Genomic DNA, 135,536 nt, shown 5'->3' with positions numbered 1-135,536 from the left:
GTGTCCCCTGATGTCCCTGACATCGCTGATGTCCCCAGTGTCCCTGACATCCTCATGTCCCTGACATCCCCAATGTCCCTGATGTCCCCGTGTCCCTGATGTCCCCCATCACCCCAATGCCCCCAGTCCTTGATGTCCCTGATGTCCCTGACATCCCGATGTCCCTGTGTCCCCGCAGATGTGCCACCTGCTGCAGCACCTGTGCGAGCAGGAGCTGCAGCACCAGGTGGAGGTCCCTGTGTCCCCAGTGTCCCCATGTCCCTGACGTCCCCGATGTCCCCGTGTCCCCGCAGATGTGCCACCTGCTGCAGCACCTGTGCGAGCGGGAGCTGCAGCACCGCGTCGAGGCCATCGTGGCGTTCTCGGAGCGCCACGTGCAGCGGCTGCAGCGGGACCAGCGGCGGCGCTACGGGCGCCTGATGCGCGCTCTGACCATGTCGGCAGCCGAGACCGCCCGGCGCACCCGCGAGTTCCGCTCGCCCCCGCAGGAGCAGGTGGGGACAGCGCGGGGACAGCGCGGGGACAGCGCGGGGACAGCGCGGGGACGGAGCGGGACGGAGCGGGGACGGAGTGGGAACAGAGCGGGGACAGGGCGGGGACAGCGCGGGGACAGAGCGGGGACAGAGCGGGGACGGAGCGGGGACAGAGCGAGGACGGAGTGGGAACAGAGCGGGGATGGAGTGGGGACAGAGCAGGGACAGAGTGGGGACAGCGCGGGGACACCATGGGGACAGGGCAGGGACAGAGCGGGGACAGAGTGGGGACAGGCGGGGACAGGGCGGGGACGGAGTGGGGACAGAATGGAGATGGCGTGGGGACAGCACAGGGGACAGAGCCAGGGCAGAGTGGGGACAGAACAGGGACAAAGTGGGGATGGAGTGGGGACAGAGTGGGGACAGAATGGGGGTGACGTGGGGACAGAGCAGGGACAGCATGGGGACACTGCAGGGACATGGCAGGGACACTGCAGGGACACCCTGGGGACACAGCCTTGGCTGGGATGTGAGTGGGGCCGTGTCGTGGGGACATGGGGACACCTGAGGGAACTGTGGGAATGGGGGAGTTTGGGGGCCGCGTGTGGGGACACGGGGACAGGTGGGACACACAGAGAGGGATGTACAGGGGTGGTGCCGTGACCTGGTGTCCCCACATTGTCCCCCTGTGTCCCCGTGTCCCCAGATCAACATGCTGATGCAGTACAAGGGAGGGGCTGAGGATGAGGAGTGTCCCGTGCCTGGGGACATCCGGGACGAGCTGCTGGACTTCCACAATGACCTGCTGGCCCACTGCGGTGAGGGGGGGACAGGGACAAACCCTGGGCTTGGGGACAAACCCTCTGGGCTTGGGGACAAACCCCTGGGCTTGGGGACATCCTCCTGGGCTTGGGGACAAACCCTCTGGGCTTGGGGACAAACCCCTGGGTGTGGGGACAAACCCCTGGGTGTGGGGACATCCTCCTGGGCTTGGGGACAAACCCCTGGGCATGGGGACATCCTCCTGGGTGTGGGGACAACCCCCTGGGTGTGGGGACATCCTCCTGGGCTTGGGGACAAACCCCTGGGCTTGGGGACAAACCCCTGGGTGTGGGGACATCCTCCTGGGCTTGGGGACAAACCCCTGGGCTTGGGGACATCCTCCTGGGTGTGGGAACAACCCCCCTGGGCTTGGGGACACCCCCCTGGGCTTGGGGACAAACCCCTGGGTGTGGGGACATCCTCCTGGGCTTGGGGACATCCTCCTGGGCTTGGGGACAACCCCCTGGGCTTGGGGACATCCCCCTGGGCTTGGGGACAAACCCCTGGGCTTGGGGACAAACCCCTGGGTGTGGGGACATCCTCCTGGGCTTGGGGACATCCTCCTGGGCTTGGGGACAAACCCCTGGGTGTGGGGACAAACCCCTGGGTGTGGGGACATCCTCCTGGGCATGGGGACACCCCCCTGGGCTTGGGGACAAACCCCTGTGTGTGGGGACACCCCCCTGGGCTTGGGGACATCCTCCTGGGCTTGGGGACAAACCCCTGGGCTTGGGGACATCCTCCTGGGTGTGGGGACAACCCCTGGGCTTGGGGACACCCCCTGGGCTTGGGGACATCCTCCTGGGTGTGGGGACAACCCCCTGGGCTTGGGGACAACCCCCTGGGCTTGGGGACAACCCCTGGGCTTGGGGACAAACCCCTGGGCTTGGGGACAAACCCCTGGGCTTGGGGACAACCCCCTGGGTGTGGGGACAACCCCCTGGGCATGGGGACAAACCCCTGGGCTTGGGGACAAACCCCTGGGTGTGGGGACAACCCCCTGGGCTTGGGGACATCCTCCTGGGTGTGGGGACAACCCCCTGGGCTTGGGGACAACCCCCTGGGCTTGGGGACATCCTCCTGGGTCTGGGGACAACCCCCTGGGCTTGGGGACAACCCCCTGGGCTTGGGGACATCCTCCTGGGCTTGGGGACAACCCCTGGGCTTGGGGACATCCCCCTGGGCTTGGGGACAAACCCCTGGGCTTGGGGACAAACCCCTGGGTGTGGGGACATCCTCCTGGGTGTGGGGACAACCCCTGGGCTTGGGGACATCCTCCTGGGTGTGGGGACAACCCCCCTGGGCTTGGGGACAACCCCCTGGGCTTGGGGACAAACCCCTGGGTGTGGGGACAAACCCCTGGGCTTGGGGACATCCTCCTGGGCTTGGGGACAAACCCCTGGGCTTGGGGACAACCCCCTGGGCTTGGGGACAAACCCCTGGGCTTGGGACAACCCCGGGTGGGGGACATCCTCCTGGCCGCTGGGACACGGACAACCCCCCGCCGAGGCAAACCCCTGGGCTTGGGGACAAACCCCTGGGTGTGGGGACATCCTCCTGGGCTTGGGGACATCCTCCTGGGCTTGGGGACAACCCCCTGGGCTTGGGGACAACCCCTGGGCTTGGGGACAACCCCCTGGGCTTGGGGACATCCTCCTGGGCTTGGGGACAAACCCCTGGGTGTGGGGACAAACCCCTGTGTGTGGGGACACCCCCTGGGCTTGGGGACATCCTCCTGGGCTTGGGGACACCCCTGGGCATGGGGACACCCCCAGGGGAACTGGGATCTCCCCAGTGGAACTGGGACCCCCATTTTGGGACCCCTGAGGCCCCCCCTTGGGGACATGGGGACACGGGGACACCCCTGTGACCCTCTGCCCGTGTCCCCCAGGCATCGAGCTGACGGAGGAGGAAGAGGAGGAGGAGGAGGAGATGTCGCTGCGGCAGCGGCTGCTGGGGCTGGTGCAGAAGGTGGTGGGGGTCCGGGGCCCCCCCAAGGAGGAGGAGACCCCCGAGGAGCCCCCGGTGCCCAGTGAGGAGGGGACAGGGGGGTGGGGACAGGGACACTCAGCTGGGTCCGGGACGTGGCCGAGGTGGCATCAGGGGGACACGTGAGGTGTCCCCAAGGAGTTGGTCAAGGTGTCCTCAAGGAGGTCAAGGTGGCATCAGGGGGACACACAAGGTGCCCCCAAGGAGTTGGCCAAGGTGTCCCCAAGGAGTTGGCCAAGGTGTCCCCAAGGTGCCAACCAAGATGTCACCAAGACACAGCCAAATTGTCCCCAAGGTGGTGGCCAAACTGTCTGTGAGAAATTGGCCAAATTGTCCCCAAGGTGGTGGCCAGGATGTCCCCAAGGTGGCAGCGCTGCAGGAACTGATCTGGCAGACCGTGGGCACAGGGGTCACTGTGTCCCCAATGTCCCCAATGTCCCCATTGTCCCCAATGTCCCCAATGTCCCCGCTGTCCCCAGGCACGCTGCAGGAGCTGATCTCGCAGACCATGGTGCACTGGGCGCAGGGGTCACTGTGTCCCCAGTGTCCCCAGTGTCCCCAATGTCCCCAATGTCCCCATTGTCCCCAGTGTCCCCAATGTCCCCAATGTCCCTGCTGTCCCCAGGCACGCTGCAGGAGCTGATCTCGCAGACCATGGTGCACTGGGCGCAGGGGTCACTGTGTCCCCAGTGTCCCCAGTGTCCCCAATGTCCCCAATGTCCCCAGTGTCCCCAATGTACCCAATGTCCCCGCTGTCCCCAGGCACGCTGCAGGAGCTGATCTCGCAGACCATGGTGCACTGGGCGCAGGAGTCGTTCATCCAGAGCCCGGCGCTGGTGCGGGCCATGTTCAGCCTGCTGCACCGGCAGGACGACGCGCTGGGCGAGCTGGGCCGGGCCCTGCCCAAGGCCTACGCCATCAGTGCCACCTCCGTGCCCGACACCACGGCCCTGCTCGAGTGCCTGGGCCAGATCCGCTCGCTGCTCATCGTGCAGATGGGCCCCGAGGAGGAGAACCTCATGATCCAGAGCATCGGGTGCGTGGGAGCCCCTGGGTCACCCTGGCTCCTCCTGTGTCCTCTCTGGGTCACCCTGGGTCACCCTGTGTCCTCTCTGTGTCACCCTAGATCCTCTCTGTGTCACCCTGTGTCCTCTCTGGGTCACCCTGGGTCCTCTCTGTGTCACCCTGTGTCCTCTCTGGGTCACCCTGGGTCCTCCTTGTGTCCTCTCTGGGTCACCCTGGATCCTCTCTGGGTCACCCTGTGTCCTCTCTGTGTCACCCTGTGTCCTCCTGTGTCACCCTGTGTCCTCTCTGGGTCACCCTGGGTCCTCCTTGTGTCCTCTCTGGGTCACCCTGGATCCTCTCTGGGTCACCCTGGGTCCTCCTGTGTCCTCTCTGGGTCACCCTGTGTCCTCTCTGGGTCACCCTGGATCCTCTCTGTGTCACCCTGTGTCCTCTCTGGGTCACCTTGGATCCTCTCTGGGTCACCCTGTGTCCCCTCGTGTCCTCCTCGTCTCCTTCTCTGTCCTCCTTGTGTCCACCCTGTGTCCCTCTGTGTCCCCATCCAGGCACCCTGAGAATCCCCCAAACCCCCTAATCTGCCCCTAAACACCCCATAACCCCCTCCCAGCCCCCCAGATCTGTGACCCCCCCTGTGCCCCCCCAGGAACATCATGAACAACAAGGTGTTCTACCAGCACCCCAAATCCCACTCTGGACACCCCATATCCCACCTGGACACCCCAGAACCCCCCCAGAACCCCCCTAATCTGCCCCTTAAACGCCCCATAACCCCCTCCCAGCCCCCCAGATCTGTGACCCCCCTTTGCCCCCCAGGAACATCATGAACAACAAGGTGTTCTACCAGCACCCCAACCTGATGCGGGCCCTGGGCATGCACGAGACCGTGATGCAGGTGATGGTCAGCGTGCTGGGCGGTGGCGAGTCCAAGGTGAGCCCCCACCCCTCTGGGTGCCCCCCTGGGGACCCCCCCGGAGCTGCCCTGACCCCCCGGTGCCCCCCAGGAGATCCGGTTCCCCAAGATGGTGACCAACTGCTGCCGCTTCCTCTGCTACTTCTGCCGCATCAGCCGCCAGAACCAGCGCTCCATGTTCGACCACCTGGGCTACCTGCTGGAGAACAGCGGCATCGGGCTTGGTGAGACACCCCAGAGCCCTCCTGGGACCCCCCGGTGTCCCCAGTGCCACCCCCGTGTCCCCAGTGCCACCCCCTGTCCCCTCTCTGTCACCCCCTGTCCTGTCTTTGTCACCCCCTGTCCTGTCTTTGTCACCCCCACCTGGGCCACCTGCTGGAGAACAGCAGCATCGCCCTGGGTGAGACACCCCAAAAACCCCCTGAGATCCCCAAAACCCTCCTGGGATCCTCCTGTGTCCCCAGTGCCACCCCTGTCCCACCCAGCCCCCCCCTGTCCCTTCGTGTCACCTCCACCTGGACTCTCACCGCCCCCTGGTGCTCCTCCTTGTCACCTCTGTCCCCTCCAGTCCCCTTGAGGGTCCTTTAGGACACCTTGAGGGGGTGTCTCTGCCCCCCACTCTGTCCCCGGTGTCCCCAAGCACACCTTGAGGGGGGGTCTCTGTCCCCAGTGTCCCCTGACCTCTGTCCCCGTTGTCCCCAAGGCATGCAGGGCTCCACCCCCCTGGACGTGGCGGCCGCCTCCGTCATCGACAACAACGAGCTGGCGCTGGCCCTCAAGGAGCAGGACCTGGAGAAGGTGGGGACAGCCCCGTGTCACCTCCATGTCACCTCTGTGTCCCCCTGTGTCCCCTGGTGTCCCCCGGTGTCCCCTGATGTCCCCGGTGTCCCCTGGGGCAGGTGGTGACGTACCTGGCGAGCTGTGGGCTGCAGAGCTGCCCCATGCTGCTGTACCCCAAAACCCTGTGTCCCCCGTGTCACCTCCATGTCACCTCTGTGTCCCCGTGTCCCCTGGTGTCCCCCGGTGTCCCCTGGGGCAGGTGGTGACGTACCTGGCGAGCTGTGGGCTGCAGAGCTGCCCCATGCTGCTGTACCCCAAAACCCTCTGTGTTCCTCTGTGTCCCCTGTGTCCCCCTGTGTCCCCGGTGTCCCCCTGTGTCCCTCTGTGTCCCCTGGTGTCCCCTGATGTCCCCGGTGTCCCCTGGGGCAGGTGGTGACGTACCTGGCGAGCTGTGGGCTGCAGAGCTGCCCCATGCTGCTGGCGCAGCTACCCGAGCTGGAACCCCTGGGCGTGGGGAAGTACCTGGGACTTCCTGCTGTCTTAACGGTGAGACACCCCAGGTGGCCCTGAGGTGTCCCCAGGTGTCCCTTAGGTGTCCCCAGGTCCCCTCAAGGGGGTCCCTGTGACTTTTGGGGTCCTGTCCCCAGGGGAGTGCATGGAGGAGAACGCCAGCGTGGTGGTGCAGCTGCTGATCTGGGACTCTCTGTGCTGGGGGTTTTTGGGATTCCCTGTTTCAGGGGTTTTGGGACTCCCTGTTTTAGGGGTTTTTTGGGTGTGTGTTTTGGGAGCTCTGGGGTCTCTCTGTGACCTTTGGGGTCCCGTTGCCCAGGGGAGAGCGTGGAGGAGAACGCCAACGTGGTGGTGCGGCTGCTGATCCGGCGTCCTGAGTGCTTCGGGCCGGCGCTGCGGGGCGAGGGGGGCTCGGGGCTGCTGGCCGCCAATCTGGGACGCATGGGATTGGCATCGGGAACGGGACTGGGAGGGGAGCGGGATTGGGTGAGCGGATTGGGATTGGGAATGGGATTGGGATTGGGAATGGGATTGGGATTGGGAATGGGATGGGGACCCCGACGGGACGGGCCCAGTGGCCTCAGGGAGAGGAGGCCGTGAGCACCGGGAGCGGGATTGGGGTTGGCTGGGGTTGGGGTTGGGATTGGGATTGGGAATGGGATGGGAATGGGATTGGGAATGGGAATGGGATTGGGATTGGGATTGGGATTGGGAATGGGATGGGAATGGGATTGGGAATGGGATGGGAATGGGATTGGGATTGGGATTGGGATTGGGATTGGGATTGGGATTGGGATTGGGAATGGGAGGAGGGGATTGGGAATGGGATGGGGACCCCGGGATGGGCCCAGCGGCCGCAGGGAGAGGAGGCTGTGAGCACTGGGAGCGGGATTGGGGTTGGGGTTGGGGTTGGGGTTGGGATTGGGAATGGGATTGGGATGGGAATGGGATTGGGATTGGGATTGGGATTGGGATTGGGATTGGGATTGGGATTGGGATTGGGATGGGGACCCCGCACGGGATGGGCCCAGCGGCTACAGGGAGAGGAGGCTGTGAGCACCGGGAACGGGATTGGGGTTGGCTGGGGTTGGGATTGGGATTGGGATTGGGATTGGGATTGGGTAAGACTGGGATTGGTAATGGGTAAGACTGGGAATGGAAATAGGATTGGGCATGGGAATGGGATTTGGAATGGGAATGGGATTTGGAATGGAATCGGGGTGAGGATGAGGATGAGATGTCCATGATGAGACGTGCGCGTGAGGATGAAGACAGGACAGAGAGGGCATCAAGCCGCGAACAGGAGGAGGATGGAGATGGGCTGGAATAGGGTGGGCTGAAGATGACAACGCTGGGATGGCCTGGGGGACCCCCAGGTGACCCCTGAGCCCTCAGACCCCCCGTTCCCCCCCAGGTTCGGGCCCGAGGAGCCCCCCGAGGAGAACCGGGTGCACCTGGGCCACGCCATCATGTCCTTCTACGCCGCCCTCATCGACCTGCTGGGCCGCTGCGCCCCTGAGATGCACGTACGGACCTGGGGGCTTTGGGGGGGCTCAGGGGGGTCCTGGGGGGGTCAGGACTCGGGGTGTGACCCCCCCCGTGTGACCCCCACAGCTGATCCAGGCGGGGAAGGGGGAGGCCCTGCGGATCCGGGCCATCCTGCGCTCGCTCGTCCCGCTCGAGGACCTGGTGGGGATCATCAGCCTCCCCCTGCAGATCCCGGCGCTGGGAAAAGGTGGGGAGGGGTCCCCAAACCTGGGGAGGGGGGACACCCCAAAATGTGGGGACCTGGTGGGGATCATCAGCCTTGGGGGCTGTTTGGGGAGTTTTGGGGTGCCCTGAGTTTTGGGGTCCCACAGATGGGAACGTGGTGGAGCCCCCCATGACCGCCAGCTGGGCTGGGGGGCTCTGGGGACGCCAGGATTTGGGGGGATTGACAGCTGCTTTAGGGTTTGGGTCTGTTTGGGGAGTTTTGGGGTGCCCTGAGTTTTGGGGTCCTGCAGATGGGAACGTGGTGGAGCCCCGTATGGCCGCCAGCTTCGTCCCCGAGCACAAGGCGCCCATGGTGCTGTTCCTGGACCGCGTTTACGGGGTGCAGAACCAGGAGTTCCTGCTCCACGTGCTGGAAGTGGGGTTCCTGCCCGACATGCGCGCGGCCGCCTCACTGGACACGGTGAGGGGCACCCCAAAACCCCCCGGGGCTCCCCAAAACTCCCTGGAGGGTCCCTTGGACCTGCAGCAGGGGCCTTGGGTCAGCCCTGTTCCCTCCTGTGGGGTGGGTGTGGGGTCCCCCAGTATTCCCTATGGGATGGATATGGGAATGTCCCAAATGTTCCCTATGGGATGGGTGTGGGGTCCCCCAGTATTCCCTATGGGATGGATATGGGAATGTCCCAAATGTTCCCTATGGGGTGGGTGTGGGATCCCCCAAATGTTCCCTATGGGATGGATATGGGAATGTCCCAAATGTTCCCTATGGGGTGGGTGTGGGGTCCCTCAAATGTTCCCTATGGGATGGGTGTGGGATCCCCCAAATGTTGCCTATGGGATGGGTGTGGGGTCCCTCAAATGTTCCCTATGGGATGGATATGGCAATGTCCCAAATGTTCCCTATGGGGTGGGTGTGGGATCCCCCAAATGTTCCCTATGGGATGGGTGTGGGGTCCCTCAAATCTTCTCTGTTTGACCCCTCAAATGTTCCCTATGGGATGGATTTGGGATCACCCCAATCTTCCCTGTTTGATCCCCCAAGTCTCCTCCATGGGATGGATTTGAGGTCACCCCAATCTTCCCTCTTTGATCCCCTAAATCTCCCCCATGGGATGGATTTGGGATCAAAGAGGGAAGATTGGAGTGACCCTGAATCTTCTCTCTTGGGCAGATCCCCAAACTCCCTCCATGGGATGGATTTGGGGTCACCCCACTGTTCCCTGTTTGACCCCCCAGATCTCCCCCATGGGATGGATTTGGGGTCACCCCACTGTTCCCTGTTTGACCCCCCAGATCTCCCCCACGGGATGGATTTGGGGTCACCCCACTGTTCCCTGTTTGACCCCCCAGATCTCCCCCATGGGATGGATTTGGGGTCACCCCACTGTTCCCTGTTTGACCCCCCAGATCTCCCCCACGGGACACATCCCCAAGCTCCCCCCATGGGACACCTGTGTCCCCTGTCCCCACGTTCCCTCAGGGTGTGTCCCCACCCCGTGACCGCCCCGGTGTCCCCCCCAGGCGACGTTCAGCACGACGGAGATGGCGCTGGCGCTGAACCGGTACCTGTGCCTGGCGGTGATGCCGCTCATCACCAAGTGCGCGCCGCTCTTCGCGGGCACCGAGCACCGCGCCATCATGGTGGACTCCATGCTGCACACCATCTACCGCCTGTCGCGCGGCCGCGCCCTCACCAAGGCCCAGCGCGACGCCATCGAGGAGTGCCTCATGGCCCTCTGCAGGTGGGACCCCGAACCCGGCCCCGAAATGGCGCCGTGGCCCCCATGGGTTGGCATCTGGACCCAAAACTAGCCCAACTCTTGTGGGGAACCCAACTGACATGGTCAACCCAACCGCCATGGTCAACCCAACCGCCATGGTCAACTCAACACCCTAGTCAACCCAACCACCATGGTCAACCCAACCGCCATGGTCAACCCAACCGCCATGGTCAACTCAACAACCTGGTCAACCCAACTGCCATGGTCAACCCAACTGCCATGGTCAACTTAACACCTATGGTCAACCCAACCGCCATGGTCAACCCAACCGCCATGGTCAACTCAACACCCTGGTCAACCCAACGCCCATGGTCAACCCGGCTGCCATGGTCAACCCAGCTGCCATGGTCAGCCTAACTCCCATGGTCAGTTCAACCCCCATGGTCAACCCAACCACCATGGTAAACTAAATCACCATTGTCGACTCAACCCTCTTGGTCAACTCAACCCTCTTGGTCAACTCAACCACCATGGTCAACCCAACTGCCACGGTCAAGCCAATCCCACAGCCAACCAATCCCCGTGTCCCTCCCCTAGGCCCAGCGTGACCCCACCGAGTGTCTCATGGTGACCCCCAGACCCCCCTGACCCCCCCATTCCCCCCCAGGTACATCCGCCCCTCGATGCTGCAGCACCTCCTGCGCCGCCTCGTCTTCGACGTCCCCATCCTCAACGAGTTCGCCAAGATGCCCCTCAAGGTGAGCCCCGGGGGTGTCCCCGTGTTTGTCCCCACGCCCTGACCCCCCCAGAGCGGCCACCGGAGTGACGGCCCCGTGTCCCCCCAGCTGCTGACCAACCACTACGAGCGCTGCTGGAGGTACTACTGCCTGCCCAGCGGCTGGCCCAACATGGGCGTCAGCTCCGAGGAGGAGCTGCACCTCACCAGGAAGCTCTTCTGGGGCATCTTCGACTCCCTGGCGCACAAGGTGGGCTCGCGCTGAGGGACACACCTGAGGGACACACCTGGGTGTGGCGGTGGTGGGAACGTGGGAGGGGGACGTGGAGAGGTTGGGGTGGGGGTGATGAGGATGTGGATGGGACAGTGGGGACAGGGGGACATGGAGATGGGGACGTGGGTGTGATGGGGACGTGGGAATGGAGATGGTGGGGACATGGGGGTGGTGGCACTGGGGACACAGGGATGGTGGCACTGGCGGGGACATGGGGATGGTGGCACTGGGGACATGAGGATGGTCATAGTGGGGACATGGGGGTGGTGGCACTGGGGACACAGGGATGGTGGCACTGGGGGGGACGTGGGGATGGTGGCACTGGGGACATGAGGATGGTCATAGTGGGGACATGGGGGTGGTGACACTGGGGGACGTGGGGATGGTGGCACTGGTGGGGGGCGTGGGGATGGTGGCACTGGGGACATGAGGATGGTCATAGTGGGGACATGGGGGTGGTGGCACTGGGGACACAGGGATGGTGGCACTGGGGGGGACATGGGGATGGTCATAGTGGGGACATGGGGATGATGACACTGGAGGAGGGCTCCCACTGACGTCCTGTGGTGAGCCCCGCCTGTCACTGTGCTCATGGAGAGACCCCAGCGGATGTCACACTGGAGCACCGCTCGGTGCCTGGCCCACCCCCTGTGTCACGGGCCCATGTGCTCATGCAGAGTCAACCAACTGGCCATGGACCCAGCCCATCCAGATTCTCATGGAGAGCCCCCAACCCCATCTGTGCTCATGGAGAGCCCCCAGCCCCATCTGTGCTCATGGAGAGACCCCAGCCCCATCCAGATTCTCATGGAGAGCCCCCAGCCCCATCTGTGCTCATGGAGAGCCCCCACCCTGTCTGTGCTCATCCAGAGCCCCCAACCCCATCTGTGCTCATGAGAGCCCCCACCCCATCTGTGCTCATGGAGCCCCCAGCCCATCCTCTGCGACCCCACTGCTCATGGAGCCCCCACCCCATCTGTGCTCATGGAGAGCCCCCACCCCATCTGCTCATGGACTGACCCCATCTGTGCTCATGGAGAGCCCCCAGCCCCATCTGTGCTCATGGAGAGCCCCCAGCCCCATCTGTGCTCATGGAGAGACCCCCAACCCCGTCTGTGCTCATGGAGAGCCCCCAACCCCATCTGTGCTCATGGAGAGACCCCAGCCCCATCCAGATTCTCATGGAGAGCCCCCAGCCCCATCTGTGCTCATGGAGAGCCCCCATTCTTCTATCCAGAGCCCCCCGACCCCATCTGTGCTCATGGAGAGCCCCCATCCCCATCTGTGCTCATGGAGAGCCCCCAACCCCATCTGTGCTCATGGAGAGCCCCCGACCCCATCTGTGCTCATGGAGAGCCCCCAGCCCCATCTGTGCTCATGGAGAGCCCCCACCCCATCTGTGCTCATGGAGAGCCCCCAACCCCATCTGTGCTCATGGAGAGCCCCCAGCCCCATCTGTGCTCATGGAGAGACCCCAGCCCCATCCACCCCATCGTCTATGGAGAGCCCCCACCCCCAATCTTCATCCAGAGCCCCAGCCCCATCATCTCGTGGGAGCAGCCCCATCTGTCCTCATCCATCCTTATCCTCATGGAGACGCCCACCCTCTCCCAGACCCCCCAACCCCATCCAGGCCCATGGGCTCATCTTCTCATACCCCAACCCCCACCCTGGTATCCCCTACCCCGGTCCCCCACCTTCCCCTGGGCTCCCCCAACCCCATAGTCCCCCGACCTCCCGGTGTCCCCCTGACCCCGGTGTCCCCCCGTGTCCCCCCCAGTGTCATCATCCCCGAGAAGCTCGACGGTTTCATCAACAAATACGCCGAGTACACGCACGAGAAGTGGGCCTTCGACAAGGTGGGGACCCCCCGGGACCCCCCAGACCTGTGGGGACACCCCCAGGACCCCCCGGGACCCCTCAGACCCCTGGGACACCCCCGGGGTCCCCTCTGAGCCCCCCCAAATCTGCACAACCCCGGAGCTGCTGCAGCGACCCCAACTTGGACCCAGCACCCGGACCCTCAACCCTTGGTGACCCCCAAATCTCCTCTGTCCCCCCAAATCTCCTCTGTCCCCCCCAAGTCTCCTCTGTCCCCCCAAATCTCCTCTGTGCCCCCCCAAGTCTCCTCTGTCCCCCCCAAATCTCCTCTGTCCCCCCCAAATCTCCTCTGTCCCCCCCCAAGTCTCCTCTGTCCCCCCAAATCTCCTCTGTCCCCCCCAAATCTCCTCTGTGCCCCCCCAAGTCTCCTCTGTCCCCCCAAATCTCCTCTGTGCCCCTCCCCCCTCCCCCCCCCCCCCCCAAATCTCCTCTGTCCCCCCCAAATCTCCTCTGTCCCCCCCAAGTCTCCTCTGTGCCCCCAAATCTCCTCTGTGCCCCCCAGCCCGATGTCCCCAAGCCCCCCTGACTTGTGTCCCCCCCTCCCCAGATCCAGAACAATTGGACTTTTGGGGAGACCGTGGATGAAGAAGCCAAAACCCACCCGATGCTGAGACCCTACAAAACCTTTTCTGAGAAGGTACCACGGGACCCCCCGGGACCCCCAGACCCCGAGGGACCCCCCAAACCCCGAGGGACCCCCAACCCGGGGGACCCCCAAACCCCGGGGACCCCCAAACCCCGAGGACCCCCCCCCCGGGGGACCCCAAACCCGAGGGACCCCCAAACCCGAGGGACCCCCAAACCCGAGGGACACCCCCAAACCCCGAGGGACCCCCCAAACCCCGGGGGACACCCCAAACCCCGAGGGACCCCCAAACCCCGAGGGGACCCCCAAACCCGGGGGGAACCCCCAAACCCGGGGGGACACCCCCAAACCCGGGGGGACCCCCAAACCCCGAGGGACCCCCCAAACCCCCCAGGACCAGGAGGTCTCCTGGTGGCCACCAAGGCCACGCTGGGAGCCCCCAGCCCCTTCCCTCCTCGTCCTCATGGACCCCCCCAAAGCCGCGGATTTTGGGGTGCCCCCTGACCCCCCCCGACCCCCCAGGACAAGGAGATTTACCGGTGGCCCATCAAGGAGTCGCTCAAGGCCATGCTGGCCTGGGAGTGGACGGTGGAGAAGGCGCGAGAGGGCGAGGACGAGCGCACGGAGAAGAAGAAAACACGAAAAATCTCCCAAAACGCTCAGGTGGGACCCCAAAAACACCTCGGGAGGGGGTGTGGGGCACCCCAAAATCGTCTGGGGGGAGGTGAGGGGGGGTCAGGGGTGTGGAGAACCCCAAAATCATCTGGGGGGGGGTCAGGGGTGTGGAGAGCTCCAAAATCATCTTGGGTGGGGGGTCAGGGGTGTGGAGAACCCCAAAATCACCTCGGGGGAGATGTGGGGGGGGTCAGTGGGCTGGGGAAGGGACACCCCAAAATTTTGGGGTCCCCCTGACCCCTCCCATGTCACCCCCCAGGCTACCTACGACCCCTCCCATGGCTACAGCCCCCAGCCCGTGGACCTGAGTGGGGTCACTCTGTCCAGGGAGCTGCAGGTGAGGGTCCCAGTGTCACCCAGTGTCCCCCAGTGTCCCCCAGTGTCCCCAGTGTCACCCAGGGTCACCCAGTGTCACCCAGTGTCCCCCAGTGTCCCCCAGTGTCACCCAGGGTCACCCAGTGTCCCCCAGTGTCACCCCAGTGTCCCCCAGTGTCACCCCAGTGTCACCCAGGGTCACCCATGTCCCCAGTGTCACCCAGTGTCACCCCAGTGTCCCCCAGTGTCACCCCAGTGTCACCCAGTGTCCCCCAGTGTCACCCCAGTGTCACCCCAGTGTCCCCCAGTGTCCCCCAGTGTCACCCAGTGTCACCCAATGTCACCCCAGTGTCACCCAGTGTCCACCCAGTGTCACCCCAGTGTCACCCCAGTGTCACCCAGTGTCACCCCAGTGTCACCCCAGTGTCATCCCAATGTCCCTCCTGTACCGTCACCCGTGTCACCCAGTGACCCCCAGGATGTACCCTCCATGTCCCCCCCCAGTGTCACCCATGCCCTGTGTCACCCAATTCCCCAGGTCCCAGGTACAAACACACCAAACCAACCCAACAGACCCCAACATGCAACCCCAAACCCACCTCCCCCACACCCTCCCCAAACCCCCTGCCCCCCCCACAACCACCACCCCAAATCTCTCCCCCAAACCCCCTAGAACCACCCCAAATCCCCCAAACCCCCCCAGAACCACCCCAATCCCCCCAACTCCGCCAAAACCACCCCAAATCCTCTCAACCCTCCCCAAATCCCCCTAAAACCACCTCAAATCCCCCAAACCCCCCCTAAAATCACCCTAAATTCCCCTAAACATCCCAAAATCCCCTAAAGCCCCCTAAAACCCCCCCAAATCCCCTAAAACCACCCCAATCCCCCTAAAACCACCTCAAATCCCCCTAAAACCACCCCGCATCCCCCAACCCCCTAAAGCCACCCCAAATCCCCCACCCCAAATCTCCCCCAAACCCCTAAACCCCCTAAAAACCACCCCAAATCCCCCCAAACCCCCAGAACCACCCCCCCCAACTCCGCCAAAACACCCCAACCCTCACCCTCCCCCAAATGGCCCTAAAACACCCAATTCGCCGAAACTCCCAAAACACCCCGATCCCCAAAAAAGCTCGAGCCCGCCAATCCCCTAAAACACCCAAATCCCCCAAAACCACCCCCTGCACCCCCGAGCCCCTGGGACACCCCCCCCCTAAAACCCCCCAATCCCCCAAACCCCCCAGCCCCAAATCGCCCCAAACCCGGCCAGGTGTGATTTGGGAGGTCCACGATAACATTTGGGGGCGCCAGAGAATTTGGGGGGGCCAAGGGGTGAGACCTCCCCAAAGGGGGGGTCGACCCGGGGGAGACCCCCAGCCCCAAATTTGGGGGTTCCGGGGTGTGGATTTGGGGGTTCCAGGGTGGGTTTGGGGGATCCAGGGTGTAATTTGGGGGTTCCAAGGAGGGGATTTGGGGGTTCCAAGGGCTGGGTTTGGGGGTTCCAAGGAGGGGATTTGGGGGTTCCAAGGAGGGGATTTGGGGGTTCCAAGGGCTGGGTCTGGGGGCTCCAAGGCTGATTTGGGGCACAGGGGGGGTTCCAAGGAGGGGATTTGGGGGTTCCAAGGGCTGGGTCTGGGGGGTTCCAAGGGGCTGGATTTGGGGGGTTCCAAGGAGGGGATTTGGGGGGTTCCAGGGGCTGGGTCTGGGGGTTCCAAGGGCTGGGTCTGGGGTCTCCAAGGCTGGGTATGGGGGTTCCAAGGGGGCACTGGGGGGTTCCAGGGGCTGGGTTTGGGGGTTCCAGGGGCTGGGTTTGGGGTCTCCAATGGGCTGGGTCTGGGGGTTCCAAGGAGGGGATTTGGGGGTTCCAAGGGCTGGGTCTGGGGGGTTCCAAGGAGGGGATTTGGGGGTTCCAAGGGCTGGGTCTGGGGGTTCCAAGGGCTGGGTCTGGGGTCTCCAAGGCTGCTCTGGGGCGCAGGGGGGGGGTCCCACCCGCTGCTGGTGCCCTACGACACGCTGACGGCCAAGGAGAAGGCGCGGGACCGCGAGAAGGCCCAGGAGCTGCTCAAATTCCTGCAGCTGCACGGATACGCCGTGACCCGGTCAGGGGACACCCCAAAACCCCCCGGGCACCCCAAAACCCCCGGGCACCCCAAAACACCCCCAGGACACCCCAAAACCCCCCGGGGCACCCCAAAACCCCCCTGGGCACCCCAAAACCCCCGGGGCACCCCAAAACCCCCCTGGGCACCCCAAAACCCCCGGGGCACCCCCAAAATCCCCCCGGGACCCCCAAAACCCCCCAGGACACCCCAAAACCCCCCGGGACCCCCCAAAACCCCCCTGGGCACCCCAAAATCCCCCTGGGCACCCCAAACCCCACACCCCCCGAACACCCCCGACCCAAAACCCCCCTGGACACCCCAAAACCCCCCTGGGCACCCCAAAAACCCCCGGGCACCCCAAAATACCCTCCAGGACACCCCAAAACCCACTGGGGCACCCCAAAATACCCTCCAGGAACAGCTGGAATCCCAACTGGAGCCTGGAGTGCGGGGGGAGAGCAGGGACTGGGGAGGGAATTGGGGGTCCTGGGAGGGTCTGAAAACACCAAAATCCCCAAATTCAGAGGGCGTCGGGGAGTGGGAGGGTGCCGGGGGTCCAGGAGGGATCCAGGTATTGGAGGGGCTCCAAAATCCCACCAAATGTCCCTAAAATCCTTTCAAAATCCCCCCAAAATCCCCAAAGAAACCCCAAATTCAGGGGGATCTGGAATTAGGGGGGTGCCAGGGGTCCAAGAAGGATCCGGGTATTGGGGGGGGACTCCAAAATCCCCCCAAAATCCCCAGAGAAACCCCAAATTCAGGGGGATCAGGGAGTGGGGGGATGCCAGGGGTCCAGGAAGGATCCTTGGAACCCCCCCCGTGCCCCAAAATCCCCCAAAACCCCCCTAAAACCTGGGGGTGACCCCAAATCTGCAGCACCCGGGGCTGGTGGGAGCGCAGGGGGGATCTGGGGGATTTGAGGAGACTTTGGGGGGCTCGGGGGGGGGGATTTGGGGAGGGGGTGCTGAGTTTTGGGGTCCCCCCCGTGGCAGGGGGCTCAAGGACATGGAGCTGGACACGTCGTCCATCGAGAAACGCTTCGCCTTCGGCTTCCTGCAGCAGCTGCTGCGCTGGATGGACATCGCCCAGGAGTTCATTGCACACCTGGGTGAGACCCCAAACCCTGGGGACACCCCAAAATCCCGGGGGGCCCCCCAAAATCCCGGGGGGCACCCCAAATTCCGGGGGCACCTTCAGAACCCCCCAAACCGCTGTGAGCCCCCCAAATCCCCTGTGAGCCCCCAAACCCCCTGTGAGCCCCCCAAACCCCTGGGAGCCCCCCAAATCCCCTGGGAGCCCCCCCAGCCCTTGGCTGGACATCGCCCAGGAGTTCATTGCACACCTGGGTGAGACCCCAAAATCCCGGGGGGCACCCCAAATCCCGGGGGCACCTTCAGAACCCCCCAAACCCCCTGTGAGCCCCCAGCCCTTGGCTGGACATCGCCCAGGAGTTCATTGCACACCTGGGTGAGACCCCAAACCCTGGGTGAGACCCCAAAATCCCGGGGGGCACCCCAAATCCCGGGGGCACCTTCAGACACCCCCAAATCCCTGTGAGCTCCCCAAATCCCCTGGGAGCCCCCCAAACCCCCTGGGAGTCCCCCAAATCCCCTGTGAGCCCCCAAACCCCCTGTGAGCCCCCAAATCCTCTGGGAGCCCCCCAAACCCCCTGTGAGCCCCCCAAATCCCCTGGAAGCCCCCAAATCCCTGGGAGCCCCCCCAGCCCTTGGCTGGACACCGCCCAGGGGCTCATTTTGATGACACCCCAAATCCTGGGGTCCCCCCAATCCCATGGGACCCCCCAGGACCCCCCCTGACCCCCGTTTTCCCCCAGAGGCCGTGGTCAGCAGCGGGAGGGTGGAGAAATCCCCCCACGAGCAGGAGATCAAGTTCTTCGCCAAGGTCGGGGGGACCCCAAAAACGGGGAGGGGACACCCCAAAAACGGGGAGGGGACGCCCCAGAAATGGGGATGGGAGACCCCAAAAATTGGCATGGGACACCCCAAAAACGGGGACAGGAGACCCCAGAACTGGGGAGGGGACACCCCAAAAATGGGGAGGGGAGACCCAAAATTCAGGGATGGGGTGCCCCAGAAATGGGGGGAACACCCCAAAAACAGGGAAGGGACACCCCAAAAACGGGGAAGGGACACCCCAAAAATGGGCATGGGGCACCCCAAAAACGGGGGGAACACCCCAAAACCCCTAAAAATGGGGAAGGACGGGGGGTACAGGGTGGTTTTGGGGTCTCTGTGGGGTATTTGGGGTTCTTAGAGGTTTTGGAAGGTGCTTATGGGTTCTTTGGGGCTTTTGTGGGTTATTTGAGGTCTCTGTGGGTTATTTGGGGTCTCTGTGGGGTATTTGGGGTCTCTGTGGGGTATTTGGTGTTTCTGTGGGGGATTTGGTGTTTTTTTTGGGTATTTGGGGTCTCTGTGGGGTATTTGGGGTCTCTATGGGATATTTGGGGTCTCTATGGGGTATTTGGGGTCTCTGTGGGGTATTTGGGGTCTCTATGGGTTATTTGGGGTCTCTGTGGGGTATTTGGGGTCTCTGTGGGGTATTTCAGGTCTCTAAGGGGTATTTGGGGTCTCTATGGGATATTTGGGGTCTCTGTGGGGTATTTGGTGTTTCTGTGGGGGATTTGGTGGTTTTTTGGGTATTTGGGGTCTCTGTGGGGTATTTGGGGTCTCTGTGGGGTATTTGAGGTCTCTGTGGGTTATTTGGGGTCTCTGTGGGGTATTTGGGGTCTCTGTGGGTTATTTGGGGTCTCTGTGGGGTATTTGGGGTCTCTGTGGGGTATTTCAGGTCTCCAAGGGGTATTTGGGGTCTCTGTGGGGTACCCGGGCCCTCCTGTGCAGTTTTGGGGTTCCCTGTGGGTTTTGGGGTCCCGCTGACCCCCGGTGCCCCCGCAGATCCTGCTGCCCCTCATCAACCAGTACTTCCACAACCACTGCCTCTACTTCCTGTCCACGCCGGCCCAGGTGCTGGGCAGCGGCGGCCACGCCTCCAACAAGGAGAAGGAGATGATCACCAGGTGGGACCCCAAAATCCCACCCCAAAATCCCACCCCAAAACCCCCTAAAATCCCTCCCCAAAAATCCCCACAAAACCCCTGCAAAATCCCTACAAAATCCTCACAAAACCCCACCCCAAAATCACCACAAAATCCCTCCCCAAAATCCCCACAAAACCCCTGCAAAATCCCCACAAAATCCTCACAAAACCCCTGCAAAATCCCACCCCAAAATTCCCACAAAACCCCGCAAAATCCCACTGCAAAATCCTCACAAAATCCCCACAAAATCCCACCCGAAACCCCCTAAAATCCCACCCCAAAATCCCCACAAAATCCTCACAAAATCCTCACAAAACCCCTGCAAAATCCCAACCCCAAAATCCCCCCGAGTTCCAAATCCCACCCCCTCAATCCCGCCAAGCCCCAAACCCGACCTCCAGCACCCCCAAATCCCTGGTGTGGGATCCCTGCCCGGGGATTTGGGGTTTTGGGGACCCCCCTGACCCCTTTGTGTCCCCTGGGACCGTTTTGGGGACCCCCTGCCCCTTGTTCCCTTCGGGGGATTTGGGGTTTTGGGGACCCCCCTGACCCCTTTGTGTCCCCCCTTGGGGGATTTGGGGTTTTGGGGACCCCCCTGACCCCTTTGTGTCCCCCCAGCCTGTTCTGCAAACTGGGGGGACCCCCGACCCCTTTGTGTCCCCTGGTACGGGGGACACTGGGGGGACACTGGGGGACACTGGGGACCCCTTGAGGGGGACCCTCGGGGCCTGTTCGGCAAACTGGCGGACACTGGGGGCACTGGGGGGCCGCTGTGGGGGACACTGGGGACATTGGGGGACACTGGGGGGACACTGGGGGGACACTGGGGACACTGGGGGACACTGGGGGACTGGGGACACATTGGGGGCTGGGGAGACACTGGGGGCACTGGGGACACATTGGGGGGCACTGGGGACAGTGGGGGGGACACTGGGGACAGTTGCGGGGACACGAGGGTGACACTGGAGGGGCACCAGGGACACTGGGGGGACACTGGGGGGGACACTGAGGGGGCTGGGGACACACTGGGGGGACTGGGGACACTAGAGGGGACACTGGGGGGACACTGGGGTCACTGGGACTCTCTGGGGACACGCTGGGGCCAGCAGTGGCACTGTCCCCCCAGCTGATGTCCCTGTCCCTGTCCCTGTCCCCCCAGGCACAGACGCCCCGGCCGTGGTGAACTGTCTGCTCATCCTGGCACGGTCCCTGGACGCCAGGTGGGGACAGCGGGGACACCGTGGCCGTGTGTCCATCCGTGTGTGTGTCACTGTGTCCCCAGTGTCCCCAATGTCCCCAGTGTCCCCAACGTCCCCGATGTCCCCAGTGTCCTCAGGACGGTGATGAAGTTGGGCCCCGAGATCGCCAAGGCCGGGCTGTGTCCCTGTGTCGCTGTGTCTGTGCCCATGTCCCTGATACCCCTGATAACCCCGATGTCCTGCATGTCCCCGATGTCCCCAACGTCCCCGATGTCCCCAGTGTCCCCAGTGTCCCCAGGACCGTGATGAAGTCGGGCCCCAAGATCGCCAAGGCCAGGCTGTGTCCCTGTGTCCATGTCCCTGATAGCCCCTATAACCCCGATGTCCCCAATGTCCCCAATGTCCTGCATGTCCCCAACGTCCCCGATGTCCCCAATGTCCCCAGTGTCCCCAATGTTCCCGATGTCCCCAGGACTGTGATGAAGTCGGGCCCCGAGATCGTCAAGGCCGGGCTGTCCCTGTTCTTCCATGTCCCTGATAGCCCCTATAACCCCAATGTCCCCAATGTCCCCAATGTCACGTGATGTCCCCAATGTCCCCAGGACGGTGATGAAGACCCCGACGCAAGGCCCCTCCCTTGTGCCCATGTTATCCCCTGATAACCTCGATATCCTGCATTCCCATTCCCCCTTCAACCCTGATTCCCAGTCCCCAATTCCCCAGGGGTGATGAATCGGCCCGAATCGTCACGGGCTTCCCTGTGTCTGTGCCCATGTCCTGATAGCCCCTATAACCCCAGTCCCGGTGTCCCCAGGACCGTGATGACGGCCGCCGGGCCCGCTCGTTCTTCGAGTCGGCGGCCGAGGACATGGAGAAGTTGGGGGAGCAGCTGCGGCTGGGCCGGGGGACCCCGACGCGCGCCCCCACCAAGGGCGTGGCCCAGAATGTCACCTACACCTCGGTGGCGCTGCTGCCCGTGCTCACCGCCCTCTTCGAGCACCTGGCACAGCACCAGTTCGGGGACGACGTATTGGGAGTAACAGAGGGCGGTGGGGACAGGGGGACAGCAGGGGACAGGGGACAGGGGACAGCAGGGAGAGGGACAGGGGACAACAAGGACAGGGGGACGGCAGGGACAGCAGGGACAGGGGGACAGCGGGGACAGGGGACAGGGGACAACAAGGACAGGGGGACGGCAGGGACAGCAGGGACCGGGGGACAGCAGGGGACAGGGACAGCAGTGGGGGACAGGAGGATGGGGGGACAGCGGGGACAGGGGGACAGTGGGATGGAGGTGGGGACAAGGGGACAGCAGGGGGGGACAGGGGGACAATGGGGACAGCAGGGGGACAGCACAGGGGACAGTGGGATACGTTGGGATCTGGGGACGTGGTGGGGACAAGGGGCTTAGGGACACAAGGGCGTGTTGGGGACATGTTGGGGTGTGGGTGGGGAGGACATGGTGGGGACACGGTGGGGACAGGGGGACGTTAAAGGAAGGTGGAGACAGGGGACGCATTTGGGAGGGTCAGGGGCATGGGGACACAGCGGGGGGGACATGGGGACAGCTGGTGACACCGCTGTCCTGGTCCGCATAGACGACGTGCAGGTGACCCCAAAAACCCCAGCAGGGAGCCTACAAGCCTCGGCTGGGGACCCCCGTGGACAGCGGGGACCCCAAAAACCCCAGCAGGGACCCCAAAACCTCGGTGGGGACCCCAAAAACCCCAGAAACAGCCGAGGACTGGAAGGGGTGGACACACATAAAACCATTTTGGGAGACCCCCCCCCAAAATGTGTGACGGGTTTGGGGTGGGGTCTGGGGGTTCCCTGGGTTAGGGGTGCTCATGGGGTGACCCCTTGGTGTCCCCTCAATGTCCCCAGTGTCCCCTCGTGTCCCCACAGGCAGAGGCCGGCCCTGGGCGAGTGCCTGCCCCCGCCATGCCATGGCTCATGGGCGCGCTGACCACTGAACCCCAGCTCGTGTACAGACGGGTGCGCCCGTGGGTGTCACCTCCCCGTCACCTCCGTGTCACCTGTGTGTCACCTGTGTGTCACCTGTGTCACCCCAGTGGCGCCCCCGTGTCCTCCCCCAGCTGCCTGCATCTCCCCACATCCCTCTGTGAGTGTACCCGTGGGTGTCCCCATGTCACCTCTGGGTGTCCCCAAACCTGTCGCCGTGTCCCCAGTGCTGGGTCTCCGTACTAGACGAAGAGCGCTGTGTCCCCATGGGATGTCACCGTCCCCATGTCACCGCCTGTCCCCAACCTGTCCCGTGTCACCTGCTGGGTGTCACCTGTGTCACCCCAGCTGTTCCCCTCGGGATGTCCCCAACCCTGTCCCCATGTCCCCAACCCTGTCCCCGTGTCCCCAGTGCTGGGTCTCCCCTCGCGGGTCGAGGAGCTGTGTCCCCTCGGGATGTCCCCAACCCTGTCCCCATGTCCCCAACCCAGTGCCGGGTCCCCCGTGCTGGGTTGGAGGAGCTGTGTCCCCATGGGATGTCCCCAAGCCTGTCCCCATGTCCCCAAGCCTGTCCCCAAGCCTGTCCCCGTGTCCCCAGTGCTGGGTCTCCCCTCGCGGGTCGAGGAGCTGTGCCCGGACCTGCCGGACCTGGAGCGCCTCATGGGTGACATCGGCGGCCTGGCGGACTCGGGCGCGCGCTACACGGAGATGCCGCACGTCATCGAGGTGACGCTGCCCATGCTGTGCCACTACCTGCCCCGCTGGTGGGAGCGCGGCCCCGACGCCGCCCCCCAGGGCCCCTGGGCCACCGAGGTCACCGGCCAGCACCTCAACGCCCTGCTGGGACACATCCTGCGCATCGTGGTCAACAACCTGGGCATCGACGAGGCCTCCTGGATGAAGAGGCTGGCGGGTGAGGGTGCCCGGGGGGCTGCTGGCCACGGGGGGCTCCTGCAGGTGATGGTGGTGGGTTTTGGTGGGTTTCAGTGGTCCCAGGATGGTGCTGCTGGCCCTGGCTGGCTCCTGCAGGTCATTCTGGTGGCTTTTGGTGGGTTTCAGTGGTCCCAGGATGGTGCTGGTGGCCCTGGCTGGCTCCTGCAGGTCATTCTGGTGGCCCCAGGGATGTTCTGGTGGCCCCAGGCCTCCGCCATTGTGGGTTTCAGTGTCCCAATTCTTTTCTCATCATTCTGGTGGCCCCAGGGATGTTCTGGTGGCCCCAGGCCTCCCAGTGGCCACGTTTGCTCCCGGTGTTGGCCCAGCCCATGGTGAGCAAGGCGCGGCCGGAGCTGGCCCGGGGTGGTCCCAGGGCTATCCCAGGGGTGTTTTGATGGTCCCAAGGTACTCCCAGGCGTATTTTGGTGGTCCCAGGGCTGTCCCAGGGATGTTCTGGTGGCCCTGGGGTGGTCCCAGGGGTGTTCTGGTGGCCCTGGGATGTTCTGGTGGCCCTGGGAGTGTTTTGGTGGCCTTGGGGTGGTCCCAGGGGTATTTTGGTGGCCCTGGGGCTCATGGTGACCACCCCTGCCCGCAGTTTTCGCCCAGCCCATCGTGAGCAAGGCGCGGCCGGAGCTGCTGCGCTCGCACTTCATCCCCACGCTGGGGCGGCTGCGGAAGCGCGCGGGGAAGGTGGTGGCCGAGGAGGAGCAGCTGCGGCTCGAGGGCAAGGCCGAGGCCGAGGACGCCGAGCTGCTGATCCGCGACGAGTTCTCGGTGCTCTGCCGAGACCTCTACGCGCTCTACCCGCTGCTCATCCGCTACGTGGACAACAGCCGGTGAGGACGGGCTGGGGACACTGCCAGGGGACAGTGCCATGGGGCTGGGGACACTGCCAGGGGGCTGGGGACAGTGCCAGGGGGCTGGGGACACTGCCAGGGGGTTGGGGACAGGGTCACAGGGGGCTGGGGACAGTGCCAGGGGGATGGGGACATGGCCAGGGGGTTGGGGACAGGGTCACAGAGGGCTGCTCTACCCACTGCTCATCCGCTACGTGGACAACAGCCGGTGAGGACGGGCTGGGGACACTGCCAGGGGACAGTGCCATGGGGCTGGGGACATGGCCAGGGGGCTGGGGACAGTGCCAGGGGGATGGGGACACTGCCATGGGACTGGGGACAGTGCCAGGGGGCTGGGGACAGTGCCAGGGGGATGGGGACACTGCCAGGGGGTTGGGGACAAGGTCACAGGGGGCTGGGGACAGTGCCAGGGGATGGGGCATGCCAGGGGGGGACACTGGGACAAGGTCACAGGGGGCTGGGGACAGTGCCATGGGGCTGGGGACATGGCCAGGGGGCTGGGGACACTGCCAGGGGGTTGGGGACAGTAGGGGGGACAGTGCATGGGGCTGATGCGGGGGACACTGCCAGGGGGTTGGGGACACTGCCATGGGGGTGGGGACACTGCCAGGGGACAGTGCCATGGGGCTGGGGACAGTGCCAGGGGGTTGGGGACAGTGCCAGGGGGCTGGGGACAGGGTCACAGAGGGCTGGGGACACTGCCAGGGGGTCTGGGGACACGCCCAGGGTGAGCCAGCCATGGCGGCCATGGGGACACGGCCGTGGTGGCCTTGGGACACAGCTGCGGTGACCCAGCCGTGGTGGCCGTGGGGACGTGGCCATGGTGGCCTTGGGAACCCAACCACAGTGGCCATAGGGACTCATTAATGGTGGCCATGGGAGTGGTGACCCACTGATGGTGTCCCCCGGTGGTGACCCCTCGGTGACCTCCCCGTGACCCCCGGTGACCTCCCTGTGACCCCTGGCGTCCCCTCAGGGCCAAGTGGCTGACGGAGCCCAACGAGGACGCGGAGGAGCTGTTCCGCATGGTGGGCGAGGTCTTCATCTACTGGTCCAAGTCTCACGTGAGTGGGGGTCCGGGGGGGTCCAGGTGGCCTCTGGGGGTCCCTGACCCTCTCTCTGTGTCCCCCCACCCCAGAACTTCAAGCGTGAGGAGCAGAACTTCGTGGTGCAGAACGAGATCAACAACATGTCCTTCCTGACGGCCGACAGCAAGAGCAAGATGGCCAAGGTGGGCTGGGGGGGACCCCAAACTGCCCCTGAACCCCCAGGACCCCAAACTGCCCCTGACCCCCCCAGGACCCCCTGCCCCCCCGGGCTCCATCCCACCCAGAGCCCTGGAACCATCCCAGACTCACCTGGGACCCCTAACTCACCCCAAATCCTGCCGTGGAGCCCTAATTCACCCCAAAAACCGTCTTGGACCCCAAATCCCACCTCAAACCCCTAATTCACCCCAAAATCCCCACCTCAAAGCCCTAATTCACCCCAAAATCTCACCTGGAATCCATAATTTGCCCCAAATCCTGCCTTGGACCCCTATTTCACCCCAAAATCCCACCTCAAACCCCTAATTCACCCCAAATCCCACCCGGGACCCCAAACCCACCCAATCCCCTGGTGACCCCCAAAGTCCCCACCCTGCTGCCCCCCAGCCCCGTTCCCACCCCAAATCCCCATCCCCATATCCCCAACGCTGTCCCCATGTCCTTAATGGTGTCCCAGTGTCCCTAACTCTGTCCCCATGTCCCCAATGATGTCCCCATGTCCCCAGCACTGTCCCCATGTCCCTAACGGTGTCCCAGTGTCCCCAATGCTGTCCCCATGTCCCCAACGCTGTCCCCATGTCCTCAGCACTGTCCCCATGTCCCCAGCACTGTCCCCATGTCCCTAACGGTGTCCCTCTGTCCCTGACTCTGTCCCCATGTCCCCATGTCCCTAACTCTGTCCCCATGTCCCCAACACTGTCCCCATGTCCCCAATGCTGTCCCCATGTCCCCAACGCTGTCCCCATGTCCCCAACACTGTCCCCATGTCCCTAACGGTGTCCCTCTGTCCCTGACTCTCTCTCTTCTCTCCCCTCGGCTGCGGGTGCTGCTCCCAGTCTGGAGATGGACAGGTTAGCGGGGAGGGGCTGGGGGGGACAGGGGTCCCACAGGGGTCCCCCAGGACCCTCGCTGGGGTCACCATGGTTGGGACCCCCAAAACTCCCCCAGGACCCCTCGCTGGGGTCACCACAGCTGGGATCCCCCAAAACTCCTGCAGGGGCCCTGTCCTGTGGGGTCACCACAGCTGGGACCCCCAAAACTCCTGCAGGGCCCTGTCCTTTGGGATGGCCCTGTCTGGGACCCCCAAAACTCCTGTCCTGTGGGGTCACCACAGCTGGGACCCCCCAGGACCCCTCTGTGGGGTGACACTGGCTGGGACCCCCCTGTCCTGTGGTTATGGGGTCACTGCTGACCCCGTGTCCCCATCTCTGTCCCCATGCTGTCCCCGTGCCAGGGTGGTGGCTCGGAGCAGGAGCTGGCACTGGTTATGGGGTCCCTGTCCCCACACTGTCCCCACGCTGTCCCCGCCAGGCGGTGGCTCGGCGGAGCGGCAGCTGGTTATGGGGTCCCTGTCCCCACACTGTCCCCACGGTGTCCCCACGCTGTCCCCATGCCAGGGCGGTGGCTCGGAGCAGGAGCTGGCACTGGTTATGGGGTCCCTGTCCCCACACTGTCCCCACGCTGTCCCCATGCTGTCCCCATGCCAGGGCGGTGGCTCAGAGCAGGAGCTGCACTGGTTATGGGGTCCCTGTCCCCACGCTGTCCCCATGCCAGGGCGGTGGCTGGGACAGACTGACACTGGTTATGGGTCCTTCCACACTGTCCACGCTGTGCCCACGCTGTCCCCATGGCAAAACCCACCCCTGGCCACACTCAAGAAGATGCTGCCCATCGGCCTCAACATGTGCTCACCTGCTGACCAGGAGCTGATCGCGCTGGCCAAGGGCCGCTACGCCCTGGTGGGTGCCCGGGCACACCTGGGCACACCTGGGACCCCCCAGAAACCCCCCTGGAACCCCCAAATGTCCCCTGGCTTAGGGACAAAGCCAGACAAAGCCCTGGGTTGGGGACATGGCGCTGGCCGAGGATGGACACTGTGCCCTGGTGGGTGCCCGGGGACACCTGGGCACACCTGGGGACACCTGGGACCCACAAATGTCCCCTGGGTTTAGGGACAGAGCCCTGGGGTTCGGGACATGGTGCTGGCCAAGGGTGGCCACTGTGCCCTGGTGGGTTCCCGGGGACACCTCGGGGACAAGCCCAGGGTTTGGGGACACCCCACGGGTTTGGGGACACCTCCAAGGGTTTGGGGACACCCCCAAGGGTTTGGGGACCCTTGCTGAGGTGTCCCCTTTGTCCCCCCCTGCAGAAGGACACGGACGAGGAGGTTCGGGAGTTCCTGCACAACAACCTGCACCTGCAGGACAAGGTGAGCTGGCACGGCCCCCGTGTCCCCCATGTCACTGTGTCCTTGGGTGTCATTGTGTCCCCACCCTGTGTCACTGTGTCTTCAGTGTCACCTGTGTCCTCTGTGTCATTGTGTCCCCAGTGCTGATGTCCCCAATGTCCCCAGGTGGAGAACACGGGCTCGGCTCGCTGGCAGATGGCCCTGGTCCTGTCCCCAGTCAATGTCCCCAGTGTCCCCAATGCTGTCCCCAATGCTGTCCCCAATCAATGTCCCCAGGTGGAGAACATGGGCTCGGCTCGCTGGCAGATGGCCCTGGTGCTGATGTCCCCAATCAATGTCCCCAATGTCCCCAATGTCCCCAGGTGGAGAACATGGGCTCGGCTCGCTGGCAGATGGCCCTGGTGCTGATGTCCCCAGTCAATGTCCCCAATGTCCCCAATGTCCCCAGGTGGAGAACACGGGCTCGGCTCGCTGGCAGATGGCCCCAATGCTGTCCCCAATCAATGTCCCCAATGTCCCCAGGTGGAGAACACGGGCTCGGCTCACTGGCAGATGGCCCTGCTGCTGATGTCCCCAGTCAATGTCCCCAATGTCCCCAATGTCCCCAATGTCCCCAGGTGGAGAACACGGGCTCGGCTCGCTGGCAGATGGCCCTGGTGCTGATGTCCCCAATCAATGTCCCCAATGTCCCCAATGTCCCCAGGTGGAGAACACGGGCTCGGCTCGCTGGCAGATGGCCCTGGTGCGCCAGGCCGGGCGGGACGAGGACCCCGACAGCCCCGAGCAGGTCGTGCGCAGGGTGCAGGAGGTGTCGGCCGTGCTCTACCACCTGGAGCAGGTGCGGGGGGCTCAGGGGGGGCTCGGGGGGGTTTGGGGGTGCCCAGGTGTGTTCAGGGGTGCCCAGGTGACCCCGGGTGACCCCCCTGCAGACGGAGCACCCCTACAAGTCCAAGAAGGCCGTGTGGCACAAGCTCCTGTCCAAGCAGCGCCGCGCCGCGGTGTCGCCTGCTTCCGCATCACGCCCCTGTACAACCTGCCCAGGTGGGCCCTGGGGCGCTGGGGTGACACCTGAGACCCCCTGGGTGACACCTGGCACCTGCTGGGTGACACTTGGCACCCTCCAGTGCCCGCCTGGCCCCCTTGGGTGACACCTGGCCCACCTGGGTGACACCTGGGACTCTCTGGGTGACACCTGGAAACCTCCATGTGCCACCTGGCACTCCCTGCATGACACGTGGCACCCTCCAGGTGACACCTGGCACCTGCTGGGTGACACCTGGGACTCTGTGGGTGACACCTGGCACCCCCTGGATGACACCTGGAAACCTCCATGTGCCACCTGGCACTCCCTGCATGACACGTGGCACCCTCCAGGTGACACCTGGGACCCTGAGTGGCATCCGGGACCCCCTTGGTGACACCTGGGTGCCAACTGGGAGCCCTGAGTGACACCTGGGACCCCCTGGGTGACACCTGGCACCCTCCAGGTGACACCTGGGATCCCCTGGGTGACACCTGGCACCCTCCAGGTGGGGATGGGTGGGCCAGGTGGGCACAGGTGGTGCCAGGTGGGCACAGGTGGTGGTGCCAGGCGGGCACAGGTGGTGCCAGGCAGGCACAGGCAGGCACAGGTGGGCACAGGCAGGCACAGGTGGGCACAGGCAGGCACAGGTGGGCACAGGTGGGCACAGGTGGGCACACAGGTGACAGCCGTGTCCCCAGGCACCGCGCCTGTAACATGTTCCTCGAGTCCTACCGGGCACAGGTGGGCACAGGTGGTGCCAGGCAGGCACAGGTGGGCACAGGTGGGCACAGGCAGGCACAGGTGGGCACAGGTGGGCACAGGCGGGCACAGGTGGGCACACAGGTGACAGCCGTGTCCCCAGGCACCGCGCCTGTAACATGTTCCTCGAGTCCTACCGGCTCTCGTGGCTGGCCCGGGAGCAGCCGCCCTTCGAGGACCGAATGATCGACGACCTCTCGGTGAGACCGGCCTGGGGACATCCCGGGGGCTTGGGGACATCCCGGGGGTTTGGGGACATCCCGGGGGGCTTGGGGACATCCCGGGGGCTTGGGGACATCCTGGGGGTTTGGGGACATCCCGGGGGTCTGGGGACACCCGGGGGTTTGGGGACACCCCGGGGGTCTGGGGACACCCCGGGGGCTTGGGGACATCCCGGGGGTTTGGGGACACCTGTTAGGGTTTGGGGACATCCCGGGGGTTTGGGGACATCCCAGGGGATTGGGGACATCCTGGGGGCTTGGGGACATCCCGGGGGGTTTGGGGACATCCCCGGGGGGTGTTTGGGGACACTTTTGGGGTTTGGGGACACTTTGTGGTTTGGGGACACTTTTGGGGACACGTTTGTGGTTTGGGGACACTTTTGGGGTTTGGGGACACGTTTGTGGTTTGGGGACACTTTTGGGGACACTTTTGGGGGCACTTTTGGGGGCACTTTGGGGGCACGCCGAGCGCGGCCGACGCGCGGTTCGGGGTTTGCGGGGACAGAAGTCGGGGCGGGAGGAGGAGGAGGAGGAGGAAGAGGCCGAGGCGCGGCCGGACCCGCTGCACCAGCTGATCCTGCACTTCAGCCGCACGGCGCTGACCGAGCAGAGGTGACCCCAAAACCCAGGGGCACCCCAAAACCCTCGGGGGACCCCAAAACCCTCGGGGGACACCACGTCCCATTGGAACTGGGATCCAGAAACCCCAAATCCCTGAGAGGACCCCAAATTCTGAGGGGGGGACCCCAAATTCTGAGGGGGGGACCCCAAATGCCAGGGGGACCCCAAATCCTGCAGGGATCCCAAACCCCCGAGGGTGGACCCTAAATCACACTGGAACTGGGACCCAGAAACCCTAAATCCCAGGCGCACCCCAAATCCTGCAGGGATCCCAAAACTCAATGGGGACCCTAAATCACACTGGGGACCCCAAATCCCTGAGGGGGACCCCAAATCCTGACGGGATCCCAAATCCCACTGGGGACCCCAAATCCCTGTGGGGACACCAAAACCCGGGGGAACCCCAAATCCTGCAAGGGACCCCAATCACCTGAGGGCACCCCAAATCCCGTGGGGACCCCAAATTCTGTGGGGAAACCAAATCCCTGAGAGGACCCAAAAACCTGGGAGGACCCCAAATCCTGCAGGGACCCCAAATCCCACCCTGGGCACCCCAAATCCCACCGTGGGCACCCCAAATCCCAGTTTGACCCCTCATGATGGGGGGAGCTCAAACCCCCCCTTGGGGTCCCTTTTTGGGGTGTCCGGGGTGTCCCCCCCGTCCCCAACCCGTGTCCCCCCCTCACCCCGCAGCCACCTGGAGCAGGATCACCTGTACATGGCCTACGCCGGCATCATGGCCAAGGTGGGCACCCCAAAAACGAGAGGACCCCAAAACGGGGGGACCCCAAAAATGGGGCAGCCCAAAATCAAGGCTCCCCAAAAATGGGGCACCCCAAAACCGGGGGGACCCCAAAACCGGGGGGACCCCAAAACCGGGGGCACTCCAAAAACGGGGGGACCCCAAAACCGGGGACCCTAAAACCGGGGGACCCTAAAACCGGGGGGACCCCAAGGGCTGAGGGGTTGGGGGTCCCCAAGGTCAATTTTGGGAGTGGAGGGGCCGGGATTGGGGTGGGGACCCCAGGGATTTGGGGGAATCAGAGATGGGGGGGGGTCCCCAAAACTGGGGGGTCCCCAGGGGCCTGAGGGAGTTTGGGGTCCCCAAAATTTGGGGGGTTCCCAGGGGGATTTGGAGGTCCCCAAGGGATTTTGGGGGGTTCCCAGGTGGTTTGGGGGAGTCACGAGGATTTTGGGAGGGGTTTGGGGGTTCCCAGGGATTTTGGGGCCCCCCAGGTTGGTTTTGAGGGGGGGTCCCTAATTTGGGGATCCCCCCCCATTCCCCCAGAGCTGCCACATCGAGGAGGGGGAGGAGGAAGAGAAGGAGGAAGAGGAGAAGGAGGAGGAAGAAGCCGAGGATTCGTTTGAGGTGGGGAGGGGACCCCAAAACCCCCTGACCCCCCCTGACCCCCGTGACCCCTGTGTGACCCCTGTGTGACCCCCAGGAGAAGGAGATGGAGAAGCAGAAGCTGCTGTCGCAGCAGGCCCGGCTGCACACGCGGGGCGCGGCCGAGATGGTGCTGCAGATGATCAGCGCCTGCAAGGGTGAGTGACCCCGAGTGACCCCTGAGTGACCCCACGGTGACCCCACGGTGACCCCGGTGTGACCCGCGCTGTCCCCAGGTGAGCGGGGGGCCATGGTCTCCTCCACCCTCAAGTTGGGCATCTCCATCCTCAACGGGGGCAACGCCGACGTGCAGCAGGTGCGAGCCCACCTGTCCCACCTGTGTCCCCTCCTGTCCCTGATGCCCCCACCTGTGTCCCCTCCTGTCCCCAGTGTCCCCTCCCGTGTCCCCTCCTGTCCCCAATGTCCCCTCCCGTGTCCCCTCCCGTCCCCACCTGTCCTCACCTGTCCCACCTGTGTCCCCTCCTGTCCCACCTGTGTCCCCACCTGTCCCCAATGTCCCCTCCTGTGTCCCCTCCTGTCCCAGGTGTGCCACCCCACCTGTCCCTCCTGTGTCCCCTGTGTGTCCCTCACCTGTCCCCAGTGTCCCCACCAGTCCCCAGTGTCCCCAGTGTCCCTCACCTGTCCCCAGTGTCCCTCACCTGTCCCCACCAGTCCCCAGTGTCCCCAGTGTCCCTCACCTGTCCCCAGTGTCGCTCACCTGTCCCATGGTGTCCCCCCATATCCCCAGTGTCCCTCACCTGTGTCCCTCACCTGTCCCCAGTGTCCCTCACCTGTCCCCACCTGTCCCCAGTGTCGCTCACCTGTCCCCAGTGTCCCCACCTGTCCCCAGTGTCGCTCACCTGTGCCCTGCTGTCCCCCCTGTCCCCACCTGTCCCCAGTGTCCCCAGTGTCCCTCACCTGTCCCCCCTGTCCCCACCTGTCCCCAGTGTCGCTCACCTGTGCCCTGCTGTCCCCCCTGTCCCCACCTGTCCCCAGTGTCCCCAGTGTCCCTCACCTGTCCCCAGTGTCCCCACCTGTCCCCAGTGTCGCTCACCTGTGCCCTGCTGTCCCTCACCTGTCCCCACAGAAGATGCTGGAGTACCTCAAGTCCAAGCGCGAGGTCGGCTTCTTCCAGAGCGTGCAGGCGCTGATGCAAACCTGCAGGTGGGGGGGACCCCGAGGGACACCGGGGTCACCCTGTGGGAACTGGGGACCCCGAGGGACATTGGGGACCCCCCGAGGGACACCGGGGACCCCCGAGGGACACTGGGGACCCCGAGAGACACCGGGGTCACCCTGTGGGAACTGGGGACCCCCGAGCGACACGGGGACCCCGGGACATTGGGGGAGGGACATTGGGGACCCCCGAGGGACACCGGGGACCCCCGAGGGACATTGGGGACCACTGTGGGAACTGGGGACCCCCCATGAGAGTTGGGGTCACCGCAGAGAAACTGGGGTCACTCTGGGGGAATTGGGGTCACTCCAGTGGGAACTGGGGTCTCCCTGAGGAAATTGGGGTCACCCCATGTGAACTGGGGATCCCCTGTGGGAATTTGAGACGCCCAGTTAGAATTGGGGTCACCCCGGGGGAACTGGGGACCCCCAGTGGGAATTGGGGTCACTCTGTGGGAACTGGGGTCACCCCGAAGGAATTGGGGTCACTCTGGGGGAATTGGGGTCACCCCGAAGGAACTGGGGTCACTCTGGGGAAATTGGGGTCACCCCGAAGGAATTGGGGTCACTCTGTGGGAACTGGGGTCACCCCGAAGGAACTGGAGTCACTCTGGGGAAATTGGGGTCACCCCGAAGGAACTGGGGTCACTCTGGGGGAACTGGGGTTCCTGTGCCACCATTGGGGACCCCCCCATGGGAATTGGGGTCCCTCCCTGGGAACTGGGGTCGCTCTGGGGGAATCGGGGTCCCCCAGATCAGCCGGGCCCCCCCCGGGCAGGGCTGTGCCGTTTCTGGGGTCCCCCTGACCCCGTTTTTGGGGTCCCCCCTGCCCATTGCAGTGTCCTGGACCTGAACGCCTTCGAGCGGCAGAACAAGGCCGAGGGGCTGGGCATGGTCACCGAGGAGGGCACCAGTGAGTGGGGGGCCGGGACCCCCACAGGGACCCCCGAGGGGCGGGGCGGGCTGGGACTGAGGGGGGGTCCCCCCATTCTGCACCCCAAAACCCCCGCGCTGCTCCGCCCCCCAGCACCTGCTGAGATGTGGCTCCCTGACCCCAAAACACCCCAAAATCTAATGCCCCCCCAGCCCCAATTCCACCCCTAAATCCCCCCAAATCCTCCCCTAATTCCCCCAAAATCTAATGCCCCCCAATTCCTATCCTAAAGCCCCCCAAAATCTAATGCCCTCCCCACCCCTAATGCCCCCCAATTCTTCCCCTAAAACACCCCAAAATCTAATGCCCCCCCACCCCTAATGCCCCTCTTTGTTTGTCATCCCCCCAAAACCTAAATCCCCCCAAACCCTAATACCCCCCACCCCAATTATCCCTGTGGATCCCCAGTTCCCCCCCCTGGATCCCCTAAATCCCTCCTGGACCCCTAAATCCCCTCCTGGACCCCTAAATCCCACAAACCCGAATTCCCCCGCCCCAAATCCCACCCGGATCCCAAATTCCCCTCACTCTCCTAACTCCCCCCACCCCAAATCTTTCCCTGGATCCCCAAATTCCCCCCCTGGATCCCCAAATTTCCCCCTGCATCCCCTAAATCCCCCAAACCCTAACTCCCCCCACCCCAAATCTCCCCCTGGATCCCCTCAATCCCCTCTGGCTCCCTAAATCCCCCAAACCCTAACTCCCCCCACCCCAAATCTTTCCCCGGACCCCCAATTTCCCCCCTGGACCCCCCAGATTCCCCCCGGTGCCCCCCAAAACCCCAATCCCCGCCCTGCTCACTGTCTCTTCTCTCCCCCCGGCTCCGCTGGCAGTCATCAGCCGGGAGAACGGTAAATATGGGGTGGGATAGGGGGGCTATAGGGCCAGAGGGGGCTATGGGGTGGGTTATGGGGCCAGGGGGGTCTATGGGGTCCCTCAGCCGGGAGAACGGTAAATATGGGGTGGGATAGGGGGGCTATAGGGCCAGAGGGGGCTATGGGGTGGGTTATGGGGCCAGGGGGGTCTATGGGGTCCATCAGCCGGGAGAACGGTAAATATGGGGTGGGATAGGGGGGCTATAGGGCCAGAGGGGGGCTATGGGGGGCTGTGGGGTGGGTTATGGGGCCAGGGGGGTCTATGGGGTCCATCAGCCGGGAGAACGGTAAATATGGGGTGGGATAGGGGGGCTATAGGGCCAGAGGGGGCTATGGGGTGGGTTATGGGGCCAGGGGGGTCTATGGGGTCCCTCAGCCGGGAGAACGGTAAATATGGGGTGGGATAGGGGGGCTATAGGGCCGGGGGGGGCTATAGGACCAGGGGGGCTATGGGGTGGGTTATGGGGCCAGGGGGGCTATGGGGTGGGTTATGGGGCTGGGGGAGCTGTGGGATCTAGGGGATTGTAAGGGGGCTGTGGGGGATTTGGGGCTGGGGGCCGTAGGGGATTATCAAGGATTAGGGGATTTAGGGGGCTGAGGGCTATAGGGGATTATTGGTGCTATGGGGGCTGTAGGGCTGGGGGTCTCTAGGTGGTCTCAGGGCTATGGGGGATTTGGGGCTGGGATCTGTAGGGGTTTATTGAGGGATTTGGGGCTGGGGGCTATAGGGGATTATTAAGGGATTTGGGGCTGGGGGCTATAGGGGTTTATTGAGGGATTTGGGGTTGGGGGCTATAGGGGATTATTAAGGGATTTGGGGCTGGGGGCTATAGGGGATTCTCTGGGCTATAGGGGATTATTGGGGCTATGGGGGATTTGGGGCTGGGGGCTATAGGGGATTATTAAGGGATTTGGGGCTGGGGGCTATAGGGGATTCTCTGGGCTATAGGGGATTATCAGGGCTATGGGGGATTTGGGGCTGGGGGCTATAGGGGATTATTGAGGGATTTGGGGCTGGGGGCTATAGGGGTTTATTGAGGGATTTGGGGCTGGGGGCTATAGGGGATTATTGAGGGATTTGGGGCTGGGGGCTATAGGGGTTTATTGAGGGATTTGGGGCTGGGGGCTATAGGGGATTCTCTGGGCTATAGGGGATTATCGGGGCTATGGGGGATTTGGGGCTGGGGGGTCTCTAGGTGGTCTCAGGGCCATCGTGGGGACAGGGTTGGGGTCCCTAAAGGCTCCATGGGGCTGGGGGGGGCAGGAGGAGGGTGGCCTGTCCCCGTGTCCCTGCTTGTCCCCTGCGTGTCCCCTCCCTGCTAACCCCTGCCATCCCAATGTCACCCTGCTTGTCCCCGTGCCACGCCAGCATGTCCCTGTGCCACCCTGCTTGTCCCCGTGCCACTCTCTGGTGTCCTCGTGCCACGCCAGGGTGTCCCTGTGCCACCTCAGATTGTCCCTGTCACGCCAGAGTGTCCCTGTGCCACCTTGGATTGTCCCCGTGCCACGCCAGGGTGTCCCTGTGCCACCTCAGATTGTCCCTGTCACGCCAGAGTGTCCCTGTGCCACCTTGGATTGTCCCTGTGCCACTCTCTGGTGTCCTCGTGCCACTCCAGGGTGTCCCCGTGCCACCTCGGATTGTCCCCGTGCCACTCTCTGGTGTCCTCGTGCCACTCCAGGGTGTCCCCGTGCCACTCTCTGGTGTCCCCGTGCCACTGGGGCATGTCCTCGTGCCACTGGGGTGTGTCCCCGTGCCACCCGTGCCCCCCAGTGACCCCGCTGTCCCCGTGTCCCCCCCGTGTCCCCCCAGGGGAGAAGGTGATGTCGGACGATGAATTCACCCAGGACCTGTTCCGGCTGCTGCAGCTGCTCTGCGAGGGCCACAACAACGGTGGGGACACCTGGGGACACACCTGGGGACACGAGGGGACCCAGGTGACACCGAGGTGACCCCGGGGTGTCCCTGTCCCCCCAGACTTCCAGAACTACCTGAGGACGCAGACGGGGAACACGACCACCATCAACATCATCATCTGCACCGTGGATTACCTGCTGCGCCTGCAGGTGACACACACACACACCTGGCGCCGTGTGCCCAGTGTCCCCAGAGCCACCGGGGACTGTCCCCAGCCCTGTGTCCCCAATGTCCCCAGGAGTCCATCGACGATTGTCCCCAGCCCTGTGTCCCCTCACTGTCCCCAATGTCCCCAATGTCCCCAGGAGTCCATCAGTGACTTCTACTGGTACTACTCGGGCAAGGACGTCATCGACGAGCAGGGCAAGAGGAACTTCTCCAAGGCCATGGCCGTGGCCAAGCAGGTGTTCAACAGCCTCACCGAGTACATCCAGGTGAGACCCCTGGGACCCCCAAACCCACCTGAGACCCCCAAACCCACCTGAGACCCCTCCCCCAAACCCACCTGAGACCCCCAAACCCACCTGAGACCCCCCCAAACCCACCTGAGACCCCCCAAACCCACCTGAGACCCCCAAACCCATCTGGAACCCCCAAACCCACCTGGAACCCCCAAACCTGCCCAGTGCTCCAGAGTCTCTCGGGGGTCCCTCCCAGTGTCCCCCTGTCCCCCCAGGGCCCCTGCACTGGGAACCAGCAGAGCCTGGCCCACAGCCGCCTCTGGGACGCCGTCGTCGGCTTCCTGCACGTCTTCGCACACATGATGAAGAAACTGGCCCAGGTGGGCACTGGGAGCACTGGGGTGAACTGGGAGGGCACTGGGGGGCACTGGGGTGTACCGGGAGTTACTGGGAGGTAACTGGGAGCTCTGGTGCGCAGGACTCGTCCCAGCTGGGGCTGCTGAAGGAGCTGCTGGACCTGCAGAAGGACATGGTGGTGATGCTGCTGTCCCTGCTCGAAGGTACCTGGGGAGAGACGCCTGGGGAGCCTCGTGTCACCTGGGGTGTCCCCAGGTTCCTCAGGGTGTCCCCTGACCATCCAGGATGTCCCTTGACCACCCAGATGTCCCTTGGCCACCCAAGGTGTCCCCTGACCACCCAGAATGTCCCCTGACCACCCAGAATGTCCCCTGACCACCCAAATGTCCCTTGACCACCCAGATGTCCCCTGACCACCCAAATGTCCCTTGACCACCCAGATGTCCCTTGACCACCCAAAGTGTCCCCTGACCACCCAAAGTGTCCCCTGACCACCCAGATGTCCCCTGACCACCCAAATGTCCCTTGACCACCCAGATGTCCCTTGGCCACCCAAGGTGTCCCTTGACCACCCAGATGTCCCCTGACCAGCCAGATGTCCCCTGACCACCCAAAGTGTCCCCTGACCACCCAGATGTCCCTTGACCACCCAAATGTCCCTTGACCACCCAGATGTCCCTTGGCCACCCAAGGTGTCCCTTGGCCATCCAAGGTGTCCCCACACCCTCCAGCCCATCCCCACCTCTCCGGGTGCCACCCTCAGAGCTGTGACACCTCCGTGTCCCCTCAGGGAACGTGGTGAACGGCACCATCGCCCGGCAGATGGTGGACATGCTGGTGGAGTCCTCCAGCAACGTCACCATGATCCTCAAGTTCTTCGACATGTTCCTGAAGCTGCGCGACATCGTCTCGTCCGACGCCTTCCGCCACTTCGTCACCGACCCGCGCGGGCTCATCTCCAAGAAGGACTTCCAGAAGGCCATGGACAGCCAGAAGCAGTACGAGCCCGACGAGATCCAGTTCCTGCTCTCGTGCTCCGAGGCCGACGAGAACGAGATGATCGACGTGGAGAGCTTCGCCCAGCGCTTCCAGGAGCCGGCGCGCGACATCGGCTTCAACGTGGCCGTGCTGCTGACCAACCTGTCGGAGCACGTGCCGCACGACCAGCGCCTCAAGACCTTCCTGGAGCAGGCCGAGAGCATCCTGGATTACTTCCGCCCCTTCCTGGGGCGCATCGAGATCATGGGGGCGGCGCGGCGCATCGAGCGCATCTACTTCGAGATCAGCGGCGCCAACAAGGCGCAGTGGGAGATGCCGCAGGTCAAGGAGTCCAAGCGCCAGTTCATCTTCGACGTGGTCAACGAGGGCGGCGAGGCCGAGAAGATGGAGCTCTTCGTCAACTTCTGCGAGGACACCATCTTCGAGATGCAGATCGCCTCGCGCATCTCCGAGGAGGAGGCGCCGCGCGACGAGGAGGAGGAGGAGGACGAGGACAGGGAGGAAGAGGAGCCGGCCGAGGCTCCGGCGGCGGCGCTGCCGGGTCTGGGGGCGCTCCGGCGGCTCCTGGGCTCGCCCCAGACGTGGCGCCGCAAGATCCGCAGGCTGCGCAAGAAGTCGGGGCGGGAGCTGGCGTGGGAGGCGGGGGCGGGCGTGGGGCGCGCGGCCGCCGGGGGGGTGCTGGGGGCGCTGGGGGTGCTGGGGGCCGTGGGGCGCCTGGCCTGGAGCTCCCTCTTCGGAGGGGGGCTGGTGGAGGGGGCGCAGCGCCTGGGCGTCATCGAGGTGCTGGGCTCCATGCCCGACCCCACGCAGGACGCCGTGGGCGGGGGTGAGGCCGGGCCGGGCGATGAGGGGGCACCCCCGGAGCCCGAGCAGCCCCCCGAGGCGCAGCTGGAGGCGCCGCCGGCCCAGGAGGACGATGAGGAGGAGGAGGAGCGGCGGCGGGAGGTGAAGGCGGCGCCGGCGGGGCCGCGCAAGGAGCCCCACTTCAGGCTGGCGGCTCCCGACGCCCCCGGGGGGCTCGGGGATATCGGGGAGCCCCCCGGGGCCGAGCCCCCCACCCCGGAGGGGACCCCCATCCTGCGCAGGAAGATCGGGGTAAGGGGGAAAGGGGATCTTGGGGGGTTCCTGTGTTGGTTTGGGGGTCCCTGGGGGGATTTTGGGGGTCCCTGAGAGAATTTGGGGGTTCCTGTGGCATTCTGGGGTCCCTGAGGGGATTTTGGGGGTTCCTTTGGTGCTTTGGGAGTCCCTGGGAGGGATTTTGGGGCTCCCTGAGGGGATTTTGGGGGTCCCTGAGAGACTTTGGGGGTCCCTGAGGGGATTTTGGGGGTCCCTGAGAGACTTTGGGGGTCCCTGAGGGGATTTTGGGGGTTTGAAGTGGGGGAGGGCCCTTGGGGTCACTCCAAAGGGTGGGACGTGGGGATATTTTGGGGGTCCCTGGGGGGAATTTTGGGGTTTTGAGTGGGGGGTCCCTTAGTGGGGTGGGACAGCGGAGGGTCCCCCAACCCCCCAATCCCAAGCCCCTCCATGGCCCTGCCCGGCCTCGGGGGGACTTCGGGGGGTCCCGGGGGGTGTCCCCCACCCCCGACCCCCGTCCCCCCAGGAGATGGCGGAGCAGGTGGGGGAGGGGCAGAAGGAAGAGGAGCCCCCCCCGGCCGAGACCGAGAAAGCCGAGTAAGGATTGGGGGAAGGGGAATTTGGGGAGGGGTCCCTGAGCCCACCCACGCACAGCCGGGGAAAGGGGAATTTGGGGAGGGGTCCCTGAGCCCCCCCACCCACCCACAGCCGGGGGGGAAAAGGGGAATTTGGGGAGGGGTCTCCACCCACAGCTGGGGGGGGAAAGGGGAATTTGGGGAGGGGTCCCTGAGCCCACCCACGCACAGCCGGGGGAAAAGGGGAATTTGGGGAGGGGTCTCTGAGCCCCCCCACCCACAGCTGGGGAGGGGAAAGGGGAATTTGGGGAGGGGTCTCACCCACAGCCAGGGGGGGAAAGGAAAGGGGAATTTGGGGAGGGGTCCCTGAGCCCCCCCACCCACAGCCGGGGAAGGAAACGGGATTTGGGGAGGGGTCTCACCCACAGCCGGGGGGTAAGGGGGAATTTGGGGAGGGGTCTCACCCACAGCCGGGGGGTTAAGGGGGGAATTTGGGGAGGGTCTCCACCCACAGCCGGGGGGAAGGGGAATTTGGGGAGGGGTCTCACGCAGGGCCGGGGGGGTAAGGGGAATTTGGGGAGGGGTCTCACGCAGGCCGCTGTCCCCCAGCACAGAGAACGGCGAGAAGGGCGGGGAGGGGCCCGAGGAGGGGCCGGAGCCCCGCGCCCCCCCCCCAAAACGGCGCCAGTCGGTGCCCGGGGGGCGGCGGGAGCCCCCGGGCGAGGGGGGGCTTCGACTTCTGGGGGGAGCTGGAGGTGCAGAGGGTGAAGTTCCTGGTAAGGGGGCGGGGGGTCCCGGGGGGTTTGGGGGGTCTCTGGGTGGGCGTTTGGGGGTCTTGGGGGGTTTGGGGGTCCCGGGGGTTTGGGGGGTGCAGAGGGTGTGGGTAGGGGGGTCGGGGGGTCTCTGGGGGTCTTGGGGGTTGGGGGTCTCGGGGGGGGGTTTGGGGGGTGCAGAGGGTGAAGGGGGGGTCGGGGGTCTCTGGGGGGGGGTTGGGGGTCTCGGGGGGTTTGGGGGTCTCGGGGGGGTTTGGGGGGTGCAGAGGGTTAAGGGGGGGTTTGGGGGTCTCTGGGTCGGGGTTTGGGGGGTGCAGAGGGTTAAGGGGGGTCTCTGGGGGGGTCGGGGGTCTCGGGGGGTGCCAGGAGGGGATTTGGGGAGGGGGTTGATCGTTTCCCCCCCTCCCAGAATTACCTGTCGAGGAATTTCTACAACCTGCGGTTCCTGGCGCTGTTCCTGGCCTTCGCCATCAACTTCATCCTCCTCTTCTACAAGGTGGGGGCATTTGGGGAGGGGGGATTTGGGGGGTCCTGGGGCTGGGGGGGTCCCTGTTCCTGTTCCTATCCCCCCGGGGGTCCCTCCCCTGTCCCTGTCCCCATTGGGGGGGTCCCTCACCTGTCCCATCCCCGCAGGTGTCCGAGCACCCCCCCGGCACCCCGGAGGAGCCCGAGGGTTCGGGGGTGGCCCCCGAGGAGGACGGGGGGGTCCCGGGGGGCGCGGAGCCCCCCCCCGAGGAGCCCGAGGTTTATTATTTCCTGGAGGAGAGCACGGGCTACATGGGCCCGGCGCTGCGGGGGCTGGCGCTGGCGCACACGCTGGTGGCCTTCCTGTGCATCATCGGCTACAACTGCCTCAAGGTGACCCCCGGGACCCCCCGTGTGTCCCCGAACCCCTGGGGGGTCCCCAAATCCCTGGGGGGGTCCCCAAATCCCTGTGTGTGTCCCCTAAATCCCTGTGTGTGTCCCCAAACCCTGCGGGGGCTGGCGCTGGCGCACACGCTGGTGGCCTTCCTGTGCATCATCGGCTACAACTGCCTCAAGGTGACCTCCCCCGTGTCCCCAAACCCCTCTGTGTCCCCAAATCTGTGTCCCCAAACTCCTGGGGGGGTCCCCAGATCTCTGTGTGTGTCCCCAAATCTGTGTCCAAAATTCCTGCGTGTTCCCAAACCCCTGTGTGTGTGTGTGTGTCCTCACACTGCTGTGTGTGTCCCTAAATCACTGGGTCCAAAATCCCTGTTTGTCCCCAAACCCCTGGGTGTCCCCAAATCTCTCTGTGTCCCCAAAGCCCTGGGTGTCCCCACATCTCTGTGTGTGTCCCCAAACCTCCCTGTGTCCCCAAATCCCTGTGTGTGTCCCCAAATCTGTGTCCCCTCAAACCCCTGGGCATCCCCAAACCTCTGTGTGTGTCCCCAACCCCTGTGTGTGTCCCCAAATCCCTGTGTCCCCACATGACCCCCATGTCCCCCCATGACCCTGGTGACACTCCTGATCCCCATGGTGTCCCCAGATCCCCCTGGTGATCTTCAAGCGGGAGAAGGAGGTGGCGCGGCGCCTCGAGTTCTCGGGGCTCTACATCACCCCCCCCCCCCCCCCCCAAGACAGCACGTGCCAACCCCACGACGACGTCAAGGGACAGTGGGACCGCCTGGTGCTCAACGCCCAGTACGGCACTGGGAGCACTGGGGGGCACTGGGAGGGACTGGGAGGGTATTGGGGGACACTGGGAGGGCACTGGGAGGGCACTGGGGGGCACTGGGAGGGCATTGGGGGGCACTGGGGGGGACTGGGATGGCACTGGGGGGCACTGGGAGTTACTGGAGGGCACTGGGGGGGGGGGCACTGGGGGGCACTGGGGGGACTGGGAGGCATTGGGACGGGGGCACTGGGGGGCACTGGGAGGGCTGGGGGGGCACTGGGAGGGTGGGGGGACTGGGGGCACTGGAACACTGGGGGGGCATTGGAGGGCACTGGGAGGGCATTGGGAGGGCGGGCGGGGGCACTGGAGGGCACTGGGATGGCACTGGGGGGCACTGGGAGGGCACTGGAGGGCACTGGGGGGCACTGGGAGGGACTGGGAGGGCACTGGGGGGCACTGGGGGGGACTGGGAGGGACTGGGAGGCATTGGGAGGGCACTGGGGGGCACTGGGGGGCACTGGGGGGACTGGGAGGCATTGGGGGGCACTGGGGGTGTTCCAGGGACTCCGCAGGGGCTGGAAGGGAGGTCTGGGGGTTTTTGGGGGTGCTGGGGATCCAGTGGGACCAATTGGGGTCCCCTGGGGTCCCCCTGCCCCCACCGACCCTCCCTTTTCTCCCCTGCCCCCCCCCAGATCCTTCCCCAGCAATTACTGGGACAAGTTCATCAAGAGGAAGGTGAGGAGGGGTCCTGGGCACCCCCTACCCACATCCCAGAGGTGTCCCCCAACACTTGGAGGGGTTTTACCTCGATTTTGGGGTCTCCCGGTGAATTTTGGGGTCCCACAGTGAATTTGGGACCCCTCCTGTGAATTTTGGGGTCTCCCAGTGAATTTTGGGGTCACCCCAGTGAATTTTGGGGTCCCCCAGGTGATGGAGAAGTACGGGGACATTTCAGAGGTGTCTCTCAACACTTTGAGGGTTTTTACCTCGATTTTGGGGTCTCCCAGTGAATTTTGGGGTCCCCCAGGTGATGGAGAAGTACGGGGACATCTACGGGCGGGAGAGGATCGCGGAGCTGCTGGGGATGGACCTGGCCAGCCTGGAAATGGGGGCGCAGGGCGAGCGCAGGGCCCCCCCCAACAGCTCCCTGCTCACCTGGTGCGCCTGGGGGGCACCCGGGGGGCACCTGGGGGGTCCCGCGGGGGAAATTTGGGGCAGTTTTGGGGTCCTATGGGGTCCTGGGGGGTTGGGGGCAGTTTGGGGTCCTACAGGGGTCTCAGGGGAGGATTTAGGGGTCCTGGGTGGGTTCTAGAGGGGGATTTGGGGTCCCATAGGGGTCTAAGGGGAGGTTAATGGGTCCTAGGAGGGCCTGGGGGAGTTTTGGGGTGCTATGGGGGGTCTAAGGGGAGGGTTAGGGGTCCTGGGTGGGTTCTAGAGGGGGATTTGGGGGAGTCTGGGTGTCCTACAGATGTCCCAGGGCAGCGTTTAGGGGTCCTGGGTGGTCTTAGGGGGGTAGACCCCCCCTCATGGGTCTGGGGGCTCCACTGGCTGGTCCATGGGGGGGCACCTGGGGGAGCTTTGGGGTCCTGTAGGGTCTAAGGGGAGGGTGTAGGGGTCCTGGGTGGTCCTAGGGACGGCTCTGGGTCTGGGGGCTCCCCTGTGGGGGTCCCCACCTGCTGACCCCCCCCTCCCCGTGCCCCCCCCAGGATCACCTCCATCGACATCCGCTACCAGATCTGGAAGTTCGGGGTGATTTTCACCGATAACGTGAGTGCGGCGAGCTGGGGGGTCTGGGGGCTGCGCTGGGCTTTGGGGTGACCCCGGCTCTGCGTCCCCCCGTCCGCAGTCCTTCCTGTACCTCACCTGGTACATGGCCATGTCCCTGCTGGGCCACTACAACAACTTCTTCTTCGCCTCGCACCTGCTGGACATCGCCATGGGCGTCAAGACGCTGCGCACCATTCTGTCCTCGGTCACCCACAACGGCAAGCAGGTCAGGGGGACCCCGAAAGCCCCCTTCCCGAAATCCCCTCCCCAGAATCCCCTGCCCCAAAATCCTCCTCACGAAATCCCCCTCCCCAAAATCCCCCTCCCCAAAATCCCCTCCCGAAATCCCCCCCCAAATCCCTCCCCGAAATCCCCTCCCCAAAATCCCCCCCAAAAATCCCTCCCCAACATCCCTCCCCGAAATCCCCCGAACCCCCCTCCGAAATCCCCTCCCCCAAAATCCCCCCCCCAAAAATCCCCTCCCCAGAATCCCCGCCCCCAACATCCCCCTCCTGAAAAATCCCCTCCCCAAAATCCCCTCCCCAAATCCCTCCCCAACATCCCTCCTGAAAAATCCCCCCCAAAAACCCCTCCCCAAAATCCCCCCCTCCCCAAAAATCCCCTCCCCAAAATCCCCCCCAACATCCCCTCCCCAAAATCCCCCTCCCCAAAAATCCCCCCTCCCCAAAATCCCCCTCCCCAAAATCCCCTCCCCAAAATCCCCTCCCAAAAATCCCCCGTCCCCAACATCCCCTCCCCAAAAATCCCCCTCCCCAAAATCCCTCCCCGAAATCCCCTGCCCCAAAATCCCCCTCCCCAAAATCCCCCCCCCAAAATCCCCCTGCCCCAAAATCCCCCTCCCCCAAAATCCCCCCCCCAAATCCCCGCCCCCAACATCCCCCTCCTGAAAAATCCCTCCCCAAAATCCCCTCCCGAAAATCCCTCCCCAACATCCCCTCCCCAAATCCCTCCCCGAAATCCCCTGCCCCAAAATCCCCCTCCCAAAATCCTCCTCCCCAAAAATCCCCCTCCCCCAAAATCCCCCCCCCCAAAAATCCCCCCCAAAATCCCTCCCCCCAACACCCTCCCCAAATGCGGCCCCCAAAATCCCCCTCCCCAAAATCCCCCTCCTGAAAAATCCCCCCCCAAAACCCTCTGGGGACCACCAAAACCAAATGGGGACCCCCAAACCAAACTAGGGACCACCAAAACCCTCTGGGGACCCCCAAAACCCAACTGGGGACCACCAAAACCAACTGGGGACCCCCAAAACCAACTGGGGACCCCCGTTCTGTGCCAGCTGGTGATGACGGTGGGGCTCCTGGCCGTGGTGGTTTACCTGTACACCGTGGTCGCCTTCAACTTCTTCCGCAAGTTCTACAACAAGAGCGAGGATGAGGATGAGCCCGACATGAAGTGCGACGACATGATGACGGTGAGGAAGGCTCCTGGGGGGGATCTGGGGGTCCTGAGGGGGATCTGGGGGTCCTGGAAGGGCCTGGGGGGGATCTGGGGGGGATCTGGGGGTGCCGGAAGGTGAGGGGAGGGTTCTGGGGGATCCCCAGGTGGATTTTTGGGGGTCCCTGACCCCTCTGTGCCCCCTCCTCCCCAGTGCTACCTGTTCCACATGTACATGGGGGTCCGGGCTGGGGGGGATCTGGGGGTGCTCAGGTGGATTTTGGGGGTCCCCAGGTGGATTTTGGGGGTCTCTGACCCCCCTTTGTCCCCCCCCAGTGTTACCTGTTCCACATGTACGTGGGGGTCCGGGCCGGGGGCCGCATCGGGGACGAGATCGAGGACCCTGCGGGGGATGACTACGAGCTCTACCGGGTGGTGTTCGACATCACCTTCTTCTTCTTCGTCATCGTCATCCTCCTCGCCATCATCCAGGGTGGGCACACCTGGCAGGGGGTGGGATTGGGGGGGTTTCGGGGGGTCATTGTCATCCTCCTCGCCATCATCCAGGGGGCACCTCGTGGGGAGGGGGCTTTGGGGGCCATCATCATCCTCCTGGCCTTCATCCAGGGTGGGCATGCCATGGATGAGGGGCTTGGGGTCAGTCTGGGGGTCCTGGAAGGGCCTGGGGGGATCTGGGGAGGATCTGGGGGTCCTGGGAGGGCCTGGGGAGGATCTGGGGGTCCCGGGGAGGATCTGGGGGGTCCCACCCCTCCGACCCCCCCATTTTGTGCCCCCCAGGTCTGATCATCGACGCCTTCGGGGAGCTGCGGGACCAGCAGGAGCAGGTGAAGGAGGACATGGAGGTGAGTCTGGGGGGGCAGAGGAGGATGAAGACCCCCCCCAATGGAATTAGGGGGTGCAGAGACCCCTCTGTGACCCCCCCCCGGGCCCCCTCCCCAGACGAAATGTTTTATTTGTGGCATCGGGAGCGATTATTTCGACACGACCCCGCACGGCTTCGAGACGCACACGCTGGAGGAGCACAACCTGGCCAACTACATGTGAGATTGGGGGGGTCCCGGGGGGTCCTGCAGGGGTCTGGGGGTCCCTGCTGAGCTCTGACACCCCCGGATCCCACCCCCACCCCAGGTTCTTCCTGATGTATTTGATCAACAAGGACGAGACGGAGCACACGGGGCAGGTGGGGACAGCGAGGGGTGATGGGGAGGGGGCTTGGGGGGTCTGGGGGGTCCCAGGGAGGTCTGGGGGGGCTTGGGGGGTCTGGGGGGTCCCAGGGAGGTCTGGGGGGTCTTGGGGGGTCACTGAGGGGTCTGGGGGGTCCCAGGGAGGTCTGGGGGGGCTTGGGGGGAGAATGGGGCTCACAGGGAGGAGGGGTCCCATGAGGGGGCTCTATAGGAGGGGTCTCTGTTGGACTGGGGGGTCTCTAGGGGATTTTGGGGGGCTCTCTAAGGGATTTGGGGGAGTACCTCTGGGATTTGGGGGTCTCCAGGGGATTTGGGGGAGTACCTCTGGGATTTGGGGGCATCTAGGGGATTTGGGAGAGTACCTCTGGGATTTGGGGGGGGCTCCAGGGGATTTGGGGGGGATCTCTGTTGGATTGGGGTGGTCTCTAGGGGACTGAGGGGGTCTCTAGGGGATTTGGGGGGGGGTCTCAGGAATTCCCAGGGTGGGTGAGGGTGCCGGGGGGTCCCCATGTCCCGACGCCCCCTCCCCAAATTCCTCCACCAGGAATCTTACGTGTGGAAGATGTACCAGGAGCGCTGCTGGGATTTCTTCCCGGCTGGGGATTGCTTCAGAAAGCAATACGAGGATCAGCTGGGATGAGGACCCCAAAATCCCCCCCCCAAAATCCCCCTCCCCAAAATCCCCCTCCCCAAATCCCCTTCAAGTGCCTTTGACGCCCCCTCCCCAATAAACGCTGCTGAGTGTCACTGGCTCATCACTGACCCCCCCAAAATGCCCCACAAAGACCCCAGACCCTTTTCAAGTGCCTTTCCACCTCCCCAAATAAACGCTGCCAAGTGTCGCTGCCCTCCCGGCTCGTTACTGACACCCTGGGACCCCCAAAACCAACTGGGGACCCCCAAAACCCCGGCGAGCTGAGGGGAAAAGGGAAGGAAAAGTGAGGGGAAAAGGGGGGGAAATGTGAAGGGAAAAAGGGCGGGAATCGTGAGGGGAAAAAGGGCGGGAATCGTGAGGGGAGAAGAGACAGAAATGTGAGGGGAAAAGGGCGGGAATCGTGAGGGGGAAAAGGGGGGGAAATGTGAGGGGAAAAAGGGCGGGAAAACGTGAGGGGAGAAGGGCGGGAATCGTGAGGGGGGGAAGGGCGGGAATCGTGAGGGGAAAATGTGAGGGGAAAAGGGGGGGAAATGTGAGGGGGAAAATGGTGGGAATCATGAGGGGAAAAGAGAGGGAAAGGTGGAGGGAAATGTGAGGGGAAAAGGGGGGGGATCATGAGAGGAAAAAAGAGAAATGTGAGGGGAAATATGAGGGGGAAAAGGCGGGGAAACGTGAGGGGAAAAGAGGGAAAGGTGAGGGGAGAAGGGGAGGAGTGTGAGGGAAGAAAAGGGTGGGAAACTTGAGGGGGAAAGGGTGGGAATCATGAGGGGAAAAGAGAAATGTGAAGGGAAAAGTGGGGGAATGTAAGGGGAAGAGAGAGAGAAATGTGAGGGGGAAAGAGAGGGAAATGTGAGGGGGAAATGGGGAGAAATGTGAAGGGAAAAGGGAGGGAATCGTGAGGGGAAAAGGGCGGGAATGTGAAGGGAAAAGAGAGGGAAAGGTGAGGAGAAAAGGGCGGGAATCGTGAGGGGAAAATGTGAGGGGGAAAGGGGGGAAATGTGAGGGCAGAAAAGGGTGGGAAACGTGAGGGGAAATGACAGAGAAATGTGAGGCGAGAAGGGGAGGAAAATGTGAGGGGAAAGGGGGGGAAATGTGAAGGGAAATGAGTGAGAAATGTGAGGGGAAAAGGGTGGGAAACGTGAGGGGAAAAGAGCAGCAAACCTGAGGGGAAAAGAGTGAAAAACGTGACTATAACCTAAAACTATATTTAACACACTACTTAAGAAAATTAATACAGCATTACTTTCTAACACAGCACATATAATATTCATTTTAATACTTGCAAAATAATAATAAATAATTAATAAATATTAATTAATGATAAATTATTAAATAATAAATTACCGTTAATATTTATTTATTTTATTTAAATTTAATTAATTGTAATTAAAATAATATTAATTTTATTTAATTAATATTTAGTTAAATTAATAAATAATTAATAAAATACGCATTTTTCACACCCTGTATAATCCCAGTATGATCAGGTACGATCCAGTATGGTTCCAGTACAATCCCAGTACAATCCAGTACGGTTCCAGTACAATCCCAGTAGGATCCAGTACAGTACCAGTACAATCCCAGCACGATCCAGTACGGTTCCAGTACAATCCCAGCACGATCCAGTACGGTTCCAGTACAATCCCAGTAGGATCCAGTACGGTTCCAGTACAATCCCAGCAGGATCCAGTACAGTACCAGTACAATCCCAGTAGGATCCAGTACAGTTCCAGCACAACCCCAGTACTGTCTCACTGTCCTTCCTTACAAACCCAGTATGATCCCAGTAAGATCAGCTACAATCCCAGTTTGTCCCAGTCCCTCCCAGGACTGTCACTCCATTCCCGCCCCAGTTCGCCCAGTCCGGGACGCGGCCCGTACTGGGAGGGGCGTGGCTAAAGTGGGGGGCGTGACCGGGATACGTTCACGTGTCTCGCTCTGTGGGCGTGGTCATGGAGCGTGGTGAAGCGGAAGTGGCTGTGACGTCCCTTCCGGAAGAGCCGCGAACATGGCGCTGTTCGAGCAGATGCGGGCGAACGTGGGGAAACTGCTGCGGGGCATCGACCGGTACTGGGAGCACCGGGAGGGACTGGGAGAGCACCGGGAGGGGGTTGGCGGGGGCTGGGAGGGGACTGGGGGACCCTGAGGGGATCCCAGGTGTGCAAAGGGCGGTCCCAGCTGTGTAAAGGGGGTCCCAGGTGTGTCAAGGTGTGTCACATCCTCGCCTCAGCTGCACAGGTACAACCCCGAGAACCTGGCCATGCTGGAGCTGTGCAATGGGGGGGGTGTGTCCAGGTGTGTCCAGGTGTGTCCAGGTGTGTCACATCCTCCCATCACCTGCACAGGTACAACCCCGAGAACCTGGCCACTCTGGAGCGCTACGTGGAGACGCAGGCCAAGGAGAACGCCTACGACCTGGAGGCCAACCTGGCCGTGCTGAAGCTGTGAGAGCTCCTGGGGAAGGATTCTGGGGAGCTCCGGGGGAGTTTGGGGGTCCTGGAACTCACCTGGGCTCACCTGTGCAGGTACCAGTTCAACCCGGCCTTCTTCCAGACCGGGGTGACGGCGCAGATCCTGCTCAAGGCGCTCACCAACCTGCCCCACACCGACTTCACCCTCTGCAAGTGCATGATCGACCAGGCCCACGTATCCTGGACACCCCAAAATGGGGGGCACCCCAAATCTGGGACACCCCAAATCCAGGGAATCCCCAAATCCAGGGGAATCCCCTTAAAAACCCCAAAATCCAGAGGGAAACCCCCAAATCCAGAGGGACTTCACCCTGTGCAAGTGCATGATCAACCAGGCCCATGTATCCTGGACACCCCAAAATGGGGGGCACCCCAAATCCAGGGAATCCCCCCAAATCCGGGGAACCCCCCCCCCAATTCCATGGGGAACCCCAAATCCCACAAGGACCCCCCAAACCTCCCCAGGGACCCCCCTTTTCCCTGAGAAATCAAATCTGGCGTTTCTCCCTTCAAAATCCCCCCAAACCTGGATTTTGGGGAGCTGGGGGAGGGAGATTTTCGGGGTTCAGCCCCAAAACTCCCCATTTTTATCCCAAACTTTCCCTTGACCTCGCCAACACTCAGCAAGAGGAGCGGCCCATCCGGCAGATCCTGTACCTGGGGGAGCTGCTGGAGACCTGCCACTTCCAGTCCTTCTGGGTGAGCCCCCCAAAAACTGGGCTCCCCAAAACCCTGGGGGGTCCTGGAGACAAAGGGGGAGCCCTAAATGTGGGGGTGACCCCCGGAATTCCGACAGCAAGCGCTGGATGAGAACATGGAGCTGCTGGAGGGGATCACCGGCTCCGAGGACTCCGTCAGGAAATGTGAGGGGGTTTTGGGGGGTCCTGGAAGGTTTTGGGGGGTCTGGAGGGAATCTTGAGGGGGTTTGGGGAGGTTCTGGGGGTCCTGGAGGGGTTTGGAGGGAATCTTGGGGAGGTTTTGGGCATCTTGGGTTATTTTTAGAGGCTCCTGGAGGAACCTGGGAGTGCTTTAGTGGGGATTTGAGGGTCCCTGCGGGGGTTTTGGGGGTCCTGGGGAGGTTTTGGGGGTCCTGGAGGGGTTTGGAGGGAATCTTGAGGGGCTTTGGCAGGTTTTGGGGGTCCTGGGTTATTTTTAGAGGCTCCTGGAGGAACCTGGGGGTGGTTCAGGGGGGATTTGGGGTACAGAGGGGTCCTGGGAGGAGAACTGGAGCATCCTGGAGAGGATTTGCAGGATCCTGGGGAGGTCTCAGGGGGTTGGCTGGGGGGTTCTGGGCAGTTTTGGGGGGCTCAGTGCCACCGTGGGGGTCCCCACAGTCATTTGCCACGTGGTGGGGATCACGTACCAGCACATCGACCGCTGGCTGCTCGCCGAGATGCTGGGGGACCTCTCAGGTGAGGGGGCTGGGGGTCCTGCCTGGGGTTTTGGGGGGTCCCTGCTGGAAGGTGGGTGCTGGGGGGAGCTTGGGAGGGTCCTCAGGGGGTTTGGGGAGCCTTGGATGGGGTTTTGGGGGTCCTGTGATGACGTTTGGGGGGTCCTGGGGAGGTGCAAGAGAGTCTGGAAGGGTTTGGGGGATCCTGGGGGGCTTTGGGGGTTCCTAGGGGGTGTCCAAGCCCCCCCAGACCCCGCGGTCCCCCCCAGAGTCACAGCTGAGGGTGTGGATGAGCAAATACGGGTGGACGGAGCCGGAGCCGGGGCGGATCCTTATCTCCAACCAGGAGGAGAACATCAAACCCAAGAACATCGTGGAGAAGATCGACTTCGACAGTGGGTTGGGGGTCCTGGAGGGGTGGTTTGGGGCATCCTGGTGGGAATTTGGGGAAGTTTTCGGGGGTCCTTAGGGGGTTTTGGGGGGTGTTGGGAGGATACAGGGAGATCCCATGGAGATTTTGGGGTCCTGGAGGAGGTTTGGGGGATCTGCAGAGGGGTTGGGGCAATACAGGAGGATCCTGGGGGAGTCCAGAGGAGTTTTGGATGTGTTTTGGGGGTCTGGGGAGGGATACAGGAGAGGCCCGGGGGTGTCTGAGGGAGACTGGAAGCACAGGGGTGTCCCGGGCCCCCCCCATCTCACCTGTTTTCCTCCCAGGTGTGTCCAGCATCATGGCGTCCTCTCTCTGAGCCCCGCAGAAGCGAGCCCTCAACACCGACCCCCCAATTCCAACCCCCCAACCCCGATCCTGCCCAGTTTAACCAGTAAAGAGGCTTCAAAGCGGGACTGGGCTCGTTCTTGGGGGGCGTCAAAATGGAGGAGGGGGCTCTGAGGGGAAGGGGGCGTGGCTTCGGGGGGGCGTGGCTTGGGACGCGCCTGGGGGTGGAGCGGTGGGCGGGGTCTCCTCTCCGTGAGTGTGATGGGCGTGGCCCCAGTGGCGCCTGAGGGCGGTGGGCGTGGCTCCGCCCAGCCCGTGCGCGCGCGGCGCGGTGGGCGCGGCCTGGGCGGCGGCGCGTGCGCAGTCGGGGCGCGGGTGGGGGGGGACAGATTCGGGTCCGTGTCGCTGGCGCGTCCTCCGCCTGTCGCGACATCAGGGCGGCGATAATGGTGGATTACCACAGCGCGGGGCAACCCCACCCGTACGGCGGGAACGGGCCCGGACCCAATGGCGACTACATGGCCCAAGAGGACGATTGGGATCGGGATCTACTCCTGGACCCCGCCTGGGAGAAACAGCAGCGCAAGGTGGGGGGGGCTGGGGGGGACTCACTGAGGGGGGATCGTGAGGGGCTGAGGGGTCCCTGAGGAGGTTTCAGAGCCTGAGGGGTCTGGAGGGCTTGAGGGGTCTCTGAGTGGTCCGAGAGCGCGGGGCAGGGGGAGCTGAGGGATCTTGTGGTGTCTGAGGGGATCCATGAGGGATCTTGGGGTTCCTGAGGGGATCCATGAGGGATCTTGGGGTGTCTGAGGGAATCCATGAGGGATCTTGGGGTGTCTGGGGGAATCCATGAGGGATCCTGTGGTGTCTGAGGGGATCCATGAGGGATCCTGTGATGTCTGAGGGGATCCATGAGGGATCTTGGGGTGTCTCAGGGGATCCGTGAGGGATCCTGGGGTGTCTGAGGGGATCCGTGAGGGATCCTGGGGTCCCTGAGGGGATTCGAGTCTGAGGGGTTCCTTGGAGGGGTCCCTGAGGGGGTTCATGAGGGGTCAGAGCCCGGGACAGGGAGGTTTGGGGGGCCTGGAGGGGTCTGGGGGGATCCGAAGGGGCAGAGGAGCCTCCCTGAGGCTCCCAGCCCGGGGCAGGGACACCTGAGGGGTGTCAGCACCTTTCGGGGGCACCTCTGAGGGGTCCCTGAGGAGTCTGGGCGGGCTCAGGGTGTCCCCGGAAGGTCCGAGCTGGGTCTGGGGGTGAATCAGGACTTCTGGGGGGTCCCTGAGCGGGGTCAGAGGGGGAGAGAGCCCCGTAACTGGGGGGGGGACACTTTGGGGACCCCCAGAGCTGTGTGTGAGGGGAGGTACCACACCTGAGAGGTGAGGGCTGAACTTTGGGGACCCCCAGAGCTGTGTGTGAGGGGGCTTTATGATACCTGAGGAGTGAGGGGCGAACTTTTGGGACCCCCAGAGCTGTGTTTGGGGGGGATCATGGCACCTGAGGAGTGAGGGGTGAACTTTTGGGACCTCCAGAGCTGTGTTTGGGGGATATCATGGCACCTGAGGAGTGAGGGGTGAACTTTGGGAACCTCCAGGGCGATTTTTGGGAGGGGGATACCACACCTGAGAGGTGACGGGTGAACTTTGCGGCGCTGTGTTTGGAAGGGGGGGTACCACACCTGAGGATTGAGGGCTGAATTTTGCAAACCCCGAGGGATTTTCGCAGGTTCCAGGGGGGGGTCCGGAGGGTCCCCCCCGCCCCAATTCCGGCTGGAGAAGCTTCCGGAGAGCGGCGGGACGGGATAAAGGGCACTGGGGAAAGGGGGATCCGCCGGGATCCGCTGGGATCCGCCGGCATCCGCCGCCTTCCCGGGGCATCGGGAGCACCGGCGGGTCCCTTCCATCGCCCCCTCCCCAAAAATCCCCCGGGACCCTCGGGCGTGGGAACCGCCGGGAGCTGGGAGGGGCCGGCCCGGAATTCCGAGCGGGCGCCGGAGGGTTCCGGGTTAATCATTGGAGACGGGCGGAACTCCGGGCTCAGGGACAGTTCCTGCGTTTGGGGAGAATTCCCGTAGTTTGGGGAGAATTCCTGCAGTTTGGGGAGAATTCCTGCGTTTTGGGGAGAATTCCTGCGTTTGGGGAGAATTCCTGCAGTTTGGGGTTCCATCCCCAGGTTTGGGGTGAATTCCCTGTAGTTTGGGGTGAATTCCTGCAGTTTTGGGTTCCATTCCCTCAGTTTGGGGTGAATTCCTGCAGTTTTGGGTTCCATTCCCTCAGTTTGGGGTGAATTCTCGTGTTTGAGGTGAATTCCCGCAGTTTGGGGTGAATTCCCACAGTTTGGGGCTCCATTCCCTCAGTTTGGGGTGAATTCTCGTGTTTGAGGTGAATTCCTTCAGTTTGGGGCTCCATTCCCTCAGTTTGGGGCTCCATTCCCTCAGTTTGGGGCTCCATTCCCTCAGTTTGGGGTGCATTCCCTCAGTTTGGGGTGAATTCTCGTGTTTGAGGTGAATTCCCTCAGTTTGGGGTGAATTCCCTCAGTTTTGGGTTCCATTCCCGAGCTCTGCCTTGAGTTCCGTGAGTTTCGTGCTCGCTCCCTGTGCCTCGGTTGAATTCCCTGAGTTTTGCTGTGAATTCGAGTCCATTTACCAATTCTGCGTCGAGTTCCGCGTGTTTTGTGTTTAATTCCCTGAATTTTTGTGTATCTATTTGGGGTACTGAATTTTGGGGTGAATTCAGTTTTGGGGCTAGCTCCGTTTTGGGATAACTTCCCTAAATACGGGGCTGAGCTCCCTGAATTTTGGGGTGAATCCCCTCAGTTTTGGGGCTGAGCTCCCTGAATTTTGGGGTGAATCCCCTCAGTTTTGGGGCTGAGCTCTCTGAATTTTGGGGTGAATCCCCTCAGTTTTGGGACATTTATGGGGACCCCCTGTCCTGGGGACACTCGGGACGGCACCGCTGGGCTCCGTTGCCGTGGTTACCTGCGATTTCCAGGTTTTTCTAAGAAAAAACCGGGCTAAGTTCGATTATTTTTGGCACAGGAAGCGCGGCATGAGCTTCCTCCTCCTCTTCCTCCTCCTCTTCCTCCTGCACTTCCTGCCATTCCCGGCACTTCCCACTCCTCTCCCACGTTTCCCACCGGTTCCTGTTGCTTCTCCTCTGCCCAAAATGTGAATTTTTCCCGTGGATTTGTCAGGATTTGGGGCCGCAATGCCGGAGGATGGACGAGCTCTGCGCCAGGGGTTGATTAGGTGTTAATGAGCGGGATTTTGGGATTGCCCCGGACTCCTCCTCCTTTTTTTGGGAATTTGGGAGTTTGGGAATCCGCTTCCCCACCCGAGGCTTTCCCAGCGCGTTCCTGCATTTGGCTGCTGGAATTCCGAGTGTCCCAAAGCCCTGGGCAAGGGATTCGCCTCTGGAATTCTCTGGAATGCCAACAATGCGGCCGGAGCAGCGGGAGAGCAGCGGGAACGGAGCGCGGGCCCTCTCAGCGTCCGTCTGTCCTTCCGTCCTTCCTTCCTTTCCTTCCTCCCTCCCTCCCCAAACCCACCAGAAAAACCCAGGAATTTCCCAGGAATTTTTGCCCTCAACAGGTGGTTTTCATTCCATAAAAACTCGGGATTTTTTGCCCCAATCAGGTGGTTTTTCCTCCTATAAAACCCCTGAAATTTTTGCCCCAAACAAGTGGTTTTCCTCCAGGAATTTTTGCCCCAAACAGGTGTTTTTCCTCCAGGAAATTTTTGCCCTAACCAGGTATGTTTTCTTCCATAAACCCCCAGGAGGTTTTGCCCTATTCAGGTGTTTTTCTTTCCATAAAATCCCAGGAATTTCAGGTGTTTTTTCCTCCCAGTTCCAGACTGGGATGCACTGGGAGCAGAACTCCTGCCATTTCTTTGGGATCCATCCCAGGTGCCGTTTGGGGATCCAAAGGGATCCCAACCCTTCACTGGGATCACTCCTCCCTCTGCTCCTCATTTTGGGGATATTTCTCTTTTTTTTCCCCATTTTTGGGCCATTTCCAGCTCGTTCCACCTCCTTTCCCCGCAGGAATCTCAGCCCATCCTGGCTGCAGCAGCGATTTTTGGGCAAGAAATCCCAGAATAAGGCACGGGCAGCTTTTTCTGGCCTGGGAAATCTCCCCAAAATCCAATTTTGGGATGAATTTCGGGGGAGGCGCCCCCGGGGCTGCCGCACCCCCAGCGAGGCGTGGCCGCTCATCCCGCCTGGAATGCGGGCACGCCCTGACCCACCTGCGCACCAAAAACACCCCAAAAAAACCCCAAAAACCCAAAAACCCAAAACCCCAAACCCGACGGGGGGGCAGCGTGCGGGACCTGAGCATCCTGCCCGGAATTCGCCGCGTTATTCCCAAAAAATCCCGGCCCGGAGCCGAATAAGGGCAAAGAATGAGGAGAATTCCGCGCTCCGGCCTCCCCCGGGAGCGGCAGATGCAGAGAAAGCAACAAAAACATCCAGAAACACAACAGCCAAAACATCCAGAAAATCAACAGCAAACATCCAAAAAACTACAGCAAAAACATCCAGAAAATAACAGCAAAAACATCTGGAAAACTACAGCAAAAACATCCGGAAAACTACAGCAAAAACATCCAGAAAATAACAGCAAAAACATCCAAAAAATCAACAGAAAACATCCAGAAAATCAACAGCAAAAACACCCAAAAAATCAACAGCAAATATCCCAAAATCAACACCAAAAATACCCAAAAAATCAACAGCAAAAATACCCAAAAAATCAACAGCAAAAATACCCAAAAAATCAACAGAAAACATCCAGAAAAACAACGGCAAAAACACCCAAAAAATCAACAGAAAACATCCAAAAAACCAACAGAAAAAACATCCAGAAAATGAACAGAAAACATCCAAAAAATCAACAGAAAACATCCAAAAACAACAGCAAAAACATCCAGAAAAACCACCCAAAAAAATCAAAAAATACAACAGCAAATATCCGAAAAAACAACAGCAAACATACAAAAAAACCACCAGAAAATATCCAAAAAATCAACAGCAAAAACATCCAAAAAACCACCAAAAAAATTCCAAAAAAACCAAACAGAAAACATCAAAAAAAAACCCACAAAAAACATTCCAGGGGGAGGGGAGAACCCGGGATGTGCTGGGGGTGACAGGGATGGGACAAAACACCCCCCAAATCCCTCGTAGTCCTCACTTCTGCTCATTTTTCCTGATTTTTCATCATTTTCCCCAATTTTTAGCCATCTCCCCCCTCAAATTTTGCTCATTTCCCCCAAATTTTGCTCGATTTTCCTGATTTTTAGTCATTCCCCACCATTATTTTGTTCGTTCCCACCGTTTCGAGTTGTTTGTCTCCATTTCTTTGGTCCCATTTCCTGATTTTTTTGGAGTAACTTCCTGATTTTTTTTTGGCTTTGCTCCAGCTGTTTTGCCATTTTCCCAAATTTTCTGATCATTTTCCCCATTTTTGAGGAACTTTTCCAGTTTCTGGGCATTTTTCACACTTTCTGGCTCATTTTCCCTTGGTTTTGGGCCACTTTTCCTGGTGTTGTCATCACATTCCCAGTTTTCTGCTCATTTTCTCAGTTTTCCCTCAATTTCCCTGAATTTTTGCTCATTTTCCCCACGTTTAAATTACTTTCCTCACTTTTTTCCTCATTTTCCTGATTTCTGAGTGACTTTTCCTCATTCTTCCATCACTTTCTCTGTATTTTTCCCCTTTTTCCCACATTTCTGACCCCTCATTTTGGTTTTTGGGTCATTTCCTCTCGTTTTTCCTCCTTTTCCTCCTTTTTTCCCTCTCCTCGGACCAGCGGGCCGCCGCGTTAATTATGTTAATTATGCAAATGATGTTCATTAACCCCCGCTAACGAGCCCAGGGGAACGCCTGGATGAGTTTTTTATTCCCTCTGGAATTTTCTTTCAGCCCTGCCACATCGGAACGGGAATTTGGGGATGTGGGAGCGAATTCCTTCCTGCCCTAACGAGGCCCCTGGAACGACCTCGGTTTTGGGGATTTTTGGGGGATTTTGGGGGCTCCAACCCCGGGAAAAGACCCCAAATCCCACCCGGGGGTTGCTCGTTCCCACCTGGAATTCTCGGGGTCCCCACAGGGGGAAAAACCCCAAAAAGGACCCAAAAATGAGGAATTCTGGGGGGCTCCCAAAGGAAAATCCCAATCTGGGGCTTTTTTGGGGTAAATCTCTGTCCCTGAGGAGCTCCTGGGAGAAATTCCCCAGGAAACAACCCCAGGGCAGCGTTCCCTGCGTGCCCAGAATTGGGAATTTTCCCTTAAAAAGTTGGGAATGTCCCTTGGGATCCTTCACAGACACATCCCAGCTTCTTCCCGAGGCGTTTTCCATCCCAAACTTGGGGGTTTGGGGAAAAAATGAGGGAAAAGAGGGAGGAATGTGCATTCTCCAGCCTTAAAATTCCTGATTCTTAGGGAAAAGTGGAGGAAAAGAGGGAGGAATGTGCATTTTCCTTCTGAAATTCCTGATTTTTAGGGGAAAAATGAAGGAAAATAGGGAGGAAAGTGCATTGTCCTTCTGAAATTCCTAATTTTTGGGGAAAAAATGAAAGAAAATAGGGAGGAAAGTGCATTTTCCTCCTGAAATTCCCAATTTTTAGTGAAAAATGAAGGAAAAGAGAAGGAAAATGCATTTTCCTTCTGAAATTCCTAATTTTTGGGGAAAAAATGAAGGAAAATAGGGAGGAAAGTGCATTTCCCTCCTGAAATTCCCAATTTTTAGGTGAAAAATGGAGGAAAATAAGGAGGAAAGTGCATTTCCCTCCTGAAATTCCCAATTTTTAGTGAAAAATGAAGGAAAAGAGAAGGAAAATGCATTTTCCTTCTGAAATTCCTAATTTTTAGGGGAAAAATGGAGGAAAATAGGGAGGAAAGTGCATTTTCCTCCTGAAATTCCCAATTTTTAGGTGAAAAATGGAGGAAAATAGGGAGGAAAGTGCATTTCCCTCCTGAAATTCCCGGTTTTTCCACGGAAAGGAGGAAGAGGAGGCAGCTTTTCCTCGCTGCCGCCGTTTCCCAGCGCTTTTCATGGACAAGCAGAGGAAAAAAGGGATGAAAAGAGCAGTAAAAGCCTCAAAAGGCCCCAAATCCCAACAATCCCTGGGGCGAGCTCATCCTGCGGCAGCGGAATCCCCAGTCCCGGGTGGATTTTCCTCTCCCCCAGCACTTGTCATGGAGAATTTGGGCTGGGTCCCCTTTTGCAGCCCCGAATTCCCGGGATTTGGGGCAGGGAGGGCGCCCGGCCCTGACAATGCCTGGAAAACGCTTCCCCAGCGCTTCCGCGCGGAGGAAATGCCAGAGGCCCGCGCGGAATCGCCTTTTTTAGGCATTTTTGGGATGGTTATTTCTGGCCGGAATGCACCGGGGGGGTCGCTCCGGCCCGGGTTTATCCCAGGTTTCCTTTTATCCCGGATTTTCTTTTATCCTGGATTTTATCCTGGATTTTATCCCGGATTTTATCCCGGATTTTATCCTGGATTTTATCCCAGATTTTATTTTATCCTGGATTTTATCCCAGATTTTATCCCGGGTTTTATTCCTGGATTTTATCCCAGATTTTATTTTTATATTTTATCCTATTTTATTTTATTCAATTATTTGATTATCATTTATCCCAATTATTATTATATATTTATATTTATTCATTATGATTTATCGTATGATTTATCCGGATTTATTTAAGGATTTATCATTTTATCCCGGATTTATTATTTTATATTTTATCCATTTTATTTATCTTTTATCTATTATTTTATATTTTATCATTTTATCCAATTTTATTTTATCCCGGATTTTATCCTGGATTTTATTTTATCCAGATTTTATCCTGGATTTTATTCCAGATTTTATTTTATCGCGGATTTTATTTTATCCCGATTTTATCCCGGATTTTATTTTATCCCAGATTTTATCCTGGATTCCCCCCGGCCCTGCCGCCCCCTCCCCAGACCCCGCTGCTTCCCACCCATCCCGTCCTTTAAAAATCCCAAATTCCCAAGTTTTGGGGGGAAACCCCTCGGTTTTGGGGCTGTGGGAACAGCCTGGCTCGGGGGGGTTCCCTCAGCACAGAAATTCCCAGGATTTGGCGCCGATTTTCCCGGATTTTGGAAGGAAAACGAGAGCTCGGGGAGGAATTTTGGGATTTCCAGGAACGCCGTGACCCCTGGGGAGAGATCCCAGAGTGGGATTTTATGGGATTTTTATGGGATCTTGCTGGGATCCTGCTGCGTGTCCATGAAGGAGATCCCAGAATGGGATTTTTCGCGGGGTTTTTCTGGGATCTCTCAGGGCTGTGCCTGTCACTGAAGGAGATCCCAGAATGGGATTTTTCCGGGGTTTTTCTGGGATCTCTCAGGGCTGTGCCTGCCCATGAAGGAGATCCCAGAATGGGATTTTTGCGGGGTTTTCCAGGATTTTTCTGGGATCTTTCTAGGATCTCTTGGGGCTATGTCTGCCTGTGAAGGAGATCCCAGAATGGGATTTTTCTGGGATTTTTCTGGGATCTCTTGGGGCTGTGTCACTGAAGGAGATCCCAGAATGGGATTTTTGCGGGATTTTTCTGGGATCTCTCGGGGCTGTGTCTGTCACTGAAGGAGATCCCGGAATGGGATTTTTGTGGGGTTTTTCTGGGGTTTTTCCGGGATCTCTCAGGGCTGTGCCTGCCCATGAAGGAGATCCCAGAATGGGATTTTTGTGGGGTTTTCCAGGATTTTTCTGGGATCTTTCTAGGATCTCTTGGGGCTATGTCTGCCTGTGAAAGAGATCCCAGAATGGGATTTTTGTGGGGTTTTTCTGGATCTCTCAGGGCTGTGCTGTCACTGAAGGAGATCCCAGAATGGGATTTTTGTGGGTTTTTCGGGATCTCTCAGGGCTGTGCCTGCCCATGAAGGAGATCCCAGAATGGGATTTTCTGGGGTTTTTCCGGGATTTTTTATCTCTGTGTTACTGAAGAACCGGGTTTTCTGGGATTGTTTGCCCATAAGATCCCATGTTTGGATTTTTCTGGGATCTCTCGGGGCTGTGTCTGTCTGTGAAGGAGATCCCAGAATGGGATTTTTGCGGGGTTTTTCCGGGATTTTTCTGGGATCTCTCGGGGCTGTGTCTGTCACTGAAGGAGATCCCAGAATGGGATTTTTGCGGGGTTTTTCCGGGATCTCTCCCGTGCCCAGGTGACTCAGGGCCCGTGCGTGTTGGTGCCCGCGGGGCCGCGCCCGGCCACGCCCGCCTCAGGCATGTGCGGGCCTGGCACCGGCCAAAGTCCCGGCGCCGTCCGGAGCCGCCCCGGAGCCCAGGGCGATCCCAGAGCCCCCCAGACCGGGATCTTCCCGGGAATCCTGCTGGGCCTGGCGTGTTCCCACATCCGGGGGGATCAGCCCGGGTTTCCCCCGGGTTTGGGGTTGGATCCTGGGGTTGGCGCGGGTTCCTGATCCCAAAATGTGGCCCCACGAGCAGATTGTGGGGTGGAGCCATCCCAGTTCCACAGTAACTGGAGCTGGGGGTTGTGGGATTGGGCGTTGCCCGGGGATGGAAGGTTCGGGGTCATTGCCAGTGGGGTCAATAACCCAGGGTCATTACTGATAGGATGAATAACCTGGTTCATTCCTGATGGGATCAATAACCTGGGGTCATTCCTGATGGGATCAGTGGGGTCAATAACCTGGGGTCATTCCTGCTGGGATCAATAACCCGGGGTCATTCCTGATGGGATCAGTGGGGTCATTCCTGCTGGGATCAATAACCTGGGGTCATTCCTGATGGGATCAGTGGGGTCATTCCTGCTGGGATCAATAACCTGGGGTCATTCCTGATGGGATCAGTGGGGTCATTCCTGATGGGATCAATAACCTGGAGTCATTGCTGATGGGATCAATAACCCAGGGTCATTACTGATGGGATCAATAACCTGGTTCATTCCTGATGGGATCAGTGGGGTCATTCCTGATCCGATCAATAACCCAGGTTCATTCCTGATGGGATCAATAACCCAGGGTCATTCCCGATGGGATCAATAACCCAGGGTCATTGCTGCTGGGATCAGTGGGGTCATTCCCAGTAGGGTCAGTGGGATCAGTGGGGTCATTCCTGCTGGGATGAGGAATCCCCAGGCCCCCAATTCCCCATTTCCCCCCAAGCCCCGGGGTCCCCCCAGAGCTGACCCCAGGGTCCCCCCAAGCCCCGGGGTCCCCCCAGAGCTGACCCCAGCCCTGTCCCTGCAGACGTTCACGGCCTGGTGCAACTCCCACCTGCGCAAGGCCGGCACGCAGATCGAGAACATCGACGAGGATTTCCGGGACGGGCTCAAGCTGATGCTGCTGCTCGAGGTCATCTCAGGTCAGGCCTCAGCACAAAATCCTTAAAGTGGGCCAAAAAAAACCCAAACTGAGCTCAAAATCATCAAACTGGGCCCAAAATCCTTAAAGTGGGCCAAAAAAACCCCAAACTGAGCTCAAAAGCCCCCAAACTGGGCCCAAAATCCTCAAAGTGGGCCCAAAATCCCCAAACTCAGCCCAAAAACCTCCAGGCTGGGCACAAAGTGCTGGAACTTCCCCAAACACCTTTAAACTTGACCCAAAACCTTTAACCCTGACCCAAACCCTTTAACCCTGACCCAAACCCTTCAGTCCTGACCCAAACCCTCAGTCCTGACCCAAACAGTCCAGGCAACCCAAACTGTCCTGACCCCGCTCCAAAACCCAGGGAGCGCTGGGCCCAAAATCCTCAAGATGAGGGTGCACAAGATCAACAACGTCAACAAGGCCCTGACTTCAGCCGCCAGGCTGCGTTCCATCGGGCGCCAGGGTGAGCGGGACTTCGGCGGGATCCAACACCCCAGTCTTGACCAAAATCGGGATTTTGAGGGGTTTGAATCTTCACTGAAACCCATGAACCTTGACTTAAACCCTTTAGGCCTGACCTAAACCCTTTAACCTTTACCCAAACCCTTCAACCCTGAGCCAAACCCTTAACTCCCCCCACCACAAAAAAACCACCACCACCACCACCAATGACGAAACCTCACCACACAGACCTCAAGAAGGGTCACCCACCGGCCCCCACCCCAGCACATACTACGACCACCATCCCGTGAAGCCATCCCTGCCCCAAACCCCCGAGCTGGACGACCATCGGGCAACCTTTGGCCCACACACCATTCCTGGAACCTCCCTCCCACCATGTGGATCCAGAACCATTCCCTGTGGGATCCAGAACCATTCCCTGTGGGATCCAGAACCATTCCCTGTGGGATCCAGGACCATTCCCTGTGGGATCCAGAACCATTCCCGGGATCCAACATTCCTGTGGGATCGCCATTCCCTGTGGGATCCAGAACCATTCCATCCACCATCGGGCCCATCCAACCTTGGGCAGCCATTCCTGTGGGATCCAGGACCATTCCCTGTGGGATCCAGAACCATTCCCTGTGGACCAGCCTCCAGACCATTCCTGTGGGACCCACCCACAAACACCAGACCATCCTGTGGGACCAAACCATTCCCTGTGGGATCCAGGACCATTCCCTGTGGGATCTCCAAGACCATTCCCTGTGGAATCCAGAACCATTCCCACGGGATCCAGGACCATTCCTGTGGGATCAAGGACCATTCCTGTGGGATCCAGAACCATTCCCTGTGGGATCCAGGACCATTCCCTGTGGGATCCAGAACCATTCCCTGTGGGATCCAGAACCATTCCCACAGGATCCAGGACCATTCCCTGTGGGATCCAGGACCATTCCCTGTGGGATCCAGGACCATCCCTGTGGGATCCAGAACCATTCCCTGTGGGATCCAGGACCATTCCTGTGGGATCCAGGACCATTCCCTGTGGGATCCAAAACCATTCCCTGTGGGATCCAGAACCATTCCCTGTGGGATCCAGGACCATTCCCTGTGGGATCCAGGACCATTCCCACGGGATCCCCGGGGGCCGGGCGGGCCGGGCTGGCAGCGGCTCCAGCCGGGCCGGTTTGTTGGGATCCGAGCTGGAGAAAGCTCCGCGTGCCCGGAGCCGAGCGAGTCCCGACTGGCCCCGAGCCGGGAGACGCCCGGCGCCCGCCCCCAGCCCAGCAATTCCCAAAAAACAGCGGCTGGGGCTGCGGAGGCAACCTTGGGAATGTGGGATTGGGATGAGGAGCCCGGAATTCCGCCCCACTTCCCTCCCCTCTGGGATTCCTCTCTCCCTCTGTGGTTTCCGAGGTCTTTTCCACCCCAAACAATTCCGTAACCCCAGGATTCTGTGGCTCTGTAATGAATTCTGGGATCTGTAATTCCCGTTCTGCAATCCCACAAAGCCTGCATCCCCTAATCCTAGGGTTCCATGATTTTTGGGTCCTGTAATTCCAGAGTTTTGTGTCCTAAGACTCCATAAATCCAGGATCCCACCGTTCCCAGATCCTGTGATCCCATTACTGCAGGATTCCCTAATGTGGGATCTGTTCATCTGGGGACTCCACAATTTTTTGACTCCTCCATTGTGGAGCCCCCCAGTTCCAGGGTCCAACAACCCCATAATTCCCCCTGGGAATTCCCCCCTGGAATCCATTCCCTGGGGCAGAATTTCCCCCTGGAATCCATTCCCTGGGGCAGAATTTCCCCCTGGAATCCTTTCCCTGGGGCAGAATTCCCCCGGAATTCTTTCCTGGGGAATTCCCCCTGGAATCCTTTCCCTGGGGCAGAATTTCCCCCTGGAATCCTTTCCCTGGGGCAGAATTCCCCCCTGGAATCCTTTCCCTGGGGCAGAATTCCCCCTGGAATCCATTCCCTGGGGCAGAATTCCCCCTGGAATCCATTCCCTGGGGCAGAATTCCCACCTGGAATCCATTCCCTGGGGCAGAATTCCCACCTGGAATCCATTCCCTGTGTTTTCCCCGCAGAGATTGTGGACGGGAACGCCAAGATGACGCTGGGCATGATCTGGACGATCATCCTGCGCTTCGCCATCCAGGACATCTCCGTGGAAGGTAATGGGACACGGGATCCGCTCCTGGGGTTGGGGGATCCACACGGGATCTGCTCCTGAGATTGTCGTATCCACCCTGGGATCTGCCCCTGGGACTGTGGGATCTACCCCCAGGATTTGTTCCTGGGATTGTGGGATCTGCTCCTGGGACTGTGGGATCTACCTGGGATCTGCTCCTGGGACTGTGGGATTCCCTCCCGGGATCCACCCCCGGGATCCACCCCCGGGATCCCCCAATCTCTGCTCCTGCTCCCGCAGAGACCTCGGCCAAGGAGGGGCTCCTGCTCTGGTGCCAGCGGAAAACGGCTCCGTACAAGAACGTCAACGTCCAGAACTTCCACATCAGGTCCTTCCTCTTCCTCCTTCCTCCTTCCTTCTTCCTCTTCCTCCTTCTTCCCCTTTCTCTTCCTCCTTCCCCGGGCGGCTCTTCCTCTTCCTCAAATTCTCAACTTCCTCTTCGGCTCTTGGCCTCTTCCTCCCCCTCTTCCTCTGCGCTTCCCCAGGCCAGGCTTTCGCTCAGTCCGGTGATCGAATCCTCATTTTCCCCACGGATTCCTGGGATCTGATCCCCATTTTCCCTGTGGATTCCCAGGATCTGATCCCAAATTTTCCCCATGGATTCCTGTGATCCAATCCCCATTTTCCCCTTGGTTTCCCAGGATCTGATTCCCATTTTCCCCGTGGATTCCCGGGATTTGATCCCTATTTTCCCTGTGGATTCCCGTGACCCGATCCCCACTTTCCCCACATATTCCCATGATCTGATCCCGGTTTTCCCTGCGGATTCCCATGATCTGATCCCCATTTTCTCTGTGAATTCCCGGGATCTCGCTCCCATTTTCCCCGTGGATTCCCGGGATCTGATCCCCATTTTCCCCATGGTTTCCCAGGATCTCACTCCCATTTTCCCCGTGGATTCCCGTGACCCGATCCCCACTTTCCCCGCATATTCCCATGATCTGATCCCGGTTTTCCCCGCGGATTCCCGGGATCTGATCCCCATTTTCCCCCAGCTGGAAGGACGGGCTGGCCTTCAACGCCCTCATCCACCGGCACCGCCCGGAGCTGATCGAGTACGACAAACTGCGCAAGGTAAACCCCAAACCCTCCCCTGGGAAACCCGGGGATTGGGGAATTCCCACCCACGGAGCCTCTCCTGCCCCCAGGATGATCCTGTCACCAACCTCAACAACGCCTTCGAGGTGGCTGAGAAGTACCTGGACATTCCCAAGATGCTGGACGCCGAGGGTAAGCGTGGAATTCCGGATCCGGGGGATCCCGGGGTCTCCTCCAGCCCTGGAGGGGCATTTCCTCGCAGGATCCCTGGTTTAACCTGGGTTTCTCCTGTTTAGCACCAATTCCCAGCTGTGCAGGTGGATTTATCCAGGATTTGGGATGCTCAGGGTTCCAAAATGGTTTGATTTTGTCATCCTGTACTTCCGGGGATGCAGAACTCTCAGGACTCCACAGCTGTACAATCCCACAATTCCAGCATCCCATAAATCTGGCATTCCCTTCTTCTAGGATCCCGTAATTCTCAGATTTCGTTATTCCAGGACCCCACAATTCCAGCATCCTGTAGATCTGGCATTCCCTTTTTCTAGGATCCCACAATTGCAGGATTTCATTATTCCAGGACCCCACAATTCTAGAATCCCACAAATCTGACATTTTCTTCTTCTAGGATCCCATAATTCTCCGGTTTCATTATTCTAGGATCCCACAACTCTTTGATCCCACAGCTCCAGGACCCCACGACTCTTTGATCCTTCAATTCCAGGACCCCACAATTCCAGCATCCCACAATTCCAGCATCCCACAAATCTGACATTTTCTTTTTCTAGGATCCCGTAATTCTCGGATTTCATTTTCCAGGACCCAACAATTCCAGGACTCCACAACTCTTGGATCCCACACTTCCAGGATCCCACAATGCCAGCATCCCACAAACCTGGCATTCTCTTTTTCTAGGATCCCGTAATTCTCGGATTTCATTTTCCAGGACCCCACAATTCCAGGAGCCCCCATTGGAGCCACCCAACCCAACCCCAAATTTTCCCCATCCAGCCCCAATCCCATCCAGGTGGATCCCCCAGGATTTGGGGCCCTCAGAGCAGAATTCCAGCTGGGAGAGGCTCCCAGTTTACTCCCAGTTCGCTCCCAGTTCACTCCCAGTTCGACTCCCAGTTCACTCCCAGTCATTCCCAGTTTGCTCCCAGTTTGCTCCCAGTTTAACCCCCGCGGTTCCCCGCAGACATCGTGAACACGGCGCGGCCGGACGAGAAGGCCATCATGACCTACGTGTCCAGCTTCTACCACGCCTTCTCCGGGGCCCAGAAGGTACCGGGAGCTTCCGGAATCTTCCTCCCGGCTCCGCCCCTTCTGGAACTTTCCCCTCTGGAATTCCCTCTCCGCGCTCACGCTCGCTTCTCTTGCAGCCGCGGCCGCTGTCGCTCGGGGGGGCTCCGGGACCGCCCCCGGCTGGCTCATGAGGGGTTAAACCTGCCTGGGGGTCCTGAAACTCTGGGAAATTCCTGGGAAATTCGTGGGAATCCGTGGAAAATCCATGGGAAATCCATGGGAATATATGGGAAATCCGTGGGAAATTAATGGGAATCCAGGGAAATACGTGGGATTCCATAAAAATCCACGGAAGTCAATCCATGGAAATCCACAGGAGTCCATAAAGAATTAATGGGAAGTCAATCCATGGAAATCCACAGGAGTCCATGGGAAATCCGTGGAGAATTAATGGGAATCCATGGGAAATTAATGGGAATCCTTGGAAATCCGTGGGATTCCATAAAAATCCATGGAAAGTCGATGGGAAATCCACCGGATTCCATGGGAAACCCACGGAAACCCGTGGGAAATTTGTAGGAATCCCTGGTAAATCCATGGGAAATCGTGGGAAATCCATGGGAATCCATGGGAAGTTAGTGGAAATCCACAGGATTCCATGGAAACCCGCAGAAATCCGTGGGGAATTTGTAGGAATCCGTGGGAAATTCATAGAAATCCACGGGATCCCGTGGAAATCCATGAGAAATCCACGTGAGATCCGGGCAGGGGGATTGAGGGACGTGGCCAAGGCAGGACCAACCCCCCATGAGCCACCCCAGGGAGGGGATCCCGGCCCCGGGGAGCGCTTCCCGCCCGCGCTGGGAGCGTTTTGGGGATCTGGGAACGCTGCTGGAGCTGTGGCTGTCTCTGCTCTCCCCGGGCAGATATCGTGGGCACGCTGAGGCCCGACGAGAAGGCCATCATGACCTACGTGTCCTGCTTCTACCACGCCTTCTCCGGGGCCCAGAAGGTGAGCCCGGCCCCGGAGAGCCCTGCTGCCCTGCCCTGGGGTCTGGGATCTGCTCAGGGTCTGGGATCTGCCTGGGATCTGGGATCTGCCTGGGATCTGCCCTGGCTGCTGCTCTGCTTGGCCTGGGCACGGGGGAAGTGGGGCCTGGCTCCGCTGAGGTCACGCTGCCTTTTCCTCGGGGTTCTTCCTGTGTTCCCTTCCTCATTCCCTGTCTTTATTCCCTTCCTTTTGCCCTTTTTTCCTTTCCTTTTGCCCCTTATTCCTTCCATTTTGCCCTTTGTTCCCTTCCTTTTGCCTTTTCTTTATCCTTTTCCCCTTTATTCCCTTCCTTTTCCCCTTTCTGTTATCCCTTTCCTTTTCCCCCTTCCTTTGTTCCTTTTCTCATTCCTTTCCTTTATTCCCTTCTTTTTTTCTTTTATTTATCCCTTTCCTTTTCCCCGTTCTCCCCTTGTTTTTCCCTTTCCTTTATCCCTTTCCTTTTCCTTTTTATTCCCTTCTTTTTCCTCTTTATCCCCTTCCTTTCCCCTTCCCTTTATCCCTTTCCTTTTGCCCTTTATTCCCTTCCTTTTGCATTTTATTCCTTTCCTTTTTCCTTTACTTTATCCCTTTTCTCCTTTCTTTTATTCCCTTTCTCATTCCCTTTATTCCTTTCCTTTTCCCTTTCCTTTTCCCTTTTGTTTATTCCTTTCCTTTTCCCCTTTTATTTCCTTCCTTTATCCCTTTTTTCCCCTTCTTTTATCCCCTTCCTTTTCCCTTTCCTTTATCCCCTTCCTTTTCCCTTTTTTCCCTTCCTTTTCCCTTTTATTCCCTTATTTATCCTCTTTATCCCTTTCCATTTCTCCTTTCTGCCTTTTCTTTTCCCCTTCATTCCCTTATTTTTCCCCTTTATCCCTTTCCATTTCTCCTTTCTGCCTTTCCTTTTCCCCTTCATTCCCTTATTTTTCCCCTTTATCCCTTTCCATTTCTCCTTTCTGCCTTTCCTTCTCCCCTTTATTCCTTTCCTTTCCCTCCCTCTCCCCCACATCCTTTATTTGATTTATTGATTTCCCTCATTGATTTCCTTTCTTTCCTTCCCCCCCGGCCGCTGGATTTTCCTCCTCCCGGCCCTTCCCAGTTCCTCTTCGTCCTCCTCCTCCTCCTCCTGGATTCCTCCTCTGCCTCCCGCCCAGGTACCTCCAGCCCGGCCTCCTCCTCCTCCTCCTGCTGGGGCAGATCGGGGTCGGGATTGGGATCAGACCCACTGAGGGCTGGGGTTCCTTTTTATTTCCCCTTCCTTCTATTTTCTTTTTCTTTCCCTTTTTTTCCCCTTTTCTCCCAATTTTCCCCTCTTTTCTCCCATTTGCCCCCTTTTTTTCCCTATTTTTTCCTCTTTTTTCCCTATTTTTCCCCTCCTTTCTTTCCCCTTTCTTTCCTTCAAACTTTTTTTGTTTTCCCTGTTTTCTCCCAATTTTCCCATTCCTTTCCCTCTCTTTTTTCCTCCTATTTATACTTTTTCCTCCTTCTTTTCCCCTTTATTTTTCCTTCACTTTCCCTTTTTCCTCCTTTTTTCTCGCACTTTCCTCCTCCTTTCTGTTCTTTCTTCCTTTTTTCTTCCTCTTCCCTCTGCCTCTTTCCCTGGGGCCGGGGGTGTCCCTGACCCCATTTCCCGTTCCCATATTCCCAATCTCAAATTCCCAATCCCAAATACCCAATCCCATATTCCCATTTTCCCATATTCCCATTTTCCCAAATTCCCATATTCCCATATTCCCATATTCCCAATCCCATATTCTCATATTCCCAGTCCCAAATTCCCAATCCCATATTCCCAAATTCCCATTCTCATATTCCCAGTCCCAAATTCCCAATCCCATATTCCCAAATTCCCATATTCCCATATCTCCATATCCCCAAATTCCCGAATTCCCAAATTCCCGAATTCCCGAATTCCCGCAGGCGGAGACGGCCGCCAATCGGATCTGCAAAGTTCTGGCCGTGAACCAGGAGAACGAGCAGCTCATGGAGGACTACGAGCGCCTGGCCTCGGATGTAAGGGGGGAAACACCCCAAAAACACCCCAAAAACACCCCAAAAACACCCCCAAAACACCCCAAAAACACCCCCCAAAAACACCCCAAAAACACCCCCAAAAACACCCCCAAAACACCCCAAAAACACCCCCAAAAACACCCCCAAAAACACCCCAAAAACACCCCAAATCCCCTATGGATCACTGTGAGTGCCTGGCCTTGGATGTAAGGGGGAAACACCCCAAAAACACCCCCAAAAACACCCCAAAAACACCCCAAAAACACCCCAAAAACACCACAAAACCACCCCCAAAAACACCCCAAATCCTCCCCAAAAACACCCCAAAATCACCCCAAAAACACCCCAAATCCCCCCATGGATCACTGTGAGCGCCTGGCTTGGGATGTAAGGGGGAAAAACCCCAAAAACACCCCAAAAACACCCCAAATCCCCCTCCCACATCCGCAGTCCCTGTTCCCCCAGCTGCTGGCATGGATCCAGCCCCATCCCACACCCCAAAACCAATCCCAAACCCCATCCCACACCCCAAACCCCATCCCAAACCCCAAAACCAATCCCAAACCCCATCCCACACCCCAAACCCCATCCCACACCCCAAACCCCATCCCACACCCCATCCCACACCCCAAACCCCATCCCAAACCCCAAACCCCATCCCAAACCCCACCCCACACCCCAAATCCATGTCCCCCCAGCTGCTGGCGTGGATCCAGCGCACCATCCCCTGGCTGGAGGCCTGGGACCCCCAGAAGACCATCCCAAACCCCATCCCACACCTGATCCCACACCCCAAACCCCATCCCACACCCCATCCCACACCCCAAACCCCATCCCACACCCCAAACCCCATCCCAAACCCCAAAACCAATCCCAAACCCCATCCCACACCCCAAACCCCATCCCAAACCCCATCCCACACCCCAAACCCCATCCCACACCCCAAACCCCATCCCAAACCCCAAAACCAATCCCAAACCCCATCCCACACCCCAAACCCCATCCCACACCCCATCCCACACCCCACACCCCAAACCCCACCCCAAACCCCACCCCACACCCCAAAACCATGTCCCCAGCTGCTGGCGTGGATCGCACACAGCGCATCCCCTGGCTGGAGCCGGGACCCCCAGAAACCATCCCAAACCCCATCCCACACCTGATCCCACACCCCAAACCCCATCCCACACCCCAAACCCCATCCCACACCCCATCCCACACCCCAAACCCCATCCCACACCCCAAACCCCATCCCAAACCCCAAATCCATGTCCCCCCAGCTGCTGGCCTGGATCCAGCGCACCATCCCCTGGCTGGAGGCCCGGGACCCCCAGAAGACCATCCCGGCCATGCAGCAGAAGCTGGAGGATTTCCGCGAGTACCGCCGGGTGCACAAACCCCCCAAGGTGCAGGAGAAATGTCAGCTGGAGATCAACTTCAACACCCTGCAGACCAAACTGCGCCTCAGCGGCCGGCCCGCCTTCATGCCCTCCGAGGGCAGGATGGTCTCGGTGGGTCTCGGGGCTTCGGGGTCCTAAACCCACCCTAAACTGCCCCAAATCTGCCTTAGCCCCAAATCTGCCTTGGCCTTCTGGGGGCAGGATGATCTGGGGGCTTTGGGGTCCTGGGGGGGCTTAAATCCAGCCTAAACTGCCTCAAATCCACCCTAAACTGCCCCAAATCCACCCTAAACTGCCCCAAATCTGCCCCAGGGCAGGATGGTCTCAGTGGGTCTGGGGTCTTCGGGGTCCTGGGTTGGGATTTGGGGCTTCTCAGGGGGTCAAATCCACCTTGGGGTAACCCTGAGGGGTTTTTGGGGTGACTCTGAGGGGGTTTTGGGGTGACTGAGGGGTTTTGGGGTGGCTCTGAGAGGTTTTGGGGTTACCCTGGACAGTTTTGGGGTGGCTCTGAGGGTTTTTGGGGTCCCCAGGACATCGGGGCAGGCTGGCAGTGCCTGGAAGAGGCCGAGAAGGGACACGAGGAGTGGGGTCACCTGTGCCAGGGGTTTTGGGGTGACCCTGGGGATTTTTGGGGTGACCGTGGGGGTTTTTGGGGTGACCCTGGGGGTTTTTGGGGTGACCTTGGACGTTTTTGGGGTCCCCAGGACATCGGGGCAGGCTGGCAGCGCCTGGAACAGGCTGAGAAGGGACACGAGGAGTGGCTGCTGACGGAGCTGCGGCGCCTGGAGCGCCTCGATCACCTGGCCGAGAAATTCCGGCAGAAAGCCTCGATCCACGAGGGGTGGACGGAAGGTGAAGGGTGGGGAGGGGTCTGGGGGAGCAGGGGAGGGATTTGGGGAGCAAGGGGGGGATTTGGGGTTCAGGGGAGGGATTTGGGGAACAGGGAATGGAATTGGGGGTGACAGAGATTTAGGGTGTCCCACCCCTGCGCGGAATGGAAGGTGGGGGGGTGGCACAGGGTGGGTTTAGGGGTCTCAGGGATGTCCCCACACCTGTGCCCAGGTAAGGAGGTGGCAGAGGGGTGACACAGGCAGGGTTTTGGGGTCTCAGGGATGGCACAGGCAGGGTTTAGGGGTCTCAGGGATGTCCCCACACCTGTGCCCAGGTAAGGAGGTGGCACAGGGGATGGCACAGGGTGGGTTTAGGGGTGTCAGGGATGTCCCCACACCTGTGCCCAGGTAAGGAGGTGGCACAGGGGTGACACAGGCATGTCCCCCCACCTGTGCCCAGGTAAGGAGGTGGCCCTGCGGGACCGGGACTCGGGCACGGCCTCCCTGGCCCAGGTGCGGGCGCTGCTCCGCAAGCACGAGGCCTTCGAGTCGGACCTGGCGGCGCACCAGGACCGGGTGGAGCAGATCGCGGCCATCGCCCAGGAGCTCAAGTATGGGAGCCCAAACCACCCCCAAAATACCCCAAATTGGACCCCAAAGTAACCCCCAAAGTGTCCCCAAAAACAAACTCCAGCCATCGCCCAGGAGCTCAAGTATGGGAACCCAAAATGCCCCCCAAATTGGACCCCAAAGCAAACCCAAATCATTGCCCAGGAGCTCAAGTATGGGAACCCAAACCGCCCCCAAAACATCCCAAACTGGACCCCAAAATCACCCCCAAAGTGACCCCAAAAGCAAATCCAAGTCATCGCCCAGGAGCTCAAGTATGGGAACCCAAACCACCCCCAAAATGCCCCAAATTGGACCCCAAAGTAACCCCCAAAGTGTCCCCAAAAACAAACTCCAGCCATCGCCCAGGAGCTCAAGTATGGGAACCCAAAATGCCCCCCAAATTGGACCCCAAAGCAAACCCAAATCATTGCCCAGGAACTCAAGTATGTGAATCCAAAACACCCCAAATTGGACCCCAAAATAATCCCCAAAGTGTCCTGGGGTGACCCCAAAAGCAGATCCCAGCCATCGCCCGGGAACTCAAGTATGGGAACCCAAAAAAACCACCCCAGACTGGACCCCAAAATCACCCCCAAAGTGACCCCAAAAGCAAATTGCAGCCATCACCCAGGAGCTCAGGTGTGGGAACCCAAAACATCCCCCATTTCTCCCCATTTCCCTCCGATTTTTCCCCATTTCCCCCGTTTTTCCCCATTTCCCCCGTTTTTCCCCATTTCCCCCCCGTTTTTCCCCATTTTTCCCCATTTCCCTCCCATTTCTCCCCATTTTCCCCCATTTTTCCCCAGTGAGCTGGATTACTACGACTCCCCGAGCGTCAACGCGCGGTGCCAGAAGATCTGCGACCAGTGGGACCTGCTGGGCTCGCTGACCCACAGCCGCCGCGAGGCCCTCGAGGTTGGTCCCGGGGATCCCAAACAGCCCCAGAGCCCCAGATCCCAACCCCAGATCCCACCCCAGATCCCAACCCCAGATCCCAACCCCGGATCCCAGTGAACCCCTGGATCCCAACCCTGGGATCCGTGACCAGTGGGACCTGCTGGGCTCGCTGACCCACAGCAGCCGCGAGGCCCTCGAGGTCAGCCTGGGGATCCTGTGGGGAGGGAGGGGATCCCAAACAGCCCCAGATCCTGGTCCTGGATCCCAAACACCCTGGGATCCCCAAAAACCTCAGATCCCGACCCCAGATCCCAACCAATCCCAGGATCCCAACCAGCCCCAGATCCCAGCCCTGGATCCCAACCCTGGATCCCAAATAGCCCTGGGATCCCCCTGCCCAGGATCCCAACCAATCCCAGGATCCCAACCAGCCCCAGATCCCAGCCCTGGATCCCAGCCCCAGATCCCAACCCTGGATCTCAGCCCTCCCCACGATGCCAAACACTCCTGGGATCCCAACCCTGGATCTCAACCCCGGATCCCACCCCTGGATCCCACCCCTGGATCCCCCCTGAGCCCAATCCCAGCATTTCTGTCCCCAGAAAATGGAGAAGCAGCCGGAAACCATCGACGAGCTGCACCTGCTCCCAGATCCCAATCCCAGATCCCAATCCCTGATCCCAATCCCTGATCCCAACCCCAGATCCCAATCCCTGATCCCAATTTTGGCGTTTTCTGTCCCCAGAAAATGGAGAAGCAGCTGGAGACCATCGACGAGCTGCACCTGGAGTACGCCAAGCGCGCGGCGCCCTTCAACAACTGGATGGAGAGCGCCATGGAGGACCTGCAGGACATGTTCATCGTGCACACCATCGAGGAGATCCAGGTGGGATCCCAGATCCAGGCTCCTCTCCCAAAAATAATTAAAAAAAAAAAAGACATTTTCTGGGTGGTTTCTGGTGGGGTTTGGGTGTTTTATTGCTGAGTTTGTGGTAGAGGACGGAGGTTTGGGGATTGAGCAGCTCCCAGATGCAATTCCTGGAATTCTGAGGAATTATTCTGTGGAATTACTCTGTGGGATAATTCTGTGGAATAAATCTGGGGAATTGCTCCATGGAATTAATTCTGTGGAATAATTCTGTGGAATTATTCTGCGGAACAATTCTGTGGAACAGTTCTGAGCAATAATTCTGAGGAATAATTCTGTGCAATAATTTTGTGGAATAATTTTGTGGAATTACTCTGTGGAATAATTCTGTGGAATAATTCTGTGGAACTATTCTGTGGACTAATTCTGTGGAATTAAATCTGTGGAATTATTATTCTGTGGAATAATTCTGTGGAATTGTTCTGTAGAACTATTCTGGGGAATAATTCAATGGAATAAACCTGTGGAATGATTCTGTGGAATTATTCTATGGAATAATTCTCAGGAATTCTGTGGAATAATTCTGTGAAACAATTTCGTGGAGTAATTCTGTGGGAACAATTCTGTGGGATAATTCTGAGGAGTTATTCTGTGGAATTAGTCTCTGGAATTAGTCTGTGGAGTAAGTCTGTGGAATTATTATTCTGTGGAATAATTCAGTGGAATTATTATTCAGTGGAATTATTATTCAGTGGAATTATTCTGTGGAACAATTCTGAGGAATAAATCTGTGTAACAATTCTGTGGGATAATTCTGAGGAGTTATTCTGTGGAATTAGTCTCTGGAATTAGTCTGTGGAATAAGTCTGTGGAATTATTATTCTGTGGAATAATTCAGTGGCATTATTATTCTGTGGAATTATTCAGTGGAATTATTATTTTCTGTGGAACAATTCCATGAAATTATTCCGTGGAACAATTCTGAGGAATAAATCTGTGGAACAATTCTGTGGGATAATTCTGAGGAATTATTCAGTGGAACAGCCCCGTGGAATAAATCTGAGCAATAATTCTGCGGGATAACTCTGCGGAACAATTCCACGGGGAATAATTCTGCGGAACAAGCCTGAGCAGTAATTCCGAGGAATCATCCGTCCCCCAGGGCCTGATCGCGGCGCACGAGCAGTTCAAGTCGACGCTGGGCGACGCCGACCGGGAGCGGGAGGCCATCCTGGGCATCCAGGGCGAGGCGCAGCGCCTGGCGGAGCTGCACGGGCTGCAGCTGCCCGCCAGCAACCCCTACACCTCGGTCACGGCCCAGGTCATCAACTCCAAGTGGGAGCGGGTGCGGAGCCCGGCCTTTCCACCCTGCCCTCCCTTTTGGCCGCTTCTCCTGGCGTTTCTCCCATTTCCCTGCGGTTTTCCCCCTTTCTCCTGCAATTTTCCCCCTTTCCCAGCAGGGTTTCCCACCCCTTTCCTGTTTTTCCTGATTTCCCAGCAGGGTTTCCCACCCCTTTCCTGTTTTTCCTGATTTCCCAGCAGGGTTTCCCATCCCTTTCCTGTTTTTCCTGATTTCCCAGCAGGGTTTCCCACCCCTTTCCCGTTTTTCCAGATTTCCCAGCAGGGTTTCCCACCCCTTTCCCGTTTTTCCCAATTTCTCAGTTTCCCAACAGGGTTTCCCATCCGTTTCCCGGTTTTCCTGATTTCCCAGCGGGGTTTCCCTCCCACTTTTCCCATTTTTCCCAATTTCTCAGTTTCCCAGCAGGGTTTCCCAGTTTCCAGTAGGGTTTCCCACCTCTCTCCTGTTTTTCCTGGTTTCCCAGTAGGATTTCCCACCCCTTTCCCATTTTTCCTGATTTCCCAGCAGCATTTCCCACCCTTTTCCCATTTTTCCCCAATTTCCCAGTTTCCCAGCAGCGTTTCCCAGTTTCCCAGTAGGGTTTCCTAGTTTCCCAGTAGGGTTTCCCACCCTTTTCCCATTTTTTCCCCAATTTCCCAGTTTCCCAGTAGGGTTTCCCAGTTTCCCAGCAGGGTTTCCCACCCTTTTCCCATTTTTTCCCCAATTTCCCAGTTTCCCAGCAGGGTTTCCCACCCTTTTCCCATTTTTTCCCCGATTTCCCAGCAGCATTTCCCACCCTTTTCCCATTTTCCCCAATTTCCCAGTTTCCCAGCAGCGTTTCCCAGAGTCCCAGCAGCATTTCCCACCCTTTTCCCATTTTCCCCCAATTTCCCAGCAGGATTTCCCACCCTTTGCCATTTTTTCCCATTTTTCCTGATTTCCCAGCAGCGTTTCCCACCCTTTTCCCATTTTTCCCCAGTTTCCCAGCAGGTTTCCCACCCTTTTCCATTTTTCCCATTTTCCCAGTTTCCCAGCAGCGTTTCCCACCCTTTTCCCATTTTTCCCCGGTTTCCCAGCAGCCTTTCCCACCCTTTTCCCATTTTTTCCCGGTTTCCCAGCAGCATTTCCCACCCTTTTCCCATTTTTTCCCCGATTTCCCAGCAGCATTTCCCACCCTTTTCCCATTTTCCCCCAATTTCCCAGCAGGATTTCCCACCCTTTGCCATTTTTTCCCAATTTCCCAGTTTCCCAGCAGCGTTTCCCAGAGTCCCAGCAGCATTTCCCACCCTTTTCCCATTTTTTCCCCAATTTCCCAGCAGCGTTTCCCACCCTTTGCCATTTTTCCCCATTTCCCCCATTCCCAGGTGCAGCAGTTGGTGCCCAAGCGGGACCAGGCGCTGCAGGAGGAGCAGAACCGGCAGAACTCCAACGAGCACCTGAGGAGGCAGTTCGGGAGCCAGGCCAACCGCGTGGGGCCCTGGATCCAGACCAAGATGGAGGTCAGCAACTGGGAATACTGGGAGCACTGGGGTGGAGATGGTGGGATGGCAGGAATGGAGATGGAGATGGATGGTGGGATGGTGGACGTGGGATGGTGCGGATGGTGGAGATGATGGAATGGTTGAGATGGTGGAGATGCTGGAGAGGGTGGGATGGTGGAGAGGGTAGAGATGGAGATGATGGGATGGTGGACATGGATAGGGTGAAGATGGTGGAGATGGTGGGATGGTGGAATGATGGAGATGGTGGAGGTGGTGGGATGGTGGAGATGGTGGGATGATGGAGATGGTGTAGGTGGTGGGATGGTGAACATGGATAGGGTGGAGATGGTGGAGATGGTGGAATGATGGAGATGATGGGAGGGTGGAGATGGTGAATATGGTGGAGATGATGGAGATGGTAGGATGGTGGGGGGATGGTGGGATGGTGGAGATGGAGACAGGGATAATGGGATGGTGACATGGTAGGATGGTGGAGATGGTGGAGATGGTGGAATGATGGAGATGATGGAGATGGAGATGTGGAGATGGTGGGATGGAGATGGTGGAATCACCCTGGGGATCACCCCAGGAGGAGCCGGTGGGAGGTGCCGGGAGGGCCGGGATCGTTGGGATTGATCAGCTCTGCAATGGAACCCCCTGCGCTGGTGTCCCCAGGAGATCGGGCGGATCTCCATCGAGATGAACGGCACCCTGGAGGACCAGCTGAACCACCTGAAGGAGTACGAGCAGAACATCGTGGAGTACAAGCCCAACCTGGAGCTGCTGGAGCAGCAGCACCAGCTGGTGCAGGAGGCGCTCATCTTCGACAACCAGCACTCCAACTACACCATGGAGGTGGGACCCCGAGGGCTTCGGGGTCATCCTGAGGGGTTTGGGGGTCACCGAGGAGATCCAGGGTTGTCCGGAGGGGTTTTGGGGTCATCCTGAGGGGATTCGGGGTTGTCCCAAGGGGTTGTGGACCTGTGGGGATTTGGGAGTGAGGGGGTCCCACAGGGATTTGGGGATCCCAGGGGGTTTGGGGGATCCTGGGAGGGGTTTGGGGTCGTCCCAAGGGGCTGGGACTGGGGAGGCCCGTCTCCAGCTGGGATCCGCCCACAGGGGATTGGGGTGATCCACGGGATCAGGGGGATCCCAGGGAGGGCTTTGGGCCCGGTCCCTCCCAGGGTGCGCAGGGGCCCTGATCCTTTGGGCCCTGGGATCCCTCCCATGGTGCTTTGGGGTGATCCACTGGGATCAGGGTGCTCAGTGGGCCCTGGATCCCTCCCAAAGTGCTTAGGGTGATCCTTTGGGCCCTGGATCCCTCCCAAGGTGCTCAGGGTGATCCTTTGGGCCCTGGATCCCTCCCAAGGTGCTCAGGGTGATCCTTTGGGCCCTGGATCCCTCCCAAAGTGCTCAGGGTGATCCTTTGGGCCCTGGATCCCTGCCAAGGTGCTCAGGGTGATCCCTTGGGCCCTGGATCCCTCCCAGGGTGCTCAGGGTGATCCTTTGGGCCCCGGATCCTTCCCAAGGTGCTCAGGGTGATCCTTTGGGCCCTGGATCCCTCCCAAGGTGCTCAGGGTGATCCTTTGGGCCCTGGATCCTCCCAAGGTGCTCAGGGTGATCCTTTGGGCCCCGGATCCCTCCCAGGGTGCTCAGGGTGATCCTTTGGGCCCTGGATCCCTCCCAAGGTGCTCAGGGTGATCCTTTGGGCCCTGGATCCCTCCCGTGGTGCTCAGGGTGATCCTTTGGGCCCTGGATCCCTCCCAAGGTGCTCAGGGTGATCCTTTGGGCCCTGGATCCCTCTCAGGGTGATCCTGTGGGCCCTGGATCCCTCCCGTGGTGCTCAGTGGGCCCTGGATCCCTCCCGTGGTGCTCAGGGTGATCCTTTTTCCCCTCCCTGCCCCATCCCTGTGCTGCAGCACCTGCGCGTGGGCTGGGAGCAGCTGCTGACCACGATCGCCCGAACCATCAACGAGGTGGAGAACCAGATCCTGACCCGCGACGCCAAGGGCATCAGCCAGGAGCAGATGCAGGAGTTCCGCGCCTCCTTCAACCACTTCGACAAGGTCGGGGATCCTGGGGGATCTGGGGGATCTGGGGGATTTGGGATCCCCCCTGGAATGGGGGAGCTGCTCCTGTTTTCCCTCATTTCCCCCATTTCTTCTGTGTTTGCTCAGGACCACGGCGGTGCCCTGGGCCCCGAGGAGTTCAAGGCCTGTTTGATCAGCCTGGGCTACGACGTGGAGAACGACCGGCAGGTACTGCCTGCTTCCTCCTCTTCCTCATCCTCATCCTCATCCTTCCTTCCTTCCTTCCTTCCTTCCTTCCTTCCTTCCTTCCTTCCTTCCTTCCTTCCTTCCTTCCTTCCTAAATTCCTAAATTCCTAAATTCCTAAATTCCTAAATTCCTAAATTCCTAAATTCCTTCCTGAATTCCTAAATTCCTAAATTCCTAAATTCCTTCCTAAATTCCTAAATTCCTTCCTTCCTAAATTCCTAAATTCCTTCCTAAATTCCTTCCTACATTCCTTCCTACATTCCCTCCTTCCTAAATTCCTTCCTTCCAAAATTCCTTCTCTCCTTTTTCCTTTCCTCCCTTTCCATCCTTCCTTCCTCCTTCCCTTCCTCCCTTCCTTTTCATCCTTTTCTGAGCCGGTTTTCTCCTCTAATGGATTCTCTGCTTTTTCTCTCCCTCTCCCTCTTCCTCCTCCCTTTCCCTCTTCCTCCTCCTCTTCCTCTCCCCTTCCTCCCGGCAGCCCAAGCGCCGCACGGACTCCAACGACTTCCGCGCCCTGCTGTGCTCTGCAGGATCCAGCCTGGTAACCTCCTCCTTTTCCTGCTTTTTCACCTTTTATTTTCTCCTTTTTCCATCCTTTTCTCATCCTTTTTTCCTCCTTTTTTCCTCCTTTTTTCCTCCTTTTTCCATCCTTTTTTCCTCCTTTTTTCCTCCTTTTTCCATCCTTTTTCCTCCTTTTTCCTCCTTTTTTCCTCCTTTTTCCATCCTTTTTCCTCCTTTTTCCTCCTTTTTCCTCCTTTTTTCCTCCTTTTTCCATCCTTTTTTCCTCCTTTTTTCCTCCTTTTTCCTCCTTTTTTCCTCCTTTTTTTCCTCCTTTTTCCATCCTTTTTTTTCCTTTTTCCTCCTTTTTTCATCCCTTTTTCCTCCTTTTTTTCCTCCTTTTCCATCCTTTTTTCCTCCTTTTTCTCCTCCTTTTTCCTTCCTTTTCCATCCTTTTTCCATCCTTTTTTCCCTCCTTTTTCCTCCTTTTTCCTCCTTTTTCCTCCTTTTCCCTTCCTTTTCCTCCTTTTTTCCTCCTTTTTTCCTCCTTTTTCCATCCTTTTTCCTCCTTTTTCCTCCTTTTTTCCTCCTTTTTCCTCCTTTTTTCCTCCTTTTTCCATCCTTTTTTCCTCCTTTTTTCCTCCTTTTTTCCTCCTTTTTCCTCCTTTTTTCCTCCTTTTTCCATCCTTTTTTCCTCCTTTTTTCCTCCTTTTTCCATCCCATCCCTGTGGGGGGAGGAGGAAGGGCTGCGGAACCCCAGGAACCGTGGGGAAAGCTCCAGAATTCCCTGGGAGAAGGTTCTGGAACAGCTGGGGAAGCAGCAGGATCCCTGACCGCGCTGTCCCCGCAGGGCGACGCGGAGTTCCAGCGGATCATGGCCGTGGTGGATCCCAACGGCAGCGGCAGCGTCACCTTCCAGGCCTTCATCGACTTCATGTCCCGGGAAACCACGGACACGGCCACGGCCGAGCAGGTCATCAACAGCTTCCGCGTGCTGGCCGGGGACAAGGTGGGCACGAGCTTGGTGTGGGTTGGTTGATGGGGTGTGTTGGGTCTGGGGGGTTGTGTGATTGGTTTGCTAATGGCTGAGTTGGTCTGGTTGGTGGTTCTTTGGGGGTGGGCGGTCTGGGTTTGGTGGTTCTGGGGGCTGGTGGTTCTGGGGGTCTGGGGTGGTTCTGGGGGGTTTGGGATGGCTGGGTCTGGGAATGCTGGGGCATTTGGGATTCTGGGGGGTTGGGTGTGGTGGGGTTCTGGGGGCGGGGGGTTCGGGGGTTTGGGTGTCTGGGAGTCTGGGTTTTGGGGGTCGGGGTGATTGGTCGTGGCTGGGGGAGTTCTGGGGTGGGAGTTCTGGGGGTCGGGGTGGTCTGGGGGTTTGGGAATTGGGGGTTGGGGTGGTTCTGGGGGGTCTGGGATGGTTCTGGGGGGTCTGGAGTGGTTCTGGGGGGTCTGGGGTGGTTCTGGGGGGTCTGGGATTGTTCTGGGGGTCTGGGGTGGTTGGGGGGTTTGGGGTGGTTCTGGGGGTTTGGAATGGGGCAGGGGGTTTGGGATGGTTCTGGGGGGTCTGGGGTGGTTCTGGGGGGTCTGGGGTGGTCCTGGGGGGTCTGGGGTGGTTCTGGGATGGTTTGGGAAGGGGGCAGTGGGGTTTGGGAAGGACACAGCAGAATTACATGGTGAGATTTGGGAACTGAGGGTGGGATTTAGGGATTAAGACCAAGGCAGGATTTGGGGACCACTTTTTCAGAGTTTGTCATTCCGCTGGTGGGATCACTGACACTGGGGCTTGGTTAACCCCCGTTTTTCCCCCATTCTTCCCCCATTTTCCCATTTCTCCCCATTTTTCCCGTTTACCCCTGTTTTTCCCCATTTCCCCCCCCGTCCATCCCCAGAACTACATCACGGCGGCGGAGCTGCGCCGGGAGCTGCCGGCGGCGCAGGCCGAGTACTGCATCGCGCGCATGGCGCCCTACCCCGGCCCCGACGGCGTCCCCGGCGCCCTGGACTACAAATCCTTCTCCACGGCGCTCTACGGCGAGAGCGACCTCTGAGCGGGGCCCGGGCTCCTCGAGATCCCGCAGGATCCCTCGGGATCCCCCAGGATCCCAGGTCCCCCGCAGCCCCGGGTCCCCCAGGAGCCCCAAGGGTCCCGGATCCCTGATGGTCCCCAATGGTCCTGGAGCCCTGAGGATCCCCCAGGATTCCCGGGGATCCCAGATCCTGGATCCCTGATGGTCCCGGATCCCTGAGGGTCCCCAGGGGTGCCCCAGGATCCTTGAGGATCCCAGATTTCCAACAGTCCCAGATCCCCCAGGATCCCCGAGGGCCCTCAGGATCCCGGATCCCCGACCGTCCCCAACGGTCCCGGATCCCTGAGGGTCCCCCGGGATCCCCAAGGATCCCAGATCCCTGATGGTCCCTGAGGGTCCCGGATCCCTGGAGGATCCCAGATGATCCTGGATCTCTGGGGATCCCTGAGGATCCCGGATCCCCGGTGGTCCCAGACCTTGGAGGATCCCGGATCCCTGACGGTCCCTGAGGGTCCCCCAGGACCCCCAAGGATTCCCGACGGTCCTGGATCCCCAACAGTCCCAGATCCCTCAGGATCCCTGAGGGATCCCGGATCCCCGACCCCCCCCCGCCTCCTACTATGCAACAGTTGATTGATGTTGGGATATTTCGGGATGCGATTCCCACTTTTCCTCGGGTTCCGCCTCCCGCGGGGCCTGGCAGCGCCCGGAAATGGTTATTTTTGGTAACGAGACACAGAAAGAGAGAGGGGAAAAAAGAGAAATTCCTGCTATTTTCCACGGGATCAGCGGCGCAGCCCGAGGGTTCCCTCTCCCCTCACGTTTCCCCCGCTTCTCACGTAATTTATGGGGAAAAATTCGGGGTTTTAGGGGTTTTTTTTTAGGTTTTTCACTCACATTCCCACCTCGGAGCAGCGTTTTGTGGACCAAAAAAAAAAAAAAAGGGGGAAATAAGGGGGGAATAGGGAAAAAAGGCGAGAAATGCGAAGCGTGGAAAAAATTAGGAGGAAAAATGTGGAGGGAGATGGAAAATTAGGAAAAAAAATAAAGAGAAATGAAAAATGTGGAAAAAATAGGAGAGGAATGAGGAAAATCATAGAGAAATCTGGAGGAATACAGAAAAAATTTGGGAAAATAATGATAAATAAAGAAGAGTAAGGAGAAAAATCGAGAGAAATAAGGAGAACTGTAGAAAAGTATTAAAAATTAAGAGAAACAATGAGGAAAATTATGAGAAATCCACCTAATACAGCGCCTGATCCTGGAAAATTTTGATGGGAAGCAGAAAATTCCGGTTTCCTTTATAACTTTACGGATTTATTATATAAATATATATTCACGTAGCAGCTTCTTTGTCCTGTAATTAAAATATTGCTGGAAAAAAACAACCTTTGGGATCCTGGAGTTTTTCCTCGCTTTTCCCCCAGGTATAGCCAATCTTTAGGGGAGAAAATGACCATTTTGAGATAAAAATGGGGTCGTTGGGAAGGGACATTTTGGGGGTAAAATTGAGGTGATTTTTTTTGTATGGGTCAGAAAAATTGTGGGGTTGTAAAACCTGAGGTGATCTATAAGTGATGGAAGGAATACTTTTGTGGTAAAATGTGAGTGCAGGGTCCCTAAGTTGTGTTGATTTTCCCCTATGTTCCCCATCCTTTTTTCTCTCCCCCTTCCCACCCTTTTTCCCTCACTTATTTTTTCCCCCTCACATTTTCTGCATTTTCTCCTGGCCTTTTCCCCTCACATTTCCCTCTTTGTTCCCATCACGTTTCCCTCTCTTTTCCCCTCACCTTTCCCACCCTTTTTTCCCCTCATGATTCCAACTTTTTTCTCCCTTCACATTTCTCTCTCTTTTCCCCTCATATTTCTCTCTCTTCTCCCCTCACATTTCCCCCTCCCCTCCTTTCCCCCCCCTTTTCCCCTCCCCCTCTCTCCCTCTCCCCTCCTTTCCCCCCCTTTCCCCTTCTCCCTCCCCCTCTCCCCCCTCTCTCCCCCTCTTTCTCTCTCCCCCCCCCTCTCCCTCTTCCTTTCTCTTTTCCCCTTCCCCTCACATTTCCTCCCCTTTTCCCCTCACATTTTCCTCCCTTTCCCCCTCACATTTCTCTCTTCTCCTGTCATGATTCCCGCCCTTTTCTCCCCTCACGATTCCCGCCCCTCCTCTCCCCTCACGTTTTCCCGCCCTCCTCTCCCCTCACGTTTTCCCGCCCTCCTCTCCCCTCACGTTTTCCCGCCCCTTTCTCTCTCACTTTTCTCTCTCTTTTCCCCTCACATTTCCCTCTTTTCCCCTCACCTTCCCTACCCATTTTCCCCTCAAGTCTCCCGAGCCGGAGCAGGCAGGAACAGCTTTATTGAGGTCAGTGTCGGGAGAGGATAATTGGGGGGCATTTGAGGAGGACATTTATGGGGCAATTATGGGGCAGTTATGGGGCAATTACAGGGCAGTCACGGGGCTGTTCCAGGGCACTTATGGGGCAGTGACAGGACACTTGTGGGTCAGAAATGGACATAGGACAGGACCACATCGCCCTCGATCTCCAGCACGTCCACGTGGGGCCCGGCTGGCACCCGGTGGTGGAAATCGAAGAGCGGCTGCCCCTCAACGAACACCTTGAAGCGATGGTTCCCACAGCGGATTGACAGCTGGAGGGAACGGGGACAACTGTCACCTCAGAGACCCTCAAAATCACACCAGGGACCCTCAAAGTGCCCCAGAGACCCCCAAAGTCACCCCAGAGACCCCCAGAGTCACCGGACCCCCAAGTCACCTCAGAGACCCACAAATCCACCCCTGGGCCCCCCCCATGACCCCCCAAAGCCCCCCAGAGCCCCCAAATCCCCTCGTGACCCTCAAAATCACCCCAAACCCCCAAATACCTAAGGACCCCAAAATCCCCACCCCGGTGACCCCCCTCCCCAGGGCCCCCAAATCCCACCCTGTGACCCCACTGCCCCATGACCCCAGAGACACCTCTGAGTGACCCCAAATCCCACCCTGTGCCCCCTCCCCATGACCCCAAACCCCTCTGAGGCCCCCAAATCCCACCCTGTGCCCCCTCCCCATGACCCCAAATCCCACCCTGTGCCCCCTCCCCATGACCCCAAACCCCTCTGAGGCCCCCAAATCCCACCCTGTGCCCCCTCCCCATGACCCCAAACCCCTCTGAGGCCCCCAAATCCCACCCCTGTGCCCCTCCCCATGACCCCAAACCCCACCCTGTGCCCCCTCCCCATGACCCCCAAACCCCTGAGGGACCCCCAAATCCCACCCTGTGCCCCCTCCCCATGACCCCAAACCCCCTCCTGCTCCCCTCCCCATGACCCCAAATCCCCTCCTGCTCCCCTCCCCATGACCCCAAACCCCTCTGGGCCCCATCCCCCCTCCTGCTCCCCTCCCCATGACCCCAAACCCCTCTGAGGCCCCCAAATCCCCTCCTGCTCCCCTCCCCATGACCCCAAACCCCCTCCCAAGCCCCCCCGGACCCCAAACCCCCGCTCACGTCGAAGTAGCGGCCGCGCTGGAAGGGGCTGCAGCAGCCGATGTCCCTCTCCTCGTGGCCCCAGCCGCCCCCCAGGAAGGAATTCCGGACCACGGCGTCGCCCTCGTCCATCCTCGGGTTCAGGTGCAGCACCACGTCCCCCCCAGGGCCCGCCCGCAGGTTGATGTGGAACCTGGGGGGGTTCGGGGGCATTTTCGGGGGGGGTTTGGGGTGTTTGGGGGCATTGGGGGGCATTTTGGAAGGTTTTGGGGGGGATTTTGGACTGTTTGGGGGGAGGAATTTTGGACTGTTGGGGGGGGGATTTGGGGTGTTTTGGGGGGATTTGGGGTGTTTGGGGGGGATTTGGGGATCCTGGGGTTGTGACGGGGGGGTTGAGAGGGGATTTTGGGGTGTTTGGGGGATTTTTGGGGGGCATTTTGGACTGTTTGGGGGGGATTTGGGGTGTTTTGGGGGGATTTGGGGATCCTGGGGTTGTGACAGGGGGGTTTGGGAGGGGATTTTGGGGGATTTTGGGGTGTTTGGGGGTGTTTGGAGCGATTCAGGTGCAGCACCACGTCCCCCCACAGGGCCCACCTGCAGGTTGATGTGGAACCGGGGGGGGTTCGGGGGTGAATTTTGGGGTGTTTGTGTCTTTAGGGGGGGGTTTGGGGGGCATTTGGGGGTGTTTGTGGGGGGATTTTGGGATTTGGGGAGGATTTGGGGGTCCTGGAATGGTGACAGGGGGGCTTAGGCAGGATTTTGGGGTGTTTGGGGGGATTTCATGGGGTTTGGGGGGGAATTTGTGGGGGATTTTGGGGTGTTTGGGGGTCCTGAGGTGGTGATGGGGGATTCAGGGTCAGGGCAGGTCAAAGCTGGGAAGATTTTGGGGTCCTGGGGCGGATTTTGGGATCCTGGGAGATGCCACAGGGGAGTTTTGGGGACATGGGCAGCTTTGGGGGGGCCAGGGGGATTTTGGGGAGGGGTCTTTGGGGGGTCCCCAGTACCTGTTGGCGTGGTGGGGGACGAAGCCCTTGATGATGATGGTTTTTTTGGGGATCAGCCCCCCCGGGATGGTGGCAATGAAGGGGACGGGCTGGGGGGCACAAAGGGGGGGCTCAGAGTGGGGTGAGACCCCCCCAGGACCTCCCAAATCCCAACAAATCCCCCAGAACCCAAATCCCACCCTCAGAGCCCCCAAACCTCCCCCGGACCCCCTCAAATCCTACCCTGTACCCTCCAAAACCCCCTGGGACCCCCAAATCCCACCCTGAGCACCCCAAATACCCCAAAACCTTCCTGGACCCCCAAATCCTCCGAATCCCACCCCAAAACCCCCAAATCCCCTCTTGAGTCACCCCAAAACCCCCCTGGACCCCCAAATCCCCCCTTAACCCACCCCAAACCCCCAAATCCCCCCAGGACGCCCAAATCCCCCCTCAAACCACCCCAAATCCCCCTTGAGCCACCCCAAACCCCCAAATCCCCTCTTGAGTCGCCCCCAAAACCCCCCAGGACCCCCAAACCCCCAAACTCACCGGGTGGAGGGTGGGGGGCTGCTGCATCACCTGTGGGGCACAATTTGGGGTCAAATGGGGGTCGCACCTGGGGAACCCCCCCCAGGGACCCCCCCGATGGGGAAGGGGTGAATTTTGGGGTTTTGGTGAATTTGGGGGACCCCTCCCCACTTACCGGCAGGTTACAGTCGGGGTAGATGGGGGTGACCTGGGGGGCGTCCTGAGGGGGGGAAACACAGGTCAGGGGGACCCCAAAATCTTCTGGGGACCCCCAAAATTCACCTGGGAAACTCAAAATCCGCCTGGGGACCCCCAGAATCCATGGGGATCCCCTAAATCCAGCTGGGACTCCCAAAAATTCACCTGGGAAACTCAAAATGCACCTGGGGACCACCTAAATTCACCCGGGGACCCCAAAACCCGGGGACCCCCAAAATCCTTATGGGACCCTACAAAATCACCTGGGGACCCCAAAAATCCACCTGGGGACCCCCAAAATCCTTATGGGACCCTACAAAATCACCTGGGGACCCCAAAATCCTTATGGGACCCCAAAAATCACCTGGGGAGCCCAAAATCATCTGGGAAACTCAAAGTCCACCTGGGGATCCCTCAAACCCACCTGGGGACCCCAAAAATCACCTGGGGATCCCCCAAACCCATCTGGGACCCCCCAAAATCCACCTGGGGACCCCCAGACTCACCGGGACGCGCGGGGGAAACGCTCCCTGTAAGGGAAGAGGGGGCGTCAGAGCGGTTTTGGGGTGCAGGGGTGGAATTTTGGGGTCCAGATTTGAAATTTTGGGGTCGGGTGGTGGAATTTTGGGGTGCAGGGGGGAATTTTGGGGTTCGGGAGAGGAATTTTGGGGTGCAGGGCGGAATTTTGGGATCGAGGGGAGGAATTTTGGGGTCCAGGAGTGGCTTTGGGGTCCAGGAGTGGAATTTTAGGGTGCAAGGGTGGGGGGTCCGGGAGTGGAAATTTGGGGTTCCGGGGGTGGAATTTTGGGGTCCAGGGCTGTTTTTAAGGCGCGGTTTTTGGGGTGCAGGGCGTTTTTAGGGTCTCACCCCTCCGCCCAGCACCGAGGCCGAAGTGCAGCTCCAGGTAACGGGGGTTCCAGGTGTGTTTTGGGGCCGTTTTGGGGGCGTTTTAGGGGCACAAGGATGATTTTAAGGACAGATTTTTGGGGTCAGGGGTTGGTTTTAGGGTCCAGGGCTGTTTTTAGGGTGCAGGTTTTTGGGGTGCAGGGCGTTTTTAGGGTCTCACCCCTCCACCCAGCACCGAGGCCGAGTGCAGCTCCAGGTAACGGGGGTTCCAGGTGTGTTTTGGGGGCCGTTTTGGGGGCACAAGGATGATTTTAAGGGCGGTTTTTGGGGTCCAGGTTTAGATTTAGGGTGCAGGGCTGATTTTTAGGGTGCAGATTTTGGGGTTCAATGTGTTTTTAGGGTCTCACCCCTCCGCCCAGCACCGAGGCCGAGTGCAGCTCCAGGTCCCCGTCCACGTTCACGGCCGTCACCTGCTCCGGGGGCAGCCGGTGCGGGAACTCCTCGTAGAAAGTTCCGTTCACCAGGACCTGGCGTGGCGGGGGGAGAAAAGGGGGTCAGGGACCCCAAAATACCCCAAACGCACCCCCAGGAACCCCGAGTACACCCAGCAATCCTCAAATATCCCTGGGACACCCCAAATATCCAACTGGGACCCCAAAATATCCCTGGGATACCCCAAATATCCAACTGGGACCCCAAAATATCCCTGGGATACCCCAAAATACCCCAAACGCACCCCCAGGGACCCCAAATACACCTGGGACACCCCAAATATACCTGGGACACCCCAAATACCCATCCAGAAATCCCTACCCAAAAACCCATACACAAAAACCCCCAAAGCCCCCCCCATAAATACCCCTTGGGGACCCCAAATACCCCAAAACCCCAAGAATCCCCCAAAGGTACCCCAACCCCTTGGGACCCCAAAGCCCCACCCCTAAATGGCCACCCCAAAATCCCCCCTACCACGAAGGGCCCCCCCCAACCCCAAATCCCCAATTCCTGAGGACCCCAAATCCCTCCAATGACCTCAAACCCCCAAATCCCCCAAAGGACCCCCAAACCCCCTTGAGGATCCCAAATCCCCCTTAGAAAACCCCAAAGCCCCACATACCAGTACCCCGGGGCCGGCTGATGACCATCTCGAAGGGTCCCCACCCACCAAATCCCCTCTAAGGACCCCAAAACCTCTCAAACCCCCAAATCCCCCCAAAGGACCCCAAATCCCCCCTTGAGGATCCCAAAGCCCCCAAAGCCCCCTCCCCATACCCGGTACCCCTCGGGGTGACACTGATGACCATCTCGAAGGGTCCCCCCATCCCCTTAGGGACCCCGAACCCCCCAAAATCTCCCCCTAAGGACCCCAAATCTCCCTCCAATGACCTCAAACCCCCCAAATCCCCCCAAAAGGACCCCAAACCCCCCTTGAGGATCCCAAATCCCCCTTGAGGATCCCAAAGCCCCCAAAGCCCCCTCCCCATACCCGGTACCCCTCGGCGGTGACGCTGATGACCATCTCGAAGGGTCCCCCATCCCCCAAATCCCCTTCTAAGGACCCCAAAACCTCTCAAACCCCCCAAATCCCCCCAAAGGACCCCAAATCCCCCCTTGGCCACCCCAAGAACCCCCTAAATCCCCTCCTAACGACCCCAAATCTCTCCCGAGTGACCCCAAATCCCCCCTTAAGGACCCCAAATCCCCCCTTGAGGATCCCAAATCCCCCAGGGACCCCTCCCCATACCCGGTACCCCTCGGGGGTGACGCTGATGACCATCTCGAAGGGTCCCCCCGGGCACAGGGGGTGCAGGTCCCGCCTCTGCTCGTCCCCCCAGTGCCCCCCCCGGCGGCTGTTGAGCACCGAGACCCCCGCCCCAAACCGGGCATTGACGTGCAGGGCCACGTCCGCCTCCTCCTGGGGCCCCGTGGCCAGGTTAACGCGGAACCTGGGGACAGCAGGGACACCTGTGTCACCTCAGGGTCACCTCAGGGTCACCTCAGGGTCATCCAGTGTCACCCAGTGTCACCTCAGGGTCACCTCAGTGTCACCTCAGTGTCACCTCAGTGTCACCCAGTGTCACCTCAGTGTCACCCAGTGTCACCCAGTGTCAGGTTCACCTCAGTGTCACCTCAGGGTCACTCAGTGTCACCCAGTGTCACCTCAGTGTCACTCAGTGTCACCCAGTGTCACCTCAGTGTCACTTCAGTGTCACCTCAGTGTCACCCAGTGTCACCCAGTGTCACCGTTCACCTCAGTGTCACCCAGTGTCACCCAGTGTCACCTCAGTGTCACTTCAGGTTCACCTCAGTGTCCCCCGAGACCCCCACCCCAACCAGGTTCAGGTGTCCTCCCAGTGTCCCCCCAGTGTCCCCAAGGTCTCCCCAGTCCCCTCCCAATGTCCCCAATTCCCTCCCAGTGCCCCAGTGTCCCCGTGCCCTCCAGTCCCTCCCAGTGGCTCCCAGTGGCTCCCAGTGCCCCCCAGTACCCCAAATCCCTCCCCTAAATGTCCCCAAATCCCCCCCAATGTCCCCAATCCCCTCCCAGTGCCCTCCCAGTGCCCCCCCAGTGCCCCAAATCCCCCCCAAAAACCCCCAAATGTCCCCAAATCCCCCAATGTCCCCAATCCCCTCCCAGTGCCCTCCCAGTGCCCCCCAATTCCCTCCCAGTGCCCCCCAGTACCCCAAATCCCCCCCTAAATGTCCCAAATTCCCCCCAGTCCCTCCCAGTTTATCCCAGTTCAGCCCAGCATTACCAGTCGGGCTGGGGGGTCACCACCCCCTGCACGTACACGGCCATGCCAGGCCGGAGCCCCCCGGGCACGGGGGCCACGTAGGGCAGGGGCTGGGGGGGACAAAGGGGGGGTCAGGGGGTCCCCAAATGTCCCCACCAGGGGGACAGGGACCCCAAAATGTCCCAGAGACCCCCCAAACCCCTCCCCCCGTTTTTGGGGTGACAGGGACCCCAAATGTCCCCACCAGGGTGACAGGGACCCCGAAATGTCCCAGAGACCCCCCAAACCCTCGTTTTTTCCCTCCTTTTTCACTGGGGGGACAAAGGGACCCCAAACTCTCCCCACTTTCTGGGGTGACAGGGACCCCAAATGTCACTGGGAGGGTGACAGGGACCCCCCCAAACCCTTCCCCTCATTTTTGGGGTGACAGGGACCCCCCCCAGACCCTTTCCCCCTCATTTTTGGGGTGTCGAGGTGCCCAGATGTCCCCACCAGGGTGACGGGGACCCCAAATATCCCACAGACCCCTCCCCCCCCATTTTCGGGGCGCCCCCAGCCCCATTCCGGGGGTACCCACCGGGTTGTAGGAGGGCTGGTACCCGGGTGGGGGCACAAACGCCATGGCGGCAGCGGTGACAAAGGTGACAGAGGTGACAGAGGTGCCACCAGGGTCCCTTTATAGCCCGGGGGCCCCCCCAGTTCCGGCCGCTGCCAGGGCGGGGTCCGGACTTTGATAAGGGACAGATAAGGGACACTGTGGGGGTTGGGGACGTTTGGTGGCGTTTGGTGGCACACCTGGCACAGGTGGCACCGCCCGGCCTGGACTCTGCCCCGGGTGGGGCAACGGGGAGGGGACAGCGGCGACCTTGGCACAGCTGGGGGGGTGGTGGCACCTCGGGGACACCTGGTGGCACCTTTGGGGGGAAAACAGAAATTTTGGGGAACCCCAGAGATTTTGAGGAACCCCAGAGATTTTGGGGGGGGGGGAATTCCAAAGGAAATCCAGAATTTTCCGTGGGATTTTTCTCTTTATTCCAACAGGGCAGCACCGACCCCCCAAAATTCCCATTTTCTTCCCAAAAAATTCCCATTTTCCCCCCCAAAAAAACCCCATTTTCTGCCCCCAAAAAATTCCCATTTCCCCCCCCAAAAAATTCCCATTTTCTGCCCAAAAGAACCCATTTCCCCCCCCAAAATTCCCATTTTCCCACAAAAAAATCCCATTTTTTCCAAAAAAATTGCCCATTTTCTTCCCCAAAAAAAATCCCATTTTCCTCCCAAAAAATTCCCATTTTTTTCCCCAAAAATTCCCAATTTCCCCCAAAATATTCCCATTTCCCCCCCCAAAAAAACCTGATTTTCTCCCCAAATATTCCTATTTTCCCCCAAAAAAATTCCAATTTTCCCCCAAAAAATTCCTGCTTTGTCCCCAAAAAATTCCCACTTTTCCCCCCCAAAAACCTCCCATTTCCCCCAAAACCCTCGCGTAGAAAAACGTGGAACCCCCAGTTGTACAAAAAAGGGAGGAATCCGCCCCAGAACTCTCGGCGTTCCGGAATCCCGGGATTCCCAGAACTCCCCGAATTCCGGAATTTGCCCGAATCCGCCGGAATTGGCCCTGGGCTCAGGCGCGTTCGCCGCGGATCCGCCGCGCCAGCTGGATGTCCTTGGGCATGATGGTGACGCGCTTGGCGTGGATGGCGCACAGGTTGGTGTCCTCGAAGAGCCCCACCAGGTACGCCTCGCTGGCCTCCTGGGGACAGGTGTGACACAGGTGTGACACGGGTGTGACATCCATGGGGTCACCTGTCACCTCCCTGTCCCTCTGTCCCACCCCTGTGTCTGTCTGTCCCATCCCCGTGTCCCTGAACAGCCCCACCAGGTACGCCTCGCTGGCCTCCTGGGGACAGGTGTGACACAGGTGTGACACAGGTGTGACATCCATGGGGTCACCTGTCACCTCCCTGTCCCTCTGTCCCACCCCTGTATCCGTCTGTCCCACCCCCGTGTCCCTGTGTCCCTGAACAGCCCCACCAGGTACGCCTCGCTGGCCTCCTGCACAGGTGTGACACCCACAGGTAACACCCACAGGTGACACCAATGGCGGCGCTCTGGAAGCGCAGGTTGGTTTTGGGCTGTCACTGTCAGTACCCAGGTGTGTCCCAGGTGTGCCCAAGTGTATCCCAGGTGTGCCCAGGTGTGCCCACCGGCAGTGTGCCCAGGTGTGCTCACCTGCCCAGGTGTGCTCAGGTGTCCCAGGTGTGCCCAGGTGTGTCCCTCGCCTGGAAGCGCAGGTTGGTTTTGGGCTGTCACTGTCAGTACCCAGGTGTATCCCAGGTGTGCCCAGGTGTGTCCCAGGTGTGCCCAAGTGTATCCCAGGTGTGCCCAGGTGTGTCCCTCACCTGGCCCAGGTGTGCTCAGGTGTATCCCAGGTGTGTCCCAGGTGTGCCCAGGTGTGTCCCCCTCACCTGCAGCGCCCCGATGGCGGCGCTCTGGAAGCGCAGGTCGGTTTTGAAGTCCTGCGCGATCTCCCGCACCAGCCGCTGGAACGGAAGCTTCCGGATCAGCAGCTCCGTGGATTTCTGGTAGCGCCGGATCTCGCGCAGCGCCACCGTCCCGGGGCTGGGGGGGACATTGGGGACACTGATGGGGCACCCCGGGCTGGTGACACCCACCTGAGGCACCTCTGCGGCCCTGACACCCACCTGTGTCCCTGTGACCCACCTGTGTCCCCTCCCTGGCCCTGCGACCCATGTCCCACCTGTGTCCCCTGCCTGGCCCTGATGCTCACCTGTGTCACCTCTCTGTCCCTGTCACTCACCCTGTGTCACCTATGGGGCGCTGTGACCCACCTGTGTCACCTCTCTGCATCCCTGTGTCCCACCTGTGTCCCCTCTGTGGCCCTCCCTGGCCCTGTCACACACCTGTATCACTCCCATGTCCCTGTGACTCACCTGTGTCCCCTCTGTGTCCCTTTGTCCTCTCCCTGTCACCCACCCCAGTGTCCCTGTGGCCCACCTGTGTCCCCTCCCTGTCCCAGTGTTCCCAGTCCCTCCCAGTGTCCCCAGTATCCCCCCAGTCCCCCCCAGTCTGCCCAGTTACCGGTAGCGATGCGGTTTCTTGACGCCCCCCGTGGACGGCGCGCTCTTCCGGGCCGCCTTGGTGGCGAGCTGCTTGCGCGGCGCTTTGCCGCCGGTGGATTTCCGAGCCGTCTGCTTGGTGCGGGCCATCCCGGGCCGTCACAGCCTGAGCGCGCCGGGAGCGGCGGGGAGAGAAACGGGGGGAAAAAAACGGGAAAAACGGGAAAAACCGGGAGAGAGGGCCGCGCGCGGCCTACGCGACTACAACTCCCAGCAGCGCCCCGCGCCGCGTGACGTGTCACTCCCAGCTCCTGATTGGTTGAGCGCGACGCCGGCGCAGCCGCGAACTACAACACCCAGTAGACTCCGCGAAGCCCCCGCTGATTCGCCGGGGCGGCGGCGCTCACGCGCCCTGCCTTTGATAGACGTGCCTCACAGCCAATCACGTCGCGACCTTCTGGCCAATCAGCGCGCGGCACCGCACGGAAGGCGGGATTAAGTAGAAGCGTCTCCTCAGGCGACCCCGGCCCCCCCACCCTCCCCCGGTACCGGAGCCTTCCCGGTGCTTCCCCCCCCACCACTCCCCGGTACCGACCCCCGACCGCCGCCGCGCCCCAGGTACCTGCGAGCGGCGCTGGCGGCGGCGCTGGAGCCGTGCGGGTCCCGCGATGCAGCTGCGGCGGCTTCGATCTCCCCCTTCCCGCCTTTCCCGGCAGAAAATGGCGGGTCCCGGCTGAGGGCGGTTCCCGTCGTGCCCCGCGCGCGGCGGGGCGGGAACGGGGGGGGTCGGCTGAGGTGAGGCCGCGCCGCCATCTTGGGCGCCGTGAGGGCCTGAGGGGATCCGGGAGATTTTTCCGCTTCAAAATTCCATTAATTCCATAATTTCCATCAATTACATTATTTCCAAACGCCGGGATGTTTGGTTTGGGGGTTTAAGCTGGAGGACGGGGTTTGGAAGAACTCGGAGTGAGGCTCTGCCGCCATTTTGGGCGCCGTGAGGCCCTGAGGGGATCCGGGAGATTTTTCCGCTTCAAAATTCCATAATTCCATAATTTCTATAATTTCCCAACTCTGGGTTGTTGGGTTTGGGGTTTAAGAAAGAGAATGGAGTTTGGGGGAACTCGGAGCGAGGCATTGTTGCTCTCTTTTCCCATGAAAACACCCGGTAGGATCCCCCCCAAAAAACCTCACAAAACCAACCAAAAATTTCCCAAAAAACCCCACAAAACCAACAAAAAACCCCCCAAGAATCCATAAAACCAACCAAAACCTTCTTGGTTTTCCATCTTTTATTCCCAAAAGGAGCAGTTCCGTGATTTCATTAATTCTTTTTTAGGATTAAGTAAACAGATGAAAGTTAGAAGAACTCAAAGTGTGTTGATCCCAAAAAAACCCTGAAACAACCCCAAAACTCCAAACCAAATCCATCCTTTTATTCCCAAAATGAACAATTTCACAATTCCACGATTCTGGCTTTTAGAATTAAACAAAAAAATGGAATTTTGAAGGGCACAGCCCCCATCCCTCCTCCCTCAGCTCCATTTTCCCCTAAAACCATAAACAGCCCAAAATCCACCCAAATCCGGCTCAAATTTCTGATGTTTTATTCCCAAAAGGCCACAAAGTGGAGGGTGAAGAACAAATAAATGAGGGAATAATCAAATAATTGGGTATTTTCAGTGGTTTAAAAGAATTTTTCCCATTTTTCAGCCTGTCAGGGAAAGTTCCGTGGGAGGAAAATCCCCAAAAAAGCCGAATTTGGCTCAAAACGGCGTCGGCGAAGGCAGCTCGGGGAAAAGAGGAGGCTCCGGAGCCAGGGGAAGGATTTGGGGGTAAAAAGGGGATTTTTGGGGAGAGGGAGGAAAAAGATTTTGGGGTGGGATAGGAAGGATTTGGGGTGGAGTGAAATATTTAGGATGGGGTCTGAGGGATTTGGGGTGAAATTGGAGGGGTTTTGGGAGGGATTTGAGGGATTTGGGGGGAAATTGGAGGGGTTTTGGGAAGGATTTGAGGGGTTTTGGGAGGGATTTGAGGGATTTTGGGGGAAATCGGAGGGGTTTGGGTGAAATTTGAGGGGTTTGGGGTGAGATTTGAGGGATTTCGGGGGAAATTGGAGGGGTTTGGGTGAAATTGGAGGGATTTAGGGTGGGATTTGAGGGATTTCGGGGGAAATTGGAGGGGTTTGGGTGAAATTGGAGGGATTTAGGGTGGGATTTGAAGCATTTGGTGTGGGATGAAGAGATTTTGGGTGGGATTTGAGGGATTTAGAGGGAAATTTGACAGTTTTGGGTGGAATCTGAGGGGCTTCAGGTGGGATTTGAGGGATTTAGGGTGGAATGAAGGATTTTGGATGGGATCTGAGGGACTTTGGGTGAATTTTGAGGGTTTTGGGAGGGATTTGAAGGATTTAGGGTGGGCTCTGAGGGTTTAGGGTGGAGTGAAGGGATTTTGGATGGGATCTGAGGGATTTGGGGTGGGATAAAGGGATTTAGGGTGGGATTAGGGTGGAATGAAGGATTTTGGATGGGATTTGAGGGTTTTGGGAGAGATTTGAAGGATTTAGGGTGGGCTCAGAGGGATTTAGGGTGGGATTAGGGTGGGATTAGGGTGGGATTTCGGGTGGGATTAGGGTGGGATTAGGGTGGGATGCAGGGGATTTAGGGTGGGATTTCGGGTGGGATTAGGGTGGGATTTAGGGTGGGATTAGGGTGGGATTTAGGGTGGGATTAGGGTGGGATGAAGGGTAGTGGATTTGGGTGGGATTAGGGTGGGATTGGTGGGATTGGGTGGGCTCCCCCAGCCCGTTGTCCCCGCGGGGTCAGGGCAGCGCCCGGTGCCGGCGGCGTTTCGGCGATTCCGTCATGGAGCGCGGGGGGGGTGGGGCTGGGGGGGGCAGCGCTGTCGCGACATGTCCCGATAGCGAGAGATATCCGGCGGTATCTCACGATATAGCGCGATATTCCCTGATGTATCGTGATATCCGGCGATATCTCCTGATATATCGCAATATCCGGTGATATCTCCTGATATCTCTCAATATATCGTGACGTCCAGCAATATCTCCTGATATTTCCTGATATATCGCAATATTCAGGGATATGTCCCGATACCTTCTGATACCTGGCCATATCCATCAATATCTCTCAATGTATCGTGATATATCCGCCGATATCCAGCACTATATCGCAACATTCATTGAGATTTCCCAATATATTGTGATATATCCGCCGCTATCTGGCGCTGTATCACGATATTCATTGATATTCCCTGATATATCACGATATCCAGCGATATCTCCTGATATATCGCTCTGTATCACGATATGTGCAGATATATCGCTCTATATCGCGATATCTGCCGATATCTCGCGCTCTATCGCGACACGTCGCGACAGCACCCCCCTAGCGGGGCCTAGGCCAGGCAGGACTCGATGGCGGCCACGATCTTGAGCAGTTTGGGGTCGCTGTCCACGAAGCCATCGCCGTTCTGGGGGGGGACACCCCAAAATTGGGGACAGGGACCCCCAAATGGGGAGGGGGACCCCAAAGTGGGGTGGGGGGAGGGGCACCCACCTTTTTGGAGTGGACCAGGTGTCCCCCCACGGTCACCTCAAACCATCCCGTCACCTCCGGGGTGCCCTGGCCGCTCTGGGGGGGGGGGGGGCAGCTGAGAGACCCCAAAATCCCCCCTGGGGACCCCGCCCCAAAAAATTCCCCAAAATCCCCCGAAATCCCCTCTGGGGACCCCGCCCCAAAAATCCCCCAAAATCCCCCGAAATCCCCTCTGGGGACCCCGCCCCAAAACCCCCAAAATCCCCCCTTGGGACCCAACCCCAAAAAATCCCCAAAATCCCCCAAAATCCCCTCTGGGGACCCACCCCAAAAACCCCAAGGTTCTCCCAAAATCCTCTGGATTCCACCCCAAAATTGTGGGGTCCCCCAGCCCCAAATCACCCCAGACCCCCAGATTTGGGGACCCCAGACCCAAATCACCCCAGATCCCCCCAGATTTGGGGACCCCAGCCCCAAATCATCCCAGACCCCCCCCAGATTTGGGGACCCCAGCCCCACCACGTCCAGGGCTCCCGGGAAGCGCCGCTCCAGTTCCTGCTTCAGTTTCACAAACTGCAATTTGGGGAGGGGTCTGCAATGGGGTGGGGGCTCCCCCCTGGATATTTTGGGGTCCCCCCCCGGATTTTGGGGAGGGGGCGGTCAGAAAAGGGGGTGGGGGAGGGGCTCACCTTGGGTTTGTAGCCTCAGGCTCCGCTGGGGGATGGGCAGTGAGGGGGGGGGTTAAAATGGGACCCCCAACCCATTTTGGGATTGGGGACCCTCACCCAGAATAGGGACACCCCCAAGAATTGGGGACAAACCCAGAATTAGGGACCCTCCCCACCATGGGACTGGGGAACCCCCCCAGAACTGGGGACACCCCCGGGACTGGGGACCCTCACCCAGAATTGGGGCCAAACCCAGAATTAGGGGAACCCCCCAAGAATTGGGGACAAATCCAGAATTAGGGACCCTCCCCCCCCCATGGGACTGGGGAACCCCCCCAGAACTGGGGACCCCGCCCGGAATTAGGGACACCCCCAGAATTGGGGACACCCGGAACTGGGGACGAACCCAGAATTGGGGACACACCCCCCAGGATTAACGACCCCCACCCCAGAATTAGAGCCCCGCCCCCCCCGGGATCAGGGACCCCCCAGAATTGGGGACACCCCCAGAATTGGGGCCCCCCAATTTGGGCCCCCCCAATTTGGGCCCCCCGGTACCAGTAAAGGACATGGACTCGGAGCGGCGCCATGGCGGCAACTGCGCATGCGCGGGAGGGGCGGGGCCAGGGAAACCAGTGCGGGACCAGGGAAACCAGTACGGGAACACCGCTGGGATCAGTGAAACCAGAGCCCGGTCCCTTCCAGTCCCTCCCCCAGTTCTCCCACTCCCTCCCTCAGTCCCTCCCCCAGCGCTCCCACTCCCCCATCCCTCCCATCCCGCCCCCGTCCCCCCATCCCGCCTAGTTATCCCGGTCCCTCCCATCCCCCCAGTTTATCCCAGTCCTCCCCAGTCCGCCCAGTTTATCCCGGTCCTCCCACCCCAGTCCCCCAGTTTATCCCAGTCCCTCCCAGTCCCCCTAGTTTATCCCCGGTCCCTCCCAGTCCCTCCCAGTCCGCCCAGTTTATCCCGGTCCCTCCCAGTCCCGCCCAGTCCCGCCCAGTTATCCCAGTCCCTCCCAGTCCCGCCCAGTTTATCCCGGTCCCTCCCAGTCCCGCCCAGTTTATCCCCCAGTCCCTCCCAGTCCCGCCCAGTTTATCCCAGTCCCTCCCAGTCCCGCCCAGTTTATCCCGGTCCCTCCCAGTCCCTCCCCCAGTGTCCCCAGTGCTCCCAGTCCCGCCCCTCCCCTCCCCCAGCGCTCGGATGGATCCCGGGGTTCCGCTGGATCCGCCCGATCCCGGGGGGCGGGGGGGGCGCGGGGGGCGCCGCAGCTGAGCCGGGGGGTCCCGGGGGTTCCGGGGTCCGGGGGGTCCCGGGGGGTCCGGGGGGTTCCGGGGGGGTCTCGGGGGGTCCCGTTGCCCCCCGGGCCGGAGCCATGGGCGAATGGACCATCCTGGAGCGGCTGCTGGAGGCGGCGGTGCAGCAGCACTCCACCATGATCGGCAGGTCAGAGACCCCCGGGACCCCCGGATCCGCCCTTAAATCCACCCCTGGACTCCCCGGATCCATCCCGAGACCCCAAATCGCAGCACCGGGACCCCCGGATCCATCCCCGAGACCTCAAACCTACCCCCGGATCCACCCCAAATCCATCCCCGAGACCCCCGATCCCACCCGCGGGACCCCTGGATCCACCCCAAATCCATCCCTGGCACCCCAAATTCATCCCCGGGACCCAAATCCATCCCAGGTACCCCCAAATCCCCCCCAAATCCCCCTCAGAGACCCCCAAATCCCCCCCTGGCCCCTGAAATCCCCTCCCAACACCCCGGGAGCTCCCCCCGCCCCCCGCCGCTGTCCCCTCCCCGCTGTCACCTCCCCTCGGGCAGCAGGTGACACTGGTGGCACTGGTGTGGCACTGGTGGCACTGGTGTGGCACTGGGACAGCCTGGGGGGCCCCTCTGGGGGGAGGGAGGAAAAGGTCCCCACGTGTCCCCAAAGGTGTCCCCGGGTGGGATTGGGAGGGAACAGGTGTGACCCAGGTGTGACCCAGGTGTGACCCAGGTGGCCCCGGGTGACCCGCGTGGCTCAGGGCCGCCCACGGTCCCTGCGGGCAGCACCTGGGCGGCCACGTGGTGGTGGCCAGGTGAGACCTGGGGGGGGCAGGAGAGACCTGGGGGTGGCCCAGGTGACACCTGGGGGGGCCAGGGGAGCTCTGGGGGGGCCAGGTGAGCCCCCAGGTGAGCCCCCAGGTGAGCCACGTGCCTGGCAGGGGACACGTGGCCAGGTAGGGCCAGGTGAGCCAGGCTGGGGTGGGGGAACCCCAGCCCCAGGTGTCACCCCAGCTGTCACTCCCAGTGCAGACCCCTCCCCACCTCACCTGTCCCTGTCCCCAGGATCCTGCTGACCATGGTGGTCACTTAGCTGGCCCTGTGTCCATTTCCCTGATCCTGCTGACGGTGGTGGTCATTCCCTGATTCTCCTGGTCATTCCCTGTCCCTCCGTCCACCCCCAGCATCCTGCTGACCATGGTGGTCATTTCCTGACCCTGCTGACCCTGGTGGTCATTCCCTGACCCTGCTGACCGTTCCCTGTGTCCCTCCCCAGGATCCTGCTGACCATGGTGGTCATTTCCTGACCCTGCTGACCCTGGTGGTCATTCCCTGACCCTGCTGACCATGGTGGTCATTCCCTGTGTCCCTCCCCAGGATCCTGCTGACCCTGGTGGTCATTCCTGACCCTGCTGACCATGGTGGTCATTCCCTGTGTCCCTCCCCAGGATCCTGCTGACCGTGGTGGTCATTTTCCGCATCCTGATCGTGGCCATCGTGGGCGAGACGGTCTACGAGGACGAGCAGACCATGTTCATGTGCAACACGCTGCAGCCGGGCTGCAACCAGGCCTGCTACGACAAAGCCTTCCCCATCTCCCACATCCGCTACTGGGTACGTCTGCGCAGATACACACAACTCAAAACCACAAATCAAAACCCAAAACTTCGGTGAAAGTTGGGAAAAAAATGATTATTACAGCGCTGGGCACATGTGAGAACCGTTCCCCTAAAATGACATGTGGGAATTGGGAACTTCAGGTCCCTTTTTATCCTTCTGGGAACTTCAGGTCCCTTTTTATGCCCCTCTCAAGTCCATATGCATGCAATTTCACAAAAGGTTTCACATACTCAAAATTTCCCATCTTCAAAATTCCACGTATTTCATTTTTACGAATTTCAGTGATGTTTGCTGCTGGTTCTTCTTTATCAGAAAGAATTCTTAGGTCAGGTTGAGCTGCTCTCACAGCAGTTTCTGTTTCTCTTTATCACCCTTTGTGTCCCTGTCCCCTGACCCTGCTGAGTGTGGTGGTCACTTTGCTGTCCTTGTCCCTCTGTCCATTTCTCTGACCATGGTGGTTGTTCCCTGTCCCCCTGTCCATCCCCAGGACCCTGCTGACCCTGGTGGTCATTCCCTGATTCTCCTGGTCATTCCCTGTCCCTGCTGGTCATTCCCTCTGTCCATCCCCAGGACCCTGGTGGTCATTCCCTCTGTCCATCCCCAGGACCCTGCTGACCATGGTGGTCATTCCCTCTGTCCATCCCCAGCACCCCGCTGACCCTCAGCTCTCTGTCCTTCACTGAAGCAGTTTCTCTGAGCCCAGGCTTTTTGCACTCAGACAACACATCAAGCTCCCTACTCAAACACGTGAATTCCACCTGAACCCAAATGTGAATTTCTACCCTGGAGAATTTCCCCTTTTCTGCCCAAGGTGTTCCAGATCATCCTGGTGTGCACGCCCAGCCTGTGCTTCATCACCTACTCGGTGCACCAGGCGGCCAAGCAGCGCGAGCGCCGCTGCTCCTTCCTGCAGCCGCTGCTGGAGCCGCGCCGGCCCAAGGCCAACGGGGGCCTGGGCGCCGAGGGGGCGCCCAAGGAGGAGCCCGCCGAGCTGGGCATGGCGAGGCCCCAGCGCAGCGCCAAGGTGAAACGGCAGGAGGGCATCTCCAGGTTCTACGTCATCCAGGTGGGTTTGCAGAGCTGGCGTCCAGCTTTGGGTCCCTTTTGTGACGTTTTGTGGCCAGGTGGTGGTCAGGAACGCGCTGGAGATCTCCAGCCCATCTCACCTGTCTGTGCTGTAGCCCAGGTGTTCAGGACACTCCCAGCCCATCTCACCTGTCCCTCTCATGCCCAGGTGGTGTTCAGGAACGTGCTGGATATCTCCAGCCCATCTCTGGTGTTCAGGAGAGCTCCAGGACAGCCCCCAAGCCCTCACCTGTCTCTCTCACACCCTCACGTGTCCCTCTCATGCCCGGGTGGTGTTCAGGAACGCGCTGGAGATCTCCAGCCCATCTCACCTATCTCACCTGTCCCTCTCATGCCCAGGTGGTGTTCAGGAGGGTTCCCAACCCCTCACCTGTCCCTCTCATGCCCAGGTGGTGTTCAGGAACGCGCTGGAGATCGGCTTCCTGGGCGGGCAGTACTTCCTGTACGGTTTCAACGTGCCGGCCATCTTCGAGTGCGACCGCTACCCGTGCGTCAAGGAGGTGGAGTGCTACGTGTCGCGGCCCACCGAGAAGAGCGTCTTCCTGGTCTTCATGTTCGCCGTCTCGGGGGTCTGCGTGCTGCTCAACCTGGCCGAGCTCAACCACCTGGGCTGGCGCAAGGTGCGCGCCGCCGTCCGAGGCCCGCCAGCGCCAAGAGCCTGGGGGCCCGCGCAAGGGCGGGACAGCGGCGGCGGCGGCAACGGTGCCAGCGCTGGGCAGGACGCAGAGCAGCGAGTCGGCCTACGTGTGATGGATGGGGTTGGATGGGAGGGATCAGAGCAGCAGTCGGCCTACTGTGATGAGGTTGTGGGAGGGTATCAGACAGCAGTGAGTCGGCCTACGGGATGGGATGGGATGGGGTTTGGGTTTGGGATGGGATAGGATCAGAGGCAGGACAAGAGCGCTGGTGATGGGATCTGGGGTTTGGGGTTTGGGATTTGGGATTGGGGTTTGGGATTGGGATGGGATCAGGATCAGAGCAGTGAGTCGGCCTACGTGTGATGGGATTGGGATGGGATTGGGGTTTGGGGTGGGATTGGGATCAGGATCAGAGCTGGGCAGGACACAGAGCAGCGAGTTGGCCTACGTGTGATGGGATTTGGGGTTTGGGATTTGGGATTGGGGTTTGGGATTGGGATGGGATCAGGATCAGAGCTGGGCAGGACGCAGAGCAGCGAGCTGGCCTACGTGTGATGGGGTAGGATTTGGGATTGGGATGGGATTGGGGTTTGGGGGTGGGATGGGATCAGGATCAGAGCTGGGCAGGACGCAGAGCAGCGAGCTGGCCTACGTGTGATGGGGTAGGATTTGGGATTGGGATGGGATTGGGGTCAGGAAAGGAGATGGACGAGATCAGAGCCTGCACTGGGCAAGACGTGGAGCAGGATTTGGGGTCAGGATTGGGGTGGGATTTGGGGTAGGATGGGATTTGGGATGGGATCAGAATTGGGGTGGGATTTGGGTTAGGGCGGGACTGGGATAAACAGGATTGGGGTTGGGATGGGGCAGGATCAGGACTGGGGTCAGGACTGGGATGGGATTGGGGTCGGGATGGACACGACTGAGATGGGATCAGGAGAGGAACTGGGCAGGCGTTCAGCCCCGGACTGGAGCCAGAACTGAGAGAGTTTTGGTCCCAAACTGGTGGGGACTGGAGCCAGCACTGCTGGGATTTCACCCCAAACCGGGGGGGACTGGAGCCCCCAAGGTCCGGATTTCGGTCCCAAAATGGGGACTGGAGCCAAAGGTTGGGATTTCATCCTGGAATCGCTGGGATTCGGAGCCCCAAAGTGTTGGAATCTCACCCCAAACTGCTGGGATTTCACCCCAAACTGCTGGGATTTCACCCCAAACTGCTGGGATCTCACCCCAAACGAGGTTTGGGGCCACAACTGCTGGGATTTCACCCCTGAATCGCCGGAGCTCGGAGCCGCCAAAATCATCAGGAATTGGAACCAAAATCATCAGGAACTGGACTGAAAAGGAGCAGGGATCAGCCCCGAACTGTTGGGGTTTCAGACCCCAGAACTGTGGGGATTTCAGCCCCAAATTTCCAGGGTTTGTCCCCAAAACTGTGGAGATTTCATCTCCAAATCTCTGGGGTTTGTCCCCAAACTCGTGGGGATTTCATCCTCAAATTTCCAGGGTTTGTCCCCAAAACCCCCCAGGATTTCACCCCCAAATCTCTGGGGTTTGTCCCAAAAACTGTCGGGGTTGGAACCCAAAACTGTGGGGATTTCACCCCCAAATTTCCGGGGTTTATCCCCAGAACTGTGGGGATTTCACCCCCAAATTTCCGGGGTTTGTCCCTAAAATCTCCAAAATTTCAGCCCCAAATTCCTGAGCTTTGGGACAGAACTTTTGCCCCAAAACCTTCCTGGGTTTGGCTCCCAAAAACACCAAAATTCCTCCCAAAAATTCAGAACTTTGCGCCCAAAACACCAGGGAGGAGTCTGGACCCAAAAAACTGAAATTTCTCCCCAAACCCCTCGGGAATTCAGCCCTAAAATCCTCAGATCCCCCCAAATTCTCCAAATTTCAGGGTTTCACCCCAAATGTTGCTGCTGTTTTTTTCCCCCTCCTCGTTTTGTTCCCCTGATTTAATTTTGGCCCCCCCAGGTGCAAATGGGGCTGGGATAATTTGCATTTATTTGGGGTATTTGTATTTATTTTAGTGAAATCTGTATTTATTTAGGAAAATTTTTATTTATTTTGAGGCATTTGTATTTATTTTAGTGAAATTTGTATTTATTTAGGAAGATTTTTATTTATTTTGAGGCATTTGTATTTATTTTAGTGACATTTCTATTTATTTTAGGGAGGTTTTTATTTATTTTGGGATCTATTTAAAAAGAGGGATTTGTATTTATTTTGGGGGGGTTTTATTAATTTTAGGGAAATGTAGAATTATTTTTGGGAGGGTTGTATTTAATTTAGGGAGCTTCGTATTTATTTTTAGAAGTTTGTATTAATTTGGGGGGAATTTGCATTTATTTTAGCAGATTTAAATTCGTTTTTAGACCTTTGTAATTTAATTTAGAGCTTTCCATTTTTTGGGGTGCATTTATTGAAATTTGTATTCATTTGAGGGGAATGGTGATTTTGGGGAGGGGGCTCAGAGGTGCTGGGGGGGGCAGAGCCCCCCCAAATGTCAATAAAGGGGCGACAAAAACCTGAGTGGATTTGGGGGCGTCCCCGTGGGAAAGGGGGGCTCAGACCCCAAAAAATTGGGGTCAGAATCCCCAAAATTGTCCCAGACCCCCCCAAAAAATTGGGGTCAGAATCCCCAAAATGGGCTCAGCACCCCCAAAATGAGATCAAAGTCCCCCAGAATGGGCTCAGAATCCCCAAAATTGTCCCAGACCCCCCCAAAATGAGCCCAGATTCCCAAAAATTGTCCCAGACCCCCCTCAAAACTGGGGTCAGAATCCCCAAAATTTGTCCCAGACCCCCAAAAATGAGCCCAGAGCCCCCCAAATTCCCAAAAAAGGCCCCCCAAAATGGGTTCAGAGCCCCCCAAAATGGGCCCAGACTCCCCAAAACTGGGGTCAGACCCCCCCAAAATGGGTTCAGATCCTCAAAATTCCCAAAAAAGGCCCCCCAAAATGAGCCCAGAGCCCCCAAAATTTGGGTCAGAATCCCCCAAAATGGGTTCAAAGCCCCTCAAAATTGTCCCAGACCCCCCCAAAATGAGGTGGTCAAAGCCCCCCAGAATGGGCTCAGACCCCCAGAATGGGCTCAGACCCCCCAGAATTGTCCCAGACCCCCCAGAATGGGCTCAGACCCCCCAGAATTGTCCCAGACCCCCCAGAATGGGCTCAGACCCCCCAGAATGAGCTCAGACCCCCCAAAATGGGCTCAGACCCCCCCAGAATGGGCTCAGACCCCCCCAGAATTGTCCCAGACGCCCCCAAAATGGGCTCAGACCCCCCAGAATGAGCTCAGACCCCCCAAAATGGGCTCAGACCCCCCAGAATGAGCTCAGACCCCCCCAGAATGAGCTCAGACCCCCCAAAATGGGCTCAGACCCCCCAGAATGAGCTCAGACCCCCCAGAATGAGCTCAGACCCCCCAGAATGAGCTCAGACCCCCCCAGAATGGGCTCAGACCCCCCAGAATTGTCCCAGACCCCCCAGAATTGTCCCCGATGCCCACAGAAGCCCCCCAGGCTCAAGGCTGCTCCAAGGGTTTATTTTGGGTGGGGGGTCCCGGTCAGAGCCTGGAACAGAAATGGGGGAGGGGGGGTCAGGGGGGGGTCCCCAATTTGGGGGTTCCCCCCTCCAGAATCCCCCCAGACTCACAACAGGGCCCTGAAGGGTCAGGGGGCTCAGGGGGTCCCCAATCCCCAACTTTGGGGTCCCCAATCCCCAATTTCAGGGTCCCCAATCCCCAACTTTGGGGTCCCCAATTCCCCAATTTTGGGGTCCCCAATCCCCAATTTTGGGGTCCCCAATTCCCCAACTTTGGGGTCCCCAATTCCCAATTCAGGGTCCCCAGTTCCCAATTCGGGGTCCCCAATTTCAGGGTCCCCAATTTGGGGTCCCCAATTCCCCCATTCCCGGGTCCCCAATTCCCAATTTTGGGGTCCCCAATTCCCCAATTCTGGGGTCCCCAATTTGGGGTCCCCAATCCCCAATTTTGGGATCCCCAATCCCCAATTCCCGGGTCCCCAATTCCCCAATTTGGGGTCCCCAATTCCCAATTTTGGGGTCCCCAATCTGGGGTCCCAATCCCCAATTCCCGGGTCCCCAATCCCCAATTTCAGGGTCCCCAATTCCCCAATTCTGGGGTCCCCAATTTCGAGGTCCCCAATTCCCCCATTCCCGGGTCCCCAATTCCCAATTTTGGGATCCCCAATTCCCAATTCCCGGGTCCCCAATCCCCAATCCGGGGTCCCCAATTTGGGGTCCCCAATCCCCAATTTGGGGTCCCCAATTCCCAATTCTGGGGTCCCCAATTCCCAATTTGGGGTCCCCAATTCCCCAACTTTGGGGTCCCCAATCCCCAACTTTGGGGTCCCCAATTCCCAATTTGGGGTCCCCAATTCCCCAACTTTGGGGTCCCCAATTCCCAATTTGGGGTCCCCAATTCCCCAACTTTGGGGTCCCCAATCCCCAATTTTGGGGTCCCCAATTCCCAATTCCCGGGTCCCCAATTCCCAACTTTGGGGTCCCCAATTCCCAATTCTGGGGTCCCCAATCCCCAATTTGGGGTCCCCAATTCCCAATTTGGGGTCCCCAATCCCCAATTTTGAGGTCCCCAATTCCCAATTCTGGGGTCCCCAATTCCCAATTTTGGGGTCCCCAATTCCCAATTTTGGGGTCCCCAATCTGGGGTCCCAATCCCCAATTCCCGGGTCCCCAATCCCCAATTTCGAGGTCCCCAATTCCCCCATTCCCGGGTCCCAATTTGGGGTCCCCAATTCGGGATCCCCAATTCCCCAATTTTGAGGTCCCCAATTCCCAATTTCAGGGTCCCCAATCCCCAATTTTGGGGTCCGCAGTCCGGGGCGCCCCCCACTCACGTCACGGCTCGGAAGGATCTCTTCTCCACGTACTTCACCCGGTAGCGCCGCTTGAACCTGGGGAAAAGCAAAAAACTTGGGTCAGAAAAGCAAAATTTTGGGGGTTTTGGGGAATTTTGGGGTTTATTGTGAAAATCTTGGGGTTTTCTGTGTAAATTTTGGGGTTTTTCCCCGCCAAATTTAGGATTTTCTGTGTAAATTTTGGATTTACCTCCTGAATTTTGGAATTACCTGTGTAAATTTTGAGGTTCTCTGTGTAAATTTTGGGGTTTTCCCTGTAAATTTTGGGGTTTTCCCTGTAAATTTTGGGGTTTTCCCCCCAAATTTAGGATTTTCTGTGTAAATTTTGGATTCCCCTCCTGAATTTTGGGGTTTTCTGTGTAAATTTTGGGGTTTTCTGTGTAAATTTTGAGGTTTTCTGTGTAAATTTTGAGGTTTTCTGTGTAAATTTTGGGGTTTTCTGTGTAAATTTTGGGGTTTTCTGTGTGAATTTTGGGGTTTCTTCCCCCCAAATTTAGGATTTTCTGTGTAAATTTTGGGGTTTTCTGTGTAAATTTTGGGGTTTTCCGTGTAAATTTTGGGGTTTTCCGTGTAAATTTTGGGGTTTTCCGTGTAAATTTTGAGGTTTTCTGTGTAAATTTTGGGGTTTTCTGTGTAAATTTTGGGGTTTTCTGTGTGAATTTTGGGGTTTTTTCCCCCCAAATTTTGAGGTTTTCTGTGTAAATTTTGAGGTTTTCTGTGTAAATTTTGGGGTTTTCTGTGTAAATTTTGGGGTTTTCTGTGTAAATTTTGAGGTTTTCTGGGTAAATTTTGAGGTTTTCTGTGTAAATTTTGGGGTTTTCCGTGTAAATTTTGGGGTTTTCTGTGTAAATTTTGGGGTTTTCTGTGTAAATTTTGGGGTTTTCTGTGTGAATTTTGGGGTTTTTTCTCCCCCAAATTTAGGTTTTTCTGTGTAAATTTTGAGGTTTTCTGTGTAAATTTTGGGGTTTTCCGTGTATATTTTGAGGTTTTCTGTGTAAATTTTGGGGTTTTCTGTGTAAATTTTGGGGTTTTCCGTGTAAATTTTGGGGTTTTCTGTGTAAATTTTGAGGTTTTCCGTGTATATTTTGAGGTTTTCTGTGTAAATTTTGGGGTTTTCTGTGTAAATTTTGAGGTTTTCTGTGTAAATTTTGGGGTTTTCCGTGTAAATTTTGAGGTTTTCCGTGTAAATTTTGAGGTTTTCTGTGTAAATTTTGGGGTTTTTTCCCCCCAAATTTTGGGGTTTTCCCTGTAAATTTTGGGGTTTTCTGTGTAAATTTTGGGGTTTTCTGGGTAAATTTTGAGGTTTTCTGTGTAAATTTTGAGGTTTTCCGTGTATATTTTGAGGTTTTCCGTGTAAATTTTGAGGTTTTCTGGGTAAATTTTGGGGTTTTCCCTGTAAATTTTGAGGTTTTCTGTGTAAATTTTGGGGTTTTCTGTGTGAATTTTGGGGTTTTTTCCCCCCAAATTTTGGGGTTTTCTGTGTAAATTTTGAGGTTTTCAGTGTATATTTTGAGGTTTTCTGTGTAAATTTTGAGGTTTTCCGTGTAAATTGTGAGGTTTTCAGTGTAAATTTTGGATTCCCCCCCTGAATTTGGGTTTCCCCTGTAAATTTGGTGACTCACCTGGCCCTGAGGCGCGGCTCCAGCACGTTCCTCCTCTGCAGGCTCCGGAATCGATCCCTGAGCAGGTTCCCCTGGGGCTGCAACGCAGCAAATCCCAAATTTGCGTTTTTGGGGAATTTCTGAGGTTTGGGAGCCCAGGTTGGGGCTCTGAGCAGCCTCAGCCCGGCCGGGGCCTCGTCCACGCGACAAAACCCCGGAGCCCGAACCCTTCACAGAATTCCCGACATCGGGAACCTCCCAGCGCAAGGATGGCTCTCGTCACCGGCTGCTGCACCAAACACGGGCATTTTCACCCCAAAATGGGCATTTTCACCCCAAAATAATGGGCATTTTCACCCCAAAATGGGCATTTTCACCCCAAAATGGGCATTTTCACCCCAAAATGGGCATTTTCACCCCAATATGGGCATTTTTTCCCACCAAAATGAGGATTTTTCCCATCAAAACAGGGACTTTTCCCATCAAAATGAGGATTTTTTCCCCCAAAAATTGAGATTTTTTTTCCCCCCAAAATGAGAATTCTTTCCACAAAAAAGAGATTTTTCACTTCTAAAATGAGATTTTTTTTCCCCCAAAAACAAGAATTCTTCCCACCAAAAAGAGGATTTTTTCCTCCTAAAATAAGATTTTTTTCCCCCAAAATAAGAATTCTTCCCACAAAAAAAGAGGATTTTTCCCTCCTGAAACGAGATTTTTTTCCCCCCAAAATGGGATTTTTTCTCCCCAAGAAATTGAGTTTCCCCCGAAAAGCGGATTATCCCCAAAAATGGGAATCTTTCCCCAAAAAAGTGGATTTTCCCCAAAAATGGGGGTTTCCCCCTAAAAAATGAGGATCTTTTTACCAAAAAATGGGGATTAAGAAAAAAATGGGGATTTCCCCCCAAAAATAGGGATTTTTTCCCACCAAAACGAGGATTTTTTTCTCCCCAAAAATTGAGATTTTTTTTCCCCCAAAAATGAGAATTCCTCCCACAAAAAAAGAGGATTTTCCCCAAAAAATGAGCTTTTTTTCCCCGGAATGAGATTGTGCCCCAGACGCACCCGGAGGCTCCTCAGGGACTCTGCGATCTCCTCGCTCAGCTGCACCTCGGGCTCAGGCTCCTCGTAGCTGCCAAGAACCAAAATTGGCATTTTTGCCCTCAAAAAAGGGCGAGCACTCCAAATCCCATCTCCCGAAAAAGGGAGATCACCCCAAACCCTGCCCTTTATTTCCCCCCAAAATCCCAAATCTCCCCCTCCCCAATTCCCTTTTCTGCCCCAATCTCGTCCCAAATTTGCATCTTTCCCTCCCCAAAATCCCCAAACCCTCCAATTCCCTATTTCCCTCCCCAAAATTCCCGTTTCCCCCCCAAATCCCCATTTTAATCCCCCCAACCCCCATTTTTCCCCTTCCCAAACCCCATTTTTCAATCCCCAAACCCCAAATCCCCATTTTTCAAACCTCAAAATCCCCAAACCCTCCAATTCCCTATTTCCCTCCCCAAATCCCCATTTTTCCCCTTCCCAAACCCCATTTTCCCCCATTTTTCAATCCCCAAACCCCCAAATCCCCATTTTTCAATCCCCAAACCCCCATTTTCCCCCAATTTTCCCCCAAATTTTTCCCCATTTTTCCCCCGCACCGGAGCCGTCCCAGCCGCTTCGGGGCCGTTTCCCGCAGCGCCGGTTCCGCTCCCGCAGGAGCCGCCGGCGCCGCAGCTCCAGGTCCCGCAGGAGCAGCGAGCGGCGCAGGGAGCGCAGCTGGAACAGCCCCTGGCGCCTCTGGGCGGCCAAACGGGCACGGGCGCGGGCACCGGCCTGGGGGAATCCCGTAAACACATCAGGGATCCCATAAACACATCAGGGATCCCATAAATCCATCACTGATCCCATAAATCCATCATTGATCCTATAAAAACATCATTGACCCCATCAGGGATCCCATAAACCCAGCCCTGGAACAGCCCCTGGCGCCTCTGGGCGGCCAAACGGGCACGGGCACCGGCCTGGGGGAATCCCATAAACACATCAGGGATCCCGTAAACCCATCAGGGATCCCATAAACACATCAGGGATCCCATAAACACATCAGGGATCCCATAAATACATCAGGGATCCCGTAAATCCATCACGGATCCCATAAACCCATCATTGATCCCATCACTGATCCCATAAACCCAGCCCTGGAACAGCCCCTGGCCCCTCTGCAGGGCCAGGCGGGCACGGGCACCGGCCTGGGGGAATCCCATAAACACATCAGGGATCCCATAAATCCATCAGGGATCCCGTAAATCCATCAGGGATCCCATAAACACATCAGGGATCCCATAAACACATCACTGACCCCATCACTGATCCCATAAACCCAGCCCTGGAACAGCCCCTGGCCCCTCTGCAGGGCCAGGCGGGCACGGGCACGGGCGCCGGCCTGGGGGAATCCCATAAACACATCAGGGATCCCATAAAAACATCATTGATCCCATCAGGGATCCCATAAACCCAGCCCTGATCCCATAAACCCATCAGTGATCCCATCAGGGATCCCATAAACCCAGCCCTGGAACAGCCCCTGGCCCCTCTGTAGGGCCAGGCGGGCACGGGCACCGGCCTGGGGGGAATCCCATAAATACATCAGGGATCCCATAAATCCATCACTGATCCCATAAACACATCAGGGATCCCATAAATCCATCACTGATCCCATAAATCCATCACTGATCCCATAAACCCATCACTGATCCTATAAAAACATCATTGATCCCATCACTGATCCCATAAACCCAGCCCTGGAACAGCCCCTGGCGCCTCTGCAGGGCCAGGCGGGCACGGGCACGGGCGCCGGCCTGGGGGAATCCCATAAACACATCAGGGATCCCATAAAAACATCATTGATCCCATAAATCCATCAGGGATCCCGTAAATCCATCACTGATCCCATAAATACATCATTGATCCTATAAACCCATCATTGATCCCATCACTGATCCCATAAACACAGCCCTGGAACAGCCCCTGGCGTCTCTGGGTGGCTAAACGGGCACGGGCACCGGCCTGGGGGAAATCCCATAAATACATTATTGATCCCATCCCTGATCCCACAGACCTATCAGGGATCCTCTAAGTCCATCCCTGACCCCATAAATCCATCAGGGATCCATCCTGACCCCACCGATCCCTGCCTTGTCCCACTGCCCCCAGTCCTGACCCCAACACCAATCTTGATCCCAATGCTGACCCCAATCCCGACCCCAATCCCAATCCCGACCCCAATCCAAATCCCCTCAATCCCAACCCCAACCTGGACCACAATCCTGATCCTGACCCCAACCCCAACCCCACTCCCCCTCCTGACCCCAATAACCCCAACCCCAATCCCTCCAAACCCCAACCCCAATCCCCTCAATCCCAACCCCAATCCCAATCCAACCCCAACCCCAATCCCCTCAATCCCACCCCCAATCCCAATCCTGACCCCAACCCCAATCCCCTCAATCCCAATCCCACCCCCCAATCCCACCCTACCCCAACCCCAATCCCCCAATCCCGACCCCAATCCCCTCAATCCCAATCCCCCAATCCCGACCCCGCTCCCAATCCCTCCCTTCACCTTCTCCCTCTGCTCCTTCTCCTTCCGTCGCTGTTTCTCCGTTTTCCGGCCGGGCTGTTCCCGTCTGTGGGGCCGATCCCGCTCTTCATCCTCCTCCTGCTGCCCTTCCTCCTCCTCCTCCTCCTCCTCCTCCTCCTCCAGCAGCCCCTGCAGCTGCTCCCGCAGCACGGCCTCCTGGGGACCCCAAATTCCAGGGCTCACACCCCAAATATCAGAGCTCACACCCCAAATTCCAGGGCTCACACCCCAAATAACAGAGCAAGGCCCCAAATCCGGGGCTGACACCCCAAATATCAGAGCAAGATCCCAAATCTGGGGCTCACACCCCAAATAACAGAGCAAGGCCCCAAATCCGGGGCTAAGACCCCAAATAACAGAGCAAGATCCCAAATCTGGGGCTCACACCCCAAATAACAGAGCAAGGCCCCAAATCCAGGGCTAAGACCCCAAATAACAGAGCAAGATCCCAAATTCCAGGGCTCAAACCCCAAATCTGGGGCTCAGACCCCAAATATCAGAGCAAGGCCCCAAATCTGGGGCTCACACCCCAAATATCAGAGCAAGGCCCCAAATCTGGGGCTCACACCCCAAATATCAGAGCAAGGCCCCAAATCTGGGGCTCACACCCCAAATATCAGAGCAAGGCCCCAAATCCGGGGCTAAGACCCCAAATAACAGAGCAAGATCCCAAATTCCAGGGCTCAGACCCCAAATCTGGGGCTCACACTCCAAATAACAGAGCAAAGCCCCAAATCTGGGGCTGAGACCCCAAATAACAGAGCAAGCCCCCAAATTCTGGGGCTCAGACCCCAAATCCCAGAGCTCAGATCCCAAATCCTGGGGCTCAGACCCCAAATCTGGGGCTCAGACCCCAAATCCCAGATCCAGACCCCAAATCCCAGATCCAGACCCCAAATTCCAGGGCCCAGACCCCAAATCCCAGAGCTCAGACCCCAGATGGGGGTGTCCTCAACCCCCAAGTCCCGGTGACCTTCAGCCTCCTCTCCACCTTCTCCTCCTCCCTCCTCCTCCTCATCTCCCCCAACCTCCCAGCGCCAGGCACCCCCAAAGGTACCAGGGCCCCAAAAATACCCCAAAACTGCCCCAAACCCCAAAAACGCGTACCCAAAACTGCCCTAAACCAGCCAAAACCACCCAAAACTGCCCCTAAACCACCCAAAACTGCCCCTAAACCAGCCTAAAAACCACCCAAAACGCCTCCCCAAACCACCCAAAAACTGCCCCTAAACCAGCCTAAAAACCACCCAAAACTCCCCCAAACCACCCCAAAACTGCCCCTAAACCACCCCAAACCAGCCTAAAAACCACCCAAAAACTGCCCCTAAACCGCCTAAAAACCACCCAAAACTGCCCCTAAACCAGCCTAAAAACCACCCAAAACTGCCCCTAAACCAGCCTAAAAACCACCCAAAACCTGCCCCTAAAACCACCCAAAAACTGCCCCTAAACCGCCCTAAAACACCCCAAAACTGCCCCCAAACCACCCAAAAACTGCCCCTAAACCACCCCAAACCAGCCTAAAAACCACCCAAAACTGCCCCCAAACCACCCAAAACCACCCAAACTGCCCAAAACCACCCCAAAACTGCCCCCAAACCACCCTAAAAACCACCCAAAATCCCAAAACCCCCAAACCACCCCAAAACGCCCCAAAACCGCCTAAAACCACCCAAAACTGCCCCCAATACCACCAACCAAAAACGCCCCAAAACCACCCAAAATCGCCCCAAATCACCCAAAAACTGCCCCCAAAACACCCAAAATCTGCCCCTAAACCACCCTAAAAACCACCCAAAAAAGTGCCCCAAAAACCTCCCCAAGAACTACCCCAAAACCCTTTTGAGACCCCAAAAACTACCCCAAAAACCACGCCAAAACCAACCCAAAAAACCACCCAAAACCCTTCTGAGACCCCAAAACCCACTCCAAAACCACCCCCAAAACCATCCAAACCACCCCAAAACCCTTTTGAGACCCCAAAAACCCCCCTGGGACCCCTCAAACCACCCCAAAAAATCCCCTCAGAGCCCCACTAAACCCCTCACAATCCCTCCCCCCAAAAACCCCTCATGAACCCCAAAACCCCTCAGAGAAACCCTAAAATCCCCCGACTCCCCAAACACCCCTCAGAGCCCCCAAAACCCCCTCAGAGCCCCCAAAACCCCTCAGAGCCCCCAAAACCCCTCAGAACCCCCAAAAACCCTTCACAATCCCCAGAACCTCTCAGAGCCCCCCAAAATCCCCTCCCAAACCCCAAATCCCCCCTGAGCCCCCCAAAATCCCCTCCCAATCACCCCAAAACCTCTCATGGCCCCCCAAAAATCCCTCCTGACCCCCAAAACCGCTCAGAGCCCCCCAGGAACCACTTGTGACCCCCAAACCCCCTCAGAGCACCCCAAAACCACCTTAAGACCCCCCAAAAACCCCTCCTGAGCCCCAAAAACCCCTCAGAGCCCCCAAATCCTCTCAGAGCCCCCCAAAACACCCCTAAAACCCCTCAGGGCCCCCCAAAATCCTCAGAGCCCCACAAAACCCCCCAAAACCCCTCCCAAAGCACCCAAATCCCTCTGAGCCCCCCAAAATCCTCTCAGAGCCCCCCAAAACCCCTCAAGGACCCCCAAAACCCCCCAGAGCCCCCAAAATCCCTCACAGCCCCCCAACACCCCTAAACCCAGGGGCCCCCTCAAAATCCGAGCCCCCACAAACCCCCCAAACCCCCCCCAAAGCCCCAAAATCCTCTCAGAGCCCCCTAAAACCCCTCAGAGCCCCCAAAATCCCTCCCAACACCCCCAAACCCCCAGCCCCCCCAAAACCTCCCAATACCCCAAACCCCCGCCCCCCAAAATCCCTCCTGACCCCCAAAACTCAGAGCCCCCCAAAACCCTCAGGCTCCCCAAAACCTCCCCCGACCCCCAAACCCCTCCTGACCCCCAAAAACCCCTCAAGGCCCCCCAAAACCCTTTATTCTCCCCAAAACTCTCTCAGAGCCCCACAAACCCCCACAAACCCCTCAGAGCCCTCCAAAACCCTCAGGGCTCCCCAAAAACTCCTCACAGCCCCACAAAACCCCCAAAACCCCTCAGAGCCCCCCAAAAACCCTCCCCAGAGCCCCCTAAAAACCCCTCAAGGACCCCCAAACCCCTCAGAGCCCCCAAACCCCTCCTGACCCACCAAAACCCCCTCAGAGCCCCCAAAATCCTCTCAGAGCCCCCCAAAACCCCTAGAACCCCTCAGGGCCCCCCAAAATCCTCAGAGCCCCACAAAACCCCCAAAACCCCTCCAAAATCCTCTCAGACCCCCTAAAACCCCTCGGACCCCCAAACCCTCCCAAACCCCCCAAATCCCCTGAGCCCCCCAAAATCCCCCCCAATCACCCCAAAACCTCTCATGGCCCCCCAAAATCCCTCCTGACCCCCAAAAGGCCGCTCAGAGCCCCCAGGAACCACTTGTGACCCCAAAACCCCAGAGCACCCCAAAAACTTGAGACCCCCCCAAAAACCCCTCCTGAACCCCGGGCCCCCAAATCCTCTCAGAGCCCCCCAAAATCCCCTAAAACCCCTCAGGGCTCCCCAGAAACTCCTCAGAGCCCCACAAAACCCCCAAAAACCCCTCCCAAAGCCCCAAATCCCCTCAAGAGCCCCCAAAATCCTCTCAGAGCCCCCAAAAACCCCCTAGAACCCCTCAGGGCCCCCAAAATCCTCACAGCCCCACAAGACCCCCCCCAAAACCCCTCCCAAAGCCCCAAAATCCTCTCAGAGCCCCCTAAAACCCCTCTAGGCTCCCCAAAACCTCCCCCTGACCCCCCAAAATCCCCTCGGAGCCCCCAAAATCCTCAGAGCCCCACAAAACCCCCCCAAAAACCCCTCCCAAAGCCCCCCAAATCCCTTTGGGCCCCGAGGTCCTCTCAGAGCCCCCTAGAGGGCCCCCCAAACCCCTGAAAATCCCCCCAACCACCCAAATCCCCTTCAGAGCCCCCAGGGGTGCCTTCAGAGGACCCACAAGACCCCCCAGACCCCCCCAAACCTGGTGGTCCTGGAAGGGGGGGTTGTAGGAGCCCCCCTGGCGGCGTCCCCGGGGGAGGGGCACCTTGGCGGGCCGGGGGCGCTGGGGTTGGGGGGACCCCAAAATGAGACCCGGGTACTGGGGCGGCCAGGGGTCCCAGGGGGATTTTGGGGGTCTCAGGGGTTTTGGGGTGTCCTAGGTTGGGGTCTAGGTGGTGGGGGGGTCCCAAGGGATTTTGGGGGTCCCAGGGGTGGTTTGGGGGTCCCAAGGGGATTTTGGGGGCCCTAGGAGCGTTTCTGGGGGGTCCCAGGAGGTTTTGGGGGCTTTTTTAGGGGTCCCCAGGGTGTTTTTGGGAGTCTCAAGGGTCCCAGGAAGATTTTGGGCGTGTCAGGAAGATTTGGGGGGGTCCCAGGAGGATTTGGGGGGGGTCCCAGAAGTGTTTTTGGGGTTCCCAGGGGGATTTTGTGGTGTTTTTGGGAGTCCCACAGGGATTCTGGGGGTCCCAAGGGGATTTTTAGCACCCCAGGTGAATTTTGGGGGGGGTCCCGAAGCGTTTTTGGGATTTTGAAGGTGATTTTGGGGGTCCCACCTGCACCCTGAGCCTCTTGGTCTGCTGCAGGTACCAGGGGTCCTGCCCGGCCAGGGGGGCGTCCAGGGGGTCTGGGGGGGCACGGGGACCTCACTGAGGGGGTCCCCAAAATCCCCCAGCCCCAAATCCCCCCAGGTTTGAAGAAACCTCCCAAGAATCACCCCCAGAACCCCCAAAATCCCCCCAAAATTCTAACAAACCCCCCAAAAACTGCCCCCTCCAAGCCCCCCAAAAAACCCCAAACTTTAAGAAGCCCCCCACCAAAAATTCCCCCAACCCCAAAAATCACCCCCAAAATCGCCCCCAACCCCAAATATCACCCACAAACAACCCCAAATCCCCCAAAATTCTAACAAATCCCCCAAAACTGCCCCCTCCAAGCCCCCAAAACCCCAATTTTAAGAAGCCCCCAACCCCAAAAATCACCCCCAAAATCGCCCCCCCCAGCCCCAAATTTTTAGTGACCCCACAAAAATCACCCCCAGAACCCCAAATCCCCCAAAATTCTAACAAATCCCCTCAAAACTGCCCCCTCCAAACCCAAAAAAACCCAAATTTTAAGAAGCCCCCAACCCAAAAATCTCCCCAACCCCAAAATCATCCCCAAAATCGCCCCCAACCCCAAATTTTTAGTGATCCCACAAAATCACCCCAGAACCCCCAAATCCCCCAAAATTTTAACAAACCCCCAAAAACTGCCCCCTCCAAACCCCAAAAAAACCCAAATTTTAAGAAGCCCCCACCAAAAATACCCCCAACCCCAAAAATCACCCCCAAACCCCCAACCCCAAATTTTTAGTGATCCCACAAAAATCACCCCCAGAACCCCAAATCCCCCAAAATTCTAACAAACCCCCCAAAAACTGCCCCCTCCAAGCCCCCAAAAAAACCCAAATTTTAAGAAGGCCCCCCCAAAAATTCCCCCAACCCCAAAAATCACCCCCAAAATCGCCCCCAACCCCAAATTTTTAGTGACCCCACAAAAATCACCCCCAGAACCCCAAATGCCCCCAAATTTTAACAAGCTCCCTAAAACCTGCCCCCTCCAACCCCCAAAATCCCCACAGATTGTACCAAGCCCCCAAAAAACCTAAAAATCCCCTCCAATTTTATGAAAACCCCCAAACTCCCCCAACCCCCAAAAATCGGGGTGAATCTCGAATTTTGCACCGAAATCTCAAATTTGACGGTGAATCTCTGATTTTGTGAAGGTGAAATTTCTGATTTTGGGGGCAAATATCTCATTTTTTGGGTGCACCTCTCATTTTTTGAGATGAATCTCTTTAATTTTATCTCTAAATAATAATAATAAGAATCTCTCCAAAAAATGAAAAGATTCACCCAAAAATCTCCCCAAATTTTAAGAAACTCCCCCCCCCAAAAATGCCCCCTAAATTTTGGCAAGCCCCCCAAAAACGCCCCCAAATCATCCCAAAGGCCCCAAAACCCCCCAAATCATCCCAAAGGCCCCCAAATCCCCCCAAATGCCCCCAAATCATCCCAAAGGCCCCAAAATTCCCCCCAAAACCCCCCCAAATCACCCCAACCCCCCCCAAAACCCCCCCAAATCATCCCAAAGGCCCCCAAATCATCCCAAAGGCCCCCAAATCATCCCAAAGGCCCCAAAATCCGCCCCCCCAAAACGGCCCCAGATCATCCCAAGCCCCCCAAAATCCCCCCAAATGCCCCCAAATCATCCCAAAGGCCCCCAAATCATCCCAAACGCCCCCAAATCATCCCAAAGGCCCCAAAATCCCCCCAAAGGCCCCCAAATCCCCCAAACGCCCCAAATCATCCCAAACCCCCAAACCCCAAGGCCCCAAATCCCCCAAACGCCCCCAAATCATCCCAAAGGCCCCCCCAAAAACGCCCCCAAATGCCCCCAAATCATCCCAAAGCCCCCCAAAAGCCCCCAAATCATCCCAAACGCCCCCAAAATCTCCCCCAAAACGCCCCCAAATCATCCCAAGCCCCCAAAGCCCCCCCCCAAATATCCCAAAAGCCCCCCAAAACGCCCCAGATCATCCCAAGCCCCCCCAAAATCCCCCAACGCCCCCAAATCATCCCCAAGCCCCCAAATCCCCCCAAACGCCCCCAAATCATCCCAAAGCCCAAAACCCCAAACCCCCAAACACCCAACCCCCAAATCATCCCAACCCAAATGCCCCAACAAACCCAAAACCCCCAAACCCCAAACATCCCAACCCAACCCAAAGCCCCAAATCATCCCAAAGGCCCCAACCAAACCCCCAAACAAAAACAAACACCCGGCCCACCCAACCAAAGGGCGAAGCAAACCCCCAAAGCCAACACCCACAGGCTGCGGCGTAGCTTGGGGGGGGTGGGCGCTGATCGCTGGGGGGGGGGAAGGGGGGGACCCAAAAATGAGACCCCGAAATGTGGGGAGGGGGTCCTGACGGATTTGGGGGTCCTGGGGATTTGGGGGTCCCGTGGGATTTGGGGGTCCTGGGGGGGATTTGGGGGGTCCTGGGGGGTTTTGGGTCTGGTTTGAGGGATAAAGGGTCCCTGAGGGGGGATTTGGGGGTCCTGGGGGAATTTGGGGGGTCCTGGGGGGATTGGGGGCTTTGAGGTCCCTGAGGGGGATTTGGGGGTCCTGGGGGGATTTGGGGGGGTTCTGGGGGATTTGGGGGAAGAACTGGGGGTCCTGAGGGGGGGATTTATCCCTGTGAGGTGGGGTCTGAGAGGCCATGGATTTGGGGGTCCCCTCGGGGGATTTGGGGGTCCTGGGGGGGGATTTGGGGGGTCCCTGTGGGATTTGGGGGTCCCCTGAGAGGATTTGAGGGGTTCTGGGGAAGAACTGGGGGTCCTGGTGTGGGATTTGGGGGTCCCTGAGGGGTATTGAGGGGTCCTGGGGGGATTTGGGGAAGAACTGGGGGTGGGCCCTGAGAGGGGGGGGATTTAGGGGGATTTAGAGGATCCCTGAGAGGATTTGGGGGTCCCTGAGAGGATTTGGGGGGTCCTGGGGGGGATTTGGGGGGCTCTGAAGGGATTTGGGGGGGATTTGGGGGGAATGGGAGGTCCTGAGGGGATTGGGGGGTCCTGAGGGGGGATTTGGGGGGTCCCTGAGAGGATTTGAGGGGTCCTGGGAGGGGATTTGGGGGTCCCAGGAAGAACTGAGGGGTCCCTGAAGGGGAACTGGGGGGTCCGAGGGGGGATCTGGGGGGTCCTGGGGGGGATTGGGGGGGGGATTTGGGGGGTCCCTGAGAGGGATTTGGGGGGTCTGGGGATGGGGGGGGATTTTGGGGGTCCTGGGGGATTTGGGGGATTTAGGGGGTCCCTGAGGGGGATTTGGGGGGTCCTGGGGGATTTGGGGAAGAACTGGGGGTCCCTGAAGGGGATTTGGGGGGATTTAGGGGGATTTAGGGGGTCCCTGAGAGGATTTGGGGGTCCCTGAGGGTGATTTGGGGGTCCTGAGGGGATTTGGGGGGTCCCTGAGGGGATTTGGGGGCTCCCTGAGGGGATTTGGGGGTCCCTGGGGGGATTTGGGGGGAGCTGGGAGGGATTTGGGGGGATTTGGGGGAGAACTGGGAGGTCCTGAGGGGGATTTGGGGGGTCCCTGAGAGGATTTGAGGGGTCCTGGGAGGGGATTTGGGGGTCCCAGGAAGAACTGAGGGGTCCCTGAGGGGGAACTGGGGGGTCCTGAGGGGATTTGGGGTCCCTGAAGGGGAATTGGGGGGTCCGAGGGGGGATCTGGGGGGTCTTGGGGAGATTTCAGGAGGATCTGGGGGTCCTGAGGGGGATTTGGGGGTCCCTGAGGGGGATTTGGGGGTTCTGAGGAGGATTTGGGGGTCCCTGAGGGGGATTTGGGGGTCCCTGAGGGGGATTTGGGGGTCCTGAGGGGGATTTGGGGGTCCCTGAGGGGGATTTGGGGGGTCCCTGAGGGGGATTTGGGGGTCCCTGAGGGGGATTTGGGGGTCCCTGAGGGGGAACTGGGGGTCCCTGAGGGGGATTTGGGGGTCCCTGAGGGGGATTTGGGGGTCCCTGAGGGGGATTTGGGGGCTCCTGAGGGGGAACTGGGGGTCCCTGAGGGGGAATTGGGGGTCCCTAAAGGAATCTGGGGGTCCTGGAGGGGGCATTTTTGTTGTGGAACCCCCCAAACCCCTCCCCCAGCCCCAATTTTTGGGGTGAGGAGCCTCCCCCAAAGCCCCCAGCCTCCCCCAAAGCCCCCAACCTCCCCCAAAGCCCCCAGACTCACTTTTTGGGGGGAGGCACCTTGGAGAGGGGCTGCAGCACCAGGTCCACGTGCAGGGGCTTCTGGGGGGGCTTCTTCTTCCCTGGGGGGGTTTGGGGGGGGTCAGGGGACCCCAAAACCCTCAGAGGGGTCAGGGGACCCCAAAAAAACCAAAATTTGGGGTGGGAAAAAAAAAATCTCACTTTTGGGGGTGGTCCCAGTGTCCAGGAAGAAAAGGTCCTCGCTGGGCTGCTCTGAGATCAGGCCCCTGAAAAAGAATTTAAAAAAATTATATATTTATCGTTTTTTATCATCAAAAAATGAGAAACTTACCCCAAAAAATTAGGTATTTATGCTAAAATTAGAGATTTTACCCCAAAGGTAGAGATTCCTCCTGAAATTAGAGAGATTTAGCCCAAAAAATGAAAGATTCGCCTCAAAATTAGAAATTTCACCCTCCAAAAATCAGATATTCGACCTAAAATTAGGGGTTTTGCCCTAAAGTTAGAGATTTATCCTAAAATTAGGAAAATCTACTGCAACTTATCTCAAAAAAATGAAGGATTAATTCAAAATTTACAAATTTTACCCTCACAAATTTAGATATTCTGCCGAAAATCAGAAATTTCACCCCAAAGTTAGAGGTTCACACCAAAATTAGAGATTTAACCCAAAAAACAAGATTCGCCCAAAAAATGAGAGATTTAGGCCCAAATTAGAAATTTCCCCCTCACAAAATTAAGTATTCATCTGAAAAATTAGGGGTTTCACTCCAAAATTAGAGATTTACCCTGAAATTAGAGAGACTCACCTCAAAAAATGAGAGATTCACCCCAAAAATTGAGAAATTTACCCCAAAATTAGAAATTTCACCCTCGCAAAATTAGATATTCATCTGAAAATTAGGGATTTCAGCCCAAAGCTAGAGATTCACCCTGACATTACAGAGATTCACCTCAAAAATGAGAGGTTTGCCCCAAAATTAGAAACTTCATCCTCACAAAATTAGATATTCAAGCTAAAATTAGAGTTTGCATTCCTAAGATAAAGACTGACCCCAAAATTAGAAAAGTTCAACAAGATTTCCCTTAAAACATGAGAAATTCACCCCAAAATTAGAAAAATTCTCCTCAAAACCAGAGATCCCCTCCCAAATCCTCTGAGCTCCCCCAAATCCCACTCAGAGCTCCCCAAATCCCCTCAGGACCCCCTGAAATCCCCCCAGGACCCCCCAAATCCCCTCAGGACCTCTCAAATCCCCTCAGAACCCCCCAAGCCGCCTCAGGACTCCGTGAAATCCCCTCAGGGACCCCCCCAAATCCCCTCAGAACCCCCCAAATCCCCTCAGGACCCCCGAAATCCCCTCAGGACCCCCGAAATCCCCTCAGGATCCCCCAAATCCCCTCAGGACCCCTCGAACTCCCGCTCCTCACCCCGCCGCTCGCTCCTGCAGCCCCACATCCTCCAGGAAATCGCCGATTTCGCGGCCCAGCCGCGCCTCGGGGCCGCTCCAGCGTTTCCAGCCTTTCTTGCGGTTCCGCGGCCCCCGGGAGCGGCGCCGGGAAGCGGCCGCGGCGCCCGCGGGGTTGAAGGCGAGGAAGGACTCGGCCGCCGCCATTTCGTGAGGGAGCCGCGTGAGGGCGGGAAGGAACCGGAAATGGTCTGAGGCGGCTTCCGCCCGGAAAAAGGGCGGGAAGGCGCGGGCGCCGCCATTTTAGGGAGGGGACGACAACGCGGCGCCGCCATTTTAGGAAGGTCGCGGAGTGGAGATGTAGAAAAAGCGGGTTCAAAATGCCTTAAAACCACGCACTGATGTGGCTAAACCTCTCAAAAATTGCCACGAGTCCTCCCAGATGTGCTTCAAGCCCCGCTCAGGACGTTTCCGAACAACATGGCGAGAACCGGTCCCGCCGCCATCTTGTGAAGGACCGTAAACAATATGGCCGCCATGTTTGGGAAGGGCGGAATAGTTTTCTTCGCCATCTTGGGAAGGACCGGAAAAGTCTTGGCGCCCTCACGGAAAAGAACCGGAAATGATATTGCGCCATCTTGGTAAGGGCAGGAAACGATGTCGTTGACGCTTCGGGAAGGGCAGGAAGTGGAGGCGTCGCCATCTTTGGGAGGACCGGAAAAGCTGGGCCGCCATTTTGAAAAGGGCTCGGACTGTGCCTGACGCCATCTTGGTGAGGTCGGGGCCCATCAGCCGCTGGGGGGGCCCAGTGACCCCGAATCCCCCCAAAATGGGCCTTAAATCCCCCCAAAATGAGCCTTAAATCCCCCCAAAATGTGTCCCAAATATCCCCAGAAATGAGCCTGAAAACCCCCCAAAATTAGCCCCAAATCCCCTGAAAAATGAGCCCCAAATGCCCCCAAAATTGGCCCCAAATCCCCCAATTTTACCCTTTTTCCTCTGCACCCCAAAATTCAGGACAGCTCCTTCAGCCTCGCTCTGCCTTTATTGGGGATCCCTGAATTTTGTGGGAATTTTTGGGTGGATTTTAAGGGGTTTTTTTGGTGGATTTTTGCCGTGTTTCTGGCTGTTTCCCGAGTGGATTTTTGGCCTATTTCTCTGACATTTCTGGGTGGATTTTTGGGGTTTAAAATGGGATTTTTGGGGTCACTCAGCAGAGCCCTTGTGCCTCCTCTTGGACAATAGCACCAGGCAGGGCGGTGTCTGTGAATCCCTGATTTTGGGGCATTTTTTGGGTGGATTTTTGGGCTGTTTCTGGGATATTTTGGGATATCTCTGGATGGATTTTTGGGCTATTTCTGGGATATCTCTGGGTGGATTTTTGGGCTATTTCTGGGATATCTCTGGGTGGATTTTTGGGCTATTTCTGGGATATCTCTGGGTGGATTTTTGGGGTTAATAATGGCAATTTTGGGGTCACTCAGCAGAGCCCTTGTGTCTCCTCTTGGACGGCGGCACCAGGTGGGGCGGTGTCTGTGAATCCCTGATTTTGGGGCATTTTTTGGGTATTTCTGGGATATCTCTGGGTGGATTTTTGGGCTGTTTCTGGGATATTTTGGGATATCTCTGGGTGGATTTTTGGGCTGTTTCTGGGATATCTCTGGATGGATTTTTGGGCTATTTCTGGGATATCTCTGGGTGGATTTTTGGGCTATTTCTGGGATATCTCTGGATGGATTTTTGGGCTGTTTCTGGGATATTTTGGGATATCTCTGGATGGATTTTTGGGCTATTTCTGGGATATCTCTGGGTGGATTTTTGGGGTTAATAATGGCAATTTTGGGGTCACTCAGCAGAGCCCTTGTGCCTCCTCTTGGACGGCGGCACCAGGCGGGGCGGCAGGTCGGCCGGCAGCCCCCGCCCCTCCAGCTTGGCCCCGATCAGGTGCCCGGCCAGCGCGAACTCCTCGTGGTCCAGCATGCCGTCCCTGTCCACGTCGCTGAGCTGCCAGATGCGCCCCAGCACCGAGCTGGGCAGCTTGCTGGCCACCATCCAGCCCTTGGCCCTCCTCCCGCTCAGCTTGCCCCCGCTGGGCGCCAGCCCGTAGAAGATCTCGTCGTATTTCGCCTTGTCCTTCATCACCACCCACTCCTCCTCGTCGTCCTCCTCATCCTCGTCGTCGTCGTCGTCGCGGTCGGAGGCGCCGAAGGGCCCCAGGGCGCCGTCCAGGGCTCCCCCGCGCACGCCGGGCTCGCCGGGCTCGCCCGGGGCCAGCAGCGGGCTCAGGGCGGGCAGGTCCCGGCCCAGCAGCTCCTCCAGCTTGGCCAGCAGCCGCTGCTTCGGCCTCGGCAGCCGGGACAGGTCCCGCGCCAGCAGCTGCTCCTGGCGGGGACGGGCAGAGAAAATCAGCCCAAAAAAAAAAACCAACCAACCCAGCAGATCCCAGCAGATCCCAATAAAGCACCCAAAAAACCCAGCAGATCCCAATAAAACAGATTAAATCATCCAAAAAAAACCAACCCAGCAGATCCCAATAAAACATATTAAATCATCCAAAAAAACCCCAACCCAGCCGATCCCAGCAGATCCCAATAAAGCACCCCAAAAAACCCATCAGATCCCAATAAAACAGATTAAATCATCCAAAAAAAACCAACCCAGCAGATCCCAGCAGATCCCAATAAAGCACACAAAAAAAACCAGCAGATCCCAATAAAACACATTAAATCATCCAAAAAAAACCAACCCAGCAGATCCCAATAAAAGCCATTAAATCACCCCCCAAAAAAACAACCCATCAGATCCCATCAGATCCCAATAAAACCCATTAAATCACACAAAAACCTCATCAGGTCCCCTAAAAATCAGTAAAAAAATCAGATCCCAACAAAACACATCAAAGCACCAAAAAAACCCCAGTAGATCCCAACAAAACCCATTAAACCACAAAAAACCCATCAGATCCTAACAGAACCCCAAAAATCAGTAAAAAACCCAATCAGTTCCCAACAAAAGCCATCAAATCACAAAAAACCCCGGCAGATCCCATCAGATCACTAAAAAACCCCAGCAGATCCCATCAGATCCCAATAAAGCACATAAAAACCCCAGCAGATCCCAATAAAACACATTAAAGCACACAAAAACCTCATCAGGTCCCCAAAAAATCAGTAAAAAAATCAGATCCCAACAAAAGCCATCAGATCACCAAAAAACCCAGCAGATCCCATCAGATCACTAAAAAACCCCAGCAGATCCCCAAAAGAACCCAAAAAATCAGTTTAAAAACCTCATCAGATCCTATTAGATCACTAAATCTGCCCATCAGATCCCACCGGCTCCCACAAAAACCCCGCCAGATTGAAAAACCAAAATTGCAAACCCTCGCCCAAGCGCGCGGCTCAGATCGCCCAAAGCGCGCCGGGCGGGCGGGGATCCCCGCGGGGCTCACCTGGACGCGGGCGCAGTCGGGCAGGTCGGCGGGCGGGATCCGCTGCTCGCTCTGGATGCGGCCCAGCAGCGCCGGCAGCCGCTGCTCCAGGCGCTTCCTGCGGCCGCCGGGCAGCGCGGGCAGCTCGTCCCGCAGCCGCCGCAGCAGCAGCGCCTGCACCTGGGGCCAGACGGGGATCCACTGGGATCCACTGGGATCCACTGGGATCCCCCCAATGATCCACCCAGTGATCCCCCCAAAATCCCTCCCTGCAGCTCGTCCCGCAGCCGCCGCAGCAGCAGCGCCTGCACCTGGGGCCAGACGGGGATCAACCGGGATCAACTGGGATCCACTGGGATCTCCATGGAGCTCCAGGGTGGCCCCAGACCCCTCAGATCCCCCCAAAGATCCCCCCAGCAGCTCCTCCGGCAGACGCCGCAGCAGCAGCGCCTGCACCTGGGGCACGGGGATCCACTGGGATCCACTGGGATCAACTGGGATCCCCCCAATGATCCACCCAGATCCCCCAAAGCCACAGGGAGCTCCAGGGTGGTCCCAGACCCCCCAGATCCCCTTGGATCGCCATCAAACCCCCCTCAAATCCCCTCAGATCCCCCAAAACTCACCCCAAACCCCCCTCAAACCATCCAAAACTCCCTCCAGATCCCCTCAAATCCCTCTGGATCCCCTTGGATCCCCCCAAACCCCCTCACCTGCACCATCCTGGCCCGCTTGACCAGGTCGTTGAGCTTGCGGCTCGCGGCAGCAGATCCCCCTCAAACCCTGCCCAAACCCCCTCAGATCCCCCAAAACTCACCCCAAACTTCATTCAAACCCCCCAAAACTCCCCTCAAACCCCTCAAATCACCCTAAATGCCCCCAAACCTCCTCAAAATCCCCCAAATGCCCCCAAATCCCCTCACCTGCACCATCCTGGCCCTCTTGACCAGGTCGTTGAGCTTGGGGCGCGCGGCGTTGCGCGGCAGCAGATCCCCCCAAAACTCACCCTAAATCCCCTCAAACTCCCTCAAACCCCCCCAAATCACCCCAAATCCCCCCAGATCCCCTCACCTGCACCATCCTGGCCCGCTTGACCAGGTCGTTGAGCTTGCGGCGCGCGGCGTTGCGCGGCAGCTCGCGGATCTCGCGGAACAGCGCCCGCTCCTCCATCTCGAAGAGGCGCCGGTGGCCGTCCTGCAGCAGCGGCCGGTCCCAGAAGGAGCCCACGAACACGCAGCGGCACCTCGGCGGCGTCCAGCGCGGCCCAGGCCCCAGAGCAGCGCCCCGTAGACGCGCAGCAGCTGCTGGGCGCCCACGGCGTCGGCCTTGTTGAGCACCACGCGCAGCTTCTCCTCGTGGCCCCGCAGCGCCGCCAGCGCCGCCGACAGCTCCTCCGACACCTCCAGCTTGTGCGCGTCGAAGAGCAGGATCACCAGGTCCGAGCGCTCGGCGAACCAGCGCAGCACGGCCGGGAAATCGTAGCCTGGGGAAATGTGGGGTTGGATCCTGAAATTCTGATTGAAATCCTAAATTCAGCCCTAATTCTGAAATAATTCAACCCAAAACCAGCGCAGCACGGCCGGGAAGTCATAGCCTGGGGAAATGTGGGGTTGGATGCTGAAATCCCAATGGAAATCCTGAATCAATCCTAAATCCAGCCCCAAAACCAGCGCAGCACGGCCGGGAAGTCGTAGCCTGGGGAAATGTGGGGTTGGATGGTGAAATCCCGATGGAAATCCTAAATTCAACCCAAAACCAGTGCAGAACAGCCGGGAAATCGTAGCCTGGGGAAATGTGGGGTTGGATGCTGAAATCCCAATGGAAATCCTAAATTCAGCCCTAATTCTGAAATAATTCAACCCAAAACCAGCGCAGCACTGCGGGGAAATCATAGGCTGGAGAAAAATGTGGGGTTGGATATGGAAATACCAATGGAAATCCTGAATTCAACCCAAAACCAGTGCAGAACAGCCGGGAAGTCGTAGCCTGGGGAAATGTGGGGTTGGATGGTGAAATCCCAATGGAAATCCTAAATCAATCCTAAATCCAGCCCCAAAACCAGCGCAGCACGGCCAGGAAGTCGTAGCCTGGGGGAAATGTGGGGTTGGATCCCAAAATTCTGATGGAAATCCTAAATTCAGCCCCAAATCCTGCCCCAAAACTACTCCCCAGCCCCAAATCCCTTTTTCCCCTTTTCTCCTTTTTTCCCTTTTTCCCCCATTTTCCCCTTCCCCTTCAATTGCCAATTCCCTTTTCCCCCATTTTTCCCCTTTTTTTCCCATTTTTTCCCTTTTTTTCCCCATTTCCCCCATTCCCAACCCCCCCTTTTTCCCCCCATTTTCCCCCTCCCCCTTTTCCCACCCCTCCCCCCCCTTGGCAGCGGATTTTGGGGTGGGGGAGGAAGCGGGGGAGGGGCCGGGGGGGGGGGAGGGGTTTGGGTCCCGCCCGGAAAATTCCAGAAATTCCCGGGAATTCTGGGGGGCCCCGCCCCTGCCCCGCCCCTCCCCCGCCCTCCCCGGGCACAATTCCCAAAATTCAAAAGAACGCCTCAAAACCCGGCCCGAGCACCCCAAAATATCCAAAATTCACCAAAAAATGCCTCAAAATCTGCCCCGAGCACCCCAAAATATCCAAAATTCACCAAAAAATGCCTCAAAACCCGGCCCGAGCACCCCAAAATATCCAAAATTCACCAAATCTCCCCAAAATCTGTCCCAAGCACCCCCAAAATCCCCTGAAAATTCCCCCAAATTCCCCCAAATCCCCCCTAAAATCCCCAAAATTCCCCAAAAGATCCAAAATTTCCTCAATTCCCTTCCCTGGTTTTGGGGACCCCTCCCCAATTCCGGGTCCCCCTCCCAGATTTTGGGGGATTTTTTTTTTTTGTTTTTCCTGAATTTTTTTGGCCTCCCCCAGTTCTGGGGACCCCTCCCCAAATTCCAGGGACCCCTCCCCAGATTCCAGGGACCCCTCCCCAGATTCCAGGGCCGTTTTCACCCCAATTCTGGGGACCCCTCCCCTTTTTATCCACAGTCAAATTTCCAACCCCAATTCCTGATTTTTGGGGATTTTTTTGGTTTTTTCCTGGATTTTTTCAGCCCCCTGCCCCCCAATTCTAGGGACCCCTCCCCAATTTCTGAGACCCCTCCCCAAAATCGGGGACCCCTCCCCAAATTCCAGGGACCCCTCCCCAAATTCCAGGAGGGTTTTCACCCCAATTCCGGGTCCCCCTCACAGATTTTGGAGATTTTTTTTTTTGTTTTTTTCCGGATTTTTTTGCCCCTCCCCAAATTCCAGGACCCTTTTCGCCCCAATTTCGCTTCCTTTTAATGGATTTTTGGGGATTTTTTTGGTTTTTCCCGAATTTTTTCGGCTCCCCCTGATTCCAGGGACCCCTCCCCATTTCCGGGGACCCCTCCCCATTTCCGGGGACCCCTCCCCAGTTCCGGGGACCCCTCACCCCTGCAGAGCCTCTGCTTGGGCCCCGCCAGGATGCCGGGGGTGTCGATCAGGGTGATGCTCTCCAGCACCGGATTGTTCAGCGTGGCACAAACGAACCTGGGGGGGGCAAAAACAATATAAAAAATAAAATAAAATAGAATAGAATAAAATAAAATAAAATAAAATGAAATAAAATTAAGTAAAATGAAATAAAATGAAATAAAAATGAAATAAAAATAAAATAAAATAAAATAAAATAAAATGAAATAAAATAAAATAAAATAAAATGAAATGAAATAATGAAATGAAATAAAATAAAATGAAATAAAATAAAATAAAACATAATAAAAGAATAAAACAAAATAAAATAACTTAACATAATAAAATAAAATAAAATAACATAAAATGAAATAAAATAAAACAAAATGAAATAAAATAAAACAAAATGAAATAAAATAACATAAAAAAAAGAAATTAAATTAAATTAAAATAAAATAAAAGAAAATAGATACCAGGGTGGATTCCAGCCCCAACTCACCGGCTGAGGAACCCGTCCCTGGTGGATCCCAGCCCAGATCCCACCCCACACCTCCAGGTGGATCTCAACTCATTGATTGAGGAACCCATTCCCAGAGGATCCCACCACAGATCCAAGGGTGGATCCTGGTGGATCCGAGCCCAGAACCCAGCCCAGATCCCACCACACATCTCCAGGTGCATCCTGGTGGATCCCAACTCACCGGTTCAGGAACCCATCCCTGGTGGATCTCACCCCACACCTCCAGGTGGATCCCAACTCATTGATTGAGGAACCCATCCCTGGTGGATCCCAGCAGATCCCACCCCACCTCACTGATTGAGGAACACGTTTCTGGTAGATCCGAGCCCAGATCCCACCACACATCTCCAGGTAGATTCTGGTGGATCCCACCCCACCTCACTGATTAAAGAACCCATTCCTGGTGGATCCAAGCCCAGAACCCAGCCCAGATCCCACCACACACCTCAAGGTAGATCCTGGTGGATCCCATCCCAACTGACTGGTTGAGGAACCCATTCCAGGTGGATCCGAGCCCAGATCCCACCACACATCTCCAGGTGGATCCCAGCAGATCCCACCCCAGCTCACTGATTAAAGAACCCATCCCTGGTGGATCCCAGCCCAGATCCCACCACACATCTCCAGGTGCATCCTGGTGGATCCCAACTCACTGGTTCAGGAACCCATCCCTGGTGGATCCCAGCCCAGATCCCACCACACATCTCCAGGTGCATCCTGGTGGATCCCAACTCACTGGTTCAGGAACCCATCCCTGGTGGATCCCACCCCACACCTCCATGCAGATCCCACCCCAGCTCACTGGTTCAGGAACCCATCCCTGGTGGATCCCAGCCCAGATCCCACCCCACACCTCCATGCGGATCCCAGCAGATCCCACCCCAGCTCACCGGTTGAGGAACCCATCCCTGGTGGATCCCAGCCCAGATCCCAGCTCACCAGTTGAGGAACCCATCCCTGGCGGATCCCAGCCCAGATCCCAGCTCACCGGTTGAGGAAGCCGCTCCCGAAGGCCTCCAGCTGCCGGAAGGGTTTGCTGGGGTCCAGCACGAGCGCGTTGCCGGGGATGATTCCGGGCGCCGGGCCGTGCATGACGGCCACGAAGCCGTCGGTGCTGGGCTCGGGGCCCAGGCGCGCGCCGGGCACCGGCTCCTCCAGCAGGTACCGCACCAGGGAGCTCTTGCCGCTCGAGCACTGGCCCAGCAGCAGCACCATGGGCTTGGCCTCGAAGTCGCCGCGGCCCAGCGGGGGCCAGCGCAGCCCCGCGCGCCCGCACAGCCGCTCCAGCGGCAGCAGCGCCTCGTAGAGCGAAGCGCAGCGACTCCGCCAGCGGAGACCCCAGCGCCGCAGCCGCCTTGCTGGCCAAGGCGGCGCAGCATGGCGGGCAGGGGGCTGGGGGTTTTGGGGGTCCCGGGGGGTTCGGGGGGTTTGAGGGGTTCTAAGAGGGGTTTAGGGGATGTTATGGGTTTTTTTTAATGGGGTTTTTGGGGGGTTTTGGGGGGTCCCGATGGGTTTTGGGGGGTTTTTGGGGGGTTTTGAGGGGTTCTAAGAGGGGTTTAGGGGATGTTATGGGTTTTTTTTAATGGGGTTTTGGGGGGTTTTGGGGGGTCCCGAGGGGTTTTGGGGGGTTTTGGGGGGTTTTGAGGGGTTCTAAGAGGGGTTTAGGGGATGTTGTGGGGTTTTTTAAATGGGGTTTTGGGGGTTTGGGGGGTCCCGGGGGGGTTTTGGGGGGTTCCGGGGGGGTTTGGGGATGTTATGGGGTTTTTTTAATGGGGTTTTGGGGGGTTTTGGGGAGTCCCGAGGGGTTTTGGGGATGTTATGGGTTTTTATTTATGGGGTTTTTTAATGGGGTTTTGGGGGGTTTTGGGGGGTCCCGAGGGGTTTTGGGGGTTTTGGGGGGTTTTGAGGGGTCCTGAGGGGTTTTGAGGATGTTATGGGTTTTTATTTATGGGGTTTTTTTAATGGGGTTTTGGGGGGTCCCGAGGGGTCCTGAGGGGGTTTTGGGGGGTCCCGAGGGGTTTTGGGGATGTTATGGGTTTTTATTTATGGGGTTTTTTAATGGGGTTTTGGGGGGTCTTAGGGGTTCTAAGAGGGGTTATGGGGATGTTATGGGGTTTTTTAAATGGGGTTTTTTAATGGGGTTTTAGGGAATTTTGGGGGGTCCCGATGGGTTTTGGGGGGTTTTTGGGGGGTTTTGAGGGGTTCTAAGAGGGGTTTAGGGGATGTTATGGGTTTTTTTTAATGGGGTTTTGGGGGGTTTTGGGGGGTCCCGAGGGGTCCTGAGGGGTTTTGGGGGGTCCCGAGGGGTTTTGGGGATGTTATGGGTTTTTATTTATGGGGTTTTTTTAATGGGGTTTTGGGGGGTTTTGGGGGGTCTTAGGGGTTCTAAGAGGGGTTTAGGGGATGTTATGGGTTTTTTTAAATGTTTGTTTTTAAATGGGTTTTTTTTAATGGGGTTTTGGGGGGTTTTGGGGGGTTTGAGGGGTTCTAAGAGGGGTTTAGGGGATGTTATGGGGTTTTTTAAATGGGGTTTTTTAATGGGGTTTTAGGGAATTTTGGGGGGTCCCGAGGGGTTTTGAGGGGTTCTAAGAGGGGTTCAGGGGATGTTATGGGGTTTTTTAAATTTTTTTTTTAATGGGGTTTTAGGGGATTTTGGGGGGTTTTAGGGGTTCTAAGAGGGGTTTAGTGGATGTTATGGGGTTTTTTTAATGGGGTTTTGGGGGGTCCCGAGGGGTTTTAGGGGTTCTAAGAGGGGTTTAGGGGATGTTATGTTATGGGGTTTTATTTATGGGGTTTTTTTAATGGGGTTTTAGGGGATTTTTAGGGGGATTGTAGAGAATTTTTAGGGGGTTTAAGGGGGATTTTGGGGGGATTCCAGGGGTTTTCAGGGGGGTTTTAGGGCGGTTTTAGGCGGTTTGAAGGGGATTCGAGGGGTTTTAAAGGGATGCTGGGGGGTTTGGGGGGGTTGTGGGGGGCAGCAGGAGGACGGAATCCCCCTCTGGAATTTGGGGCCTGGGGTGGACAGCAGAGATCCAGCAGGATCCCAATGGATCCCAAGGGATTTTAGGGGGTTTTAGGGTTTTTTTAGGGGATTTTAAAGAGATTTTAGGGTTTTTTTAGGGGATTTTAAGGAGATTTTGGGGGGTTTTAGGTGGGAACAAGAGGATGGAACCCCCCAAGAATCCCTCTGGAGCTGGGGGTCTGGGGCAAGGGGGGATTCCACTGGATCCTGGTGGATCCCGAGGGATTTTGGGGGATTTTTTGGGGGGGTTTAGGCGGTTTAGGGGATTTCAGAGAATTTTTGGGGATTTATAGGGTGGATTTGGGGGATTTTAGGGGGGAAAAATGGGAAAAAATTGGGAAAAACGGGACTAAACCCAGGAAAAATGGAAAAAAACCTCAGGGAAAAAATGTGAAAAAATGGAAAAAATGGGAAAAAGCGGGAAAAATGGAAAAAATGGGAAAAAGTGGGAAAAGTGGGAAAAGGGGGAGGAGCTCAGCTGGAGGGGGGAGCCATGGGGGGGGGAGGGGAGGGATTCCCACCTGGATCCCCCGGATGGGGCAGAAAAAGGAGAATTTTGGGGCTTTTTGGTGGAAACCAAAGCAAAAAACAAGCGAATTTTTGGGATTTAGCCCTAAAAATCCAGGTGGGAAAAGAGAGTCAAAGGGGGGAAAGAAGATTTTGGGAGCCGGGCTGGAAAAATGAGGGGAAAATGAGGATTTGAGGGGTTTTTTTGCTCCAATAGTGAGGAGAAAAACAAAGGTTTCGGGAGCTTTTCCCTTAAAAGGAGGGAAAAAACGGAGCTGGAGGAATTTTTTCCATCAATCCGAGCCAGAAGTGAAAGTTCAGGGTGGAGCTGTCGCAAGCTGAGGGCGCTGGGAGATTTTCTTTCCTGTCAAAATAAGCAGAGAAATGAAGTTTTAGGGATTTCCCTAAAAAAATCAAGGAGAAAAAGGAGGATCTGGGGGGGATTTTCCTGCAAAAACAAGGAGGAAAAACCAAAATTCCAGGTTTTGTTCCCAGCCGGAAAAAGGAATTTTAGGGATTTTTTTTTTTCCCCTATAAAAACGAGTCCAAAACGCGAAGTTTTTGGGATTCCCTGCCGGAAATGGAGCGGGACAAGGGAATTTTGGGGATTTTTCCCCAGAAAAAAAACCCAAGAAATCCCAAACGTCCCCCGCCCAAAGAGGCGGAAACCCCAAAGTTCCGGGAATTTCCTCATTCCCAATCGATCCCACAAAAATCCCTTT

General features: G+C 58.3%; 9 protein-coding genes across 10 annotated transcripts in view; 4 read left to right on the top strand and 5 right to left on the bottom strand.

Annotated features, from left to right (window-relative positions):
• The window catches only part of RYR1 (ryanodine receptor 1), an 84,780-nt gene extending 36,880 nt beyond the window's left edge, over positions 1-47,900 (top strand). Inside the window, 71 exon segments of the mRNA XM_030970389.1 lie at positions 294-494; positions 1,180-1,291; positions 3,187-3,327; positions 4,047-4,320; positions 5,121-5,235; positions 5,309-5,441; positions 5,921-6,015; positions 6,427-6,568; positions 6,827-6,962; positions 7,515-7,559; positions 7,922-8,033; positions 8,122-8,242; positions 8,511-8,680; positions 9,739-9,959; positions 10,606-10,696; positions 10,784-10,924; positions 12,582-12,621; positions 12,674-12,807; positions 13,377-13,466; positions 13,938-14,078; positions 14,350-14,427; positions 16,323-16,507; positions 17,503-17,618; positions 18,345-18,412; positions 19,423-19,544; positions 20,184-20,221; positions 20,725-20,785; positions 21,237-21,279; positions 21,603-21,813; positions 23,325-23,639; positions 24,255-24,495; positions 25,493-25,580; positions 25,655-25,747; positions 26,621-26,635; positions 27,182-27,211; positions 27,356-27,523; positions 27,934-27,993; positions 28,676-28,810; positions 28,902-28,968; positions 28,971-29,013; positions 29,859-29,955; positions 30,482-30,588; positions 31,291-31,342; positions 31,886-31,966; positions 32,043-32,142; positions 32,221-32,300; positions 33,072-33,148; positions 34,000-34,073; positions 34,928-34,945; positions 36,780-36,860; positions 36,945-37,033; positions 37,190-37,318; positions 37,561-37,665; positions 37,764-37,845; positions 38,433-39,736; positions 40,242-40,312; positions 40,900-41,023; positions 41,025-41,066; positions 41,473-41,559; positions 41,697-41,921; positions 42,571-42,725; positions 43,392-43,434; positions 43,727-43,857; positions 44,406-44,466; positions 44,546-44,692; positions 45,767-45,901; positions 46,201-46,357; positions 46,663-46,727; positions 46,825-46,925; positions 47,014-47,065; positions 47,614-47,900. Coding sequence (XP_030826249.1) covers positions 294-494; positions 1,180-1,291; positions 3,187-3,327; positions 4,047-4,320; positions 5,121-5,235; positions 5,309-5,441; positions 5,921-6,015; positions 6,427-6,568; positions 6,827-6,962; positions 7,515-7,559; positions 7,922-8,033; positions 8,122-8,242; positions 8,511-8,680; positions 9,739-9,959; positions 10,606-10,696; positions 10,784-10,924; positions 12,582-12,621; positions 12,674-12,807; positions 13,377-13,466; positions 13,938-14,078; positions 14,350-14,427; positions 16,323-16,507; positions 17,503-17,618; positions 18,345-18,412; positions 19,423-19,544; positions 20,184-20,221; positions 20,725-20,785; positions 21,237-21,279; positions 21,603-21,813; positions 23,325-23,639; positions 24,255-24,495; positions 25,493-25,580; positions 25,655-25,747; positions 26,621-26,635; positions 27,182-27,211; positions 27,356-27,523; positions 27,934-27,993; positions 28,676-28,810; positions 28,902-28,968; positions 28,971-29,013; positions 29,859-29,955; positions 30,482-30,588; positions 31,291-31,342; positions 31,886-31,966; positions 32,043-32,142; positions 32,221-32,300; positions 33,072-33,148; positions 34,000-34,073; positions 34,928-34,945; positions 36,780-36,860; positions 36,945-37,033; positions 37,190-37,318; positions 37,561-37,665; positions 37,764-37,845; positions 38,433-39,736; positions 40,242-40,312; positions 40,900-41,023; positions 41,025-41,066; positions 41,473-41,559; positions 41,697-41,921; positions 42,571-42,725; positions 43,392-43,434; positions 43,727-43,857; positions 44,406-44,466; positions 44,546-44,692; positions 45,767-45,901; positions 46,201-46,357; positions 46,663-46,727; positions 46,825-46,925; positions 47,014-47,065; positions 47,614-47,709 — 9,000 coding nt within the window. The 3' untranslated portion in view covers positions 47,710-47,900.
• A 1,777-nt stretch (positions 47,901-49,677) lies between these two features.
• Positions 49,678-52,426, top strand: EIF3K (eukaryotic translation initiation factor 3 subunit K). The gene is made up of 8 exons (XM_030970390.1): positions 49,678-49,791; positions 50,070-50,168; positions 50,250-50,370; positions 50,820-50,894; positions 50,992-51,058; positions 51,530-51,607; positions 51,855-51,980; positions 52,300-52,426. Exons 1-8 carry the CDS (start codon positions 49,733-49,735, stop codon positions 52,329-52,331), a joined length of 657 nt encoding a protein of 218 aa, XP_030826250.1. The 5' UTR covers positions 49,678-49,732; the 3' UTR covers positions 52,332-52,426.
• Positions 52,427-65,131: 12,705 nt separating this feature from the next.
• LOC115916676 (alpha-actinin-4) lies at positions 65,132-84,227 on the top strand. Its single transcript, XM_030970392.1, has 19 exons — positions 65,132-65,282; positions 65,540-65,627; positions 66,295-66,373; positions 66,448-66,529; positions 68,509-68,594; positions 70,530-70,622; positions 71,903-72,133; positions 72,727-72,874; positions 73,313-73,463; positions 74,271-74,379; positions 75,107-75,247; positions 76,392-76,574; positions 77,933-78,067; positions 78,725-78,904; positions 79,969-80,115; positions 80,227-80,307; positions 80,805-80,867; positions 81,675-81,833; positions 82,711-84,227. Exons 1-19 carry the CDS (start codon positions 65,219-65,221, stop codon positions 82,867-82,869), a joined length of 2,379 nt encoding a protein of 792 aa, XP_030826252.1. The 5' UTR covers positions 65,132-65,218; the 3' UTR covers positions 82,870-84,227.
• A 995-nt stretch (positions 84,228-85,222) lies between these two features.
• Positions 85,223-92,247, bottom strand: LGALS4 (galectin 4). Its single transcript, XM_030970388.1, has 10 exons — positions 92,192-92,247; positions 91,636-91,724; positions 90,627-90,828; positions 89,290-89,409; positions 88,543-88,566; positions 88,014-88,058; positions 87,860-87,889; positions 87,329-87,417; positions 86,346-86,517; positions 85,223-85,488 (listed from the first exon to the last, which is right to left on the bottom strand). The coding sequence occupies exons 1-10, from the start codon at positions 92,234-92,236 to the stop codon at positions 85,342-85,344; spliced, it is 963 nt and encodes a 320-aa protein (XP_030826248.1). The 5' UTR covers positions 92,237-92,247; the 3' UTR covers positions 85,223-85,341.
• An 818-nt stretch (positions 92,248-93,065) lies between these two features.
• On the bottom strand, positions 93,066-95,446 carry LOC115916678 (histone H3.3). Of its 2 annotated transcripts, XM_030970394.1 has the most exons (4): positions 95,317-95,446; positions 94,717-94,860; positions 94,083-94,236; positions 93,066-93,367 (listed from the first exon to the last, which is right to left on the bottom strand). In XM_030970394.1, the coding sequence occupies exons 2-4, from the start codon at positions 94,842-94,844 to the stop codon at positions 93,239-93,241; spliced, it is 411 nt and encodes a 136-aa protein (XP_030826254.1). In that variant the 5' UTR covers positions 94,845-94,860; positions 95,317-95,446; the 3' UTR covers positions 93,066-93,238. The 2 variants fall into 2 exon arrangements, with proteins under 2 accessions (XP_030826254.1, XP_030826255.1); XM_030970395.1 differs by lacking the exon at positions 95,317-95,446 and having other exon boundaries at positions 94,717-95,105.
• Positions 95,447-97,493: 2,047 nt separating this feature from the next.
• SELENOW (selenoprotein W) lies at positions 97,494-99,535 on the bottom strand. Its single transcript, XM_030970396.1, has 5 exons — positions 99,472-99,535; positions 98,935-98,959; positions 98,765-98,818; positions 98,267-98,341; positions 97,494-98,180 (listed from the first exon to the last, which is right to left on the bottom strand). The coding sequence occupies exons 1-5, from the start codon at positions 99,501-99,503 to the stop codon at positions 98,106-98,108; spliced, it is 261 nt and encodes an 86-aa protein (XP_030826256.1). The 5' UTR covers positions 99,504-99,535; the 3' UTR covers positions 97,494-98,105.
• Positions 99,536-100,249: 714 nt separating this feature from the next.
• Positions 100,250-103,638, top strand: LOC115916677 (gap junction delta-2 protein-like). Its single transcript, XM_030970393.1, is given in 5 exon segments — positions 100,250-100,357; positions 101,631-101,796; positions 102,614-102,868; positions 103,278-103,574; positions 103,576-103,638. Coding segments are annotated over 5 exon segments (852 nt in total). The 5' UTR covers positions 100,250-100,286.
• Positions 103,639-106,977: 3,339 nt separating this feature from the next.
• NOP53 (NOP53 ribosome biogenesis factor) lies at positions 106,978-124,091 on the bottom strand. Its single transcript, XM_030970387.1, has 9 exons — positions 123,878-124,091; positions 122,648-122,712; positions 122,469-122,547; positions 112,008-112,039; positions 111,677-111,851; positions 111,096-111,162; positions 110,055-110,131; positions 108,412-108,468; positions 106,978-107,106 (listed from the first exon to the last, which is right to left on the bottom strand). Exons 1-9 carry the CDS (start codon positions 124,060-124,062, stop codon positions 107,100-107,102), a joined length of 744 nt encoding a protein of 247 aa, XP_030826247.1. The 5' UTR covers positions 124,063-124,091; the 3' UTR covers positions 106,978-107,099.
• Positions 124,092-125,604: 1,513 nt separating this feature from the next.
• Positions 125,605-132,641, bottom strand: LOC115916670 (EH domain-containing protein 2-like; the record flags this gene model as incomplete). The annotated part of the gene is given in 6 exon segments (XM_030970386.1): positions 125,605-126,237; positions 127,307-127,465; positions 128,357-128,544; positions 128,547-128,768; positions 130,746-130,843; positions 132,274-132,641. Coding segments are annotated over 6 exon segments (1,572 nt in total), but the record flags the coding sequence as incomplete, so codon positions are not given.
• Between the last annotated feature and the right edge of the window lie 2,895 nt (positions 132,642-135,536).

The sequence above is a fragment of the Camarhynchus parvulus genome, unplaced genomic scaffold (genome assembly GCF_901933205.1).
Source record: "Camarhynchus parvulus unplaced genomic scaffold, STF_HiC, whole genome shotgun sequence".
NCBI lineage: Eukaryota > Metazoa > Chordata > Aves > Passeriformes > Thraupidae > Camarhynchus > Camarhynchus parvulus.
This window is presented reverse-complemented; position numbering and strand designations above follow the sequence as displayed.

Bases quoted from the DNA above. Each gene is read 5' to 3' on its own strand.
- EIF3K (XM_030970390.1), top strand. From the start codon at position 49,733: ATGGCGCTGTTCGAGCAGATGCGGGCGAACGTGGGGAAACTGCTGCGG. The intron at 51,059-51,529 runs GTGAGGGGGTTT...GGGTCCCCACAG, and splicing joins CGAGGACTCCGTCAGGAAAT to TCATTTGCCACGTGGTGGGG. The intron at 51,608-51,854 runs GTGAGGGGGCTG...GGTCCCCCCCAG, and splicing joins GATGCTGGGGGACCTCTCAG to AGTCACAGCTGAGGGTGTGG.
- LOC115916676 (XM_030970392.1), top strand. From the start codon at position 65,219: ATGACGCTGGGCATGATCTGGACGATCATCCTGCGCTTCGCCATCCAG. The intron at 78,905-79,968 runs GTGGGACCCCGA...CCTGTGCTGCAG, and splicing joins ACTCCAACTACACCATGGAG to CACCTGCGCGTGGGCTGGGA. The intron at 80,308-80,804 runs GTACTGCCTGCT...TCCTCCCGGCAG, and splicing joins ACGTGGAGAACGACCGGCAG to CCCAAGCGCCGCACGGACTC.
- LGALS4 (XM_030970388.1), bottom strand. From the start codon at position 92,236: ATGGCGTTTGTGCCCCCACCCGGGTACCAGCCCTCCTACAACCCG. The intron at 88,567-89,289 runs GTGAGACCCTAA...CTTCCCTTACAG, and splicing joins CCTCGGTGCTGGGCGGAGGG to GGAGCGTTTCCCCCGCGCGT. The intron at 86,518-87,328 runs GTACTGGGGACC...GAACCCCCCCAG, and splicing joins GTCCCCCACCACGCCAACAG to GTTCCACATCAACCTGCGGG.
- LOC115916678 (XM_030970394.1), bottom strand. From the start codon at position 94,844: ATGGCCCGCACCAAGCAGACGGCTCGGAAATCCACCGGCGGCAAAGCG. The intron at 94,237-94,716 runs GTAACTGGGCAG...TGTCCCCCCCAG, and splicing joins AAGAAACCGCATCGCTACCG to CCCCGGGACGGTGGCGCTGC. The intron at 93,368-94,082 runs GTGAGGGGGACA...ACCTGTCCCCAG, and splicing joins CCGCCATCGGGGCGCTGCAG to GAGGCCAGCGAGGCGTACCT.
- NOP53 (XM_030970387.1), bottom strand. From the start codon at position 124,062: ATGGCGGCGGCCGAGTCCTTCCTCGCCTTCAACCCCGCGGGCGCCGCG. The intron at 122,713-123,877 runs GTGAGGAGCGGG...ATTCTTTTTCAG, and splicing joins CTGCAGGAGCGAGCGGCGGG to GGGCCTGATCTCAGAGCAGC. The intron at 110,132-111,095 runs GTGCGTCTGGGG...GCTGCGTTGCAG, and splicing joins AGTCCCTGAGGAGCCTCCGG to CCCCAGGGGAACCTGCTCAG.